General features: G+C 34.5%; 2 protein-coding genes and 1 non-coding gene across 7 annotated transcripts; 2 read left to right on the forward strand and 1 right to left on the reverse strand.

Annotated features, from left to right (window-relative positions):
- Nucleotides 1–24805: 24805 nt before the first annotated feature.
- On the forward strand, nt 24806–24878 carry Trnar-ucg. The gene has a single exon. It is a non-coding gene; the product is annotated as a tRNA-Arg (tRNA).
- A 29797-nt stretch (nt 24879–54675) lies between these two features.
- Nucleotides 54676–69766, reverse strand: LOC113493218 (fructose-bisphosphate aldolase). Of its 4 annotated transcripts, XM_026871112.1 has the most exons (10): nt 68404–68567; nt 66771–66887; nt 66273–66364; nt 62684–62858; nt 60200–60403; nt 59724–59839; nt 59294–59393; nt 58693–58892; nt 57684–57758; nt 54676–55376 (listed from the first exon to the last, which is right to left on the reverse strand). In XM_026871112.1, exons 1-10 carry the CDS (start codon nt 68480–68482, stop codon nt 55281–55283), a joined length of 1254 nt encoding a protein of 417 aa, XP_026726913.1. In that variant the 5' UTR covers nt 68483–68567; the 3' UTR covers nt 54676–55280. The 4 variants fall into 4 exon arrangements, with proteins under 4 accessions (XP_026726913.1, XP_026726906.1, XP_026726890.1 ...); XM_026871105.1 differs by lacking the exons at nt 57684–57758; nt 68404–68567 and adding an exon at nt 69662–69766; XM_026871089.1 differs by lacking the exon at nt 57684–57758 and having other exon boundaries at nt 68404–68561.
- A 2003-nt stretch (nt 69767–71769) lies between these two features.
- On the forward strand, nt 71770–83057 carry LOC113493246 (fructose-bisphosphate aldolase-like). Of its 2 annotated transcripts, none has more exons than XM_026871131.1 (9): nt 71770–71787; nt 75510–75622; nt 76930–77018; nt 77981–78155; nt 79118–79321; nt 80323–80438; nt 81588–81687; nt 82216–82415; nt 82884–83057. In XM_026871131.1, the coding sequence occupies exons 2-9, from the start codon at nt 75511–75513 to the stop codon at nt 82974–82976; spliced, it is 1089 nt and encodes a 362-aa protein (XP_026726932.1). In that variant the 5' UTR covers nt 71770–71787; nt 75510; the 3' UTR covers nt 82977–83057. The 2 variants fall into 2 exon arrangements, with proteins under 2 accessions (XP_026726932.1, XP_026726924.1); XM_026871123.1 differs by lacking the exon at nt 71770–71787 and adding an exon at nt 72253–72317.
- Nucleotides 83058–119607: the final 36550 nt, after the last annotated feature.

Raw genomic sequence — 119607 nt, forward strand, 5'->3', positions numbered from 1 at the left:
TAGTACAATGCGAAATGTAATTACATCTATTACGGAAGAAAAGGCAAGAAACTCCATAGTTCAGTAGAACAGTGTAGAGGCACTTCTCTCTCTACTTCTATGTTCCATGTTTGAACTTATGAACACTTGTATACTATGAGTAAAATTCCATGAAAACAATACGATGAGTGACCGCGCAAAAAATGTGGTGACATCACGCTTCAAGAGAGTCTGCTCATTATGATATCATTGCGATTGTAATCAGCTGTGGGATAAACAGTAGCATACCGTTATTGTGCATGCCTTTGAGAAAATGCAAATGGAAAAATGGAAGTAAAATGTCGTAAATTGTTTATTGTTAAATGAAATAGCTTTTCTTTAGAACTAAACTGCAAGGCTTTAGCTTATGAGAAAGTAGGTAATATATAAATTTTGGAACTGAGTCCGACTACGGAATACGAAATAAACTATATAACTTATTGATTCATAAAAAAATAAGTTAGCAGGATTAAGTTGATACTGAATCAATAAGCTTCAAGTAAGTATGGTTTTAGTACACAAAAGTCATGCCATTTATCTAAATTCAGAGAAACAGCTAATCTCAGATTAAAATATGAGTTTCTATTTTATTATACTTAATACAAAATGCATCGACGCGGAACTCCAAAACATTATCTGGATATACCTATGTAAGGCCGATTCGAAGGTAAATCTATAGATAAGGCTTTATATGAAATTAATTAAAGGCTTTATCACTTCACTGCCGACATACAGGGTGTAGATATCATGGTAATAGATTAAAAAGCTGTAGTATCTAGTGAATGAAAGCGCCATAGACTCTCTATACTGATATCATAAATGCGAAAGAATTTCTGTCCCGCTTTCACGCCAAAACTGCTAAACCGATTGTAATGACATTTAGTACACGGATAGTCTAGAGATTGAGAAAGAACAGACTTAACGGGAAAAAAAGGGTCGCAAGAGGGTGTAATGGGGGGGGGAAGAAAGAAAATAAGTATTTTTAATAAAGTTTCATCAGGTTCGAAGCTTCCCAGCATACTAGCTAATCTGGAAGTGCCTCAAAAATAATATGCAAAAATTCAACAGGATCGGCAAAGAAACAAGAAATGTGAGTGTATAAAAACGTGGGTAAATAGTTGCTACCCTATATAAATAATCTATTTTGTAATAACGCTTATCTTTATTATTAATCAGTAGTATTAGTTCATCTGCACTAAGATTTGCAAATATAACACAGCATGGGTGTTGATTGTTCTAAAAATATTCTTATTATTGTGCGTGTATATCATGCCTATGAAACTGTGCTTTTTCATTGCCACCCAAGCTTGATATTATCATAACCTAATCTAATATGACTATACAAGTAGTTTATACCGACTTTGTTTGCATATTTATTATTAAAAATAAAAATTTGCACGCATCGACTGTATGGACCAAGAAAGCACCACGCCAAACCCTATGCGCGACATGCGCGAAAGCAACACTATGCGCGACATGTCACGAGTTCGATCCCCGCGTAGAACAAGCGTTTCTGTGACGTGAAATCGCGACTCGAGAATTAAATTCCTTAACGAATCAGTTTTTTTTTAATCTATACTTCTATATACTAATATATAAAGCTGAAGAGTTTGTTTGTTTGTTTGAACGCGCTAATCTCAGGAACTATTGGTTCAAATTGAAAAATTCTTTTTGTATCGAATAGACCATTCATCGAGGAAGGTTTTAGGCTACAAACCATCACGCTGCGACTAATAGGAGCGAAGATACAATGGAAAATGTGGACAAGTATAAATCATGTGGGTAGGTATAAATAATAACTTCTATCTTCTAACCACGCGCACGAAGTTCCGGGAAACAGCTAGTGTCTTATATACCTACGTTATACATGAATTGAACCTTTCGGTGACCGAAGAGCCTATCGCCATCCGTCATCTCGCCTAAAGTTAAAGAATTGCAGTTGTGGAAGACAGATGCCGCTCTACGCCGTGTAGTGCGCTGTCTTGCTTTACAAACACAATCAAAACGATGATAATAAAGGTAACATAAATAGTGAAGTTTCTCTCAATAATCATTTATTTGAAGAGTTTTAATTACGGTATATCTGGAGTGATTATTAATACTTAAGATAGGGAGATAGACCGATTTACACAATTATTGGTTATCTTCAAACTTTTTTTTTACATTATCTTGCTTTGGGAATGGACTGGAATCTGCAATAATCAAGGATACAACGTAACCAACAAATTCCTTATCTTATACATAACAGCAACTGATTTATTATTAAACCCAAAATAACAAAGAGAAGCTTCCTCCAAATCAGATCAGGGGGAAACCCAAACAATTGATAAAGACATCAATTTGAATACGTGTTGAAATATTAATACACGAACAGTATTCAACACTTCAATACGAAGATCCTATTTATACAATACAATGTTAAACACGTGTGAAATGTCGGCGAGTGATGTGTAAATACAGCTGTCGGTATGTCTGTATGTTCATCCTGATGCAATAGTTTGAGGTTACGAGCAGAAATCACAGCAAGGTCATCAACGAGGTTGAGGAAAAAATCGCCCTTGACTGTCATGCTGTCTCTTTCATTGCCAAGTAAAATATAGAGACGAATAGATATCCTAGAACGTAATTTACCTAAGTATCGTTTTTGGTAATAGGTGTTAGAATTTTAGCGATGTCAGTCTATTGGTGAGGACGATATTTGTTACTGCACACGTAACAAACGTGGCGGGTTCAAGGGTTAAATACCTGAGTGCCGTAGTCGTTTCAATTGCATTTGATTAAGTGTCATTTCAAAATTTGAAACAGTATAGCCTGGGAGCCATTAGTTTTTAAACTGAAGCCGAGAATAATTTTGCCTTAAAATATGATTGGATTGGTTGAAAGGTCTTTGTCCTTGGACAAAAACGGCCTGAAAAACATAAAGGTAAGGTAAATATTTTACAAGTGGTATTCGTGCAAGTTATTTGCCCAATCTGAAAACAAACAAACAAGCTGTCATATTATATTACTTAAATAACACAAGTGATAATTGCTTACTATGATATTGGTGCGTGCCGGGATTCGAACCAACGACCTTTGACTCGATGCTGGCACGTTACACTATCACTGCCATAACTATTTACTCTAACGGAAACTGAATTAGTTAATAGCAGTATCGGATGTTTAGTTAACTACATTGTTTTAATTCCGTAACTCGAGAGAGCAAAGTTCAATTTACAGTTTTACTTGCTAAATTAATGTTATAGCATTCGATACTATTTCATATTATCTGAAACATTTAGTAAGATAGTCCTCAGCCTCTTTGTATAAAAGACCCATTATTTGGACCATCTTATTAAATGCCGCAACAGTTTTCTCACGCGTATTTATTAGGATTGCCCGACTAGTTTCGGTCTCATATATTTTTAACTTTTGGTACCTTTTTTGGGAGACCGTTCTACGACTATACCGATTTACCCAGTATTGCTTGCAGAGAGAGAACCCATGTCCCATTGCCTCTTTTTTAAAATCCTGAAATTTTTAATGTCATTCAAACGTTTGTCAATCACGCCACTAATCTCATAATGAAATGTAACACAAGATAATATATCCCCAGATACGTCATCATCCTATCAGACTCACAAAAAACTATTAAATGAGTCAAAACATGTTTTTTGACGTAATTATTATCATAACTATATAATAGGGAAATCCTTACGCAACAGAGGTCAAATTACCACTGATATGGGTACGGAAAACTAATCATTGTCTAAAAAAACATTTAGATTTAGATGGCTGAGCCCGGTTTTACCAGAGTTTTTCCCCTACTATATTTTCTCTAAAACGAGAGCAACCAATACAAAAATAAAAACAAATGGTAACAATTATTTTGAAAGTAGCGCCAAACCCTTCGCACACCTTTTTACAAACTCTTGCTCCTAGCTATATGTACCTGGGTCTTGGATTGTTTCTTTAAATAACGGTCTTGGCAGTCACTCCAAGTCAAATTTTATATACAGCTGATCAAACAAAACGGACTAAAAGACTGAAAGCTGACCCCAATATAACTTGAAAAAAAAAGCCAATAAAATAATTAAACATTACAACAACATGACCTATGACGTGACACTAACATGTAGCAAATTGGTGTCGATCAAAGATCACTTGTATACCTGACTCCCTGGTACATCATGACTGTAGAAAAGTCACGTTCGTGCGGTGCTTCCGCGACAGATAAGATATATTTGTTAATATTACACTCTCGATAATATTGATGCGTGATATTTAGCTAAATAAGTCTATCGATGGACTGACAACTTGGTCTTTTTTTCTGACGTGGTCTCTGCTAGCGTTTTTTTATTTGGTAAGGCTGGGATAATCCTCATGGACAGCCACTCGGGTAAGAGAACGGGTGGACTCTTACTGACGAAACGTAAGCCGCCGTGTTACATCGTAATCCTTCATGAGACAGTGAGAGTCTCACATATAACCACGCCGCTAATGAAATGATTAGAATTTCACTCCGGAAAAAAGGTTTCACGGCTTAACCGGACTTGCTTGTGATACTTTAAAAGCCTGCAACTGGAGCAAAGATAAAAACTAGCTATGATAGTAGCATTGACTAAGGGAACCTCTTGCGTGGGTTCGGTAAGTTAGGTTTGTAGCGTCTTTGTGAAGACAAGTGGCACAGAACTTTTTCGATACTTAACCAGCCTCTCTTGTGGGTAATAGGAATGATGACAATTTTTTTTTGCAGTGTCCGTCTTGTAGATTTTTGTATAATAATGGATACGTATTTTTTAATTAGTCCCGCAAACATAAATTGACCAAATTACAGTGAATGAAACGTACGCGTGACGTCACGATTGAGTATAAATTTTACTCTATCGTTACGTCACAATTAGCTACCTCTCCTAAACTTTAAAGAAGTAAATCTTTGTCAATTCTAGTTTTTCTGAAAAAGGAAAAAATACGTGTCTCATTCTTTTCAATTATCTAACTGAGGGACTAATGAGATTTTTTCTTTTAATACCGAGTCATCATCCCTATTAATTGTTAACTGTTTTTTCTTTTTAAAGAAACATTTTTTGTCTACGAGTTATGAGCTTTTTAATTATTGTATCATTTTTTTGTTAGTCTTAAATTGGCTTCTAAAAATACTAGGCTGCGTGGTCGACAGTTTGAGTTTAAACGCGGGTAACACCGCAAGGGCACGGCTGGTGTGTATGAAGGGTTGCAAACATAGAAATCTAAATAACAAGTTATTATTTAGATTTCTATGGTTGCAACGCATTGCCATACACCGACACAAAAACGCGGATGACGTAGCACGGCTGTTCAGGTTTCTGACACTACCCATTTCCTCCCCCGAGGGAGTGCGTGTCCAAGAGGTTTCCCACGTCTTACCAAAAAAAAAAAAGGGGCACAGCTAGTACAAGACATATGAACTGAATTTCTAATAACACAATTCGGTTGATTACGTTGACCGTAACAAGAAAACAGTCGTAACACACGTGTATTGCCGTCAATACAATTCGTAAACTGTTAATGTATAATTAGGTAATATAATATTTGCTAATGTAATAACGACCGTAACACTTGTTTCTCAGGATGTGATGTTTTTATTTTAACTGAGAGTCTTTGCAGATTCTTTCCTTTCTCTTTATCTTTCTTTATCTTTCCTTTATACTCTCTGATGCAGATTCTAATGCACCATGCAGAATTCCCATGGATTTCTTCGAAGGAGGAAGCGGATAAAGTCAGACTCATACTGATCGGGAAATACAATTCAACATGCCACGAATCTCGGAGGGACTCGTTATAACATTGACGATCACCCATCCACAGAACGACCGCACCAAGCATAGCTTAAACAGTGATCAATCAATTTCCGCAGCTGTAGTTTAGCCACGAGCTCCTCAAGAAAACCGCTAAAAAATTCCGTGATTTTCACGATCTGTCCTACCAATAAAGGTATAAATAGAAAACATCCTAGACATTGCATAATACTAAAGACCAGAAATTCTACCACCTGCCGGATTAAAAAATAGTACTTTTGTCAGTAGTGGAAGAGGGACAGGGCTCCATAAACCGTATTTCGCCATCCCTTTTCCACAACGGCAATAATTTATTTAAAGTTGTGGTGGTAAGAAACAAGGACATAATAAACACAGTCAACTCCAGATTGTATGTTTCTCACGATCAACTTCAATTTATCTTCAAGTCCTAATAAATACACATTAGGTTTTCTTCCGAAGATTCCTTTGACTATTTCTGTGAAAAGAGAATTGAAATAAACTCCTTGGTGTTTATATCGACATAAATTGGAAAACGTATTTCTCCAGGATAACTAAGATATGTAGAAGAAAATGGATGAAACACATTTTTTTCAACTTTTATGTTTAATTCGGGAGTGCCTTACTACTTTCGTATCTTAATCATGCGATGACTTAAAATAATCCAATTAAAAAAAACAGCAGAAGTAGACGAAGAAAATGTTTAGTACTAACCTTATAAAGATTTATAACTTTCCTTTTTCCGAGACGGAACATAATATGTTTATATCCGACTTACGGCTTTTGTCCGGATTTTGATGGCTTGACAAACTGCATCAAGTCATCAAATTCATTAGATCTTTGACCCAAGAGTATATATGTCCGGACTCGATAAACTCTATAATTTAGGGTTCCTTATTGATATGAAAAAAACTTTGTATTTATAACTGTACGAAACTTACATAAATAAGTAGATACAGTCGTTAGACAATTCTACCGGCCGTCTAGTTAAGTCTAAATATTTTAAATAAAAGAGGTGATTTAATATAACCTGAAGATTGTAAGTCATTTGAATCACAGAACAAACAGGTTGATTTTTCCATGCAAACATATTTAGACAGCTGGTATGGTCTAAAACTGGTGGCCAGTAGAGTGAATGATGAATTAGCATTTGTATGTGCATTAGTATGGGAGATGTTATGACGCTTAGGCTTAGTCAGTATAAGTATGACACTACCCGCCCGAGAAGGTGGGTCTCCAAGAAGGTTCGCTGCTGAAACAAAAATCATTTGAGAAGCAAATGGTAAAGCACTTTCTTTGGTGATTGTCATTGCTTTTGGATGTTTTTAAGGTTTTCTGGGTCTCTCGAAACCTATGCGTGCTGGCCAAAGAGTTGATTTTTTTACGAATATTTTTGTTGGCACTATAACAAATAATAATACTAATTAATATTGAGGTTAACGAACGGTTGGTACGGTCATTTTATTCGTGGCCAATTCTTTGCAAATTTTCTTTATTTTACGGATAATTCCAGATCGCAAGTCTGCCTCGCACTTTACCATTTTTTGTACTATTTTTAATTTATATAAGTATTTATACAATAGAATAAAGAAAAATACAAAAATTCAGACTAATTAGTTTACCATTATCTTTACTTTTTATGATAAACATCTGCTTGCTAACCTTGCATGATATAACACATGTTTTTAGTCAAACATTTTAACAAACGTCGCAATGTCTAATAAAGCATTATATTATATTATTTTTCATACGGATCCCGCAAAACCGCCTTGCATGGACTGCACTTAATAACTAGTATAAAGTTTTTACAACGCCGCCTTACTGTGCAGTAACCTTGGCGGGCCTTAACCTCTACACGACAGACAACCCCGCCGCGATTCATTTATCTATTGATGGCCGTGTTACACACCGAACAGTAACATTAGTGGGTATATTTTAGCTGTTTTCTACATAAAGGTTCCGTGATTGGAAGTAGCTTTAAGACTTTTAAAAGATCTGTGAATCTTATATTACGGAATGCAAATAATGGTATAAATATGAAAAATAGTAATTTATTCATTAAATCGATTTTCTCATAAAGGAACTTCCAAATACATTGAGAATATTTTGTGATACACACTGCATGCACTAAGATGATTTATACTATTTGATTAATGTCGCAAAGTGCTAATTGAACACTTACCTTTGACAAGTAGAAGAAGAAAATATTATGAGTATTCTTGGATAAAGAATGAAAGAATGTTCCGGAATTACCCCATCTTATCTGTATAAATAAACCTAGCAATCTATGCTCAATTATCCTATTTATGGGACAAAACTCTTTCCCTAAAAGCATCTCAACACATCACGACCATAATACGCTACGCGACAGATTCGCATCAGTTTTCCACGTCATTACGACGAGACCTATAAAAATACCACATGATAGCAACCTCACAGCAAAAAAGTCAACAATTAACTCTTCCATTCGCAACGGTGTGACAGACAGCCTACAGCCTCGAATCCGAAACCGTTTATCGAATGCTCATCACTCGACCTCGGTGCCAACGGGGTGGGTCCAAGGTAACTGGCACCCATCATATCACTATGGCACTGATGTGCAGTCAGACTTCATAACATGGATGTTTAAAGTCTTATGATATTGTTCATTGTTTATGAGGTGCCTTTGGTCAGGCGCTTGTAATACATTCTTGTTGCCTTATACTGGTGCTTATAGCATTATTTTTATATGTGATATGATACTAGCTGTCCTAGCAGACGTTGTTTTGCCATACAAATTATTAGTTAAAGGAATTAAAAGGGGGCATGAAAGATAGATGTTGTCCGATTCTCAGACTTACTGAATATGTACACAAAATTTCACATGAATCGGTTAAGAAGTTTCGTTTTTTTTTTAAGTTGCGGTAAGGGTTCCTTAAGCATTCCCCGCCTCTGAGAGGGATAATGTGGTAATATCACTCTCTTGTTGACTAAACCTTCTGTGCTGTTTTTCACGTTTTCTTAAACTAATAATAGTAAACTGGACAAAAAAACGCATTATTTTAGCTGTATGCTTACAAAGCAAATAATTCCTTAAGCAAAAAGATTAAGAATTTATTTTACTTAAATTATATTCTCTTTCATTCCTGTAGATTGTTAACCATATTTAATTTGCAATGATACTAGGGTCACAGAAAGTAAGGTAACATTTAAAAAATTACACTACACGAATACTGAAAGTGACTAGTAAATTCGGTCCCTCGGGAAGACTAGAGAGGTTAACTGCTACTGCTCAGCTACAACACTAGTTATAAGGTCAAGAAACTTAGGAAACTTGAACTTTGCAAATGTCATTTTACATAGAGTTCAAATTTTAGACAGTCATCATTATAAGGCAAGGTTTTTCTCAACAATTTATGAAGGTAAATGTGTAATTGCTTTATATGAAGTTTCTGATGAGTTTGAGCGCAGGTTTTACCTGTTTTTTTAGGCTTAGTTCACAATAGAAATAGGTCAAAATGTCATCATGTTCATTATAGAAATGTCACTTAGCTAGAGGATCTGATGTTACCGTCTTTAAATGCACTATAGCGCCCTCGAACATGGTTTTTAAACACCGATTGAATCATTCTCCGAGTATATTTTCCCTTACGATATTTTCCTTCACCGTTTTTAGCAGGTGATAATGACTTTCAGGATATTAGTTCATGCTGGGATTTAAACCTACGTCTTTACAAGAGCTATTAGAAGCTAACTAGCTATTGAATTAGAACGGGCTCCAAATATTATTTATGGATCAAGGGAAAACGAAATAAGTATTCCTATTATCTTCATTATGTAACAAAAGATTAATTAACAATGCCGCTCAGACAAAGAAAATGTTGTACAATCATATGTTAGTTTTGGAGAGGGAAACCAAACAAACAAACATGTAGTCAAGGTTTGCAAACACTCATAAACAAAGCCACGGGAAAAACTGAGTCGTATAGTCAGCAGAATAGTAGCGATATGGGAGAGAACATTTTTAAATAAGAACGTTATAAGTTAGTATGTAGTTCTTTTTTTTATGTTGAAGGAAAATTCAGATAATTGATATCACAATTTTGTACTTAATTTGAATTTGAGTTATTTGAGGTAAATATCATATTGTTTGAAGGCCTAAATTTATAAGTTGTCTGCAATTAGTTTATGGTTGCGCGGAGTTGGTCTTATAAACAAATGATAAACAGCCTTGTTCCTTTCTTGTGATTCAAACTATACGCCATAACTACTTGATTAAGTATTTTAAATATTCTACAAAGTTATCTTCAAATTTGATGAATATTTTGACTAAGACAAACTAACTTAGCATTTATAAAATCAATAACTTCTTCGCCTCAGCTCATGATTAAAGATTCCGGTTGGGTCCGAAACTAGTCGGGCGATCCTGAAATCTGTCGCGAGACTAAACCATTGCATCATTTAATTATGAATAATTATCACTTACAGGATTTTATAAAGAAAAATAGTTACAAGAGCGATCTTTTACAGACAACATCTCGATAGACTTCAAATAGAAGGAACAACATTAAATTTGTGCAGATAAACCGCTATAACACGATAGATACTATAAATAGTAGGCATTTCTTTTCAAGTTTTAACTACTATGGTCTATGCTGACTGTAGCCTCTTAAAACGCGGAAAAACCTTGACCTAAAACCGCATAGGTTAAGACAAAGCTGTAATATGAGCATATTTCGCGCCTTATTTATTCACCCTTGAGAGATGCGCTGTCAGCAAATCTAGTAATTAGAGAAAGAATAAATATATGGGATTTGCTTCTGCAAGGGATAGTGAACCTTATTGTTAGTGGTTTATGAAGCATTGTTGCTTGGCAGATACAACGTTACCTTAATGTTGGTCTAGTAGATAGTGGTCCTGACTGGTATACCGGAGGTCGTAGGTTTGATACATATCCAGGACATATGTTTGTGTTATGAACACGATCATTTGTTCTGGTTCTGGGTATAATTTTTATGAAGTATAACGTTGTGTTCTGTACTGTGTGTACTGTATCTATACTTCTATACTCTATACTAATATATAAAGCTGAAGAGTTTGTTTGTTTGTTTGAACGCGCTTATCTCAGGAACTACTGGTTCAAATTGAAAAATTCTGTGTTGTATAGACCATTAATCGAGGAAGGCTTTAGGCTATAAACCATCACGCTGCGACTAATAGGAGCTAAGATATAATGAAAAATTAGAAAAAAACCTTGCAGGTATACCTAAATCATAACTTATATCTTCTACCCACGGGGACGAAGTCGCGGGCAACTGACTAATGTAATATGACGTTTAAATGTCGGGAACTGAATTTATTATAAAGTCTAAAATTCAATCAATTAATCATTTTAATGTCTAACATTCGCGTAAACCTAAGAAACGACTATATAGAAGTTTGCTATCAGTTGTCTAGTACTTTTAATACAAGCTTCGCTAAGTTTGAGACAAGATAACGATGACACAAGCATTTGTATGATTCATGAATGCTTGCTTGTTCTGAGTTTACATATCTTCGTGCATGTGAATGTTTGTGGAACTACAGCGACACAACATTAATTACTCGAGCCCATTTCACAATAAAAAACTGTCATGATCAAAAGATTTTATAATCATCATAGTATCGCCACAACCAAAACTATATTTTGATAGTAACTGTCGTGAGAATAATTCATTGTTCGACTCGCGATCCCGCCGCGTCTGCTCATGATTAAAGACTCCGGTTGGGACCGAAACTAGTCGGGCTACCCCGATAAATACGCGTGAGTAAAACGTTACATCATTTAATAACAACCAAAACTGTTCTGGTTATCATGTTTGGTAAGAGTTGATCCGCATCAAGTAAACACGAAGTCCACACCCTGTCTGTATTTACTGAGCCCATATTTACTAAGTCATGGTCTGGATACATTGAGTTCTTTCCATACACTATATTTGCAAGGACTTTGAATTTTGCAATATGGAAAATACCATTTAAAATTGTATGGAGCAATTGTATTACTTCATGTAAAATTATTAATGAAGCGTCATCATCATGCTTCGAAATCCAGTTTAATTCGTTCATTGAATAATATTATAACGTGTTTATTCATTCAAATTAATAGAATTTTAATGGCCTTATTGTATACCTACTTTCGTCAATATTACAAAATATGTTATCTTAATAAAACAAAGCGAGGAACTTGTCAAATTTAATTTACTAAACCATTTCTGTAATTCTCATTATACTTAAAATACATTTATAGTTTAATTTTGTATAAAATTAAAGGTACCCACAACAAACATACAATATTCATCATAAATATTTCAGAAGCACAGTAGAGTAATATGTATAAATATTATTACAGAATAATATGTCTCTACTGTGTCAGAAGCTACAAAGGTACTGCTTATTTCAAACGAAAATTCTTCAGCAGTCCTTGACAGGGAACAAATAGACGTAGTGTGTAACAATAAACGTACACGAAAGATATGCTTAAATGCCTATCAAACTGTCTATCAAAAAAAACAATGTGGGACAAACAGTAATATATTAATAAACCATTGTTACAAGACAAGACAAGACAATGATCCAACAATACGCACCAAACCCTATTATGTGACAAGCCATTTCAAAAGATCCTTGGGCATATAGGAAATCCGAATTCGATATTGGCACCATACTTAGACACCTATGTAAGCTTATCAGCGTTTTAAAAAGAGGTTTGCAATGCCATCTTTCTTTTCCAAAATTGGTTATCATTAAAAAGTTATGGGGTTTAAGGTCGTGTGACATTTTAGTCTTGATTATATAGACCTTCGGATATGTGTTGCCTATAAAGAAAATTATATTCATAGATTAATAATAATTATGGTTGATAAGGCCTCTGCTCGTTAGACCTGTGTCCCCGTGCACGCCTTTAAAAAGGACCGCGTCTCTTCTCTCTCTCTATGAAAAGAGAAGATTGTTAGTTAAGTAGTAGATACTTACTGATTGTTTTATATTAATTGTGTTTTAATTAATTATGTCTGAAAAGATTTCTGTAGACATCCATGCATGTATTATAAAGAATAATAGCCGCATTTTCACCACCCAACTAGCTTTAGGCTCGATAAATTTAGTATGAAATCACTCATATAATGCATTATAAAGTCAAAAGAAAAATCAAGCTACCTTTTTTTTAATTAGAACTGTATATTTTTTTCAACTGAAGCTTATCATACCTTTGAAATAAACTTATAATCACAATAATTAATCATTAGAAAAGACTCATTAGTTTAATAACACCATGTCACTCTACATTATTTGTGTCTTCCGTATAATTGTTACATAATTTCCTAGAACCTTACCGCTCACTATTTATATAGGCAAGGCCCAATTCGCTAAAACAATTCGCAGAAAACAGAACAATATCGTAATTGAATGGTCTGGATAACATGTGCCTGGTACCAGGCTATCAGTAATGTATGGAGCTAATTTACTTAGTCATTCGACGGATTATTTTTAAGTCAAGGTTTTGACCTATTTTTATTACTATATTTAGTCACGTTGGACGTTAAGAGTTTTTGTTATAGACGTGGTGTAGTAGCCAGCTAATGTTAAACATTTTTAATAATAATAATCACATGTCATTATATGATTACAGATCGACAGACAGACTGACAAACAACATGACAGGTGAAACTAAATTAAGCCTTGGATAAAGCTAAGCTAAAAGAATTTGTATGCACTGCGCGTATGTACGATCCCACAGCAGGCAAAGCAGCATTGTGATTATTTCAAAGGTATAATGTAGAAACTGACAAATTGTGAAAGAAAACCTTAATTCCAAATATCAGAATCGATGTTCATACTTTCCTCATACATGAAGAAACTTTTGCCCAGCAGTGAGACACCAACAACATTTCAGATAACTTTAAGATGATAATCACCAATAGGGATGATGACTGGGTATAAAAAGAAAAAATCTCATTAGTCCCTCAGTTAGATAATTGAAAAGTATGAGACACGTATTTTTTCCTTTTTCAGAAAAAATTGAATTGACAAAGATTAACTGCTTTAGAGTTTAAGAGGGGGTTTAGGGGTTTAGGGGGCTTGTGACGTAACGATAGAGTAAAATTTATACTCAATCGTGACGTCACGCGTAAGTTTCATTCAAACTAAAAAATACGTATCCATTATTACACAAAAAAAAACACTGCAAAAAAAATTGTCATCATCCCTATTCATGACCAAATAATTTTAACAAAAACACTTGGTAATCAGATTTCTTTAGAGTGCCCTAAGATGCCTTCGCCAATTCTAAACGAAGAAAACGTAGGGTATTTTACGTGAGTACTAATAGAACACTAAAATAACCTAAACGGCTTTACTTCCTACTAAGAAAATGATTCAAGATTAATAACTCAAGCGTTTAGCTCCTGTTTATTCTGCTAACCTAATAAATCCGTTAAGTTTTGGTTGAGTTGATTTTGATCATTATTTCGAGTTGATATTGTTTTAACATTTAAGACATTATTTCTGGATTCTGGATTGACTTACTTTACATATTTAGTTTGAAAATTATCTTTGAATATCGGAAGGATTTTCCTTAGGTATAGTATAGCTGTTAATTCTTGAAGCTTAGTTAATTAATGACGTTTATCTTGCTTGCCCTAAAGTAATGAGCTATTATTACACATTGCTAATTGCAGCTAATTGGTATTTTAAAACTATGTGTTATTTAGGGATCTATCCCCAAAGGAGAAAGAAGTAACTAATTTAAAGTTTCCTTGTATGTCCGTCCGGCTGTCTGGAAGGGCTGTATCTCATGAACCGTATTGGTTAAGATCGTTGGATCTTTTACACGTGGTGTATTTATGGTGCCATTTTAACCACAATAATAATAATAAAAAGTTTATTGATTTTTTTTCAGATTATTTGTACCGAACCCATCAGAATTACGAGACCAAGTTGCACTGGACCGGCTATTTACTCAAAATAACTGTAAGACTGCGGACAGAAACATGTATATAATAAGCGATACTATTACACAATAAGATAAAGTTATTAAGAGAAAATAATGTGTTTATTATTGTAAGTTATTTATGACATTGGTCCTATTCCGATAGTTAACATAACAGTAATAATATTAACTTCTTAATTAATTAAACTTCAAGCCAACTCTCCATTTTTTAATTTTAAACATGGCTGCCATTTAACCACTGCAAACGTCAAAGTAAACACTGCAAATGGAGATTTTGAATTTAGAACATCATTCCAAATTCTAATTGTGATAATTTAAAGCGGTTTTTCAATAAATTGCTATCGTTGTCTTAAAAAAATTGGATTGGGAATCTAAATAATGTTTATTTATATGAACAGAGAAAGTATACCTACAGAAGTAAAAATCCCAAGCTCATTTAATAAAAGCAAAAATCGTGGTGACTTTTGTCCTATGTCATTCCACGATACTGACAAAAGCGTCAACCTGGCACCCAGTAGAGTTTTACAAAACTATAAATTTATAGAATAGTTGTCAAAGAAATATTCCGAAACATAAATAATGCATTGTACCCATGCGTAACATCCCATTGTCAAGAATTTATTATTTCGTAAACAATTTTTACCGTAATCTTACTAAAACATTATTGACATCGGTAATATAATAATAGAATTTTAACAATAAATCAAAGATGGTCGTTTACATTATTTTATTGCTTCATTCATTCATCTCTGCAATGAGTCAAACGGCATTCATTGAAAATAAAACAAAAGAGCCAGAGCGTAACGACCACGGAACGAAAACATATGACCGATGTACCAGGAGCCCAGAATACAATATGAGATGAGCTCAACACCAATCCAACCATATGAAAACAATCCAATATAATCCTTACTACATTCAGATAAAGTGCATCCGTCTTACACTCAATGCTGTAATAAATTGAGTCTTATTTTAAGTAGCATAAAGTCCATTTGGTTGGCTATGCTGGTGAAGATCAGATGTACTGCTTGCGGTTATGGTAGCCTAGTACTATACGGTGAGAAGAGGGTCGGGATACGGGATTGTCTGTCCGTGGAATTGTCACGGAACTCTTATCAAAATTAGTTCAAGGAACAAACAAGCTCTTTTCTTAAGTGCATTTTATGTGGCAGTAAGTTTTCAAGGCTTATCTAGTAAGCACTTAATAAAACCATTTGATATCGCACTAAAGACATTACGACTTCTAATGCTGAATAATTTCATACCTCGAATTATATTCACTCACTGTTTATTTAAGAAACTGATTTAGCTAAGAATGTTTTTAAGAATCAAAGAGAGACTTTTAACTCAACAAAATCTAATCGCACTCAAATGTAAATAAATGACAAGTCATATTCAAAACGATATGTCATCTTCATATATTTCAGTAAATTATGCAATGAATGACAGATTCCTAAATACTACGTTACAATCATTGGTAAAACTGCGTTAGAAATTCATAGTCATCCGATTACATTATTAGGTTTTACGAATCACTAAAATGCTGCATTGAACTCCATCGCATTTTGAATTAATCACTCCATATTTACAAATACAACATTGACCTTTTGATATTGATAACCTCATAGCACGTGGTCTTGTATATTTCCCATTTCTTACTAAGTTTCAGGGTAAATGCCCTATTTAAAAGCTAATTATTGCGCACTAATTATAGGTCATCAGATTATTATAATTATTTATCATAACAAATATCGGAAAACTACACGATACACTTGTATCAAAGTTGAAGGTCCAATGGCTAAAGTTAATGCGTTGGAGCTATAAAATGTCGTCGTTATAATATACGTAACTAGCTGTTGCCCGCGACTTCGTCCCCGTGGGTAGAAGATATAAGTTGCCCTGTTTTTTTCACATTTTCCATTGTATCTTCACTCTTATTTGTTGCAGCGTGATGGTTTATAGCCTAAAGCCTTCCTCGATGAATGGTCTATTCAACACAAAAAGAATTTTTCAATTTGGACCTTTAGTTCCTGAGATTAACGCGTTCAAAAAAACAAACTCTTCAGCTTTATATATTAGTATAGAAGTATAGATAACTATTTTAGGTACTTCTTACTTAAAAGAATTGTTAAAGCCCTTTTGAGATTCTCAAAAGAAATTATTGTCGTTTCTAATTCTAAAGAAATAAGATTGAAAGTTAAATTTAAGGAGACACAAACATGTCATTTAAAACTCAGATTATTCCTAGAACAAATAAAATAAAATAGCTATTATATTAAGTACACACTTATAAAAAATCACACCATTCTAAATAATTAGTTTATCGCGACATCTATAATTGTGCATAAAACTTAACTTTTATTGTTATTGCACTAACTACAAATGTTTTTGAAGTTCTTTAAGTTTCTGTTTTATTTTAAGAGTCATTTGAATTTTGATAGGTATGAAATGTAGTCTAGACTTCTAAGAACATTGTTATAGAGCCCATAACCTCCATGGTTATGAATAAAATATTCGTTATTCGATTATACGTCGTTATTCGTAACGTTATATCAAAATTTTAATCAGTACTCTTTAGGCCTACTTAATTTTATAAGTATATATTTTTTTAATTTGACGAGTAACAGAAGAATTTATTAAAAGCAAAAAAAATCATCAAAATTGGGTCCCATATTTTTAATTCTTTGGCCAGTATCTTTTTTGACGAAACACAATAATGTGAATAAAACAACTTTACGTTTAACACGGTATTTAGGCGCAAAAAAGTTAATATGTCAATGAGATAGAAATGTCAAACGGTACATAGTATTTTGCGTTTAATAAACTTGTTTTAACTATCGTGATATCTATTAATAACTTAAATGGGACTCTTGACCTAAAACTGATAACGAAATGTGTACCATACTAGCTAATTTATTCGGTAGTGTGTGGAACTGTTTGGTAAATATTTTATAATGTTAGTATTAATTAAGACAAAATTGAAGGTCCTATATTCCAAATTTTTGAGGTTAGTAAGTCACTCGGATGTATTGAGTAATGGCTGATTTTGTCTTCTAGTTGTTATGAGGAATGGGTAGCGATTTCGCTGTCTAAAATTTTATTTACGTACGGTAGGTACTGGTGAAGGTTTCATCGTAAAAACAACAAGATGTGTTCGTTTATTAATATTTTACATTACATTACAAAAGTATTATTACAATAAAACATATTTATACAGAAAACTTACCTGAAAACCAAAAAACAAACCTATCATTAAGCATAACTTATTATAAGCATTTATCTTAACTGTACAAAATTGTATAAATAATTTTATATTTAAAACAGTAATGAGGCAATCATGACAAAAAATATTTTCATTTGTAACTTTAGCTGCAACGCCATTAATCATAATAAAAAGATTAAACAACACGTAATTAAACAAGAGAAGACAGACCATTGTTTATTTACACATATATAATTATGCGTCAACTGTCAAACTTTTCCAAAGTCACACAAACACACAATAATACAGATAGTGCTATAAATAGTTTATGTTTATATCACGTTAATGCGTCATGCCGACATTCTTGCCTAAATAATGCTAAATCAGCTGTTCTGTTGCTCTTGTAATTGAGGAATAATACGCGTAATTTTTATCTGCTTATAGTCCAAATTTACCGTTTTTACGCATATTTGTTTCCTGTATTAGTCTCAAATAGACATATTTGTTCATTTTCGGTTAAAAAACAATTATTGGCAAAATAAAAGACTGTTTTGTGAAATTTCTAAAATTAAACGTTCAAAAATGCTTTAACATTAAATGTTTTATCGTCAGATTTCGTTCTTGCTTCACACAATATTATTTTGAGACCAATTTTAGATAACAATTTACGGGAAAAAAATATCGACATCTTGTTTCTCACAATCGGCTGTCAAAATAAATTATTCATAAACAACTAGAGAAAAACCCCCATTTCAAACAATATGATTCATTTGTTATACTTTTACTCAAACAAACAATAATAGGAATATTCCTGTCGCCGGAATCTGTAGGTTATCAGTGGTCCTTGTGTGGTTAACAGACAAGCTAATTGTGAATCAGCTGATAATTTGCAATTAATTTGCAGTAACTGTGTCTTACGCATGTATTGTGGAATTATTTGTACGGTAGTACATGGCAACAAGATGCAAAGCAGCCGGTAACGCAAACAATGACCTTGTGCATAAGAGATGGATTAAGACTCAGGTGTTGCTATGGCAACAATGTTACCGCATTTTTTTATTATGAAACTACTCCCGCCTTAAGGAAATTAATCCTTGTGTCGCCGAGGGGTTTACAAACATACAACTCACATGCACAAAGACACCCAGACTCAGAACAAGCATTTGTTGATCACATAAATAAATACTTGTCCTACGCGGGGATCGAACCCGCGACACGACGCGCACAGTAGGTTTGGCGTGGTGACCTCAACCACTCTGCTATCCGTGCAGTCAAGTGCATTAGCATTGATATATTTAAAAAAATTAGTATAATGCTATAAAACGTTAATTCATTCAAGATGTCCAGTAAATTAACTCTTTGAGACAATGTTGTTGATTCGATTAATTACGCGATTTTATAAGTAACATCTTTTAAGTTGGCTTTATGCGAACATTCAATTCTAAGGCAAATGAAGCCGTGTGCTGCCATAGGAAATAATTATCTTTCACGAATTGATTTAGCAATACATTTCATTTTATTTTAAACAAATGGAATGTTGTAACTTTCAGCTTTTGATTTTATTTATTCAAAAACTCTCTTTTTCTTATGGTGGAAAACTCAAAACCGATGTGAGCATGTACCAGGCAAGCAGAATGCACAGGTAGTCAGTAAACAAGTTGCCTTGTGCCTTGTTCCTTTTCTTTTTTTATTGGAATACTGGTTACCTGTTGAACAAAGGGGTCGTGCCTGTGGCGTTATACACGATGCAACCTTATATTTGCACGAAGTTTTAAAACGACACTCCTACAGCCTCTGCAGTCCTAGTGAATGGTAACATTTAGAAGAAACGAAAGAGGTTTCTAAACCGCTAAAGATTGAAAGGGGTAAAACGTAATATTTTTATTACGAACGGGTAGACTCCCTACCACATTTAAGTTATTTTTTTAGTCTTATCCCACAGCCAGGCAAACACTTCACTACCATCTTTCCATCTCTCTCTAACGATCTCTCTTCAATTTATATTGGGCTGTCATAATCCCCTTTTTGTCTACAGAGCCAAGTTTATCACTAAAAACATACATTTTATTACATGGATCTAATCGAATCTACATTTTATGAATCATAATCATAAAAAAATCAGCGACAAAAAAAGTTTTGCCACATCGGAAACGAATTGTTGATAGGAAACACCGTCTATTTATACTTTGAGGTTATAAGTCATGCGATTTGTGGTCAATGAACATTTTGTATCTATTTTAAGCTCAGTGACTGATCGGATTGACCGTGACATGAGCAATTCATTCAATTTGTGCTACAATAAAGTTATTTTTATTTCGATTACAGGTTAAGTTTTTATTGCATTATCATTATTGTTTAATTCAAATGTTTACGGTTCATTAGCTTGTTAATTATTTATTAGATTCATACTTATTTTTAGATTGTAAACAGGATTTAAGATAGATATTTACATAGGTGTTATTTTTTTTTGGAGTTTATTAATTAAATAATATATTGCTAAAAGAGGAATACAATTTCATTTTTGTTCATTTTTCATAAAAAAAAGTTATTATAAAGATTCTGATAAGTGTGAGGTATTCTAAAATACGTATGACATTCGAAACCACAGGCTCTAAGAGGTTTTATTAGACATTGAGATGTAAATATGTCCTCTCGAGTAATTCTCATTAGAATAAAAAAAAAACATTATAGGCTTAAAAAGAACCAAATTTCCCAAAGATTTTTTGGGAAAGATTGGCCTTGATGATTTTACCAACTGAACAGTTGCTTAAATTCAGTTCTCATTTTATGATCTGTTATTAAAACTGCATCTGAAATACATAATCTGTAAAAAAAATAAAAAATCTAGCTATCACCGTTCATGAATGCCTGGTGGCAGACGAGCGGACAGACGCACCTTATTCTAGCCTAAATCCACCTACTTTCCAATCGTCCTTAAAAAACGTCCTTACTTAATCCATCCTATCAATCTTAGCGTAAAATTGAGCCACAAAATAACATCTAAGTACGTCACTAACATCATCTCTTACCAGGAAAGTGTTACTACTAAGCTTAAATAAACCTCTTAATCTATTCTGACAAATAAAATGACCTATTTCAGCCTCTAATTCGCGTGGGACGATAGTCGACACCATTACTCTCTTACCGAGGCCAAAACCACTGACACAGTTAAACCTTTCAATAATAACTGTTGTAATTGGTTATTGGTTATTAATTAATAGGTCGTTTTGATTATAGTATGTGCTGTAATTATTACATGATTTAGGTATCACGGAAATGTAGATATGGGTTGACTGTGTATATTATATGTGCAATTAGATACAAATAATATAATGTATAATTTAAATCTTTGGTAAGAGTTGAACCTGCTACCCCTGTGGATACGTATCAGTTGTGTGACGTATCGCGAGTACAATCTCCGCGTAAGAAAGCGTTTGTGTGATCCACAAATGTTTGTCCTGAGTCTGGGTGCCTCTATGTATGTGACCAGAAACTTCGTGAAACCCTAAAGGGGTTTAAGAATCTTAGAGAGCTTAAGAATTATCCTTTAATAATTTAAGGATTTAAATAATACAACGATAAATTGCCAACCAGAAAAATAAGACTTCTTTCAGTGCCTAGCTTATATGTTATCATTAGTCATTCAGTTTATTTTTAAAACCGGTTTAATTTTAACTTAAACTAATTTATGACATCCACGAATTTATATTGAATCAACTGAATCAGTCAAAGATTGACATCAGACCCCAACATGCTCAAGACAAATCAAATTAAATAAAAAATATTAGCAATCATATAATAATATGTGCATTTTAAGTCTATAATTATATACAATAGAAAGAATAACACTATTATTTTACCTAGAATAACTTTAATCATAATTCTGCTTATAAATAGATACAAAGCTATAGTTGACTGCTCAAACACAATAGACAGATCATAATGGGAACCGGAACTATCTTGCCCCTTTGTCTATGGTAGAGTCAGCAATAGAAGTTGATTAGCACAATCCGATTAAATACGGCTCCCGCACTAAGGAATTTAATCCTTGTAACGTGATAAAAATAAAGCCAGATACAATTCAATACAAAGATAGCCAGACTCAGAACAAGCATTCATGGATCACACAAACGGTTGTCCTACGTGAAGATCGAACCTGCGACGCTCCGCGCACAGTGTGTATGGCGTGGTGATTTTTACCACTCGGTTCCATATCCGTGCAATTGCTGTTACACTAATGTTAATACTATACATACTATACTATATCAATAAAGTTTTGATGCATATGTACATGTATATCTGTGTTCTAAGTCTATACATAAAAATTAAAACCGCGCGTCGCTTGTCAGGACTAGCGTTTGTGTGATCCGCGAATGCTTGCTTAGTCTGGGTGTCTTTGGCATGTGACTTGAATGTGTGTAAAACCGCGACACAAGGGTTGAATTCCTTAGCGCGGGAGTCGCATTATAAAAAAAAAATACGTAAAATTTCATAAACCTTTGATGCGTTAGCTCATGATTCAGGACTCCTATTGTCCGAGACGATTTGAGCTATCCTAAGAAGTATACAAAAGTGAACTTTTGCGTTGTAATAAAAATGTATATCTAAGTAGGACATCCATTGAGAAAACCGACGTCCTGCATACTAATAACTAGATTATAATTACGTATGACTGACGTAACTTTAACTGCACGTACTATATAACTATCCGATGACACATTAACAAGATAACGTAATGTGGAGCTGTTTGTATAACCTCAAAAACTGACTGAGCTTTTAAAGAGAGATAGCAGTTCTCCATATAGAGTGGCATCTCTTTTCCACAGTGCTAGTCTGATATGAGGTGGTAGTAGACTTACAACAAAGGGTCAATATGGAAAACTATTTTTAAAGCTCCGCTGTCTGTCTTCCTGTCCGTCTGTTTGTCACCAGGGTGTGTATCACACGAACCATGGTATCTAGGCTGCTGAAATTATCAGTAATGTTAAATTTCTGGTTCTATGAAAATTAACATCGAGGTTAAGCAAAGTTGGACAGTTAAAGTAAGTTAGAGAATTGTGTTAACGTAATTGTTTATCTGTGTAAGCTTAAATAAAATAAATAAATAATTAGATACAGGCATCAATTTGATGGGTTCCCGATAGTATGCTGCTCATTAGTTTTGCTTTAACCTGTTTACGGAACCCTAAGTGTTGCTAGCCCAACTCGCACTGGACCGGTTTGTATTAATCACATTTAAAATTCTGCCCACGCAAAGGGGAATTTTGTAACACAGAATAATTGACGTTACAACAATGATGATATTTGTTCCTGATTCATTTATAGTTTACGACATACTGGTCGTCAGATTATGTAAGAATTGTACCTATGCATTATGTATTCAATATGTTGCTTTGTTGTATCATAGATCAACGAGAGGACTGTCGACTTTATGTCTAAGGCGACTGGGACTTCTAGAAGTGTAGGTTTGTAGATGCTTTAGGCAGAATGAGAGCAAGTTTAAAACTTATTTCTGATGACTTTGACAGCATAACGTGTCGCGGTGTCGATCCGCGCTTAGAACAAGAATTTGTTTGATTGTTATACTCCAGGGGGCTTAATAAACATGTCACAAAACACATGTAAAACCCCGTGAAACAAGGGTTTAATTACTTAGTGCGATAATCGAAAGCCTTTTTTTTTTAGTTTTTGGGTTGACTATGTAAAAAAATGTATTTATCGTTTAAGTTACTTGAATTTATTTAACATCCATAATTGTTAATTTTGTACGTGGTGATTTATCAACAAAAAACCCTTTTTGAAATTAAATAAAATCATAAGTAACATAGTTTAGTGCCTTTAACACTGGTTTTAATTCTTAGACATATAATAGATAAAAAACTACTTGTACACGATGACTCAGTTTTATTATTATTATTAACATGTTAAAACCATTTACACTTACGTATATTATATACCTGTACAGTGAAAAAAAAGGCAAAACATAAAAAAATAGTTGAATCATGCAATCATGTCACAGTTGTCAAGCATTCAGGCAAGATCAGTTTCCACACATCCACACATCTAATTCAATTTGCTTTGAAATCTTATGGAATACTAGCTGACCCAGCAAACGTTGCTTTACCTAATAAATTATTTCTAGTTGTATGTATTTTTTAATGCTACATTATAAAAAAAGAAAAACAAAAAATTTCGTCCGAGAAATGAAATATATATTTTTTAGTGTGAGCAACCCTTAACACTTGGGGGTATGAAAAATAGATATTAGTCGATTTTCAGACCTACCCAATATGTATACAAAATTTCATGGAAATCGGTAAAGCCGTTTCGGAGGAGTACGGTAACTAACATCGTGACACGGGAATTTTATATATTAGAAGAAGAAATGTACGGAAAGTCAGACATTTTATGAGCAACACTATAAATAAAAAAAACTTACGTAGTTTTTGTTTCTTGTGCAAAGAGTTACTATGGAATTAAAAAAAAAGTTGTTTTTAGTGTCTACTGCTATAAAAACCAACAATTTTCAATTAAATTGAAATGCATGATAACAATAGCAATGTTAAATCACAAAATAATTACTTTCCGTTACATTCTTGGTTTTCCCACTTATTAACTGTTGTTTATGATAAACAACCTTATTACAAACGACCTTAAGAGATACCTCGTGTAAACATTACAAGTTAAATATAACCATATAAATTCAAAACAGTAATGAAAGCGAAATTATCGGGAAAACGTACGCGAGGCCGTGCGAGGTGATCGACCTTGTGACGTCACGGATGACGTAATACGCGGAGGCTTGGCTTGCGGGACTAGACGACCTAATTCGCAGACATATTCAGCGACCGTGTGGCCTAATGGATAAGGCGTCGGACTTCGGATCCGAAGATTGCAGGTTCGAGTCCTGTCACGGTCGACAATATATTATATTTTGATTCGTTTTTATGATTCTTGAATGTTTTGACATTTGTTTTGCTTTGTTAAGGTTAATGTGTTTTAGTAAGTGGCAAATGTTTTAATTAATTTTTAATTATAAAATTAAATAAATGTTTCGATCGACCGCGACGGATGTTTAAATCTAATTATCGTGAAATGATATTTTTTTCTGATTAATTGTTAATTAAATTTTAATACACAAAGGTTGCCATTTTTATTTTCTTTAAACTGAAATTTTAGCTGCAAATTTTAAAATCTTAACTTGTTTCAGTTTTGAGAAAGTATAATAAATTCATAGTAATTCATACTATTTAATATCGTTACGTTTTGACTTTTTTAAATATGTGCAGAATAAGATCGTATATGTATAATACAAGAAAAGTTCTCTGCAAAATTCGTAAAGTTTCAAAACTAATTCATTTAACTCAATAAAACACCAGGGTAAGCAACGTTCACCACGGTCATAAATTTGATGGGTGACCATTTTTTTGCCAATTTCTTTATCTTTAACCCATTCGTACAGAAAAACAATTGTTGCGAGATCGATTGGTTTTTTTTTTAATCGCATATTTATATCAAAACTTTATGGTGCCGGTTCTTTACCGATGTTTTAAAAACTCTTGCATGTGCGCACAAGGAAAACCATTGTCAAACGTGAGCTTAATTTATAATCATGATATTAAGCGTATGTCACGCTAATGTTTAAAAATAAGGCAAATGTCAGTGCCCAAATGGAAATTAAATATTATTTGGACAAAAGTTTTTTGACAACGACACAAGAACGATTGAGTTAGCCTTATAGCAAAATCGAGTGTTAAGCTAGGCATCTCTTTGTTTATATGAGACGAGTAGCTCTTGAACAAATGAACCAATTTTTGTAAGAAGAGTGAATCAAGGTAGTGTTTGAGAGCTATGATTATTGTCAGTAGTTATCGCTGCCTTCTTTTGAGTTCGAATTTCAAGGCTTGATAATGATGATTCTAATAAAATACATTTCGACGTATGTTTTGACTATTTTTTCTTGCTAGGTTCATTTAAATATCGAAAAAGGGGTTTCCTTAAAAAATATGTATAACGCCCATTTTTATAAAACTGTATCGTTCTGTTCATTTTTTTTAATATATCCGTTCCATATGAAAACAAGATTCTACCAGCAAAATTATTTCTTCCTTGCTCTTGATAGTTGTATGCAGTCCTAGTAACTAGGCATTTTTCTTCAAATTTACTTACAAAATGTAGGTCACAAAGAAATAAAACTTTTATTTAGGCGTAGATATTTCAGGTGTAAATGTGGTTTTCGTGTACATATAAACGATTTATTGCCTTAAAATCCGAGATTGCGAGCCTAAACTAACACGTTGGCAGTAAAATGAAACGTGCCAATGTCTAGAGACTCTCGAACTCCTCCTAATCATGAGATACTGGTACCACGTGGAGAAAACTCCTTGAGAAAAATAAAGAAAACGTATTCTTTAGAAAGAAAATAAGGCAAAAGATAAAACTGGCAGAAATAAGTAAATTGAGTTTTATAAGCTTCTGAATAAACCTGAATATACGAAATCTATATAATACATAAAGCTGAAGAGTTTGTTTGTTTGTTTGAACGCGCTAATCTCAGGAACTACTGGTCCAAATTGATTTTTTTTTGTGTTGAATGGACCATTCATCGAGGAAGGCTTTAGGCTAGGATAAACCATCACGCTGCCGGGACTAATAGGAGCGAAGATACAATGGAAAATGTGAAAAAAACAAGGCAGGTATAAATCATAACTTATATCTTCTACCCACGGGGACGAAGTCGCAGGCAACAGCTAGTACGTCATAAAATGAATGTTTACTTCTTCGTCTATTTAAGATAAGATTTATCCATTAAATTCTGTGATAACTTCATTATTAATTATCTTTTCTAATCCTCAAAAACACGTATAGGTAAAAATATTGAACGAACTACCTACTTATAATGGGAGGACTTGTAATGTATTACGATCATTAAAAAATCACAGTTTTCTGTTTATTTATAATCCATGAAAAACTATGGGGCTTTTCGGTACGTCATCATTACAAAGGTCATTTAAAATCGTAACTCGTTCATTATTTCTATAAGAAAGCTTAAAACCTTATTTCATAATTCATGGAAAGTAACGCCATGTTTTTATTTTTAGTTGTTCCAAAGCGTGTGGGCTTAATTCAATTGTAAGAAGTTGCAACTTTCAAATGAAGCCATAGAAATATAGAACCTTTTCTAAGTAAAAAACTTTCATAGCTATTTGTTACTGTCAGAGTATTGTTTAACTTCTTAGTACGTAATTACTTAATCGAGTGATAGTGAGCTTTTAAATTTATGCTTTCCTGGTAGTGGTGAGGTGGTGCTTTCCTTATACGGACCTACATAGAAAGCTCTGTTTTGCATGGAAAAAATGGAACACAGCATTTTGTTTTGTGCTTTGGAAGCATTCAGATAAAGTTTAATAAAATGCTACGGATTTTAAGAAAATTGATCATTTGCGTTTATATTTTTAATTTTAATAATACAAACTAAATAAACGTCCTTCAAAACCGTAAGAAGTCTCTTTTTTTCTCAGTTATTTAACTAGACTGGGTTATTTATGATACCCTAGTAGATTTGTTCGGCGATTGAAACAGAGAGGTACCCAAAAGTCCATTGCCAAGGTTCCGCTGTCTGTTCGTCGGTCCGACCATCTGTCACCATGCTGTCCTTATGAACTAAGCAAGTTTTAAGGCTAGGCCCAACAGTGGGGATAAAAGGAATAAACTAGGCCTGTGGAGGGAGAGGGAATGACTACTAGAAAAAGTGACTAGTCCATAGGGACTTACCCTCTGAAACCTAACTATTTACGTATTCAGAAAATGTATGACAAACATTAACTAACTGACTTTAAATGTTAATTTCAATGATTCATGTAGGTATTCACTAAGCGAAAAAAACGTAAACACAGACATTTAAAATATATGTTGCTAATGGTACTTAACTTTACATATTAAGTGATAGTGGGTGGTACTTCCCCGAGCTTGACAATTTGTCAGCCTTAACAAAAACAGTATTAAATTACAAGTAAGTATGTATTAATTTGAAATTATTTTTGTAGGTAGGTTTGTAATGACATCGTGTTTTTACTCAACAATATTTTGAAATAATTTTTCAAGAAATTTATGTATGTCTAAATGAAATACGGGTCCCCAAAGTCTTTTAAAATGATATACTGTTTGGTAAAGTTATCCCAGCATAAAAGTTTACGCAAAAACGGTATTTTTACGCGGCTCTGCTTGCATATATAATTATTTATCAAGGCATCATTCAGACTTACTGCCGTTGAATTGGACAAACTGGTTTTTTTTGGGTTTTCCTTTATCGCGAAAGATCTAAAACCACGTTATAGGGCCGAACAGAGCGCTGCTAAAACCACAGGGCGTGGCTAGCTATAGATAGTACCTACATCAAAAAGAAACATAATTATCTATTTATTTTGTCAGTCAAAAATGTGTGACTGTAACCGCGCTGCTTAATGTCTATTTTTTTTTTTTTGGATTTGTAGCTGTAAAAGTGTCATCTGTCTAAATATCATGGTTCAAAACACAGCCCAGTGACGGACGGACTTACAGACAGCGCATCACCTTTTACCCTTTGGTTACTAAACCCTAAAAACTACATTTATTTTCATTACCATAATACTCATATCATTCATACATACATATTATATTACTTTTAAAAAGAATAAACCTTGTAATAAGGTTTAACTCGTATTTCAAGACTTTGAAACCTTAATGCATGTTTTGATAGTTGTTTGAAATGCTATAAAACTTCACGACTGTTCTCAAGGTGCTTGGCAGTCGTACTGTGGTCTGTGTTAGTTGAGTGATATCATTCTTCAAGTTGAGTTGGTTTTTATAATGATCTATAATGAAGTATTATAGTAAAATGAACGCAATGTTTATGGGTGATAAAGTAAGCTTGGAGACTGGGTTTAATTAAATTGGTGTTTTAAGTAAGTCTAAATATGAATTTTAGTTTTATTTTTAAATGGGAAAAGTTTTATTAAAATTTTCATTGTTTTAAGTCTCCTTGAATTTATTTTAGCTAGTGGGGTATCGTTAGATGCGTTGTTAAAGGTAAAAACTAACATTGTTAGTTGGATTATTATTATTTACATACCTACATGTCGTTTATTTTTATTTTACGCCCGGCCATATCCGTTTTCTTTTTAATAAGAGGCAATTTATCGGGTCTTTTCAGCCGCGTGAGCGATGGGCAAATGTCACCACACAGTGGGCGCGACTGCCGTGGTAGGCCTAGAAAGTGGTGGCCGGACGATCTAAACGCTTACCACGTGGATTGCACTCATGTGACATAGATAATCGTGAAAGGATAAGCGGAAGGCCTTTTCAAAGCAGTGGGAGAAAGCCTACCGGGCTAGATTAAAAAATTACATAAGTTCTTAATTTTACACGGGAAGGGGCAATTGAACACAAGCTATTCAAATTAATAGCTACACTATCAGCGAGCTTTTTACAGGAACTAAACTGTGAATAAAACTGCGAGACATTGCAAGTAAACATAAAATCACTAGTCCAAAAATGAGCTGTAATTTGGTATGTTAAATGAGTTCACCCAAAACCGAACCACATAGTTATAAGAAAAAGTACAGCGTGGGAAGTATTGAATTTAAATTAGTTACCCGAACTGAAGGCGGTATTTTTTGCAGGCATAGTGTATTCTTGGAAGACCTGATACCATCATCATCAATCAACGATTGACAGATGACGTAGCATGAAATTGAGGCGATTGGCCCATTTTAATATTCTCTGGAAAATGATTGGTTGTCATTGCTATCTTGTATATATTTTCGCGGGCATTGACACTAGAATTTATTTAGTATCTCGTGTCATGGCTTAGTACTTATAATGACAGCGACTGTTCGGATAGCTCAATGAGAAAACCATTTGCGCGACGTGTCGCAGGTTCAATCTTCGCGTAGCAAGTATATTACCTATGTGCGTTTCATAAAAAAATGTTCGGATTCTAGTGTGTCCATGTGACTAGAATGTTTGTAAAGCTTCCAGCGATACGAGGAGTGAATTCCTTAGAGCGAGAATCGTTGAAAGGAAGAAACAAATATATTGTCATTGAAGTTTCCAACTTGCAAATTAACATAAAACAAGCAGGACTTATAGTCAAAGTAGCAATTTCCATGCGCCTTGCCACCTTATAAAAATCTTAACTCAATAATTGTATTACAAATGTTTTATTTATTTAGACCCCCAGTGCATGGTTTGAAACTTATTATAGCATTTTATAGATTAAACTGATATGTCATCTGAAAGACTGATATATATTTTACTACTTTACTATTAAATGATCCTACACGCATCCAAATCAAAACTAAAACACCCTATAAAATTTACCGTAACTTTGAAACCAGCCTAATTTATTAGAACTAATTCACTTCAGACTAATCAAAGTACCCTTGACCCTGTCTGATACCGATCAGTATTGACCAACATTGACGGTTTTATAGATTTACGTGTTTCCATTGCCCATGGGGTTACGGTAACTGGACTTTTAACTTTTAATAATAAATGTAAGCAAGGACTTTTTTAGCGATTCTAATACGTAGGGATTCAAACTTGAATTCTTGTCTCAATTCATGAACAATATAAAAGTACTTCCTTTATGTCCAATACTTTTTTATTTTAAATAGATTTCCCACGGCTGAGGTTCCAAAGCTGGGCAAAGAGATTTTTTCGCAGTTTTCTCATTTAAAAAAGTTTGTCTTTATAGAAAAAGTCATTTTCTATTTTCAACTATGACTAAATCGCGTCGGTTCAAAGTACCAGGTAAGCATATGTTCAAAGAATAATAAAATAGTACAGGTACATTACTTAGAGTTAGAAGTAAGATCTTGGCCGAGTGTTCATCTCGTAGCAACAAAATTAGAATAACATACATGACCATTGCTGCTAGCCTAGTACTTAGCATCCTCCTCCCTAACATTCTGCTCCCCTGGTAAGCGAGTTTAGAAACCAATAGGAAAATTAGATTGGTGAAGAATATAATTGTTGGAATTCAAATTGAATTCTAAACAAAATACAAAATTGGACCCAATACAGCACAGGTAAGAAAAGCACTTTCGACTAACGATTTGATATTTTCTAAGTCTAACCGCTATCGATCGCCTTGCGAATTACTAGGGGAACATGACAGCGAAGAGACAAATCTAAACCAACTGTTGTGAGTAGAAAATGCAGGTAGATTCTATTCTTTACGTGAAAGATCTTTAGGTTGGCATTACTTTTATCTAATGGAGCACAACGTTCAGGGAAAAATTATATTTTTTTAAGTATCTTAGTTGAGAAATAACAGCATTTCTATGTACAAGCGTTACCGCTAACAAAATCGCACAAATATATGGATGTATCAAATTGATGGCAAGTAACTTATCTGGAAAATTATCTTTCTAAACGTATTTATAACTCTTAAGAATCTAGCTATTAAACATTTATACTGTTAATTACAATGCCAAGAAAATACTGAAATAAAACAACGTATTGGAGGTTTACCGACGCACTTCACATTTATCCGATTAGGAACGAAAAAAAAAACGATAGAATAGAAATTATCTACATTGGAAACAGTGTCTACACGTGGGTATTTCCTAGAAGCTATTAAAGTATCTTAAACGCTCCCACTTTACTGCGAACCGAAGCATACTAAATAGGGGATCACAATACACTTTTTCTAATACCTGTGTTAGTACCACAAGTCACGCGTTTTCTATAAGGCACATGTAGGGCAACTGTGATTAAATTGAATTAATCAATTATGATAAAGGACGAAAGTTCTAGAAAGAACTGGTACGTAATTACGATATTGAACTAACGCCATACAAATTCATAGTCGTACTAAATAAATAGACAATCATGGGATATTGTCAGGAGACGTTTTTAAATGTCGTTTTGTCTCTATAGTCCAATAGTCCATTTAAAAGTACTAGATCAGCATGAAACTTATGGGATGTACTCGTTAAGGAAACAGAGATACAGCATCGAGCTCTTGTGTTACCAAGTGTACAGGCAAATTCGAACTCAACATTTTCAAATAACGAAATCCGATGTACTTAAAAGGCCATAACACTTCGTCCCAAATCTTGTCGGTAAAGTACCCCTTTTCTATCGCTGCTTTCCTGGTAATTTCCTGGGAAAGTAGGTCGATGGCCACTTTAAGGGTTTCGTCGGTTTAGGGCGCGATAGGCTAGTTTATGGAGAAGCCTAGCATATCCCTACCTTATTATTGTTGCCCTACATTGAGAAATTACTTGTATTGTACAGGAAGAAATATAGTTACTACGTAGCCGTAAATTAAATGTTTCTGGCAAATATTATTAAATTCGATAGTTTGAAGGAATATTTTCATCTTAATCATGATAGATGGATTGAAAGTATGAAGAGTGAAATTTTAACCTCTTAAGACTACTTTTCTCCTAGGAATAGCAATTAAGTGGGTATATTATTTTATTAAGTATATTATTTTATTAAGTATTATTATTTTATTTTATTAAGTGGGTGTATTATTTTTACGTACTTTTATTGTTACATCATACGAACTTTTTAAATTAGAAAATTAGCTTAAATTTCAATAAACCGCAAGAAAAGAGTATTTACGAAATATTTTTCTTCGAACATAGGAAATACTTCAATAATACGGCGTGACATCGGTTAATTCTCGCGGCGCGTATAATACTCAAGCTTATAATTAAGGACTCCGGTGGGACCCGAAACTAGGTTTATGCGATAAAAACGCACGTGTGAGTAAACTATTTATTAATACTTTTTTACGACTGATGGTTTATCCCCACGAAGATTGTAAGTTAAAATATAAAAAAATGTACAGTTTCCTGTATAGATAAATCTAAATATACTTATCACATGACACGTAAGCACTGTTATTTGATTATATATAATGAATATCTTTATTTATTTTATACACAATGGCCAGCCGTCACATGGAAAACAAAAGAATAGTCAGAAAAGCTTTCTTCTATTTTCAGAAACACATTGTCTATTCGAAGGTTGTCTGGAAAGAGAATAATAGGTTGAGACAGACAGATAAGGTACTAAATTGATTAACTACATAACCACATATCAGTTATAGTTCCTGAATTCCTAGTAACACTTTCTGTTATTTGTGTGAGTCCCCCTGCATACAAACTTGTGTTAATTTAATTAATTAATTAAATCCAACTAAGCATATATATATTTTAGTGATTTAATAACTTACGTACATAAACCAGCTACGCATTTTTTTATTTTTTAATAATTTACTTACAAAAATAATACTAAAATCCATAAAAATAATTATCAACCTAAATTGATTATAATATGTTGAATCGAAATGATCTGTCAGCTACATAATAAAACCACCCTTTACGACTTCTAATTTTAGTAATTTAACATGGCGTTGCAAGCACATATACACGATCACAGATACATATTATTGAGCAATCTTCTTTTTTTAACTTTTGATCTATGAACAAAAGTGAAGTAGAAAACAAAATGTAATATTGTGCGCTAAACAGTGTATGAATAAAGTTATCTATTTTTTAAAGCAAAGAAAGAAATTCCTATCCTTCAAAGAAATTGGAAAATATAACTCTTGCAAATAGCTCCGATGGAAATGGGTTAAGCAAACAATTTTTCTACTAAGTCAATATTTTGACCCAAGGGAATGAAATCAGCGTATTTTTCCTTGTCACTGACTCAAGGTGACCACTCTCCTAATATAAATACAATTTGTGTTTATTTGCTTGAAATTTTCATTGAAACCGTCAAATGTTTACTTTAAGGGGTGAATAGTATGATAGCTAGACAATTAAAATTGAAATGAAACTACTTTTACGGATTTTATCGCGGTTGCAGGTATCATGGTCACGGGCAAAGGTGTCGAAACGTCGGGAACGAAAATCAAACATTAAACCGCGATAAAATCCGTAAAAGTAGTTTCATTTCAATGTCTAACATTCGCATAAACCTAAGAAACCACTAGACAATTAAAAGTTAGTATTTAAGCGAAAGATAATGATTTAATTATACTGCGTTCAACAAACCGTTGTTGTGGTCAAAATTTTTGGGAGCCTATTTTTTTCTCAAGCAATTTTTTTGTTCTTCTTCATTACGTTGTACAGAACCCGATGTGTAGCTAACTTGTACTTGGCCGGTTTTTCTTCATAAGTTTTAATATATTAGAGCATTTCTATCTCATATAAGCTTAATACACTAAAGGAAGTTCTAACGTCTTGAGTAAAAATTATCAGTTATCTAAACTTGGGTAAAAGTATTCAGAAAAAATAAATTAAGCCAAAAGCCATCATCATATTGAAGCGTTTGTTAATATAATGGAACTTAACGAACTTTATTATGAACTTGTTATCATTTACTTACTTCAAAATACTTTTACTGATAAAGGGAAATTAACTTCGCAATATTTTGCATGTTAATCAGGCAGTGTCTGAAAGGAAGCGATACGATCAAACTTGTTAAGTTTGTGCATTGTAGGAACTTGCAGGAGATCCTCCAAGGATAACAAAACTTAATTAAATTGCCAACAAGAAAATAAATAATGCAAATAGCTAGCTTTCTTCGCAATATCAAGGACAAAATCGGAATTTTAAAACCGAATCCACTTCACCTCAGGTAGCGAAATTGCAAAGTGAATACGAGAACAACCGAATTAAGCGGGCATTCGCCCTATCCCTCTCCCGTTCCCTCCCGACAACCCCTCTCGCTCACTGAAACGCGATGCCTCCTACATCCTATGCGTTCCTAGTACTCAAAGTCACGGCGCGGGGAGATTTTTCCGTGAAAGTAGCGATTATTTTTTACGGGTAGAAGAATAGAAAGAGATGGGACACGCAATGTAATTAATTACCCACACGAAAGTCAACGCCGATGAGTCGTGTAGAAAAAATAGTGCGGAAAATGTATCTCGGACTTTATCTTCGCCCCCTTTTTGTTACTGGGAGAGCAGCAGTTGAAACAGGTAGCCTGTTAGATTTCCGTATCGCCCATTCGATGCGTCATGAACGGTATCACCGATGTGTGAAAGTGACAACGGATGGTTTATCAATGAGTGCTATCTGTGTCCCCTCCCACGCATACTACGGCCTTCGTAGTATCACACATACAATTCATTCATGGCCTACGTGCGGCGCATCTTTCTAACCATAGAGATAGTGTGTAGGTTTCTGAACTAATGTTACCATTGGATCTTTAAACGCGTATTGTGTAATAAATACTTTAAGTCATTAATACTCATTTCAGTTCCACTACAGTGCGAAGGGTTCTCTACAAAAAGAACTTAAGTCCTTAAGTATTTAAACAAAAAGCTTTATTGATGGTACATGAAATAAATTACTTAAATACTTACTACCCACCTCGAGATCTAAGCTTCTCTAAACATTAGAATTCAAAGTATTTTAATACTTTTCACGGGGTATTAACGCCCAAGTCAGGTTTCAACTGTATTTATACTTTAAGCGAATACCATACAATATATTCTTTGAAAATATTGTGCTACCTGTAACATGTTTTTTAAAGAAGATCTTTTCATTATTTAATATTGTCTTTTGTTAAAGTTCATTGCTCTCGGGCTAAGGTTCAAGCTGCTTCTTATCGACCTGCGAGGATGCTAGCTTTTTATAAGAAAGAACTGATAGTTTCTGTAACCTAAGCGATATTGATTTTTGACAAGAGAAAAATATTTAAGGTAAACCATATTTTAGCTGTTGATTGTTGGTGTATTATTAAGGTTTACTATAGTGAGTCTGTACTTTTCTACAAATCAGGTTTATTGCAGAGATTTTCAATATTTTGATAGTAACTGTCGTGAGAATGATTCATTATTAAATGGTGTAACGGTTTACCCACGCGTATTTATCGGGGTAGCCCGACTAGTTTCGGACCCAACCGGAGTCCTTAATCATGAGCAGACGCGGCGGGATCGCGAGTCGAACAGTTCGACTCGGTCCAAAACTAGTCGGGCTACCCCGATAAATATGCGTGAGTAAACCGTTACATCATCTATACTTCTATATACTTATACTAATATATAAAGCTGAAGAGATTGTTTGTTTGTTTGTTTGTTTGTTTGAACGCGCTAATCTCAGGATCTACTGGTTCGAATTGAAAAATTCTTTTTGTGTTGAATAGACCTTTTATCAAGGAAGGCTATAGGCTATATAACATCACGCTGCGACTAATAGGAGCGAAGATACAATCGATCACGTGGACGAAGTCGCGGGCAACAGCTAGTTTATAATAAAGATTTTCAATGTTGTGAGTTTAAATCAGGTCAATTTAAGTTTCAGCGCGTCTGAAAAACAATTCAATGGGCTGCCGTGATCTCACCTCAAAAATATTAATCTTCTAATTAAAATAAATACCTACACATACATAACACAATGAAATCCCATAAAAAGGAGATTCAATTTGATTCAAACTTCACTGACTGAACTTCAAGGCCATTTTCAAGTTCACGAAATTCATCAAAACGTAACAAATCAATTCATTCAAGGTACCAGGGTATCATAAACGTGCCAATCATATCTTGTCCTTCGGGGTTACATGAATGGGTGACATCGTATTATTTTGGTATGTCGGCCGCTAATTCGGTCTATTTCGGTTTTGGGGTTAACATGACGTGGTATTTTGGGTACGTTAAATTAATAAGGCAATAATAGGTTACGCATGTCATGCGGCCATGCTTTCATGGCTAGCAATAACAAAGATTTATAAACAGGAAGTAGTCAAAGACCTGTTTTAAGATTCATTGATACTACTTTTTATAATTTCCGATGAATGAATGGCAATCGGATTAAATATGAAACTATTCATATTCTCTTAAGCATTTTGCCAACATAATAATTGGGAATTCGTTGTATTGACCGTAAGTGATCTGCTAATTAAATAAATTGTTAAAAAGATTCTTAGGGCAATACGAATTTAAGCCATTTTCAATTCATTCATCCATTCCACCATTGTAAATTGGCAGTTTTTTTTTTATAAATGTACTAGGAAATAAGTATGGAAAGAGGCTTTTGCCTTTAAAAAAAATAAAAGTTACAGCAACGTTTATAGGCTGAATTAAATTTTCTTGTACCAATAAAAATATACATAACTACTGAAAAAAATAAACCAATAACATAGCATTTGATTTCAAGCTTCATTCTCGATAAACTACTCTTAGCATACAGAAAAATAAACAAATTCCAACAAACTGCCACATTAGGCTGTACTTTTCTAGAAATCTTCAAAGGCCAAGGTCATCTCCTCGATACCATTAAGTCCTGGTCACTGTCCGAAGCATGGCGTCATTAGCGATATTACACCGTAAACAGCATTCCCACGTTGCATGGATATTAGCAGAGATAATGGCAAAAGAACGAGCCATAATACATTACTATTGCTTTTTATCGACAATCATATTGTGTGATGGGAATATGAGCACGGTTTGCAAGAATTTTGATGTATGTAGATATTTTTATTGGGTAATTTCCCTTATTTTGTGAAGTTTATTAGCTGAATTGAATCTTGATGAAAGTTCATTTTGGTCAAACTGGGCTGTATCATTAATTTCACGAATACAAACGGAAAAAAAGAAGCCAGAAATTTCGGTAACTAAACGCTTGCTTCATAAAAAAAAACTAATAGTATTTCATCTTTCATATTCTGAAGAAAAGCTCGACTTAAAAGTAAAATGAAACAACCTCTTTCAAAACAGACTTATCTTAATTTCTAAAATGCAATAATTCTATCAAACCAATCTCACCATATAAAGTATGAGTTATTGAGTTGTATAAAATGTAGTGCTCTTGTGTCAGAAAAACCCATGTAAACAAAATTGCGTGCACTATGGGAAAACCCACCCCACTATATTTAGAATCTTATAAATAAAAAAATGCTATCAAAATAACCATCAAAAAAGGTCCGTTGTGTTTTAGAAGTTTTTTCACCTCTGCTCTTGTTAGGTACCAGGGTAACAGAAACACGAACGGCCACCTACTGTGTTACCAAATGTTTAGAGTCGTAACAATGAAAGCTTATCCAACAAACATCATTTTTTAATATTTTAAGACACATATTCTGTACTATACGAATCACTTTACTACAGTAAAAGTATTTTCATAACTCATAAAAATACTTGCTTTCCAGAATCGTAATAAATTGTTGGTCTGATTTTTTTTTATAAAAGCTTTTTTTTTAAGATGTCATCCGAATAAACGATATAATTGTGAATGTAAGTTAATATATATTGCTTCACAATTATTATTGAAATTTCTTTCATCGAGAGAATGTTAGTTACAACTTTACCTGCAACTTTTATAACGGTACTTACTGTATTCCCACGGGAACTAGGTACGCGGTTGATCCGCTAGGCGTTGTAAGTAAAAAGAGCCTTTTTTTTTTAAAGGATCATCAAATGAATGCTTCGCTTTGAGTTCAAAGAGAGTGTCAGATTATAACTGACTACGTTCCTCCTTTGCCGTTTTTGTATCGGCCTTTGGGAAACCCTTTCGGACAATCGCGCATGGACCATATTTATCTTACGATATTAAATTGTGAAATGAAAGAAACAGCTAACAACATTCGCTTTTTTTCTTTCCAATGTGTGATGGATGGATGGTATTGCGCCGTAAGCAAAGGATTGGCTGACACGTGCCCGAAGTACCAGGCTGTCAGAAATACGAAGTAAATGAATCATCTATTCGTAATGCTAGGACTGCATCATCGAGAGATGTTTTTAGTAAGGTAAAAAGATTTGTGTAGAGATTTTAAATGAAATCGAAAGGTCAATATTTCCTGAAATAAATAAACCAAGAGCAAATGAGAATAGCAAACAATTAAACTCTAAAGAGTTGTTGTTTTGTTGTATTCTGGTTACACTAATAGCCATTTCGTTTTACTCTATAAAATAGATAGCTAGTTTAGCTAGCGTAGAGATCAATGCTCATAACTTTCCCTATACGCGAAGCCTGTGCCCAGCAGTGGGACGTATTAATTAGACTGGCATAATATATGATTATTATTATTGAAACCCTAGTTCACATAAATACTTAGACCTTTGTTTAGTCCTAGCTACCGCATTAGGTTAAGTAACCTGTAATGGTAGATTAGTGTGATTATTAAATAAATAAATAAAATAAATAAATAAAAATATTTTTATCAAAACATTTTTTTCTATTTAAAACGAAAATCTTTCTACTTACAGAACAAAAATAGAGTTGCTTTTGTACCATGATTTTTATTTCATTACATATTTTGTCTGATATCTAGCAAATAGGCAGATTACACCTTGCTAAAACCAGACAGATATGCTAAAGCAAAATAAACATAACCTTGCTCTCAATTTCCAAAAATAGGTCATTTTCCAAATAAAATAAAAATCTAACTAGGACATCAGAAGTGACCAGACACCTCGATCGCAATTGACCAATAGTAATGTCCCATTTATAAGCAGTTTATATTCAATGTTTCTTCTTAATAGGATCCCGTATTTGGGTCACAAAATTGTGACCTTGCGTTGCGAGATTCCCGGAATGTTTCGATGTCAAATGTCACAATTGTCCTTGTACCTTGCGTGTTTATCTCAATTTACGTCAAATTCCAGTACATTTCCAATGACAAGCCGTGACGAATCTTGTTAAGTAAATGTAACATCTTTATAATTTCTGAGTGCCTGGTACACGAAAAGGGTTCTACTGTGTTGCTTTTCTGCTGTCCTTGTAAAAAAAAAACATTGAGAAAAGTTACTTAATTATGATAAAAAAAGAAAGAAATAAATTGATTTAATTAAGTACATTTACTAATTTTTGTAAATGGTTACCGAATACCAAGACTTTATAAAATCAACGTTCACCAGTTTCTAAGAATAATTTGAAAATCAGATCAATTGGGTTAGGAATCTGTATTCCATAGGTTAAGAAACTCTTGTCGGTTAATAAAATTGAGGTACCTATTAAATATAACACTGAATAAGGTTTCAAGTTAAATCTGAGGCTTGCAAATAGTTTATGAACTATTTATTAAATTTGTGAAGGGACTGAAATAGTTCAGAAGTCCATGGACCTAGTCGGAGTAGCGTTTGTACTGAATGTATACAAAACTATTTCGAAAAGATACTTTTACGTATTTGAGTGTTATAGAGAAGTATGCCAAAGTAATAATTTGTTTCCATTAGTTTTGAACTGAAGTTAAATCGTAAATTGCATCCAAGTTTTGCTATTTTTAAAAAGGAAATAAAAATAGTTTCGAACCTTCCACATTTATCTGAATCCCTGGTAATCCTAGCGTCAATTTCAATATATCAAAAAGAGTTGTTGTCACAGATGTCGGATGTCGTAAGAATGAGCTAACCGCGGGTATCAGCTAAGACATTTTGTCCAGGTTCGATTCCAACGAAAGCTAAGTTGCAACGTGACTTTTCCAAAGTTTCATTTGTACTTTTTTTGATTAATCTAAGACATTTATGAAAAACTGCGAACATCGTGAGGAAACCTGGAATCTAAATATTGTGATCTGAAGCCTGTGCCCAGCAGTGGGACGTATATAGGCTGTTATAATAATATTTTTATCAGAACAAATTCAGATAATATACATCGTTTTATCTGATTTTACTTACAAAACATATGAATTATTAGAAAACCTTATTATCAAGTCAAAACTTACTTTACTCATAAATTTACGTAACTGTGAAGTCTCACAACTATCGTCAACCAATATTCCCGAAATCAGACTATAAATGAGAAGTGTAAATAATATAATTCAATCACTTCTGAAACCGCATTTCACAGCTGCGTCTAACTCAAAACAGGCTAAGGTCGACAACCTTTAAACGCCTGAAAATAAAACTTCTAGAAACTTCATCTTGAACCTGAGCCTAAACGATTTATTTAAATAAAGTATTAAATCTCAAATTCTCTTGTTTTCGCAAAATCAAACAATGAGGTTCATAATCCAAAATTTGTTTAAAAATAAAACTCATTTGAATTTGCATTCTATAGGGGTCTAATTTAACGCAGTTTTCGGAGTTCAACGGCCGCCGCCGGTGTAAACTGTGTTCTATAATAAACCAATGATGGAGTGGCTCAGTGACTTTCTGAAACTTTTCTTCGTAAACGGTTAGATGGATTTATGATAGTCAACAGAAGGTAAACGCCCTGAAACTGTTTCTTGTATTTTGGTACCGAAAAATATTGAAGACTAAACTTTTAGGGTGTGCAGTACTGAAAAGTTGACGTAACGTTTAGCAAATTATTAATTACAAACCGTATAAGGGCAGAACAATATTTGAATATTTTTTAATATTCAAGGGGTTTTTATAAACATGGATACGTCCTAAAAAGTGAAACTTGGCTAGATAAACAATGCACCCGAATACAGCCCGAACAAAACACGATTACGCGAGCATCCATTCCCGATCGCAAGCACACAAACACACAACCGATTACATCGGTATGCACGGCCACCTGTCGAATATCTATGTGTGAACAGGATGGGGGAGAGCACGGGATATTGGTAATATTGATCGGTTCGAAAGAGCTCCTCGCTATTCCTGTGAGCCTAGTACTTTCCGATCAGTTGTCCATTATCGGCAATCGCCGATAGGCTGCCAATAACGTTTCGGTTGAATCGATTTTGTTCCAATAATCGTTTAGGAATGCTTTGACGTTTGTCAATTGATATTTAACGATTTAAATCTTTTAAACTTTTAATACAGTAGTAATCTGCCTCAATTAAAAGAAAACCTTAAAATTTTCCGATGAGAACAATGAATTAAGAAGTTAAACGTAAATATGTAAATGTTTACCTACGCATTACATTTCATTGTTTTGCTTATAAGTCGAGTTTCCTTACTGGCCTGTGGAAAACTAAGTTTATGTTTTTTCACAGCTGTCATTTCCGCATGAGTAAACTTCCGTAACTTCATAGCAAAACAACATGGTTTCCGCAAAATGAAGCGGACATTAATTTTATTCGCTGCTCTATATTGTGCATTGAATTAAGCCTTTGTTTAAAATATTTTTCTGCTTGTGCACAGTAGGTTAGGGAATAGGTTATTTATTTGTGTTAAAGAATCCCTATGGCTTTTTATTTTACTTCATTCATAATTATTAAAATGGCGGGTTCATTTTATAAATCGATCTGCATAAAGTACACCGGAACCTTTTTTTACAATCCGTCTCACTCAATTGACTTTTTACACCAGGATGTCATGAATAACATGATATGTCAATTCCCCAGTAAAATTAAAGTGGCAGACAAACAGGCGTCAGTTCTACTATCTAATCTTCTCGACAGTAAAATATCGGAAAAAATCAGGATACTGTTGAATCATTATAAATAACAAAAACCTTAAAATTAAAACAAAATGATTACTGTTTTTTTTTAATTCATCATCATACGTCTTTATTCTGTCTGTCGGACTGGATGAACCGATCTTGTTGATTCTTTTTCACTTAATGTAAAAATAGCTCTCAAGTGTTCATATTAAATTCAAATATGGCTCATAACTTTTTTTAGTTGAAGTCGGTTGAATTGTTGTTAAAACAAAATTATTACGACTCTATAAAACGACTTCACTAGAAATTCAAATTGGCTCCTCGATTAAGGCATTGAGAGGGGTGTGTACATAAACAACACTTGTGGAAAACAGTTTAAAGTAAACAACTTAATCGATTACCACTTAGTCGAGAAAACTATGTTTGTACAACTCTAGGGGGCGTTGCGAGTGTTGCGACGAGTTATTGAGGGAGTGGTGATGCAATGTTTTTGTTTGGCTTACCTTGTCTTTCCACTTAAAAAAAAGGAAACTAGAGTTCTTCTTCATGAAATACTTTTTTAGTATATTTAAAAAATGAAAACAAAACTTATTTGCAAGTGCAAACTCAGCCGTTTTTATAAAAGTGTGCCAGGTTTCGACAAATAAAACCTTAAAATTTAGTCAATGATGCCTATTTTTCCGAAATTAATGCAATTTTCTACAAATTTTTGATTTGCAACAAAAATGAACTAGCACTTTGTTGAGTTAATTCATGAAAGATACTAGGAGCACAGAAAATATTAACGTTATTCGTAAATTATACCGAAATGAACAGGAGAGCATAACTTCAAAAGTCTATAACTATTTCTTGTTGCATACTGATTCTCTTAAACTATATGAAAATTAAAACTGATCGTATTTTGGATTTAGAAGTCTTCCCGGTATTATCTGAATACCATACATTCCAAAGATCGACTGCCTATGCAAACAATTCTAAAATTATCTGTATTCCAATAATATTGCTTGTTGCCCATGCACTAAAAAGAAAATAATTGAAAAGGTTTTAATCTACAAAACTGCACTGAAAAACACTTTGAATAGGTACACTTAATTTACTTTTATTTTAAAGGTTTAACCTAATAAAATGGTATTTGCGTCTCTCGTACAACTAAAAGTCTTAACTTAGAATAACAAGATCTTTCGTAATACTTAATTAGAATTTATTCAATATTACGCAAATTGGAGTGGCAACAACAGACTAAGCTCGGTCACACTGAAAGCGATTTTCATGATTTACGAGGTAAAATTGCGTAAAGAAGTAACCTCAGGCAGTTTTTGGAGAAAAACACTTTTTTCTCTAGTGTCACAAAACTGCTTTATTAATTAACCGAATGACATAAAACGATGACAACAAATGCTTAGCAGCATGCTGATGCCAATACATGAATCGATCGCAATTGAATCGGATAAGGCGGTTTTTGAGGTCATGGTGCTCAAACGTCTCTTCCAATAGACAAAAAAATAAGTGTTTTTTGCTTGGGCTGCTCGTTTATAGACCTCAATCTTCTACAATGCTAATGTTTTTGACTGTGACGTTCATATGTGTGTTTGTTACTTTCTCAAACTCGAAACGCTTGGAGATTTTTTATATGAAAGATAAAAAAAGATAAAAGACATTTATTTGTAAAACACGAGTATACATGAAGCTTCTTATGTAGCTGAAACTCTACAGTAAATTGGGTAGAGTTAAATGTAACTTGCATTAATTAATACGGGAACCACCTAATTACTCACTAAATAAAAGACACCTTTAAACTAAGAAATAAATAAGCTTTAGACTGGAAAATTACTGAACCCCATTGTACCCGGAATATTAATTGTATCTGATGTCTTTTGCACCTCGCCTTACAAGTTACCATAAGTTACCAGCGCGAAACCGTAATAGTTAATAACCTATTAACTTATTACATTTGCCAGCACAATATATTTGTTTATTAACGTCGAATGATCTAGAAAGTTTCAGATTTGTCTCCTAACTAACACGCATTACGCAAGTGCCATGCAAAGCCTTCTGGTGTTGTTGCTCTCCTGGTACTAAAATGTTAATATCGAGCGTGAAAGCTTACCCCGTTTGTTTCATCGACTTCCAGGGAGGGTGGCAAAAAAGCATACTTAATGATTTACTAAACCTCCTGTTTCTATTGCGGTCCTGGTACTAAAATTTGAGTATTGAGCGTAAAGTTAACCCGCCGTTAATTGATTTTCAGAAGAGACCGTCGATAATTGATCGTTGTATTATGAGATTGTGTTTTTCCTACATTGCACAACTCCAAAGAAAGTATTGACTAGGTAGTCTAGGTACATACATTGTTCTCAACCAAGGGCAAAGGAAGGAAAGTTGACAGATTGTGCTGGAGACCAAATTAAATGAAATGCAAATTTCTATTACTAACTCCAGATAATGAATGTTAAACCCCATTAACATTTTATCCCGTAACGTCGCCATTTTATAAACTACACTTTTCCTTCTATTTGCTTCGTGCCCAATAATATGATTTCGCTAGTGCCATGATGAACGGAACTTCCTGAAGGTATTTTTCTTAGACACTCAAGGCTCTATCAATTTTTTCGGCAAAAAGTAGAGTAACTAAAGTTAAAGTACTTTCAGAATCTAACAAAGACTGATGTAGTTTAGAAATCCAATAAAATAAAGTACTTAACCGAAAGCGATCTGAAGTAAACTTGTTATAAATAAAAGCACTCACCACTCACTATCATGGGGTGTGCCATCTCTTTCAATATCTGATACCCTAGTATAAATCTAACAGGTGTGCCAGTTTTGCACACCTGATTTTTTTTTCTTTGAATTTTTCCAACCATGCCCAAGCAACTTCAGTTTTCAACATAATTTACTAAGGCTGACGTATAAACGAACTTGTTAGTTCTATAAGTGATACCGGCAGTTTCTATATTGCAAAAAAAAGAATATGTTTGCTATGTGGAAAATCCTTGGAGAAAATCCGGACTTTACAAAAATCCTTCGTCAGTCAAAGTCCCCATAATACGAGATTACCCATTATCGTATCGGTAAATGTAAAAACGGTCAACGTCCTTCCCTATATCGTTATTTAACTGCCATTTTATAGGTAAAAAGACATCATTCGTGTATATATAAAAGGTTACACTACATACCTACTGCTTGTCAATTATTTATTAATGTTCAGAACGTTTTGACTAGAGCCCTTGCCTTTTTATAACACACTCATTAATTTCAGTAAACAATCAATAGGACGCCCTCGTAATTTAATAATGATATTAGGTACATCGGGAATTAATCTCTTGCAACTACACGATTAAATAAAATAAAATTAGCAAAATGTTATCTTCGAGCAGAACCTATCTTACCTACCTTACCTACCTTTCCTTGATTTTATGGAATTGTGAACATCTTCTATCTTAATAAGCTCCTGGTACATGCATCTGGCTTGCGGCACCGCCCCTGGAGAGATCGCTTTATCGCTTTCTTCAGATTGATGAGACTGTTGATAAGGGTGTTGCTATTTTGAATATTCTTTAGAAAAACATGACAGTAAAATAAATATCATTTCTGTAAGTGATATTCATAAGGGCTGGCAAAGAAAATGTTTTGTCGCTCTTAGCACACCTATATTCAACACCCTTAACATGTTTTTAGGATATTCTTTGAAATATTTGTTCAAACGGCGCCTTCAAAAATTAACTATAAATGCTTCAATATAAAGTTAAAAGGTTGACTGTTCACTGGATTACGACCGCCTTCGCAGCAAATCTGGTTACGATAGAAATAACTTACGAGGAAGGAGGATTAAAATTAAGTGGATGAAAGAGATAGTGGATGTTTCTCTCGACAGCATTACCCGAGTCCGCACCAGAGTTCCAAACCTCCGAAAGTACCAGGGGACTATAAACATGAAGCAGGTAGCCGCATTCCATTGCCGACCTATCCTTCTCAACAACGGATGCGCTTGTCGCGCCGGTCATTGAACTAATTCATAGACAGAGACGGAAACGGGACCCCTATTTCTATCTCCCTTCTGTGTTTGCTTAAAATGATTCAAATTGCAGCTCTATTTCAAATGCAGTAAAGCTGTAGTCCTAGCTCGCTGGAGGGACAGGATACAGGTAAAAATTATAAGAAAAGTCCAGATGATTTCCTGTTCGTCTATAACGACTTAAGTCCCGTATTTTAAAACGCAATTGTTACTCTATTTCCAAGGCGTTAGAATTTAAAATGTAAGATTGTTGTTATTTTGGTTTTGTTAAAAACGGGGGATGTGAGCGTGAGAAATTCGGGAAGAAACTTCTTCGGAGCTACTAGGCAAACATGACATGAAAGGATATGTCTTTCCCACGTCGATCATAGGAGCGTTCTCACGGTTCACTTGTATAGGTGTCGTGGAGAGCGCACATGGTGTTGTTAGTAAGCGAACCGAATCGTTGAACGATTTTAAACTTGGGTTCAGCTGATTAGGTTATTTTGCCTGCCTGGCGGTTTATTGACTTCGCTAAAGTAAAATTAATTAAGAAAATAAATGACTTATTTTCGGATTTTGACCTATTTCTCAAATGCCCAGTCCTTATTTTACAGGAAGGTTTTAGTTATAATGAAAATCAATATTTAAATAACTAATTTATCTTGAAAGTTTTTATTTTGAAGCATCTATTCGATTCCTTGGGGGTAAAACCCCCCGAGATCGAACGTATTGGAAGTATCGCCAATCGCCGATAACGGACGCCGTTCGGAAATGTACTAGGGTGCCAGGAACAGGAAGAGGTGTATCGAACCGATCAATACACCGATACCTACCTATCTATCCATGTATCTAGCAGGACACGCATGGGGTGCAGTGAGTGTGTGTGAACGACTCGCATCCCTTTCACGCTTGGCTGTTTCACAAAATGCTCATGTGAAACCTTTTAGGGTCAATTTTTGGGAAATAATTAAATTTACAAAGTATATAAAATTAGAACCTTCACTCGTTCATGTTTTAGGAAAACATTTTTATTCGACGCGACGTTTATAAAAGCTTCCTATAGTACCAATTTTCCGGTATAAAAGGAAGCACTATTTAATAATGTTTCATGTTTTTGTTATTTTCAGCGACAAAATTAAAGGATACAAAGGACAACGAACTCTACAATCGTTCAGTGACTTCAAAGTACTGAAAAACAAAAATATAAATTCTATTTTCCGTAAAAAGCTTACAAAACATTAATGATCACCTTCATTAAAAACGAATAAGGGGTATAATTTTTACATACAAGTCAACTTTGAAAATTAAATTTTGTTTTTTAGCTTTTACTAAAATTGTAAGAAGTTAAGAAGAACCTTAAAATATTTATTAGTTTAGTATTACATAATCGTGTTCGCGTAATTTTTTGGATAATAATATGTTAAGCCGATTCATGGCTCTGCTAAGTACTTGTTGCATTACCGAAGGCATTCACGTAACACGTGGCTACGAATTACAAGTACTAGGATAGCAGTGGCTCAAAGAGTATTGCGCTCTGTTAACGTCCTCATAGCTCAGTCTGGTGTTTCACAATACAACCCCCGTGTAGGTTTAATAATATGTATTTTTTTTAGATTGTTTCTGGAAAAGTATTTATTCGTTATGTCTACTAGAAAGGTAAATTGGTATTCTCTCACCAATGAGTTATTGGTACAAGAATTCTCTTCGGTTAACAGCAATTACTAAGCGTCTTTTTCACAATCTCTGATGAGCCGCTATCTGGCAAATAAATTGAAAAATGTAACATACTTTGTATGAGAAATTCTGTCTAATAATTTAACGGGAACTTATTAGGCGGTGGTGAACCAGGCCCTTATACTTTTAATGTTAAAACATCCCTTTATTTTACTTGCAAAGTTTGTGTATGTAAATTCTAGTTATCTAAAACCATTTCTTAGTATCAGACAAAAAGAAAATTTTTAAACTGTCTGTGAAAATACAACGAATTATTGCTGTTTACTATCCGCCTAACAGAAAATGATAGTGCCAGCGATAGACGTAGCTTAGTAGAGGCCAACGTGAATTTTGCCCAAATCGTCGCAACCACCGCGTCTATTATTATTTTCAAAATAAAATTGCTAATCAGAGTTAGACATTGCCAGATTATTCTAAAACAAATTACCCTTTCAACGTTATAACACCAATACGCGGACAATTTAGCAATCAAATCGTATGATAAGTGTTATGTTCGCCACGCAATCAGTCGAAACCACAAAACAGATTACACTAATTCGGGTCACTGTATTAGGGTAACAGCAAAATTAGGGGATCGCCACAAATAGTGTTAATGACCAACACACTTCCTAAACATTTATGAGGTCAGAGTGACTTAATCAGAACATAATATCCGTTGTAGCGCCTGGGGATTTTATTTTATTATTACGCGGTTAGTGTTATTGCTATTACATAAATTATAGGCGCTTGATTAATACCAGTAGGTGCTAGAAAGTAATTTACTTGTTCAAGTTATTGGGCCGTTCATAGATTTCTTTATGGATTGAGGTCGAATAGAAAGTATATTTCGCTATAAATCCTTGTTATAAAAGTTACCAAAATAAACCCTGATCCGAGTAAACCCGATTGATTCGTATTACATTAGTTAAATCAATAAACTTGAAGTGAAGAGCTTTTCTTCTATAAAACATGAGCTAGAAACACCTCGGTGATAAAATAGCTAAGCCAGAGAGCCCGCAGGTTTATGGCTGAAGCCGTGTTCTTATTATCCTTTAGACCACAAGTTTACTGCTTTCATTTTATTATATCCTGGTAGGTTCTTTGTGTAAATTGACTGGAGATAAATTGGTTCGGTAACCGAATGGTTCTCCTTAAATAAAATCTGATCGTTTTTCTAGGATTCAGTAGGATTTCCAATTGATTGAAGTCTGATGTTTTGTGTTAGGTATTTGAATTATTTTCACTAGGTACACGGTACTAATAAAATTTTGACTGCCTTAGACAAATGCTAGATATCTAATCATAGGGCAATCAACTTTTAATAAAAATGCTTTCAAACATTTAAAAAGAAGACTGAAACTAGTTGATTCTTGACTGAAAAATGAAAAATATCCAAATCTATTTTGAATGACAAAGAAATCAAAGAGCCAAGTTTATCATAATGTCGAGTATATATTTTCTTACAGACGATAATAAGTATAAATAGACTGTTCTTAATAAAAACATAGATTTCAAAGATCTCTATATCACATTTGGTACAATTTTCATTACACTGGTACATAAGATCAACCTGAAACAAAAAATACATTTATTACCATTAAATAAACACGTCAAAAATATGATATTTCCATCAGTTTTAACAGCATTTTAGGGACTTATAGCATTTAAAGTTTTCTGCTTCAAAAACTGCTGATGTATTATATTAGAATTACTTTATGTAGGTACTGAGCACCTTGATTCCTGCATAGTCAAGGAAGTTTAGGATTCCGTACATAAAGTGGAAAAACGTAACCTCTATCGGCTCCATGGACTGTCGTTCTCTAACCGACTAAAATAAAAATTGGAAGATCTTAAATTTGATGGGTGACTATCTTTTTTTCAAATTTATTTTATTTAGCCTTTTCGTGACTCTCTCCTCTCGGACAGTATTAGTTAGGTAATGAAGCTGATTACCTAAATAAATTAAAATCTGTCCCTTTTTTAATATTTTATTTACGTTTAATCCCACTTTGTCGGTCAATTTATAAGTACGGGTATGTCAAACTACACACAATTAAATACACTATGGGTAGGTACACCATCTATCAAGAAGTCTAGCTAATAAATACTTTTTACATTAATAAAACAAAAGGAATTTAATTTAAAGTAGACCTGCATCACAAGCATTTAAGTCGATTAAAAAATTGCTTGATTTATTACTCCGTATTAAGTAAGGATGAGCTGTTTTCATAGTTTTTTTATAGATATCGATAAACATGTTTTAAGTACCTACGTATTTATTCAGACGTATTGTATTCACAGAATACGATTTTCTTTTTCTATTCCCAAAGGTTTGTTACATTAGTTTATATTCAACGTTAAGAAGTTATTTGTATTGTAGATTGTTTGATTGGGAAAATAACCTCCCGTACGAAGGTCAGAATCGGAATCATTTATTATGTGTAAAAACAAAGTATACGATCTTCAGAGTAAGCTTTGTTTGTTGAGAGACTTGAAAAAAGTGGGTAGAATATACATGTATCGAATTCCTTAAGAGGCCTGTGCCAAGCAGTAGGACATTCATAGGCCAATATTAATAAACTTACATTATTACACATAAAACCGACTAGCAACACAATATTTTAAGTTTCCTAATATTACACAACTTATTAAATGATGTAACGGTTTACTCACGCGTATTTATCGGGGTAGCCCGACTAGTTTCGGACCCAACCGGAGTCCTTAATCATGAGCAGACGCGGCGGGATTACACAACTTCATAACGGCCAGCTGATATTTACTCCTACTCATAAACTTATCGACATCGTCGATGTCGTCATCATCGACGATACATCGACATATCACTCGTCACATCCTTACCACGGATCAATGGGCTACAAGTACACAGATGTCATCAACATTTACACACTTACACACAAACTTGTGAACTCCTGCCCGGCCATTAACCTCTGTCGTCTAGTAGACTATCAAGGTTAGAGAAAACCATCGGATTTAATACTGTAATACTGTCTCACAATGGGAACAAATTGAACACGTCATTTAGGTAATAATCTGGATTTCTAGTTGGAAACCTATCTTGTAACCTATTAGGCCACTTTCGATTACGATTGATGTTAAATTCATCTAAAAGAGACCCTTTTAAATGATTTCTTATGGATATAATAATGTGAATCCTATTATGGCTATTACTGAGGCTCCGCTGTCTGTCCATCCGTCTATCAACAGACTATCTAGCCCACCCCAATAATTAGAAAGTTCTAAGTTTTCTCAGATAATGTTTGTCTGCTGCTATAACAACCAATTAAAATAGTCACCAAGTTGTGAAATACATTTTTCTTAAGCCTACCTACTTGTACGGAACTCCATTGGTAACAAGTCGAACTCGCTCTTGACCGTTTTTTTTATAAAATTACGCAGTAACCAAAGCACTGGCTCGACTGTTTCAATGGTCAATTCTCCTACAATCTTTATCACACTGCCATCATTAGTTACAAAAGATTTACAATTCGATTGCATCACAATATTAACAACAGCGTGACTGAGTTCAACTTATCTCGTCAATCCGTATGAGTTTCATAAGCCTATATCCCGGACATCAAATCCACGCTAATTACAACCAGGGGTGGGCTCGGCAATTAAGGCCATCGGTCTGAACAATTAACACATATTGCGCATATGCAGACCTCAATACAAAGCATTTCCATGATTGCTGTTAGTTTATTAGCAATCGATGAGAATGAGGGTAGAGAAACGTTTATGTAATGGGAGTGAAGCGATTGAGGTCAAAATGGACTCGGACTGCGATATGAAATAGGTATAGGTATGTCTTGGCTAAATAAAATGATAGTAAGAATATACTTACAATAATTACTATGAGGTAAGGTGAAAGATTTTCGTTTGATAGCATTACGTTCATACAAATTGGAAATTTGGTCATCGCCAATTGTTATATGCTTCCGAGGAAGTTGGTGGTGTCAGACTCTTACCAACCTAACCTGAACCGCCGCGCCGTGCAATGTCAACCACGGGTGATGTATTACGTGGCAATTCATTGGTCAAGTCGTGGATGGTTTCACAAAATGTTCAAATCACATGCACAATGCCTGACAGACTCAGGACCAACATTTGTGGTCTGCACGAACGCTTTCCCTACGCTTGGAAAGAACCCGCGACGCCACGTGCACCACTCATCCACTAGACTATCCACGCAGTCGAAAAATTTCCACGGCAGGACAAGTAAGCAATCAGCCAAAGTCGCGAAGATTAAGCGCGTGTTATCCCTTGATTCTTGGACAGACAGCAGAAGAGTCGGCAGAAGTCCAATATATCCAATCGTCGTGAATTGAAGTCATCAGATTATTAATGGAATACAAGTAAGCAAAATCCAATATAAGCAACCTTCAGCAGAATCGCACAAATATTCGCAGAGTCCTTTTACTAATAGCCTTGGTCACTATTTTATTTTAAAGTCGAGTCAAACAGTACGATAAATCTGTGCAGTCGACAATGGTCCTAATTCTACCCGGTTGTAAATCTATCCGGCTTACTTCTATTGTCCGAGAAAATCCGGGCAAATGCGGTCGTAACTGGTCAGCCGCCTACATGCGAAAGGGAGACCTGCTTAGACGGATATAAAGAGTTAAGAGATGAGAGAGGTTTAAATTTACTTTTAAGGTAAGTACGTAGGTATTCTTATTTAAGAACATGCCCTGATTATTTTTTGTACTAATTCGTCTTTTTTTGTTACAAAACCGGCCTTTTTATAAGATACAAATAACACTCGTAAGGTTTTCCCTTTTGCAAGATTACTTAAAACCTTTTATTTGCTTATATAGGCAATGTAACTCCTCCTACTTAAAAATTCACTGACCTAAGATCTTTATGCCTTATAACGTGTCGAAACCATCCTATTCTCTTTCTCTCGTCCTATTAAATAACAAATGAAGTTCAGCGGCGATGTAACCCAGCGAATTTCAGTTTAATTTTACTCTTAGAAATATTTGTTTACTTCAAATAAAGAAATCTACAGGTTTGCGAGACATTTTTCTTTAATTTTCAACAAATGCGAAATTAGAGCGTATGTAAATGGGGCTATTGACTTGCGATAGGTACAAAGTGTACAAACTCAACCCCTGACAGGTTGAAAAGAGGTCGAACGCAAGCAAGTCAACGGCTTTAATTGTTGTGCCGTTTAGCCTTTGATTTGACAAGGGAATTTGCTTGAGATACCTCTTTACTACTCCTGTCAGCCTAGTACTTATTCACTTTAGACTAATTATCTTTGTTCTTGATTTTTAATTTATTATACCTTCAATATCACTTTACTTACTTACCTATAGTGAAGATTAAGTTTTGTCTTCAATTTAAGTGCACTAGACATGCAATAGGCTAATTATACAAGTACACTTTAGTTGTAAATGCAATCTTCTCAAAAACCTAACTATACATAAGGCATTCGTTATGGGGCAGATAAGAGGTTTTATAACAATTACGAAACTCTTTCTCGAAACAGCCCAGTTGGGAATAGACCGTCACCTTAATTTAGTTAGAAGTCATTAGACAACTAACAGCCTGCGCTTGCTAGGACATAATAAAATATTATTTAAAAATTGTAATTACAAATAAGTAGGTTCATCTTTGCTTGACAGCCCCTAACGCCTAAATAGCGACATTCAAATCGGGTATTCATTCATTTATCGCAAAAGGATATTAAAACGCTCATTTTGTATTAAAATATATTAAAACACAAGGATGAAATTTGCAACCGCGCAACTGGAGTAACATTGGAAAAGTGCGTGAAAGGCCTACTTGAAATAAAAACTTGCTTTTTTATTATATTCTTTGACACGTTGTGAGTACTGTGGCCAGCCCATCACCATCATCAGCATTTGTCCTCCCACTGCTGGACATAGGCCTGCCCTTTCGCGTGCCTATTTCTGTGGCCAGTTACTAAGGGATAACAGATCGACAAAACGAAACACCAAATCCCTATTACATAATAAGTGTGACTAGTGTGATAATAAATAATTAAAAAAACCCCAGCTTTATTCGCTATTGAACCATAATCCTATCTGTCTGTGTGCAAGTGTTCAATTAACCGGTTCATTAAGCATTGCCGGCGTGTCTGCATGCAAATTACTTGAGAAAACTTTCCACCCTCCAAGTCTAGGTACAGATAGCGCTTTGACAGCTGACTCAAGTTTAATGAATATTGGATGATATAATTATGTTTTAGAGAAATGCTTCTAGTATTTAAACATGTCGATTTTTTATGCATACATATATTTTTAAGTCTTCTTATGCTTATATACCTCTTCAATTGTACTGGTTAGGTCTTTTTAGATGATTATTTTGATTTTTTTTAGAACTGCGAGTCATAAACTAGAGTAATGTAACTGGGTCTTTATTTTGTTTGGGAAATAGACCAATACCGAGATAAGGAGTATAGCTATGGTCTGATAGTCACACTTTTGTCAATTTAATTTTTTTACCGGAGAAAAATAAAGGTAGAGTTTAATTAAATTAAATAAACACGGTATTTTTATCGTTTAGTTTTACAAGATAGTATAAGTTTCTATTCAAAATCTAGGGTCCAAAATTGATCGACATTTACTTGGTGTGAAGTATTTTTACGTATGTACGGCGCACTACGGTCTTAATAGGTTTACCCATGTACTAATATCGCTTGAGGGTTACTTACATCTAACGAAATGAAACAAAACTACCTGATCAAAGATTAATATAATTTTTTACTCTTAAAAATATCAAAATAGTACAAACTAAAAGTGATATTCAAAATCATAGATACAAAATAAACTTACAAGATGGTCTGATTTTAAACAAAGTTTACATACATACAGTATTTTTGTAAATAAATTAATATCAAAATCTAAAATTTTTCTTAAAGCACAATAACAACATTAATTCATCAACCTCTACTTATAATGCGACTATTAAATACATTTTCTAAATGTTTCGCCAATAACAATGAGACACAATACTAGTTCATTAAAATATATGTATGACTTAGCATCATACAAGATTTGAGTAATGTATTTGTGTCTTAAAAATAAATATTGTTCTTATAACCTCTAAACTACATTAGCGCCAATATTTAAATATGGAACTCATTCTCAAACACATTACATTCACGGTCGAGAGCGACATTCTCGTTTCAATAACTGAACAGAAAATGTTCTTTTTTTTAATTTTGAGCGTGAAAATAATTTAGTGAATCTGTGGCGCTTAGTGATATAGTTTATGGTCACGTTTTTATGTAGTAGTGATGTGCCAACTAGCGACGTAGTGTGAATGTAGTGTTGCGTGTTTAGTACGCGTGGTTGGCTACGAAAAGGCCGGCATCGGCGCCCGCACCTGTTACTGATCCCGCCACGTATTTGCCCTGCGACGCCTGGCCGTTAGCCTGGAAAAAGAAATAAATGTTTGGTTAACATTGAAGTACATTTTAGAGAGTAAAACACACATCTGATATTTCATTCCCTGCAATAGTATTTATAGTAAGTATTTAGGATGATGCCATTCATGCTTCCAACTAATGAAGTTAAGTAATCGACATAAAAAAAATCTTATTTTATTGTAGTAATAAATTTTGTGTTTTACAATCAATAGACCGGACAGATGGAAAAAGGGAGGCCTTTGCCCTGCAGTGGGATAGTAACGGCTAGATAAAAATAAAAGCAATCACTTTGAGAGTTAAATGTTGACAGAAAAAAAATCATGTAGTTACATGTGTTTAAAATATGGTTAAGAAGTAGATTGTAAAGGGATATGCTAAAAAGGTATATGTTTCAAAAGAAATATCTTTAAAAAAAAACATGTAAGTTTCTACTTTTTAAAATTAATACACAAGTTTTTTTACTTAATTTATGGTAACACCAAAAACGCTTATTTATCTGCGTTTTCGTTATCATGACCAAGATAAGCATTGAACGAGTCTTGGCATCTATTTTAAGAAAACTTAAATAACAAAAGGTCAAGGCTTATTTACACTGAAAACAAACTGTCTTGTTCTTTATAATTTTATTGACTTTCGAATCGAATGAATAGTAAGCAGAAGAAAGAAATGATTACCTTTGTTCGTATAATTTAATAGCTTCGACTAACTTTTTTTCAGTATTCCGTATAATTATTAATTTGATTCATTTTTATTTTCAGGAATAAAATAATATTCTGTTTTCAAAACGACGCAGAGGGTGATTTGACTTTAAAAGAATAATTAAAATAGAAAAACAGACCTAGATAATCCAGATAATCTATACAGACCAATTCCATTTTTCAAATAGTAGTCAATTAATCTTAATGAAGAAGGTTGGGGGGGGGGGGGGGCAAGAGAGTATTTGTTATATATTTCAAACCAAGGAAGGCCAGTTATTAATGTTTCGAAATACGCATTGCCTTTGCCACCCGAATGGTAATAAACCTTTAGAAAAACTAATAATACGGACAAGCAGTAGACAAAAAAGGAAAGCCGAGTTTTCTATTATTACATGTTTCTTGACTAAAAGGGACTTAAAGACACGTCGGAATGTCTGTAAGCAATCTATAGAGGGGTATATTAGTACAATTATATCAACGCAGGGCTGAAATCACTATTCTACTTCTACAAATAGCCTATATCTATACGATCTAACTACGAAACAAAGGCTACTAAATACTCAACATCACAGCTACAAAACAAGTAAAAACAATTATTAATTTAATAACGGTTCACTATAAATATTTATAGGGATAATCCCACTAGTTTCGTGTCATGATAAAGAAGTCTGTGTCCGAAACTAGACAGACGATTAAAAAGTGCAAGTTAAACGTTATTAGATAAATAATTATAAATCAACCAAAAGAAGGTAAAATAAACACGAACAAACAATAAAAATATTTTATTTCAACAATGTTTAGCACAAAAAGCGTTAGTGTTGGTACTACACACTATAGTCAAGCATTCTATTAATATAAGTACATGCAAACTATGATTAGATACCAGTGTTGTTATATATATGAATATACCAATCAAAAATATACTTTAAACTTTGCTACATAACTATTATTTTCGCATAACCAAGTTATTTGTTGGTTTGAACGCAATATCCAAAAATAAGGTAATTTTTTGCTGTAGTAACATTTTCTTGGTACATTCATACATAATTCTATTTAATTCTCAGTCAAGTTAGGTGTTCTGTAATGAGGTTTTACTGTCTGTTAATATAAAATTAGATAAAACAACAACATAATAAAATAAGACTTAAAATATAAAATAAACAAGTTCAAAATTGTGATCTAAAAGGTATAAATTTTGAAAATAAAATTTATTTAAAATATGGAATGTCAACAAAACGAAAATTAAAATTTCAAATATAATTGGATTCATAATTCATTCATTTAAATAAAATTAGCAACGTGGACGACATAATTATTATGTAAAAGATATTAAATGCATAGAACTTCAGTCAAATTGACTAAGGTTTGAGAGACAGTCCAAGTCTTTCATTGGATAAAATGTTTATTTCATATAAGTGTTCCATCGATTTCGAAATAAGCAGGTATGTAACATTATTACTGCCTATTTCAAAAACCAATACACATCACCACTTATCTTCGAATAAAAATTACGTGTGTATTGAAAACTTAACGAAATTTCAGTTATTCATCTCAAGATAAATTCGATGATAAGTGACGATTAACTTAGGATAATCTAGTAAGCATGCGACTTGACGAAGTTAGATTTGCTCGCGGCCAAGGATGGGATCGAACCCGCGACGTATTTGCCCTGGACGGCGAGACCGTTGGCCTGTTACGTCACAGTTGGCAAAGAAATCGCATTAGTCCAGTTATAGATTTTCGAATTTAGAATCAGCACGTGATTGGTGTTTAAAGATGCGCAGGAGTGCAGCGTCGTTGGTGCATTGATGAATGTTGGTAGTGGAAAAAAATTATAGATTAGTTTTTTGGTTCAAACAATTTTGATAATAATCGTATTTAGCCAGTGTTTAGTACAAAATCTTTTAAAATATTTTTACTGTTACAGCTACAGTAAGCACTAGCTACATGCGAATATTAAACTACATACTAAACAATTAGTACACATAAAGGACAACACAAATGTACATGCAAAGTTAATTATTATGAAGTATTTAGTCTACAAATACAGTCCACTACTAGTATTTTATTAATATAAGTCATTCCCGTATCAGCTCCAGATAACAGCAAGTTTTTTCTAGACATCAACTTACCTGTAGTACTTATCAGACAGGATAAAGAGAAATAGAATTTTACTATAACCTAACATCCTTCATCTCATTCAGTACTAATCTTTAGCTACTGTAAAGTTTTCAATCTGACATTAAACACACCCAGGAATCACCCTTCATACGTCACGATCATGGTAAAAAAGTTATAAAACCTCCTTCATCACCTAGAACCCTAGTACACGACTTCACCTCAGCTTACTAGAATACAGATATAATAAAATAAACAGTATGATCATTCATTCGGTTTTCAGAATATCCTTCATATCATAACATCCTGGTACAATATTATCTAGCACTGTACACTTGAGGACACTTTTCCTTCGCCCTGACAAATGCCGACTACTACTGGCAAAAACCGAGCACTTTGTTTCTCTGTTGTCCACAGATAAACTACAGAGTGCTTATACCATTTACTACTAATCTAGCAGTTCCACAACATCCTTCATCTCATACGCTCCTGGTACTCATAATCACCTTGGCGCGCTTGATGAGCTCCTGCTGTCCGGCCAGCACGTTCTCGGGCTTGCCGGCCCAGGCGCGCAGCACGGAGGCCTGCAGCGCGCGCCCGTAGCTGAACGTGAGCGCCCACGGCCGCTTCATGTCCACGGTGTTGATGGCGTTCAGGTTCACCGAGGCTTCTTCCTCAGACTGGCCGCCGGAGAGGAATGTTATGCCTGCGTCATGACAAAATGAAAGTGTTTGAGTTTTTTAAGTCGACAGTGGTAAATTGTTTTGTATTTATCTCATGGACTTCTGGTCTTCGATCTGTCTGATGAGCTATCTGTAACAATTATCTTAAAAAAAAACTCGTGGATCTCATACATAATTGAATGAATGAGAATGAATTGAAACTACTCCGAAACGGTTCGACCGATTCATGAAATATTGTGTACGTTTTGGGTTTGTTTAAGAATTGAACGTCTATTTTTCATGGACCCATTTTTTTTTAATTCACTAGAACTCATTGCTGGATACAGCCCACAGAGCCCATGGGCTCACATCTTCATAAAAAATGCCGTTAGGATACAATATCCTAAACATAAAGAAATACAATAAATGCTTTAGTTTTCCTTACCGGGAACGGCAGCGGGCACAGTCCTGAGCAGAGCGGTGACGGTGGCGCGGCCGATGTCCATGGGAGTGTAAGTCTTCTTGCAGGCCTGGCCGGGAGTCACCTAGGAAACAAGCATACCATATTCAATGTATGCCTTACTAGTACTCAATTTCCGCAATTTATGCAGCTTAAGTTTCTTTCGGTTTAGTCTGACGTCACTATATCTGTATAGGCAGCATGAAAAGACCATTTACCCACGATTTTAAACAACTGAACACAATTAAACTCAATGTGTATCTGTTGTGCTATTACTTAACAAAATAGACTTAAAACACAACAATTCCTACGTGTTTCTGAAATCACTGGTCCTTTGTAAAGGGCATTTTGATAACCAACTTCTTTTGCTGACTGTACTAACTTATACCTAAGTATTAGATAAACAAGGGCTTACCATGTTGGGCTTGAGTAGGGTACCCTCAAGGTACACGTGGTGGTCGCTGAGCGCCTTGTAGACGGCGGCCAGGACGACCTCGGTGACCTTCTGGGCGCGGTCAAGGTCGTGCTCACCTGAAAACATGCATTATTAGATCAATAAGAAATATTGATTTTAGTAATTTGTTGAGCTTGTAGTATGCAGTTAACAAAAAACAATTTAGGCACAATTACTGTTTCACGTGACGAGTAATGTAGTACTTTTAAGCTCGGTCTTTAAAAACATAGCAACATTAAGGTTTTGACAGAAAACAGAGAGCTTATTTAGCAGTTCTCAGTTCGCAATGAAATATAGCGATAAGAAAATCACAAAAAGGACCAACAACAAATAAAAAATACGACCAAATTAGAAATTCGAAAGTGCCATCAATAGCTTTCGTTTTACCACAAAGTACCAGGCGCTCATAAGCTTCAAGAAGTTGTATTAAAACTCACCATCGGGCAAGACCTCGGGCTCAACAATGGGCACGATGCGCTGGCTCTGGCAGATGGAGGCGTAGCGAGCGAGCACGTTCGCGTTCTCCATGATAGCCTGGTACGAGGGGGTGAAGCGGCCGATCTTCAGCACACAACGCCACTTGGCGAAGTGGCAACCGTCCTTCTTGTACTGGGCGCAACGCTGTGCAAGGTCATCGAGACCTGGGGAAAAAAAGCATATATTTTATTAGTCTAGAAAATAAAACTTTCATATAAATAAACTGATATACGGATAGCCGAGTGGTTGAGGTTCCCACGCAAATCCCACTATACCGTCCTGTCGCGGTTTCGATCCCCGTAGGTCAAGCATTTGTGTGATCCACGAATACTTGTTCTGAGTCTAAGTGTCACTGTGCATGTGATTTGTATGTTTGTGAAACCACCCGCGACGAGGTTTAAGATCCTTACTGCGGGAGTCGTTTAACAAAAACTAGGGGACTGATTATCCACTGTTCAATACTGATTATTACTATAATTTTCAACCAATGCGAGAGCTTGTTAAGATTTACAAATTCAGATACTTTACGTTCTAAAAATGTAAGTCTTCTAAGACAAGCTTTTCTCTATACTAATACATAGATTTTGTACAATATAACATTCATAATAACAATAACATCCAGTAGCTATTTATCTATTTTGCGGGAAACCATTAGGTACCCCACCCTCTTGACTTCACAGAAACATCACATATTGATTGATAAAGCGATAAGCAACACTAATTACTTTTCCAGTAGTATCGATTAGACCATCGGGACGGGTTTAATATGGTTTTCGCGTCGATAAAACACTGGCATATACCAATGTACTACCTTGTCAAAACATGCTTCTATTCTGTTCATTAGATTTAAACTACTTTTTCCAAAACATCAACAGATTTATAAAAACAAGTTGATGCTTGAAGTTGAAGTTTCGATTAGTTTTGCCAATTTTGTACGTTCTTCCTGAAGAAAATTTGCTATAGCCACGCATTGATATGCTTTTATAAGTTGTTGAATTTAAGAGATTTACCGTGCTAACAAAATAATGATTTAAATTCAAAACCACTTTATGAATTATTTTAAGACACCATTGGAAAACGGCGAAAGACAACATGTTGTCGAAAGCTATTGGACTCTGAAATCGCCCACCGCAGTGAGCTAGCGTGGTGATCATGTTCAAACCTTGCATATACCAGAAGAGCCTGAGCCCAGCAGTGTTCCGTATTTAGGATGATATTTTAAAGCTTAAAACATAAAATATATTGATTTATTTTATATGGTCGACAACCAAATTAATTTTACCTACTTTAACGCAAGATACAATTAAAAATCTCTGCAAGTCATTCTGAGTTATGTAAAAACTTGTTTACGAGTATTAAATGATAATATTTGATAAAAAAAAACAGCCGAGCCCCCAATCGACACGTCTGTCAGGAGATAACCAGTCCAAAAGTTCAACAACTTTTTGATAAGATGTTAAGTTGCCATCGTAGTTTCTGCGAGGTCATTATTTTTCGATAGACGTTATAATTAGAATTATTTTTTGAATGTGATCTTATGAGCGAATTATTATTGTTATTATTAAAAACATGATAAGCCACACAGAATTTTAGATCTATTTTACTGCGATAGTAAAAAGCTACTTTTCCGTCTTTGTATTTAAACACGTATGATAACTACAGCCTCATGGCTGTAGTTATCATACGTTGGTATTTGTTGGTATTTTTGCCCTATTTAGAGCATGCGAGAAAAATCTTTTGAGGTGGATGACCACCCCGCAATGCATTAAAGCTCAAAAGATTTTTCTCGCATGCTCTAAATAGGGTTCAATCTTTAAGACTTTCTCAAATGAGATCTATTTTACACTTGAACGTGAGGAAAGATAGCATGAGAGTCAATGGAAAATACCATTTATCGCTACATAATATAATCATTTACGTATTATACCTATTATATTTATCCTCCAAAGAGTAGTAAAGTGCTGGTACTCGCTTAAATCCTCTGGCTAAGATAATAAATTCATAACAATCGCTCGATACCTACGCTGATAATAATTATCTTACTTTGAACAAATAAAAATATTGAAATAAGACTTAAACAGTTTCTATCCAAGTTCAAGACATTTTTTGAAAAGTTTACGCTTATTTTGAGAGCGCTTACGTCTCATCACGATCGATGTCTAACGTTTAGATAAATCTAGGAAATAATGAAGCAAGGAAACAATAAACTAGGAGCAGGAGTAGACTAGGTTTTCAATTAAATATTCGTATAAATCAACCATTACAATATATTTCATAAAATCTCTGTTCTGGATGTAACCCAGTTATTTGGATTACACTTTAAAACTTTTCCTAGTTACAAAGTAATGAATTAAAAACCTAAGACCTAGGATAAACTTTTAAATTTCGCAGCAACTACGCTAACCAATACTATTTGATAAAATTATATAATAAACGGTACTCACCCTGAGTGGTGCACTCATCCTCAGATCCGAACAACGGCACAACACCCTTGTCGACCTTGATGCCGGGGATGATGCCGCGCTTCTCCAGCAGGGAGACGAGGGGGGTGCCGTCGTCAGCCTTCTGGTACAGGGTCTCGTGGAACAGGATCACACCGGAGATGTTCTCGGATAGAGCCTGGGGAAGGTAAGAGGTGTTTAAGAAGACATGAGATGAATAGAAGAAGAGGGGGGTCTAAAGGAGTCAAAATTGAAATAAGTTAGATGATTGCAGTTGCGGAAGAATCATCTACTTTCCAACAAAATTTAAAAAGAAGGAGGTTCTAAATTTGTCTACGTTACCTACTTCAGAACTTTCGACTGAATGAACAGATTTTGACGTTTGGATCGATAGTTTTTTTTAAAGTCGGTTGTATTTTATTGTGGCTTAAATAATATTATAGTTTTGTTAAACGTTTGACACAACTGAAGATAGGTCTTTAATTCTACTCTGAACAGTAAATGCATAGGTAGATAAGGTCAAATAGTGTGTTAACGTCGAGAAAAACTGATCGCCCAATCTCAAAGACTGCAACGTAGTATTAAAACTGATTTTATATGAGAAAGTTAACAATAGGAACACTGATCGTAAACAACGTATGACTGCAATTACTTGATTACTCTTGATATAATGTCGATTCATACTGCGCAATTCTGGTAAAACAAGTTTCAAGAAATTGTCGAAAAGCAAATATTCATTTATGCATAACTCATTGCTCAGTTAAAGAAACTAAATACCACTTAAACTTAATTTTAATCAGTCGATTAGTAATATGTATTACATATCAGTGTTCCTGTAACGTGAATGATGTAATACTTAAGTGTCAAATCGAAAAAATATGTAAGGCAATCGAGCTACTATTTCCAAAAATCTGTTTATAAAACTTTCATGAAAACCAGAACTGGTTTCACATGTCAAGTATGTTGGAATTTGTGTCTAAGATTCTAAGCACAGAAATCTTTTGTATCTTTAGATCCGATATTGATCCTAAGGATAAAATTTCCATAGCATCAAAAATACTATTCCATTAAAATGTTGCATGCTATTTGCACGTCAAAGTATTACAATAATAGCTAATTAGTCGCATGACTGACCGGATATCATACCAAGCAATGAAAGCAATGTATTTCTATCTGTTTCACCATATTTGGCACGGGATGGGAAAAGTCAGGCGCCATGCTACTATCAAACAACATGCCACTTAAGAATGTATTTCTATTATTAATTGAAATGACCTTGTGCGGATTTAGTTTTAGATGTGACAGAATAGTTATCATCACGTCTTGTTCAATAAAGTCTGGGGTCGGTGTATTGCGTAGATTGCTTCCATTCAAGTCTAATATAGACGTATCATATCTATGACTGAATATGATCTCTTTTGCTTTGTACTCTTTCAATAGATGCATGTCTTGACCAGTGGTTGAGATCACGCTGAACCTAGTGTGCGCGCGACGTGTCGCAGGGTCGATCTTCGTATAGGACAAGCGTTTGTGAGATCCACGAATGCTTTTGTGCATCTGGATGTCTTTGAGCCTGCTACTCATTTTTTTCCACTGTACTTTATTTAAATGGTACTAATACAGTCAAAAATGGGACAGGTTTAATGTATTAAGAAGACAAATAAATGAAATGAGGACATGATTCCATTTCATTGTCAAAATCCTAAATCAACGCTTCCTGCATCAAACTATTAGCTCACTTATTCACTCTACCTATTACACTTCATTTAGTACCTAAAATAATAAATTTCATGAAAGCTAGGAAGTATACAACTACACAAGTTGTAAATCATGTTACGTCAAACTTTCACTACGAGTCAGTCAGTTTGATGTCTGGGCCTACGTGTTTGTAGACATGTAGTGTAAGCGAAGCACCGGGGCCACAGAATACATGTCATGTGTCATTTACCCCGTGACTTAGGCAGGATCGGAGCAAAAACTTCAATTTTGGTAGTAATTATGATAAATTAGAATTAAAGAAGTGATAGCAGAAGATTTGTATCCTATTTGTCCAATATAATACTCGAAACATTTGAAGTTCTGCAGTGAAAAAGCAAACTTCACAAAATACGACATAATTTTTGCCATTCAGCTCTTAAAACGGGACTATTTTCTTTAAGATAAAGTCTACTTAATACTCAATACTTATGCATACTTGTTTATTGCGCAGCTTCGTTCACCAACGCTAACATTTACCTTAATTTCAAAGAGTTGTACCGAGTTTACACGGCAGGTGACAAAATGACAAATAATTACCGTAGATGCGTCATAAAACACTTAAGCAGTACATGTTTTCAGTCAATGAGAAACCAGGAATATCATTGGACGATGACGTGCGTTAAATCAGGTAGGTAAGCATCGTATTCGTGACGTATTATCTTCACACGGAAAATATTCATATTTAAATCGGCTGAGTTTTGAACGTGACAGAGGCATGTGTTTATGTTAGTACGTCATTCCTATGTGAATATAATTATAATAAGTATCTACCATTTATTATTTAGATATGGTAAATAATCTTTGCCAAGTCTAATGAACGATACATGCAAGTGGTAGGAGAAATTATGACTTTTTCTACATACTTATTTAATCGCTCTATAATAGATTGACGTTTGAAAATATATTACAGAAGCCATGACTTCTTTAAAAAATGACTTTAGAAACTGAAATGCAGATAATCGCAGATTCTTTTCGTTTAACTCCTGCTTTAGTAGAAAAGCGATATCGATACAGACATGTTTTTATCGCAAACCGGTTGTTCTGGGGGCACGGCTCTGCCCCGCCTCAAAACTATTCGTAATATCTACGTAACGGAATCAAATTAACATTAATTAACTTGATTTCCTTGAAGTCCGTTCTCAAAAGTCAAATATCATCTCAAGGAGCACAAAATATAGTATTTTGATGACTTTTCCACTTGACATATCTCTTTAATTATGATAATTAAGTACGAAACACTTAATTAGTTGATTAAAGTAATCAATAATATTGATTGCTAGATTTTGAGATATGTTACACACCCCCTTTTTTAACATACGTTCTGCGTCACCTAATTAATATATGACGATTGTTGTACGATCAAATTCCGAAGGCGTGGCTATGACTTACTTTATTTTTGACAGTCAAAATAGATTAGAACTTATTTTTGTCACTAAGCAAAACTTTGGTAGGTACAAAGATAAATTTTCAATAATGTTGGTATGACGAAATGTTTGTTAATCTCTATCATAGGTAATCACCATTGAAAATCTCAATATTAATCATTGATCATTTAATTATTATTGCGCCCAATATGGGCCAAATTGATTTAATTGGTCGAACATTTTTTTTTACATTTTCTGTCTCACGAATTAGTAGGTATGGTGTAAAATGAGCTAGAAATAGATTTTCAATCAATAAATTAAATCAACGAATTAGCACATTGGAAAAAACCTAGAAAAAAACTTAAAACAGTGAAGTTTCCACAATCTAACCACAATCAAGATGTGATTCATAGACCCTCAAATATTTGAAGGTAGATCAATTTGGGCAGGATAGTAATGGATCTACTTACTGGGTCAGAGCTGAACAGCAAGTTACGGTACTTGCGGCGGTTCTCCTCTGAGTTCTCCACACCAATGTCCTGGAGACGCTTGCCCATGGTACCTGGGTGACAAGTATATGTATAAGTTTTAATGTACCATCATAGACGGGTATAAAGGAAATAATGGTATATGAAATGGTGATGAAAGATGAAAGATTTGGAAACTTAAAAATTGACAAAATCTCTGACAAAAATAATTTTGTAGGGCCATATTGCCAGATAAAACTAAGACAGATGAGTCTTATAACTATCAAATTTTTTAAGTGATTAAATCTGAATCAGAAGTATAGTATAGAATGTAATAGGTTATTGCCCAGCCAGTTAAGGACTCTTGGTTGGTCTTATGCGTTTCTTGGCTACATTTCATCTTCCTTCATCAGTCAAGCCTACAACGGACCAGATAGACCTTCCCTAGGTCTCCTAGCTAGTGCTACATTTAATAATGGAGGTCTATAAGTGGTTCCTTACCAGTGGACTCATCAGCGGCGAGGATACCCTTGCCGGGAGCCACGATCGCCTGAGCGATCTTCCTCAGCTCCTCCTGAAGCTCGGGGGTCGGGTACTGGAAGTAGGTGCTCATTGTGGCTGTGGACAAACATACCTTGATCAATAATGGAGAAATGGTAATACATTTATTATATGACACAATATAGTTGTATGTAGGTCAATATCTGTTAAGTCTTTTCAAAAATATATCAGTCTTCCAGAGTCTTTCAGACTGGAGAGGTGCACAAAGTCCAATAAGAATGATTTACATAAAATATACACTTAAATATACTTGTATAAACTTTACAGTTGATTTGTTTGTGAATAGCTGAAATAAAAAGGTTATGCAATGAAGAGTAATTTAATAAATAACACAAATGTGATGCAATAGTCTTTTTGGAAAAAATCTTATGCTATTCTCAGACGGCATATTGTTTGCTCAGAGTTCCAGATGGCTTTCAGTACATGTTAATGGTAATGTTTAAAAAAAAATTGAGACTACAACCAACTTTTTAAATATTTGTAGTTTTCTACATTCAACCAATGCTATAACCCCCATGATGTCCACAGTCATTAAATCAATCTCATTTATAACAGTAGGGATCATTAAAGTATCTCAAATAAATAACATACTGATACATAAAGATAAATACTCTTGCTTCTACCTAATGATTGATAAACATAATTAGTCTGGCAGTTATTGTGTTAACTTTGTGATAAGCGGAGAATATTTTCAAGAAACTGCATCTTTGGCGATCACACTAATAGGAGTGGGATAAATTCAATGAACATTAAATGACTTTTGAAACTTCAAGTGTAGATTTAAATAAATAGGTTCTACAGCACATTACCATGGCCAGGAAAGCCTGTCCGTACATGCGCTAAATGAAGCCCACCTATAAAAAATTACTGTTGACCATCCTAATATTAATATTGAGAACCTACTAATCAAGTTAATGGTATTCTGCACACAAATTAATGAGAATTAAAACATTATTTAGGTTGCGTTGTATTTAAAACCTCATTAAAAGAAATGCCAGCAAGGAACATTTCTAATAACTAATTTGATTAATCATGTAAACTTTTAATTTACAAAATAGGTCTAGTGTATAAGAGAAACCAATGAGAAATTTCACATTATTATGAGAAAACAAACTTTTTTAAGGTTTAATTTTTAAACTATGTTTTCAAAGCTAGTTTTGTTGAAAAATTTTACTTTTATGATGCAATGTTGTGATATTTTCACATGTATTATTAACATGATTCTTCTTAGTCTTGTTTTACAAGATATGTCTTATAAGAAAGCCTCAGGCATTCGGATATACCTTATATCATAAGCATATTCTTGTAGATAACCATTAAGAACATATTCACAAAATATTAGTAGATTCCAATTCAGAATTTAAAATTGAAGGCAATTACATTCAGTATCATGTCTTTGAGCTATACCTGGAAGTAGGAACTTAGAAGATAACTGTACTGATGTATTTTAACATTCATCCTACCATAAAAGCAATTTCTAAATTGTCCGAGTAGCTAACACTTGCTTACTAATTATTTACACGACTGCTCTGGCCACCCATAAGTGTTTTACGAAGATGATTATATTGCCTACCCTTGGTTCCAAATCCTGGCCACCATCCTGATTCCGGGGGTCCCTTCTTTCCCTTCTTCTTTTTACCTTTCGCGCCCATTTTGTATTAGTTTGTAAAATTTACTTAGAAAATAATTAAACTTAAAAATATTATACTCGACATTATAAAATAATGTTCTATCAAAAACTCACCATCACAAAGTGACCGATTCTGTCCGTTTATTCAATTGTTTTAAAAATTAAATTACGAAGAACACTTTTCTCGATGGGCGATACGTCAGTTGAAGACAATTTCATTTTTGACACAAAATAATCAAAATCAAACAATAATAGTGTTGTGTCGTCATGTATCGATATTATTTCGAAAACGTGTGAAAGCATTTAGACAAACACTAATACTACCACTGGTATTTAAAAATACAGCAAATAAAATGTCATTAATTATTGGCTTCGTAATAAATTAATAATTATCTGTCTGCAATTATAAATTTACTTATTACCTACCAAAAAAACCGATTTCCTGGTTTAAAAAAAAAACATCTAAATTGTTACAATACTCAAAACTTATAATTTTCCAAGATATGTTTATTTATTGAAATGCTCCTAGTTAGGAAAAGCATTTTAAGAAATAAAATCCATTTGACTTTGTTTAAATTAATGTTTTCCTAAAGGTGACCTTGAAAGGTCATCGACGAAAAAATTTATACAGAACTTATCTAATGTAAAATTATAAAAAGAAAGCAAAATATCTCTCATTGTTAGATCAAGAAAATACAGGAAATGGGTCATAACATGTACTACATCCACTACTACACTGGTCCATCCTTGAAATCATTCTTGTCTAAACTAGTCCCGATATAGATATTATGATACAAATTGTAAAATAAATGAAATCCTATCAAAATAATCTAAAAAGCCATCGCATATTCGACTAAGCTAAGTTTATTTTAACAGTATATCGAAATTACATTGTTTTGGTAGATCTGCCGACTATAACGTAATAAGTCAATAAAAATCGCAATAACAGCTAAAACTTGAACGTCTTATAAAATCTATACTCAGTTACTCTAAATGGGGCTAGTATATTTTGTTCACATAATCGGTTATTTAACAATTTCCATTTTAAGAAACAATTACCAATAATCATTATTTCTATAAATAATTATTATAGAAATTATAACCTTAAATACCGACCAGTATTCATGATGTACAACTTTTTTAACATTCGTTTCTGCATGATAGCATAGAGAATTAATTCAAATATTAAATTAAAACTTACCTTTTATTAATTTTATCCGGTGATACACAGACACTCCCGAACTGCTACGTTGGTAGTACTGTCAAATAATAAGTCGCCGAGAGGACACACACAAAAGGTCATTTGAAGGTCTAGTGATAGCAGCAATCTGTTTTACCCGCCGAGCGAGGCGCCATCTTACAGAAAACATTGACACTGCGTGGTGGCGGATTTCTCAGTTCAACAGCGCATGGTTGGTAATTGTGTATATCCGACACATAATAGTGAAACTAAGCGACAACAGAGAGCGTTAGCAAAAATGATAGTTTTTGCATTATAGTTTTCGAGCAACTGTAGAACCAGCCGATGCGTGTATACTTTGTTATTGTGGTTCAAAAAGATTTTTCAAAAGAGAAATAATAAGTACACTTCCATGAAGCAAGACAGGTCTTTATAAAAATACATATTTTGTCTGTTATACTCATTGGCATTTGGCCTAGCCTTTTCCCAACTATGTTGGGGTCGGCTACCAGTCCAACCGGTTTTAGCTAAGTACCAGTGTTTTACAAGGAGCGACTGCCTATCTGACCACCTCAACCCAGTTACCTGGGCAACACGATACCCCTTGGTTAGACTGGCTGTCAGACTTTTCAAGCTTCTGACTACCTGTAACGTCTAGACTACATGAAGTACATGTACGGGATCGACATCTACCTACCAGTTTTGTATTTTTACAGAGTAACGAAAACAGATGCTTGAAACTTTATCCACACAAACATTGCACACTTACAAAAATATTTTAGTAACTATCGATAAAAAAATATTAGTTAAGGAACGGAGCATCACTAGTGCATATATGAAATGAAACTGACATTTCTTTTTTTTCGCTAATGTTTTGCAATGAACTTTTAACTAAATCCATGAGTACAGATAAGAAATAGACATAATGTTGTTGGCAAGTTTTATAAATACTCTTTGGGGTCCGAGGTATCGGATGATGATATACTATCTATCTATGTCTACGTTTATATTGAAAATCCAGTTTAAGGTATGCAATAAGAATACTTAAATAATAAATGCCTGACAAATTGTCCTGTCCTGTAGGTACAATTTGTCAATCAGTTACTACAAAACTGTTTACTACGTTATTATATAATCGACCCATGTCAATAGTTTATCAATTAAATTTATAACTTTATGTTTGAAAACTGATACAGGATGATAAAATTAAGTGAAACGATTTTTTACATTTACTATGTTTAACAATTTAGTTAAAATATCAATTACCTACATCTACCCTAAACTGACAAAATATGTATGCGCTTACAACATAGGCAAGGAAGCTTATGAGCATGCAACGATAAAAGCTGGTCAAGTGCGAATCGGCTCGGTACGTTAAAGAAAAGAAGAAAAATAGAATTTTATTTATAAAAAAACGTTACCTCTTAGTTTTATGAAAATACCAAGCATGCCTTAAACGATTTTTAAGTCTGAAAAGGATAGACTCACATTGCTTTTTCATTTTTCGTAGTCTTAAAAATAACTACTCTACATTACATACATTTAATTATTTTGTTATTGTAACTGTTTTCAATATTAAAGTCTTGATTTCAATGCGCATAAAATTAATTGGTTCGAACCTGGTATCAATTGAAGCTGTAAGTAGAATTTTAGGCTGCGTTTACACTGGCAAAGTCACTTTATATTTTGAGATTTTGATTTATACTTCAACACTTTAAATTTTCTGGGGCTTTGGAGAAGAAACAACAAACTCAAAATGTTGTCCACAATGTGTACAATTAACTTAGAAGGGTAAGAGATAGATAGCATATTCGCTAAGGCTAGAAATGACAATTTTGCATGCTTTCCAAGAATGTAACCTATCGCCTATGGTCTCAAAAGGATAATTAGCAAATTAGATTCTTGCTTTGGGAGAGCACTTAATACGATAGGTAGACAATAAGTACATACCTACGATAGGTGCAATAATTCCTACATGTCCCATGATCAACAATATCCTCAAATCGTCTCCCGCTAAACCCACCAATGTGTCCGATGCCTAACAATTTGCGATGTCATAAACAGCTGACGCAGTCTTCATCCCATTCGTTAGTCTGTAAATCAGGAGAACATCGCTCAAGCACGTTCCGAGCTAAGTGAAGTGATAGGTAGGTATATCATACCTATAGTCTATAGATGTTACTTACTAGGACTTACATATTGTATTGGCTTTAAGTGATATTAAAGTTTTATCTACGTGTGAATTTTGTTGATAAGTTACAGGAGATGGAGACTTTAATTCTCGCTTCTATTTAACCGGGTTAAAAGGAGAGGAGGTTGTTTTGTTTCAATGTATGTTTAATTTAATAAAATTAGTGTTATTTCAGTAACTAGTTCAGTAAGATTACAAAATTTTGTGATTACTATTTCAATTGCGTTTATGTCTACCAAGCTTGTGCCAAAACACTCATACGAATAGAAATCACTTGACCTGTCATATCGATAGTTTTATTCCAACGTCTTCTATCAACTCTAACTATTTTTACTCACTAAGTTAATTAGTGTTTTTCCATTCTAAAATATTTACCAATAAATTGTATTATTCAAACATCCTGTATAACAAGAGATAATGTTTTATCTAAATTGTTGTGGCTCAGAATGGTTTATTTAGTGTTTGTGGCGTGTTCTTACAAAACAGGTGATTATAATAATTATTTCCATTATTTTCACATAATATTTCTTAGTAAGATCTTGCTACATCTTAAAGGGAGAATCTTGCACTTGTGTGACAGAAACGCGGCTATATCCATGTAATCTCCCGTCTCTCTTCCACAACTGCATCAATATTGTTTCGCTTGACATTTTTAAATGAGTTTAGATAAGATTAATGTAATTTGTTCGGTAACAGAGTCGTTTTATTCTCGTACTTCTGGGGCCCTAATTCCGCTATTTACAATGACCGATGATTTACTTACAGGAAAAAGGATTTAATTGACATTTACAATGACCAATGAATTACTTACTGGAAAAAGGATTTAATTGGCATTATTCGTATTCTCCTAAGCATTTTTCAACATAGTAACTGTAAATTCATTATATTGACTGTGAGAGTCAATAACTGAACGCCCCGAACTGAATTTCAAATTATTATGTTGAAAAAATGCTTAGCGGAATATCTATAGTGAAATTTTAATCCTATTCACATTAATTCTTCGCCATCGTAAATAGCCAAATTGGGGCCCTGATATGGCTATTTCTTACCGCTTCAGACTTCCTTAGCTGTAACCTCAGCAATGCATTCTATAAGATTTATGTTCTTGGCTGGTACCCTAGCCAGTAGGTAGCAGTAGTTACGACATCCAGAATGCACAACCTGTTGAAGACTCAGCCATAAATTTTCCCACATCACAAAAGCGAAAGCTTGCGGAGATTTTTGACCGTCTACCACTATCTCTAAAAGTAGTATTTACTGCAGTTGTGGAAAAGAGAGGCTGATATGCGTCGTGTAGTGCGCTGTCTTGCTTCTACAGGTGCAAAAGTTTTCTAATAAGACGTTTAGAGCGGGTGGCTGGTCAGTGGTTTCTAAATTCCATAGTTTGTAGTTGTCTTTGTTCTCATTTATTTAAGAAATACTTCCAACAAGCTGTGGAAAAGTTAACTTTGAGAAAATTCCAATACATACAAAAATTTTCTCCATTCCTAAAATAATCTTCAAAGTAAAATGAACTACTTTTATGCATTTTCTATTTTTTTTGCCTCATAGCCGATTGTTATTTTATTTAAAAGCTGGCGCTTATCAATGTTTCGTCCATCTCATGGTCTCATGGTTTGAGTTAACCATAACAATGTAAACTAATGAATCAATTTAATCCTTATAACACACGCTACCCCTAACAGTTTCGACTACATGCTTTAATTATAAGTAACTACGATTACTACGACCAATTGTCACTTACCCATTTCAATAGATACCTTTACTTTGTACATAAAGAGAGAACCGAGCTTATCCTTAATACAGAATCTTGTAGAATCCGGTTATATCCTTAGTAATGCTTCTTAAAAGAAGACGGGGACACTAATCCATCGTGTGACACAGACGAATGAGCCGGCCATCGATTCAGATTAGTGTCATGAGGAATACGATGTTTTTACTTACTTAAATACTTATTTCCTAAATATTGTGTGGGTTGTTTCGTGTAATACATATGATGTAAGAGGTTATGGGATAAATTTTGAATTTGAGGAAGCCAGACCACATCATCATCTTGAATGCCCACTTCTGGGTATAGGTATCCCATTGTTTTCTATTTTCTTGTGTTTCGTCCAACACGTACTTTGACTTCAAGTATAACCGATTGGTTGAAGTCACCACGCTCAAACTATGAGCACGACGAGTCGCGGCTTCGATAGTTTCAATACTAGTGTGATCTACGAATCGAACTACAATAACGACCCTGTCGAGCACAAAAATAACTTAGGAGATACAGTAATAATAATATTTAATAGTACACATTCCTTAACTGTCTTTGGAAAGAAAAAAACAATTAAATAATGTTAGCTACCAATCATAATAATATCTTATTCCATTTTCGTAATACTAGGGCTGCGTTACGAATGAACTAATCAAAACTTCAAATTCAAAAACAAACGAACATCGAGTATTTTGTTTCAAAACTTTCAACGAAAATAAACTGAAACTCAAATTTTGAAACCCGTATTTTTCCAGTTCATTTAACTTTTGGTTTAGTTTGAAAATACACAAAATGGCAAAACTTCAGCACACACGGAATTAATTTCTATAATTCGATTTCAATAACATCGTTTTAACTCTAGTTATTTTATGTGTGTAACATCCGTGCTTATTATGTTTCATTGTCATTCCAATGGTCTACGAATTTTTTTTTGATTGGTCATTTTATTCACATCGCATTTATTACTTTAAAAGTTGTAATTTCAGACAAGTATTTTCGTTAAATTAATTTGCTCTATCGCGTGATTTCGCTTTTAAACTAATAAAGTTTGCTCTGGTTTCTAAAGAACCGACCTACATTAAACAGATAGTCAGCTGCAGAACCCCATGTTCTCAAGTTCCATGATCACTTTCTAATTGTTTCAGTCAATCAATCTTAATTCTAGAATAATTTTCGTTGATCAACTTCTCAGATATTTTTGATTCAAAAACTAATTGAGTAATCTATACTTCTATACTTAATATATAAAGCTGAAGAATTTGTTTGTTTGTTTGTTTGTTTGTTTGTTTGTTTGAACGCGCTAATCTCAGGAACTACTGGTTCGAATTGAAAAATTATTTTTGTGTTGCATAGATCATTAATCGAGGAAGGCTTTAGGCTATAAACCATCACGCTGCGACTAATAGGAGCGAAGATACAATGGAAAATGTGAAAAAAATAGGGCAGGTATAAATCATAACTTATATCTTCTACCCATGGGGACGAAGTCGCGGGCAACAGCTAGTACTTTAATATATAAAGCTGAAGAGTTTGTTTGCTTGTTTGAACGGGCTAATCTCAGGAACTACTGGTTCAAATTGAAAAAATATTTTTGTGTCGAATAGTCCATTCACCGAGGAAGGCTTTAGGCCTTCCATCACCACTTTTTTACCATCACTTTTTTACCATCACGCTGCGACTAATAGGAGCCAAGATACAGTGGAAAATGTGGAAAAAACAGGGAAAATTATTCATTTTCGAGGGCTTCCGTTCAAAAATTCCTGACTTATATCTTCTAACCACGCGGACGAAGTCGCGGGCAACAGCTAGTTACTGATATTTGAAAGGATGATATTGGAGGTGTTACAAAATCTGCTCTCCTTCTTAATAAATGTCTTAATCAAAATCCAAGGTGTTCCATTTATAACTTTATATTCCAGAATGACGACCTTCTTCTCGTACCCTGACCCTAAGCTGCAGAAGGAGCTGAGGGAAACCGCTGAAGCTATAGTAGCTCCGGGGAAAGGGATCCTGGCTGTCGATGAAGTTAATGGTAAGTTTGAACATTTACTATTTAAAACATCTCTTTGGTTAAGAGCGTAGCTGTGATAGCTCTTGTGGTAAGTGTGCTAAGACCACAGCACCGTCAAGTCAAAATTCTCGGTCTTCGATGCCAAGAATTTTCGAATATGTGCGTTTTAGAAAAAAAAAAAATATCACAGCTTGTGTTTTGGAAGGCACGTAGTAATGTGAGTCCAGCGCTGATAAACTGTACAATGCTGCTATGAAAGCAAAAGGAATGAGTTAGTAAAACAAAATAATGTTTCAAATCAAAATCATTTCCATCCAGCACCCAGATTCTTTCACCCTTCACCGCTTCCTAAGTGCTTTTGCTGCGAGAGAAGAAACGACGTAACAAGCTCCCCGGAATGGCGGTAGCACGCTGTCATTCCTTTGAAAATATAAATTACAATCAATTTGTTTCATCAGAACGATTTAACAACTTGAAAAAAAATCTTCTGAAGATTTTTTACCAGCAATTTTACTTGTTACTTATAAACTAGGTCGCGATAATTTCCGTTCAGTTCAAATAACATATTTCCCATAACCCATGGGTTCCATCTGTAATGCGCCATAAGCTTCCCTTCAATAAAAATGCCATTAAAACTCGATCATCGGGTTTGTCGTTATGCCGGGACCGTTACTCAACTGTTTATGGAGTATTACTACGTTCTGTATAACCATTACAGAATCTGCTAATGAAATCAAGCTAAGTACTTGGAATAAAATCGGTTGTGGGTTAGGGTTCTCGACTCTAAGGCTAAGGGTTCCGTCGAAGTAGGCTTTAGAAAAACTAATTGGTTGATGACAAATGACAACGGTGAGCCTGGACTCACATTTAAATGTTAGACAATTTTCTTTTTTTGCTTTGTCCTCTGAAATAATTACTTATCTGTAAAATTTTAACTGTTTTGATATAACGGTTTATGTGATACTAAAGAGGCATGGACAGACGGGCAAGCAGCAGTCTTCGTAATAGGTTTACTGAGATATTCGGTGTACAGTAGATCAGTTTTTGATAGTTAGGTTCTGTCGCGCCGAAACAAGACGTGAAAGTAGGATTTGCCATCTTGAAAGAGAGATAGTGTTTTACAGTAGAGTACAGTGACTTACTTCAGTCACTTACTCAGTTTACTTCTCTGACCTCCAGGGTCAGAGAAGTAAACTGAGGTATACATTCACAAAAATATCGTCATTTAAAATAAAATGGGAACGAAATCTTTTATCTTATATTGAGCAATGTTCGAAAATATATGAACGTTAAAAAATGTACATTAACTCATTACTTGTAATTTTCAGAGGGAATCGGAAAACTCCTAGCTGCTATTGGTTTGGATAATACTGAGAATAATAGAAGAAGGTACCGCCAACTTCTTTTTACTACAGAAGTAAGTACTTGCTAACAAAATTATGGTTAATTAGGCTTTACTGATATTTAGAAGTCTTGTTAATATACCATATCTTCAGATCTTGTAGATTTAAAAATTATCTTTAAGAGTCATTCTACCATGTGTACTTTTTACATAGTGAATGGGTTGTAAACTTAAAACGGGTAGTCACTCTCAAAAAAGAAGAAAATCGTTACCAAAAAAGCTCTGGAACAAGGGAACAACAACTATTTTTCTAACGAATTCTAGTACCTACCTATTTCTTACAAAGGGAAGCATTTCTAAAGATTTAAAATAACTCTAATACAAAACAAAGTGAAAGAAAAGCAAGACGTACACAAAACATACAACCACAAAGCGTTGTTTCATAAAACGCAATTACAACCGAAAAATATATGTTTTCGAAACAGATTTCCTTGTTGTTCCGTTAAAAGTTAACTCACGTATACGAAAACATAGCCTTTGTTCCTCTAAAGATATTCCCCAGGGACATCCTTCTTTTCACCCGGCCATATTTAAAGCGCTCCCACAAACTTTGACCGTTATTTACTTTCACAACTTGTAATTCCATTTTTACTGTCCTGTAAGTCATTTTTTATGAAATTCTCGGTAGATTGCTTTTTTTTTAAACTTTATTTTTTTTTTGTTTTTAAATCGTAATCGATGTTTCGTTTGGAAATTACGACATTGCGAATTTGAGACAGCTCATGACTTCGAATAATCACAGCCATATTGGAGTCATTTCATCAGCATTCACGTCGCTTGTGACAATATCTCTTGATAGAAAAATCTATTCAGACAAATATGAGGGAAGCGACATAAATATCAACAGTATTAGGAAGTTGAATTAAGTCTTCTAAGATTCCCGTTGAAAAAAAAATGCCGAAGAAATGACCATTCCTTCTTATATCATTTTCATGATCTCGTAAAGATTTATATATCTTCTTCTCTAATCTCCCCAGACTCTCTCGGAGCATGTATCAGCAGTAATCCTCTTCGATGAGACCGTTTACCAGAAGACTGATGATGGAACTCCCTTCGTCGAGCTCCTGAAGAAGAACAACATCATCCCTGGCATCAAGGTGGATAAGGATGCAGTGCCATTGTTCCTGTCACAAGATGAGGTTACAACTCAAGGTGAGGCTTTTTAGATATTTTTTGAAGAGAGTAAATTAGTAAACAATAAAGGTATATTTTTCTCTAAAAATGAATGAATGTGTGTGGTCTCTCCTCAGCACTGGGATCGTGTATAGAATAATGAAAAATGGGTCGTTAAAATCTTTTCCTGAAAACCGCAAAGTGTCATAAAAGTCGTCGGTTTGTTTTTGAAGAGCAACTTAATCTAACTTAGATGTTTTTTACTACACGGGAACATTCCTAGAAAATGTCTCCTCATACATTATTTATGATGCAATTTTGTATCCGAACTGTCCGAACTACAGGGCAAAAGCCTCCATCATACACACCCTAATTTTAAAAGCATTAGGATGCTGTCCAACCACGACCTCACGATATCATAATGTCTTTCCGATTCCCAAAAAATAAACGACGAAATAACTCCAGAAAAATATTCCGGGCAACCGTCCTTTTCTCAAATAAAACATGCATAAATGCATGAATAGGGCAAACGGGGTTACGCCGACGTCTGCTGGTTAGTTTTAGCTTCGCAAGTGAATATGTGATGGTACATATGTTTTTGAGGAGCTTCAGATGAATGTTTGTTCCATTGTATGCAATGCGATGTGGTTTTGAAGTCAGTTTTAAAGCTTCAGCCTTTTTGAGAATGAATTTGCTGAAAAGTAAAATTAAGGGTGAGATTTTATCGTATATCCATACACTTTCATAGCTAAACCACCACCAAGGTTGACAATTTTTTTAAGAATTTTTCTGAAATTCAAAGATTCAAGCCATAAGCATGTACATAAGCCATTTTATTACCACCATGCGGATGCAACTGCTGGTAAAACTCAGTTTGGATAAAATGTAAAAGATTTTTTAGAGAAAAACACTTTACTTAATTTTTATTTTCTTTGTAACAATAGCCGAGTGAGTCGTATGTTCACAATTCAACTCAAATCTTACATCCCTTCATCTTCCAGGTCTCGATGATCTAGCCAAGCGCTGCGCTGAATACAAGAAGCAAGGATGCAGGTTTGCAAAATGGCGGTGTCCATTAAAGATTGGTGAAAACACACCATCAGTGCAGGCTATTAACGATACTGCGCAGGTCCTCGCGAGGTACGCGTCCATCTGTCAGAGCGAGGGTCTGGTACCCATTGTCGAACCTGATGTGGTTTTGGACGGTAAGACTCGAAACATCTTTAAACAACTTTCTGTATTAAATGAAGGTGATTGTCGGGATCGGCTGACTGGTTTTCTAACTAAACGGATGAGCATGAGCGGCGGTGTGGTTGCGATCTGGGGATTTACAATTATTTTATGAAGTGAGATGGAGATGGTACTCATGCGTTTAGAAGGATTTCGCGACTAGTTCTGGAGTATTTAGTTATGAGCTGACGCAGCGGTGAGGTCCCCAAGCGCAATTTCTGTTTAATAAAATATTACTATTTTGTTAGATTTTTTGGATTTATTTGAATTTCTTAAATTTGTCTGTTGGAGTAGTGAATTCCGAATTTAATGATGAATGTTATGATGACCATAATGTAAACTGATTTCCATAATCGCAGGTTATCTCAATAAATGCCATCAAACCAGTATTACAATTTTAAACTGCAATTTTTGCAATGCATGAAAGAGATAGTGCTATCTGACGGTGTATATTTGTCTCCATCCCAAAACAATAGTGGATCATATACCTACACAACTTCGGTAATTAAATGTGTATAAATTAATATTGCTTACTAATTGACTGACACGGTAATTAGTCAAATTGTTTCATTGTTATTCTATGATGTATTACTCAATTCGGGTGTAACGAGAATTACAAATCAAATTATGCATTGTATATATGATTAAATAGTTCATTGGAAACGGAGGTACTATTGATAGGATATTAAGTCGCGTTTGCTGCGGTTGGTTTGTGTTAGGATGACTTCGAGTTCTTATTTCGTATTTTGTTTTCATTTAATATTAACACGTACTAGATACCATTCAAGCATTCCTGGATCACACAGATGCTTGTCCTTGAGAGTCGTCACGTCGTCAAAATATATTTAAATTCCACTTTTCACACTTCACTCTCACAACTTTAAAATTAAAAGACCGATTTTACCAAACATGTCTGTCCGTCTATCACTGACAGAAACATAAAATGCGGTAACATGAAATGTATTGATGTTACCAGGGGATCATGACATCGTAAGGAACCAGCAAGTGACAGAAGCAGCCCTGGCCGCGGTGTATAAGGCTCTGAGCGACCACCACGTGTTCCTAGAGGGAACACTCTTAAAACCTAACATGGTTAGTATATTCTTGTATTTATGCATTCCTAGTACCTATAAATTTGTGATCTTAAATCACGTGAATGCGATAAGGCATTGTTATTCGCTTTTTTTTATTTTTATCACTGAGATTTTGAGTATCCAATTTGTAATAAGTATTTCAATTAAAAAGTGTGTTATTCGGACTTCTTGCCCTTTGCCCTAAATCCCTAAATTTTCGTAATTTTGTAAATTAATTGATTTCTGTAATAATTAACTTTAATAATTGATGGAAATAACGGGTACGGCATATCATCGTCATCAATCTCAAGTACAAGTTATCTATGTATACCATCTACAGGCTTAAAGGAATGTGAGAGCCTAATAGGTCCAAGCCTTTAGCTAGATGCACGCTTTGAAATGCATTCGCAGCGAACTCATTCATTGTAAACGTGACTTCGCATAATTAGAGTGAGAACCAATAGAGACCACTTTATTACTCAAATGGATTCTTGGAAAAGCAATTTAAAAACTACAGTGTAAAAAATAGTTGTTTGCAGGTAAAACAGTTTTGAAGGAGCGTGGGAAAATGTGTTTGTGTACCTCGAAAACTTTAAAGTTTTTTGTAAATATTAAACTGATTTTTTTTTATGAAAACTTTATTAAAAACTGTGTTTTGCTTATCCAAATCCATAATAATTTAAGGAGGAGTTTAACGACATACATACATGCATTAGAATTATACATTTAAAGTTATAATGTTACTATAAAAATATGTACGGATTTGTAAAAAAATAGATTACAAAGCAATGTTTTACAAACGCTTATACAGTTTCTATTTTGTCATCACCAAGGAGTTTTCAATACGACGACCTCCGTGGTCGAGTGGCGTACACACCGGTTTCAAGGTGTCGCTAGCTCTGAGGTCCCGGGTTCGATCCCTGGTCGGGACAATGTAAAAAATCAGATTTCTACATTGACTCGGGTCTGGGTTTTTGTGGTACCTTCGTTGTATCTGAATTCCATAACACAAGTGCTTAAGCAACTTACTTTGCGTTCAGAACAATGTATGTGACGTTGTCAAAAAAAAAATACCTAGTGCAGTTTTAATCTACAGTCACTATTCAAAAGTAGCACAAAAATACTTTTAAAAAGCCTGCATCGCCAAAAATGCCCTATTTCGTTTCAGATAACTCCAGGTCAAGCTAGTTCAAAGAAGAATACTCCAGAGGAAATAGCCGTGGCTACAGTTAGCTCTTTACGGAGAACGGTACCTGCTGCCGTACCCGGTAACCTAACATTTAAACTAACTAAGTTATAACTAAGCAAGGTGTTATAACTATAAACAAAGTTGTTGTTGAACTGCTTCAGTTTTGGTATAAGACTTCGGCTATTAAGTTTGGTGAAAGTGTTGCTTTGGAGGAACAAATCTCTCAAATACTATGTTTTATTATTGGCTAAACAATTGATTTAGAAAAAAAAATGCTTCTCTGAATAAGCTATTATATGAGAAAAAGATTTAAAATTACAGTAGACAAGAATCTGTAACAGTATAACCAATAGAGACCACTTTATAACTCTAATGGATTTTTGGAAAAGCTATTTAAAAAACTACAGCCTTAAAAACTGTTTGCAGATTAAACAGTTTTGAGGGAGAATTTGAACAGAATATTTGATCAAAAATTTACAGCTTTCTAAAAATATGATGCTAAACTACAAGTGTGTATTTCACAAACAAAAGAAGGGGTTTTCCAAACCCTTGCCAATTTCCCTCCTCTTTTTACTTACTTCTAATATATATTCATAATATGCTCTAGGAATCGCATTCCTCTCTGGCGGGCAATCTGAAGAAGAAGCGACCGTCAACCTGAACGCCATCAACCAGGTGACCTTGAAGAAACCCTGGGCGTTGACTTTCAGCTACGGGAGGGCTCTGCAGGCTTCGGTCTGGAAGACCTGGGCAGGCAAGGATGAGAACACGAAGGCTGCTCAACTGGAACTGCTGAAGAGAACCAAGGTAACCAGTGGACAATGGAAATATGTCCAAGGATGTAAAAATCCTTTACAGTGGTATAGGAAACGCGCGACGTGTCGTGGATTTGATCCCCGAGTGGGACAAGCATTTACATGTTCCACGAATGACTGTTCTGAGTCTGGGTGTCTTGGGCATGTGATTTGAAAGTTTGTGAACCCGTTGCGATAAAAATTTGAAATTGGAAAGTGCGGGAGGCATTTATTAAAAGAAAATACAAGTTCCCGTTTCGCTCATTTTAATACACTACGTGAGGTTTTACAGATTATTTTGTATGGAAAAATACGTTTTAAAATATTTCCTTTCAGTAGAAGCTGTATTTAAAATAATATGAGCCCGCATTCAGACATACTTACGAATTTAATTATGACATTTACACTTGTAACTAATTAAAACGAGAATCACATATTTATTTCTCCAATTCTGACATATATGTATCTTTTTTTTTTTTAGGCTAACGATCTAGCATCTCAAGGCAAGTACCAAGGAGGAGCGAAGACTTCCGCAGCCGTCAAGTCTAACTTCTCAGCCAATCATAAATACTAAAAAATGAACGAGTGTCGACTTCTCGATAGAATTATTAAAAGCCAGGCAGATGCAATCGAGAAATATATTTTTATCGGAATCTATGCGTTTAAAATTTTTCCCAAATTTTGACGTACTCAGCCCTGTTCAGGATTCATCATAACAGGTGCTTTAAAAAATAACCTGCATATTAAACCAGTCATATACAGTAGGTACAACAAATGTCAACGATGTACTAAAACTCAATTCCATCTGACAAAACTACGATATTATTTCTTCGACTTTCATCCTAACTCATGCTAAGTCATGTTCAACTAGCCCTCTACAACAATATCTCTAAATTGGACTGTTTCAGCAGTGGAAGCGAGAAGGCAACATACGACATAGAGTGCCATCTCTTTCACATCAACATTAGCAAGTGGTGTTAGGCTCTCTGAAAGCACAATGCTCTAAGATCCGTCGAAATGGCATGCTGACCTACTTCCGTTCTTTGTGACTGCAAAGGTGAATATGAATAATGGACTCGCCGCGGAATTTTATGAGCAAAAACATTGCGAATGTTTTCTTTTGAGGGAAAAGTTCCGTTCTCAAAGTATTGTTTTGATTGCTATGCTTTTGAACGTTGAATTCTAGTTTAGAATGAAGGAATGAAATAATGCGGGTGCAATTTATATTTTTAATGCTCCGGGAATGTTGAAAAGTTTTTTCTGACCTGCATTGTGTTTAAAAGACTGATTTAATGTGGAAGCTAATAGAAATGAAAGAATCCGTTAACAATAAGTTATCATTTCAAATAGGAAGGAAATTATTTTAATTGGTACTAGGCAAAGGTAGTCTGGAAGAGATCGCTGTTGGCAAAATACCACCATCGTGCATTGTAGCCTAATTGACCAATTGATTACTTAAAATTTCAAATTGGACCGAACACTTTTAAATATCTATCTATAGGATCCTAAAATCAAATTCGAAATAATCAACCATTTTCCCTATACCCAGGACGCGTCGGGTGAAATCCCGCAAATAATTAACAATTCGCCGGACTACCGTTTAAATCTCCAGCCAGTTGTTGTATTAATGACCTGTCCGGTTTCCCTGGCTACGCTATTTGCCGTGACCAACCGGACATGGGACTGTCCGGCGAGTATTAAATATGCGGTTTGTTCGAATTAAATTGTGGACACGGTATAGACCAGGGGTTTTCAACCTTTTGTCAACCAAGCCAAAATTTTAGTGATTAAAAGGTTTTCTTAAAAATCTTATAAACAACGAATGGTACATACCTACTTACATAAAAAAGGTATGTTATAAAGAAGACAAGAACTGGCAATTTATCTAGTAGTTTTAATGATGTCATTGTGCATATGATTTGTATGTTTGTGAAACCCCCCGCGACAAAAGGATTAAATTTCTTAGTGATGAGATTTGATGAGATATTGATGGTGCCTAATTTTCTCAGTAGGTAATCAAATCAGAAAAGACAGAAAGTGCTTATTCCGCAGGTTGCCAACCCCTGGTATAGCCGATGAAATAGGGTTGCCCCTGGTTAGGATTTGATTTGATTAACTGTACGATGGAGTGGACGATACTCCTCGTTTAATTGTGTTAGCCCTGAGAGCGGGTCAGTGGTTTGTAGAGTTTAAGGCCTGTAGTTCTACTAGCAGTGGTGACCGCAAGTTAACTGACAATATTTGATATTGTTTCATACAAAACGTGGTTGCGTTAGTTCGATATTAAAATTTACTTTTTTAATAAAATTCTTAAACAAATGAAAAATATGAGTGAGTTTTTTACAAATATTCGTATTACCATCAAAGAACTTTAATAAAGTTTAATGATTTTGGGGTATAAACTTTGAACTAACTTTCTACTCTCAGGTAAAACAATGTGTGCAATTATTCTCTTATAGCAAAGCACGATTGTACTTAGTAAAGGAACGGACAAGTTGATAGAAAACGCTCAAATGTGCGGAGAAGGCAGTTCCTAGTCAAGTCACTAATCGTAGCAAAATATCACTTTCAGACATTCGAATCTTTTCTATTGACGCTTACAGTTGTAGAAACTTCACTAGGTAGAGATGCAGGTGTTTCAAAAATTTTAATTAACCAACTAACATAGCCAACTTGAAGTCTAAGGCTGCTTGTTGCTTAATTTAATCTCAAACAAAAACTAGTAAAGTTATTTGATTAAGCTATGACATATGAACTTTATTGGTAACAGTAACAATATTATTCATGCTATAAAACTTTTATATTGATCTCAGTCAATATTCACTTCATAAATCCAAGCAGAAGTCGTTTCCTGAAAAATATTTGCGAAAACTGTCATCAATGAAAACTTTTGCATTAAAATCGTGAAAAACTTGGTCTGGGATCAGATCACCTTCATATTTTAAAGTTTTTGCGATTGTGTGAGTGAGATAGAGGACTACGGGTGTAGAGTGCTGTCTTTTTTCCACAATTGCAGTCTTAGTGTCAGAGGTAGTGGTAGTCTGAGCATTAGCCAAGCGTACACGTTCTTATAATAAAATGCTCTGCGTTTTGTGAATACAAAACACTTTGGAAAAGTTCAAAAGTTTCCTGCAAAAGCTCTTAGAAAGGCGACGTGTTAACGTGACGTAACTTTTATTATCGACAGGAGTTTTAAGTTTTCCTTTGTTACAAAACAGCTTTGTCGCAACTTTGAAAACGAATATTGCTTAAAAGTAGAGTTCACTATGAGCTTTTAAAGGCCCTGGAGATGATCAAAAACGTCTCGTGTCTCATCTCGTCTCGTGTTTGAAGCTAAATTGAAATAATCGAAAGGCCCTTCAAACACAACCCCACAGTATAATATTAGATTCGCAAAAAATATATACATTTATCTCCCGCCTTAAGGAATATAATTCTTGTGTCGGCGGGGGGTTAGAGAAACATTCAAGTCCCATGCACGAGGACACCCAGACTCAGGACAAGCATTCTTGGATCACACAAATCCTACGCGGAGGTCGAACCTACCATACTTTGTGCTCAGAAGGTTTGGTGTAGTGAAAACGTAAAAACCTTAACTGGCTTCACCTTAGTGGCCCAACATTACTCCACATAAAATTAACTCATCTTCAAAAGCAACACTCCTAGAATTTCGTTGCGGTTAACACCAAATTCGAAACAAAATTTAAACTGAAATTTTGAAGATATAAGATATATAATCTTACTGTCACTTTGAATGAAAGACAGTGGCGTTATTCTGTTTCACGCTAACATTCATTAATTTATAAGGGAGACATTTTGTATTCTCAAATATTATAAAGATCTTGTTTCTGCCCCATTTATTATTGTGTAAATAATGTGATACCCTGTCAGTTAAAGATTTTCTTATTTTCGTGATCCTTGTTTATTTAAGACGGTATTTTGGGGTTGAATCAGATCAAGTTAGGAACTAAATCGTTGAGAAAAAACTAATACATTATCATCAGCCTTTTCCCAACTATTTTTTCGTTACGGAATTTCTGGATTCGGTCTCCACACTTAAGGCCCGCGATAAAAGCTATGCAATAGCTTAATAGAAGTCTTTATTGCAGATCACAGAGCCATGTTAAATGTAAGTAAAAAGACTTGAACTATTGTCAGTAGAAATACGCAGCAAATAGAATTTTTCGCACATGTGCACCCACCCTAATAAACTGACCATCATTTTTTCCGTAACAAAATTGTATTATATTCCTGTAATTCATATTTTATAATTCACTTGTAATAGTTTTAACAGCATTTATTACTGAATCGAATATAATGCTCATTAAAATTTCTTTTGAAAGCATTAAAATACAACTAGGTAACAAACTAGGTTTGTTGCTAGATTCAAAAGTTCGATGCAAATACAATGTTAGAGCAAATTGCTTTAGTCAAGTCATTTCTATGATTGAGAATTTCACTCAAAGCTGTTTATGACGGGTTCGGAAACTTACAATATATGTTATAAATTAACAATTGTTTATAGTTGCATGTTGGTAAGAAAAAAATAATATTGTAAAGTAACTTCAGTTCTTAAGTCATGCTGTAAATACTAGTTTTGTGACTAACAACAATACTGGTCAATTTAAGTCCTTCCGTACAAAATACTTAGTATAAATAGTATATATCGATAAATATTATATATTACTAGCTGACCCAGCAAACGTTGTTTTGCCTAATAAATTATTTCTAGTTGTATGTATTTTTAATGCCACCAAAAACTAAACCAAGTCCAAAAAATAAAATATACTTTTTAGTGTGAGCAACCCTTATCTCTTAGGGGTATGAAAAATAGATGTTGTTCTATTCTCAGACCTACCTAATATGTATACAAAATTTCATAAAAATCGATTATATCGGTTTGGTAACAAATAAATTTCTTGGTCAATTCAATGCAGACTATCGAAGTCCATTTCTGAACATAGCATAACATAGGCATTCCTTTGCATCCGAATTTAATCTAGGAACTTTCATATGGGTAGCTATCACAGTTTACGAGATGCAGGCTGGTGATGATTTGAAGTTCAAGTACACGAACTAAGTCTTCGTATAAAAAGTGCTTACAATATAATCAGCCTAATATTATCAGCTTATAAATGTCTCACAGCTGGAAACAGGGTTATTTCCATATTGGTTTGAGCATTGATCACCACAACTATCTCCAAAATCAGCACAATTCAATTATTCATCAAATGCATTTCTCCCATCCATTCCCATGACAAGCAAGTGCATTTCTATCGACCGCACGCACTCAAGGGGCGCCGGGATATCACAAATGTCAAACGCACATACAGCATGTTCTACAGCTTGATCAATGACGATTTGATGAAAGGCTCTACGTAGTATTAGGTGTTTAGCAAAAGCGTAAATGTAGCAATTGTAAATTTAGGCAATTCGAACACGTGGTATTACGTTTCTGTACCAAGGTAAAGTCTTGCAAGAACATTAGATTATAATTATTTATAACTGCAAGAAAGATACTGTGCTAAGAGCCTCCTGACTGTCTATTAATTTCTAACTGTTCATTTGTCACTAATCGTCAAAAATGGTCAAGTTGGATTCGACACGAGAGCTTTAGAACATAATAATAAAGGTAAGCTGGAGAAAATAATTCTTTCAGGAATTTCGAGGCTGTACTGGTAGATGGAGAGACGGATAGAAAGCGGAACCTTGCTTCTCATAAATGCTTAACTTGTACAAGAAGCTGCTTGAAGACTAAAAACTGTCTGATATTCGCTATCACAAAACTATCGCTACATACGTAATACCGTATGTATTTGTAAGTGATGTGATGTATTGGTAGGCTCTGTCGATTGCTTATTCATGGAATAATCTAACTATATTTGACCTTTGTATGTGTACATAGCTGTGATAGATCGAATATGATGTTTACATGTTAAAATTATATTACCTTTGTTGCAAGAAAAGGTAGTTTTATATTATTTGTTGTTTTGCTTTCTAGAAATGAACGATTCGATAACGGTCTTAATAACACGGTCCCAATTGTGCTATTTACAATGGCCGATAAATGAATGGCAATTGGATACATTTTACACTAAGCATTTTGCCAATATAATACTTATAAAATCATTGTATTGACCGTAAGTGTCACCCTGTAATGAATTTCCAATTATTTTGTTGGAAAAATGCTTAATGTTTTTAGTTAAATCCAATTGCCATTCATTTATCGGCCATTGTAAATAGTAGAATTGGGGCCCAGATATTAAAAATGAAATTATAACAATAAGACTTTTTTCGAAAAAAAAAACTATTACAATTACTTCGAATTTTCATGTTTTTAACCTCAGAACTTCAATGAACCAATTTTTTTGATTCTTTCTTTATTTTATTTGAAATAGCTGTAATTTTGTCCCATAAATTAAAGCACGTTTGGCTCAGCAGTTTTTGTTTGAAGTCGGCTGTAATTTTTTTTCTTAAATAATAAGCCATTGTCTCTTGCACCATCCATAGTACTTTTGTTTCGCTCTCAAGATGATATAAAATGGGTACAAATACAGCTACATCTCAAAATAGCAAGTTGATCATTTATTTTAAACGTGTCCCCAAGACGTATCTATTTTACGGCTATCTATAAAATATTCAGGGGGCTAGCACCACCTTTTAAAGAAACATTGTTGCGGTTGTGGGAAAGAGATGCCGCTATAAGCTGTATATTTTGCTGTCTCTCTTCTTTAACTACATGTGTGTTACTTGAGGAGTTGGTAGTAGGATTCTGGTCGTTCATCGATCTCTTTGTTTTATGTAAACGTTTTTGGTAACATCATCACGTCCTGTCCAAATAGAATTGGCGGGACACGCTTGCTTTGTACTTTGTACCCAAGTTGATGAACCAATTTTTATTTTTATTGGGTTTTTAGCTCTTACCTTTTTGGGTGAGATTAGTAGATCGTCTTCGTCAAAAACTATTGCGGACGAATTTTTGTTGTTGAGTCATTTTATAGATGGACTCTAAATAAACTTTGAAGAATCATAGAAAATCGCTCCTTACAAAAAGTCTGAAACTAACCATTTTTCAAAATGAACTGGTTACCCTCTCTGTCTGGACCAAAAGTGGCCAAATCTCGATTTCGATTTTGATTTGTTCTTGACATAACAAAGAACTGATCTGATGTTGAAACTGGAAAGTGGCCATAAGAGCTAAGCTAAAAAATTCGTAAGTAAGATTCTTTGAATTGTGTTTTCGAGTACTTTGATTACAAAGCAATTCAAAAGCTTTTTTTATAGAAAGTTTTCCTTTTTTCATTAACTTGTTTCCATTTAATATTAGAAACGCATCTACAAAGGCGGAATGTAATTTATTCCGTCGCTCAGGTCCATTGGACTGAGCCTGTGTAACAGTCAAACGCGAGTAGCTTCTTGTATCGCCGGAATATTTTTCCGAAACGTATTCTAATATTGTATCCCCTCGGGGTGCGAAAATGGCGGGGTGGCAGAGAAAGCGACTTGTTTTCATAATACAAGGCGAGAGCTAGAGGAGAAGACGACTAAAATCACCTGTCGCGTGTTCGATCCCTGCGTGGGGCAAGCATTTTTGTATCCTTAGATGGGGTTCAAACCTCAGTCTGGGTGTCTTTATGCTTTGATTAAGTGATTTTAGTAAATCTAAGGATAAGGACATAGCATGTAACAATATAATAGTTTAATTATTTTTACACACATAATAGGTATTATTCAATAGTTCTGCTTCAACATACTATGGATTCTTCTTGTTTGTTCTTCCATGGAGTGGGGATAAATGATCCCTGCCACAACACATTTTAGACTAAAGTTCTCAACAAGGCTTCTGTATGGACCTGTATCTCATGAATTTATAACTTGATTGAAATGAGACACAAATAATGGTACCTAAAATTTTGTTTCCAATTTTAGTTAAAATATTTCATCGTAACTCGCTATAAATGGGGCCACAACTTTCCACACCAAAGGAAATGTTCTCAGTATAGTCCGACAAACATTTTTGTGTCGGAAAAAAATTGAATTGAATTTCTCGAGAGCTTATTTCGTGGCGACGAATATTTTTTCAAGATATTTTATTTATATTGATTCTCTAGCCTATCTATTTTTAAATATTGTCCCGAGCTCTTACTATTGTTTTGGCTACATTTTATTTAAAATGGCTGTAACTACAAAAAAACGATTCGATTGCGATAACCAGACAAGGCTTGACGAGAGATGTCAGCGTAGGACGAGTGCTTGTGCGAATGCTTGTTCTGGGGCCTGGATGTCACTGAGCATGTGACTTGAATATTTGCAGACCCTGGGGATTCTTATTTAAATCAAGTTTTCTATTAATTAATTGATCATGAAAAGTTGTCTTAGTGAAAACTAATATTTTGTGTATCCTTTTTTCTATTTATAGAATTGAAAAGATTTGACAAACACCTTTATTAAAAAACAACATAGGTACTGGTTTCTAGCCATCATATTTTTATCATTCTATGATACAGACTGTATTTTTTTCCGTAATATCATTTTCACGTTCGTTGTAAGGAAATTTACCACACGCTGACATAACGACGTTATTATATTTGCATTCGTAATGTAATTACATATTTATACGAGCTTATTAAGTTATCTCTTTTTAACACGTTTGTTTTGAATTTATTTCATATTTTTTTATTGAATTCACTTACAGAAAAACGGAGGCATTTTACAGTGAAATATGATTCATTAATTAAAATATGACAGATTGTGTATAAAATTTTCAGTTTGAGTAGGTTTTATTTGTAAATATACTTATTCATTTTATGCATTTACATACCTATGACCATTATGGGCTATGGGTATTATGGCCTTTAGAATAGGTCGACATCGTATTAGAATAAAAAGACTTACAATGACTACAAATAATGTGAATACCGTTTTATCATAAATTAAATACCTTAATATACTTATCTAATACCAATTGGTCAGTGTTAGCGCTTGGAAAAATCGAACTTATCTTTAGGCCCCAAGCATTTTATATCGATGGGTCGATGGTATAGGTCTCGGGTCGAGTCTTGATGAAGCTGGCATAGGAATATAAAAATTGGCACGAGAAAGGGGAGGCCTATGCTCAGCAGTGTGAAACAAAGGCTGTGGATGATTCACTTTCCGAAAAGTCGTCTTATATTTCTATCATTAAACAATTTAATGAATTACTAGGTTTTACATGCAGCAATGTATGAAACAATACTCATATCTAAGAAAGTAAGGTAAGTACGTATAAGTTCGTCAATTAATTAATAGGAATATGGAAGTCGTGATTTGTTTGGTTTGGTTTATCTAAATAAGGATAACATTACGAAGGTAATATAACCAGCCCTAATCCAAAAAAATGTGTTCGTGAGAATTTTATTTAGGATCCTGTTTTTATAGCTTTTGCGAAATATAATATAAGCGCGGACTCGCGTAGGGTCCGTAAATCCTAGGGTCTGGCCATAAAAACTAGATATAAATATGATTAATACGGAATTTTACGATATTTTTATACGGTATTAGCATAAAGTATGGGATGAAACAGGTTGTATTGAAAAGGGTTTTATGGCCTGTTTTGTTTGATCACAATTATTTATGTTCCATTTTGCTCTTCTACTATGTCATGTTTTTCCGTATATTGTTATTGAGACTTTCGAATAAAATGGCAAATAAAAATGGCTAAAAGTCAGGACTACTGACCTCTAGACCAACAATCCAGTCATTAAAATGCGTTGACCAAATGTGGAAGACGTTGTTCGGCGGTTAAGGCTCAGTCAGTAGAAGTCTGACGCTCCCTCCCCCGAGGAAGTGGTTATCCATTAGCATTCCCCGAGAACAAAAAAGAGAATTGTGAATTATTGTAAAGTTTAAACCTTATCAAGATAATTGTTAACAACTTGTTTCATTAAACAATCGTATCGACAAAATAAACGCGAAACATGGACCTCAAAGCAAATAAGTAATACATGATTCAATGAAATTAAATTCATTATTTGTATAAAGAAACCTATTATAATAACAGCAAAGGTTTTGTGAAAACATTCGGAGAGTAAAGATGTGTATTACCGCAGCGTTCTTTTTTACCCGGGGAAATCCTCGTGGACTTCCTCTGCCCTGGGAAGGCGAAGAGTACTCTTACCGGAGTGTTTCACCCTTCCCTGGTTCCTGGTTACATATTTTAAGTATAACCAAGAACCAAAGTGGCCTTAATAGATGAAATGCAAGTAACATTTTATTTATTCTAAGAAACTCGTGACGCATTGTAATCTGTAATTTAAAGAAAACATATTGTGGGAAACACTGGAGTCGGCTCAATACACACTCTAACCCACGTATGTTTCCAATAAAAATAAATATAATACGTATATAATTTTCATCTCATATTTTAATTGAATATCATGTTTTTGATGTAATTATTTCTTGGTCCCAACATGTAATATAGGTTGATTATTACTTATTAGGGTTCCGTAACCATTGATGAATCATTCATCAGTAAGAGTCTGACACTACCCGTTCTCTCTCCCGAGTGAGCGGGAAGGTTATGATTATTGGCATTAGGCAATAACAGTTTAGGTTCCAAAAAAATCACACTAACCAAAAAAAACCGCTGAACAAAACCAGCTCTGAAACAAATCAAGATCTGTGAATTGAATTGTTCTGTTGAACCAGAAATCAGTTTACAGTAACCACCCACAGTGTTAACACTTGTTGAGATTGTTCGAGAGTTCCAATTCAATTACTTTAATTCCTTCCGGTAGAGTTGAGGATGTAGAAAATGTGATTAGGTTTTTGCCCCGCCTAAGCAGTGTCCGCCTTTGACACGAATTAGTTTAAGTTAGGAGAGAGTAGCGGTAGAGAATATGAGTTTCATATTGCCTTTTCGACGGGTTGGGTTTTCAAGATAATTTAATGAAAATATCATCAATCTCGCCTTAATGACTAACACATTTTACTATCTAATACTTAAAATTCTCGTATCACGGTATTGAAATACGTGCACGAAATCCTCCGAAACGACTCGACCGCTTCGCATGAAATTTTGTGTGGATTGGGTAGGTCTGAGAATAGGACAACATCAATTTAGCATAGCTCTACTTTTTTGTTATTCGCTAGAACCAATTTGTATGGCAAAACAACGTTTCTGGCGTATTATATATTAAAGAAGATATCTTCTTTTTAGACTTAAAAATGGATTGCTGTTCGATAGTCTCGCTAAAACACGAGAACGCATGAACCGATTAAGACTGAATAAGCCATATTTTAGTCTTAAAATATTTACGAAAGTTCAAAAAAGGTTTAAACGATGATAAAATATAGGCAAAAAATAATTATGTGTTTATTGTTATCATCGGATAACAATAAACACATAATTATTTTTTGCCTATATTTTATCATCGACTGTTAAATAGATTGGAAAACGCTAACCCTTAAAACTTGTACCACGATGTAACCATCCCCACAAAGTTAGCGATGCTCCACACGTGCACACGAGTTTCGTAAGAACGTATAGTAAGGCGGACGTGACTCCCTTGCTTAACTGCGAGCCTGGTACCTCTAGCTGTCCTCACTATGCGACAACCTATTTTATTTTAGTTTTTTCTTTTTATTTATCAGCAATGAGTTAGTGTAGTTTTCAACCCTTTTCAAGCAACTTTAAAAAGGAGGTCTTTTATTCGTGTGTCTTTCTTTTGTTTGTCTTCAGACTTCGGACTGGATGAAACCATTTTGTTGATTATTTATTCACTTATAAAATAGCTGTCATTTAGTTCTATACAAATATCATAAACGTTTGGCTCAGTAGTATTTTATTTAAAACCGGTTGGCTGTTGTTGCTGTTAAAGAATATTATTAAAATTAAAAATGTTAGCGAACTTAACAAAAATGACTATTTTTTAGTTTCCAGTCCTGCATAAAAGTGGGGAATATATAGAGAACTAGCTGTTGCCCGCGTGGTTAGAAGAAATTGCGACTATAACTTGAGATTTAAACTATCCTATCTCTCAAGTTGGATCGAACTGCATATGGTGTGCGAATTTTATTATAATCGGTTTAGTGGTTTAGGAGTCCATTGAGGACAAACATTGTGACACGAGATTTATATATATTAAGATTAAGTAGTCGATGACCATTTCTTTTAATTTGGTTTTTCTTCAGCACATTTGCACGCAACCGTCAGTGTAGCGAGTTCTATTCACGCGCATTCAGACTAGTTGCAAATATGCAAAAAAGAATTAATTAATAAGTATACCATACATTTGAAAGTACATATGGCTGGCTGGCTTTATTATTTTTTGTATAATACAGTAAAAATATTTTTCAGGTTTAAGTTTCTCCTGAATTTATAATTTACTTACAATAGAACCTTCTTTGCTGAGTGCAAAAAAGAATAAAAGACACGTTATCACGTAAAAAAACGTTTCTAGCGAAACAGTAATTAAAATTTTCAGCACTGCAAATAAAACGCAGTATTTACTCTGTACTGAACCCACTGCACTCAAGGGGGCGTCAACAATAAGAAAACAACGGTTAGCAAATGTTCGTGAGTGTACTTGTGAGGAAAACGGGACCCAGTTGCAGCGTGTCGCTAAGTTAACAGTTTATGTGTTAAGTGTACACTCGACGATAAAGGTGCGGACACAGACAAGAGAGAGGCGGGGTTTACTTTACAATAGGGAAGGTACTTTACTATTGGACAAAAAAGAATGGTTCTTGGTCCGTCAAATAGATTTCCAAAAAACATTGGATACGTATTTTTTCTTTTATCTCGTAAACAAAAAATGAAGGGGATATAGTGATTTAAAATCTCGTATGACGTCACTTACCAGTATGCCTTTTACTAGCGAGTGATGTTTTTAGCCCCCACTGCCAAACTTAAGTGTTTTTTTATCTTCCATATTTTTTAATTATACTAGTTAGACTTGTTGTACAACATATAGTGATGTAAGCGACGTTTATTTTTAACACAATTGCTTTTTAAGCACAATTGGTTTTCTATAGCTCTTCAGCACGGTTATTAAATCTTTGAAATACTATGACTCTGGTAGTACATTAAGGCTTTTGCCTAACAGTGGGATCTGAAACAAGTTGTGGTCGTACATTGAACAAAAACCATTTCAAGAAAAAAAAATCACCAACTTACTTAAATCACTATGATGTGACCCTAACCCCTTAACCGTTGCTAAGCGCTGACTCCAATAAGTGGATTCTTAGCTAACTCCATAGCTTAACTATCCAATGCTTTGTTTTCATCAAACTGGATAAAATCTTAATCTACAGACAATTTTGAAAACAAATGAAACAAATAAGTTCTCTTGACACTAATCATTTCTTCGATCATAACATTAAGTTGACGTCGAAAAGTCAAGTGTACTGAGCGTCATTTTTAAATGTTCATTTTGAAACTTTTCTAAACTTTTTATTACAGAATTCTAGTATTTTTAGATACTGCTACATGTAGTATTTAATATGAAGTGACTGTACATCGTTTTACACTACTCTACTTAACAGGGTCATTCTTCAGTTACTAGTAGTAACTGGTAGCTGATTGTAAGAAAGTCTGAAGTGAAATGCAATGAAATATGTAGGGTTTATCATCATTTATCCTTCAGCTTCGTCTTTCGAGATTAGAAAACACTTGTAGTATCGCATAGCGATCGCCATTCTGCACTATCTTTTAGTTTAGTTTTTTTTTTTTTTTTTTGTAGGTAGGTTGGTAATTTACCCGATCACTCGCCACACTTTAACGATCATTCGCATTTTAGTGCTCTGCCAGACTGCACTCGTCCATATCGCTCGTGTATTGGCGTTGTATCTTTTACTCGGTAATTAATAGATAAGCTTAAACAACAAAAGGAAAGGAAGTGATCATAATTATGAAGTTTTGTTGAAAAAGTTAAGGAAGATTGAAAATAAAATACGTCAATGTGATGGACAAACAACACGTGCTCGCCGTTCTAGGCGTGTCAGAGTGCTTTCCAGTTCGTCTTCCTCGTCGCGGGAATCACCAGGTCAACAAGTTGATACCGTTAACAGTGAGTACTTTTTTTCTTTCATAACCTTGAATAAGTGAACTATATCCTCGTAAGAATGGTATTGCGGACAGCTTTTGGGGCTGTCTCGTGCCATTTATAGGTATTAGGTATTGCGGGCAGCTTGTGGGGCTGCTCCGTGCCATTTACCTGTAATTTACACGGTGTTGTAGGCAAACTCGTGCCGCTCTTTGTTCGTGTAATACGGTATTGAGGGCAGTTCGTGTGGCTGTTCCTTACCATTTATAAAGTGTTGCGGGTAGCTTATATGGGGCTACCTCCTCACTATTGGCATATACTCTAAATGAGCTTGCAGTGTAAGCACTTCCTCATGGTTATTTATACATAATGTTGCGGGTAGTTTGAAGGGCTACTTCTTCATTATTCACATTCCATGAATTGATATTCAATTCGTCTGCTTACAGACGAGATTTCTCCATGCCACGCCGAATCGGATTTGGAACCAGCGACGACAGACCAGGGCACGGTGGCAGACCAGGGCGCGATGAATCCGTCAAACATTCCACAAGAAAATGCTCTCCTGGAACCCACCGTATGTTCGGAAGATATCATACCCGAAAATTCCGAAATAGAACTGGATGATGATATACTGCAAATTCTTGGAGTTGATCCCACGCAAGTAATAATTTATGGGAAAGATATACAAAAGGAAGTTGCTGTTCGTTTTGAGCATACAGCAACGGCAGGATTGTCCAAAGATGAGCGTAAAGAAATCAATGAAAAATTTCTTATACCAGGGAACTGTAAGCTTATCGGTGCGCCAGCTTTAAATCTGGAAATCAAAGCCGCTCTTTCTGAGACCATAATAAAACGCGATAAAGCGATAGAAGCAAAACAAAATCTGCTGGCATCAGCAATTTCAGGCCTCGGCGAGGCAATTTCGCTCGTCCTCTCCTCGAAAGAAAAGAACACAGATCTCTTACGTATTCTGATGAATACCGGACGTGCCATGTGTGATTGTCAACATAACGATACTATTGCCAGACGTAACTTTATCCTCTACGCAGTCAAGAAGGATATGAAAGAGTCTCTCATTAATACGAAGATTGACGAATTTCTATTCGGACAGAACCTAACTGATACTCTAAAAGCTGCTAAAGCAATTAACAAATCTGGCGCAGAGTTAAAACCTCCTGCCCCTACACCAAAACCTAGTACAAGTAAACCAAATCCGTCAACTTCAAAAAACTGGAAAGGTTCGTATGCAGCGCGCAAGCCGCCTCCGAAGACGACGAACACAACAGCTCCGGCGGAGGGTCGTCGGACGAGGAGCCAGCACGCGAGCTCCTCGAGACCATACAATCAGCGGCCCTCGCGCAACATGACGCGCAGCCGTCGCTGATGCTGGCGCCTACAACATCATCTCCGGTACAGTACGCTGGGAGACTGGCTCAATTCTATCAACAATGGCTGCTTCTCACTAATGATCCAGTAATTCTTTCATATATTGAAGGATACAAAATCCCTTTTTCACGCCCTGTGTTTCAAAATACTATTCCACCATTAAGAAATTATTCTATGCATGAAAAATCTCAGTTTGAAGAAGCCATAAATGATCTGTCAAAGATTGGTGCTATTTCAAAATGTCAGCCATGTGAGGGTCAATTCATATCTAGTATATTCTTAGTACCAAAACCAAATGGAAAAAGGCGATTCATACTAAATTTAAAGAAATTAAACGAATTTATTGACACAGAACATTTCAAACTTGAAGATTTTCGAACTGCAATAAAATTAGTGTCTAAAGACTGTTTCATGGCAAAAATTGACCTTAAAGATGCTTATTTTATGATCAAAATACATCCAGATTTTAAAAAATACTTGCGCTTTCAGTGGAATCTTCTACTTTATGAGTTTAATGTTTTGCCATTCGGTCTTAGTACAGCCCCATACGTGTTTACCAAAATTATAAAGCCAGTGGCTAGACTTCTTCGCTCCACTGGCTATGTGTCAACCGTATATTTGGATGACTGGTTATTGATAGGACAGTCATACAATACATGTCTAAAGAATTTAAATCAAACTAGGTCATTGTTAACCTCGTTAGGTTTTATTTTAAATTACGACAAAAGCATTTTAGTTCCAAGTAAAGACTGCTTATTCCTTGGATATAAAATAGACTCCAAAAAATTCCAAGTCTACTTACCCGAAGAAAAAATTGACCATATTAGTAAACAGATTGATAAGATGTTATCGCTGGAGAGATGTAAGATAAGGGAATTCGCAAGATTTGTAGGTCTGCTTACATCAGCTTGTCCGGCCATTGAATATGGCTGGCTGTACACAAAATTATTTGAAAGAATTAAATACCTCAATTTAAAAACTACTTATGATAATTATGACTGTTACATGAATATTCCCCAATCTTTGTTACCAGATTTGTATTGGTGGAAACATGCTATAAAGCATTCAGTAAATAAGATAAAACATGACAGTTACGACTTGGAGATTTTTTCAGATGCCTCAACTATGGGTTGGGGTGCTGTGCAGGGTTACAATAAGGCTAGCGGTATGTGGAGCGAAAACGAACGGAATATGCACATAAATTATCTTGAAATACTTGCAGCATTTTTTGGTCTAAAAAAAAAAAAGTCTAACTAACTGTCAAATTCTACTAAGAATAGATAACACAACTGCTATCTCTTACATAAACCGCATGGGAGGCATCCAATTCCCACACCTTACAGAGCTAGCCAAGAGGCTTTGGCAGTGGTGTGAAAGCCGTCAGTTGCATGTTTACGCTTCCTACATCAGCTCAGTTGATAATGCGGAAGCAGATGCTGAATCTAGACGCATCCATCCAGATATTGAGTGGGAGTTATCATCCATTGCTTTTCAAAGAATTGCGCAGGCTTTTGGTTATCCAGAGATTGATCTCTTTGCGAGTAGACTGAATAAAAAATGTTGTACTTACGTCTCTTGGCACCGTGATCCGGATGCCTACAAAGTTAATGCCTTCACAATTAATTGGACAAAATTTTATTTTTACGCTTTCCCACCCTTCTCAGTAATACTTAAAACATTACGAAAAATAGTATCAGATAAAGCCAGGGGTATTTTAATTGTTCCCCTGTGGCCCACACAGCCCTGGTACCCTATTTTCAAAAGCCTTGTGATTTCCCAGATTTTATATTTAAAACCGAATGAAAATTTAATAATTTCTCCTCATTCCAGCGGCCGGAATATGCACACTCAAATTACCCTGGCTGCAGCAATATTATCAGGACAGCATTCTTGAAAAGACAGGTCCCATTATCAACATTAAACCTAATGATGAACTCTTTATCACACAACTCAATTAAACAATATAACGTATACTTAAAGAAATGGCATGATTACTGCATACAAAATAAAGTTGATTTATATTTTGCTACTATCCCCGATATCTTAAATTTTTTAACAATTCTGTATAATACTGGAGCGCGGTACGGGAGTCTTAATACTTGTCGCTCTGCTTTATCATTGGTTATAGGCGAACATGTAGGATTAGATCAAAATGTTAAACGTTTTTTCAAGGGCATATTTCGATCTCGTCCCCCAATGCCTAAATATGATACGTCTTGGGATCCTTCATTAGTACTAAAATTCCTAGAAGAGCTTTATCCAAATGAAACGTTATCGCTAGAAATGATAACCAAGAAACTAGCTACTCTGTTAACTTTAGTTACTGCACACAGAGTACAAACGATATCAAAAATAAACATAGATAATATATCATTTTCTGAATCTAGAGCATCTATAAAAATAACAGATCTGATCAAAACCTCACGAATTGGTTCTCCTCAACCAACATTAATCTTACCTTTCTTTGTCCAAAAACCGCAAATATGCCCTGGAAAAACATTACGGGATTATCTATGTAAAACGGCAACCTTACGCGGTGATGTCAAATACCTTTTCATCACTCTTAAAAAACCATATCGTGCCGTATCTAGCCAGACACTAAGCCGCTGGATCCGTGCGACGTTGGGCAATGCTGGCGTACCGGTGGCGACGTTTAGCGTGCACAGCACGCGACACGCCGCCACCTCGTGTGCACATCGCCTCGGTGTGAGCCTGGATGCCATTAGAAGGACCGCTGGCTGGAGCGCCACCTCCAATATTTTTTTCAAGTATTATAATAGACCTCTTGATGCAGGCCATAATGAATCATTTGCTCGTACAATTATTGATAATTTCCAAAACAAAAATTAGAATATACATATTATATGTGTGATGTGACTATATTAAGTTAGTATGATTAATGATCTACCTCGTAAGTACTCGATTATTCAAATAAAGGATCAGTTGAATTTCCGAGTTATTGTTTATTATTTATGACCTTCAGGTCATGATGATAGAGAGTTACACATACTTATCATATGGTAAGTATGTGTCATGTACAAATAAGCTTAATGCTCATACACACCTACTTACCTCTGAAATATTTCACTATTGTCTCTAAATATCTACAAGTGTTTTCTAATCTCGAAAGACGAAGCTGAAGGATAATTAATGATTAAACGAACTTACCTGTAAGTGAAGTTCTATCATAATTATACGAAGCTTCGTCTGAAGAGATTAGAAACCCACCCTATCTTTGTGTTGATGTTTACTAACACCATGAGATCCCTTCCCTAATCGTGAAATATTGGTAAGTATCCTTTCTCTAAACTAAATGATCGTTAAAGTGTGGCGAGTGATCGGGTAAATTACCAACCTACCTACAAAAAAAAAAAAAAAAAAACTAAACTAAAAGATAGTGCAGAATGGCGATCGCTATGCGATACTACAAGTGTTTTCTAATCTCTTCAGACGAAGCTTCGTATAATTATGATAGAACTTCACTTACAGGTAAGTTCGTTTAATCATTAATTATACATGTCTTTTAGAGAACGCTGGATTCGAAACTTAGATCTATCTTGGGCCGCTCGCATCCAGCTCAGCCATCTTGCTTAGATCATCACTCCACTGTGCCTGAGGACGTCATACACTTCGTTTGTCGAGACGCGTCCAGACCAACTTCTTCTATCCCGTTTATACTCAGCAGTCCCTAAAAATGTTCGTTTCTTTAGACAAAATATTTTCGCAAATTCTTATCTAGATTTAATGACATTGAAACATTTGTCATCGCGCTCCAAATCGCATAAACTCCGAGCATTGTACGCGTTCCTAATACCCGCCATAGCGAGCACATTTTCGCATTATTATCTCCTAAAACTTCATTTAGACGATGCGTCAAAAACAGTACATTGCTGGCTATGAATGCATCATTTTTGTTGCCAGGGCTGTGAAATCCCGCAATGTATCACGGCCCGTGCGATTTCCCCGGCATCGTTTAAACGAGGCTTTATTCTTTTGCCTTTTATTCTCACGGATTATAATAAAATAAAACCCTTGGGAGTGTAAAATACTCAGCTGCGGAAAATATTACTGCAGAGGTCGTAAACACTTGAACTTTGGAATCCTGCTTAAGTATGGGAGAAACAATGGGAGGATAAGGATTTAATTCCATCTTTTACTCGCGACTTAGTTGAGGTTTTTATGATGGTAAATATTATATATTTTTTGGAATGCTGTGGAATCCTCATCTACACCCGCTTCCTCGAGGGAGCTACGTCATCATAGATGCGCTGGATCTCATATTACAAACTAATTCTTAAAAAATAAATAGGTGGGTGATCAAAATTGGTACCAAAGTTTCTGTTAAACATTTTCATGACTCTTCAGATAGTCCTCAGAAACTCTCATATATTTTCCAGCGTACATCTTAATAAAATGTTATCTCGTCAGTACAAACATCAAGGCCTAACTTTACTACGCTCATTATTTTATCGTAAACATGATACTATGTCTTGACATGTCTCATATAACATGTATGATTTACATTTTGAATAATATGACTCTTATCACTGGCGTTATCATACTAAAGTTATAAACGCGAAAGTTTGTATGTATGGATTTATGACTGTATGGATGATCGTTCCTCTTTCACGCAAAAATCACCGAACGGATTTAGACAAAACTTGGCACACTAATAGATTATAACCGGAATTATTATGGTCCCGAGTTATTGTATGTTCCTGTAGGATAATTTTCGAGTTATAGAGTGCAACAGCTACTTTATTATTAAACTTCACTTAATGAGGGTATGAAAATGAAAATTGAATTTAAAATTGCGTTTCCATTGCTGCTTTGACACTAATTTGACAGAAGTGGAGCAGTATTAAAAGCAACCGGTGTCAAAAATATTTCACATTTCCTACGTCCGTTTCATTGTATAATAAAATTAATATTTACACTATGACACGATTACATCTCTGGATGTAATGTTATAAAGGAAAAACACTATATATTATGACACTAAATATTGGTACATTATAATTGCAAAAAAGGTACATGAGGACAGTAGCCATATAATGGCACAAAAACTACTGAATAAATTATACTCGTTCCGCTTAAATACAATAAAATTTTAATGAAACTTATCCATTGAATATTACGAGAACGGCCTATAATTTCCCAGGTAATATCCCAGCACATTATCATGAGAACAAGGGAGGTGCTCAGAATTATTGTCATTTTATTCATCCCTGAATATTTAACAGGTCTAGCTTATAAATGAATGTTATCCCCGGGAAAAAAGGAATAAATGTGATTTATTGTGTATTAGCTGAGTTTTCGAGGCGTACCAGATACACTGTTTCGTGATTATGCTACGAGAATATATTATTAAACTTTTTTGTAAAATTGGTTGCTGTTTGGGGTAAAGGCGTTACAAATATACATACCAACGTCATCATCATCAGCCTAGCATTTTCCCAACTATGTTGGGATTTCCTTTCAGTTTAACCGAATGCAGAAAAGTACCAGTATTTAACAAGCACCGACTGCCTTTCTGACCTGCTTAACCCAGTTACCTGGGCAACACGATACCCCTTGGTTAGACTGGTTGTAATAATTTCTAAGCTTTTGACTACATGTAACGACTGTCAAAGCCGTATAAATAACAGCCGGGACCTACAATTTTACGTGCCTTCTCTTTATGACATAGATAAGATAATGACATAGGTCAGTCCGTGGACCCGGACCGACCGCACGAAGCGTAACTTAACCTGTGATCGATCAATTTGTGAGGTCCCATCCACGGACCGACCGCACGAAGCGTAGCTTAAACTGTGATTGATCAATATGTGAGGTCCCATCCACGGACCGACCGCATGAAGCGTAGCTTAACGTCTGATCGATCAATATGTGAGGTTATCTCTTACCTCTCCTCCGATTATATTGCATTAAACGAAACCTTATTTGTTAAACACCCAATAATATACGTCTACATTATCTAACCAGTATTCGACCACAAACTTCAAGCAAATATAACAAAGTTATTCGCAAACCAAACATAGTTGGATAAACAAATACAGTCGGTATTTACCTCTCAGCAGATGTTCCTAACTTCTGGCTACTAGTAACTTTGTTGCTAAATTTGTATAGACTTGAATATTTGATAACTGAAAACTTATAACGTAAGTGAATATGTAGATACGTATTTACATAATGATCAATGGTAGTTCAGTTGGTTGCGCAATTTTAAGTGAGCCTTTCTGAAATAAAATGCAGAATAAAACCAATGGTAATTTCAACTTTAAACAATGGTAGGGTTACTTAAAAGCTGCATCAATGAATCAATGAATGCAATCGAATGTTTATTCACGCATATTTATCGGGATTACCCGACTAGTTTCGGACCCAACCGGACTCTGAAACCTTATCTAATCATGAAATAACGCGAACCCTAATTATTTATTACGGTTTTATTTAATGGTTATCTTCAAATTATAGTCCTTAGTCTCTAGTGATGCTCATGTTAATATCTAATATTTTAGTGCCTGTTGCATTGGTACATTAAAAAAACCCGTAGGTTAAGTTCGTTCGCCTAGAAATCTAATTACGAACGTGATATCCTTACTGAGGCAGCACAAGTCAAATATACCTACACTATCTTTTTATCTGTTTATGTGTCTTTGTGTATTAGTAATTGACGGACTCCGGTTCCGACTTGAGCATTTCTGAAGTCCCCTTCCAAAAATAGATTATGTTACTACGGGAGTAGTTTAAAAAGAATAATATAAATGCATACCGTTAGGACATGCCATAATACGGTACCTTGTTTAGTGAACCAGGTTGAGGTGAGAGGCCCTTCACATCGTTATAAAGGTACCTTTGAGAGGTACTTGAAGGCTGTAAGGGAAAAGGCAAACCAGTATAAAAGGGAGAACTGAGAAAGATTTTGTTCATGCAAATATTACATAGATCCCTACGTCCGAAATATAAGAGGTTTATATTTTGATTGGTAATTGTGACCGAAATCGTTTAATAGAAACGAGTGAAATTTTGTTAAGAAAAATGGCTTTAATGTGTATAAATGAAAGTTTTAAGTCACGTGATCACGTGGTCAATCCAGAAAATAGAATAAAATAAAATAGTTTAAGCACTTTTGGCAATACTTACCTCGCAAACCTAGAACATTTTCAGTATTTATTTTCAAAATTGGTTGTAAACTGAAAGTTATAATAATTCTCTCAAAGAAACCAGTAAACTTGGCAGTTCTGAAAGAGGTCAATAAGAGGCAAGAGGCCTTCAGTCGATCCTCATTACATGCCCTCCGGCAAGGTGAAGCGCTCTCATTAATTTAATAAACAAAACAACGAATTTGATGTTTTAAGTGCACGTACAAAAGCTGTTTTATTAAAATTTTAAAAGGAAACAAATCACATTTTCGGCAGTGAAGTGGATGTAATGGAGCTACTGGCTAAATTCGAGTTAGAAATGTCTTGTCTTTGAAGAGAGCTCTTTGAGAAGATAATATTTAGATACTTAAAGTAAACTTTGTGTCTGATTCATTTCAAGACAAAATATGACATTGATAACGCAGTTTGGAAAAACAAACATAGGTGTCCAGGTCTTGAAAGTTAGAAATAGACCATGAAAACTGCAGACCAAAGGCTTCCTACAAAATAGAATTTAATCCTTGTGTCGCGGGGGATACAAACAAGCATTCTAGTCACAAGCACAAAACAAACAGACTCCTAACTTTTGGACAAGAGACACATATGTCTATCTGACCGATGAGTACCTACCTACACAGGTGAGGACACAAACAGTACTCGTGTCACTCAACATGTGACTCACATTTAGTAAGGTGACTTCTACCACTAACGGCTATCTATGCAGTATGCATTTTTTACCTTTTTCTTGCAACTGTTAAGAAAAACCTCGGAGCAGGCAAAAGCTCATTTATTTCTTTATCGAACAAGGGAAAAATAACAGTAGTATAATATATCTATACTAATATATAAAGCTGAAGAGTTTTTTTGTTTGTTCGTTTGAACGCGCTAATCTCAGGAACTACTAGTCCAAATTGAAAAAATATTTTTGTGTTGAATAGACCATTCATCGAGGAAGGCTTTAGGCTATAACCCATCATGCTGCGACTAATAGGAGCTAACATACAATGAAAAGTGTGAAAAAAACAGGGCAGGTATAAATCATAACTTATATCTTCTACCCACGGGGAAGAAGTCGCGGGCAACAGCTACTTATGTATAAACAAATTTTCAAACTAAAAAAAGTATTATACCCTCTACATTTTCCAAGGATTATTAAAAAATGGTTTTAAGTACAAAAACTATGAGCAGTTAGTAACTGACAATTAAACAAAAGTGAGTAACAAAATTATATTTTGATCCCTAGTATTCGGATTTATAATGGCCAGTGCCAGGCCATTTAAAAGGGTCAGTTGATAAAAAAGTGATTAGAAACCTGTACAAAAGTTACACCCAGCAGTTACGAATTTTATTTATCCCCAAAAAATACTAATAGTGACCTACCAAACCTAAAACTTCATCCTCTCAACAACAAAAAAGAAATTCATATATTCCCATCGTTTACGAGGTGTAAACGACTTTCGGGGGTTTCAAATGTGTTTTGAAGAAAATGGACAAATAACATAAACCATTATTAGGGGTAACAAAAAAGTATTTTTCTTGTAAAGGGCCTTGAGGGACCCTTTCTATTCATTGCTACTCTCCCAGATAAATGGGGATAATTAGCCGACCAAAGAAAAGTATTGGATCATTATAGTATATTTGAGTAAAGCTCTTGTTTTTGGGAATCGTTTGTGCCTTAGGGAGAGCGGAAATCTTTATTAGAGGTGGTCTATCGGGATTTTAAGGAAGAAAAATAAAGACAAGGTTAAGGACGTGTCAGACTTGGGACCCCATAGGTTTTTTATTCCGGAATCTTACCAATAAGGTTAGGTTTTTACGGTCCTTTTTTTAGACAATACAGGCACTTGACAGAAGGGTCAGTTTGCACGCAGTATAAAATTTATGACACCATATATTTTCAAAATTTTAGCAGACAAATCTAGCAGTCAGAAATCCACATCAAAATTTTATTTGATCAAAAAAATTGTCTGCGCCACAATTTTAAGTTTCGTATCTTGGTACTCACTTGTTTTTAGTCACTTTTGTTTTCCAAACTGAGTTCTTACACCTAAAGATACACCAGAATTTTTACCTTTTCTAAATACCTAAACAAATGGAGGATATAATTTACCAGGCGTTCAGCTTTCATCAGCTTACGAAGCAGGTTATATTCGTCGATCGAAAGTGGTGTAAATAATAAATAGGAGGTGACTCGATAGGTACACGTACACCAAACAAACCACGTCGAACTTTTAATTAATACACCTATCCATTATTTAAAACTTATATTTGTATCAATTTGAAAGATAGAGTCATGTTCTGATACTAAATTTTTAATGCTATACAGGGTATTTGACAAAAACTTATAATATAAATCTGCTAAGTCGGATGTCAAAAAAATATTGAATATGTATATTTTAATTTATCACAGTCATCATTAAATAGTAAATAAGATTAAAAGTAAGTGCTTTGAAGATGATGAAATGTTTTTCAGTAGGGGCTAGTAACGCCACTTGCTAGTAAAAAGCGCACTGGCAAGTCACGTCACACGAGATTTTAAACAACTGTTTAAAAAAATATTTTAGATATCAATTAGGTGACTATTGCTATTGAAACTCAAGTTAAATTTTGCACGGTAAAAAGTCAAGGCAAGCCAAAAAAAAAATTTAACTTATATGTAAACCAAGGTCAATTTCTAATCAAATTGTAATTTATTTCCTTGAGAAATGACCGGTTAACTTGAAAAATGAAAAATATGTTATTTTACTCTCACATTTTTGAAAATCTGTCTAATGTTTTTCTACGATTATAAAAAATCCTACTCTTAAAATACATTTTAATACTTTTCTAAATAGACATCACTACCAACCCAACTTATTTTGACATGTAGAAACATGTTCGTAACAAGCAAAGTTGATGAAAAGCGTAGATTTCAAGAGTTGATGGACGAACAAATTTACATACAAATTTCGGTATGGTTCATGCATACATTAACTTTGATACTATATTACAACATTTTGTTAGAGCGTAATGAAAGGTGGAGTTTTGATTTTATTCAGTTTTGTAGTTTTTGGTTTACAGGATGTGAATATAAATATAGAATCATCGTTCATATCAATTCAATTTATTTGCAATCCATAATGGTTGGTTTATATCGTACCTAAATAACTTTTACTGAAACGGCATCAATGGTCACCTAAGCTCATGTAATTTTAATGCTTGTAAATATACCAGAGTCGACATACATATATACAGTATTTGTAAAAGTAATAATAATTATACATAAACAGAATTGTGTTAAGTAAGTGTTCCAATTTTTTTATTGACACGATCTTCTAAACTTGAGTATGAAGTTTTTGTAGGCGGGGTTCTTTATTCCCTTTGTAAGTCTCAACCGATCTTGATATTGGGTATCATCCAAATTGTCACACTAGTGAAAATGATTTTAGTCATATTAACTGTGCAAAAAAACTAAGAAGGAGCAAAGCAAGCCGATGTATTTCAAGTTTCCGGAAGGGTGTTGTGTTTTAATTGTATCCATGACATTCTATTTTATAATACTTTACTAATACAATCATTGAAATGAAACTACCATTACGGATTTTATCGCGGTTTAATTTTAGATTTTAGTTCCCGACGCTTCGACACCTTTACAGGTATCATGGTCCCGGGACATCATACCGTAAAATTAGTTTCATTTCAATGTATAACATTCGCGTAAACCTAAGAAACCACTATAATACAATCATGTATCATAAGCATAACTAAAACATAAATAAATATTGGCTTCAGATTAATAAATTCGATTTCCTGTCATGCCACGAGGCAAACCGGATTATTAAGAGTTATTGGAGAGCACGCCTTACGCCTTGAGTAATATGACATGAAATATTAATGGAGAAGATGGAATGATATTATTATAGACATCTTACAAGAATATATTGCCTGTAATAAGAGTTTTCGTGTAATATGTTGTGCTAGTTTTTCTAGGTGTATTAATATTTTGCGTAATACTGCTCTACAATTTCTAACTTGTGCTGGTTTTCCCACGATGTTTTCCTTCATCGTAAATTGATTGGAAAATGTTTTTATTATACGAGTTTAATTTGGTACACCGTGACACGAGAATTTTATAAAATAGACTGGCTGACCCAGCAAACGTTGTTTTGCCTGATAAATTATTTCTTGTTGTATGTATTTTTAAAGCCACATTATAAAAAAATTAAAACAAAACAAATCGTACAAAAATTAAAGAAAAAAGGGTGAAAATCCCTTATCAGATTCTCAGACCTACTGAATACGCATATAAAATTTGGTAAAAATCGGTAAAGCCGTTTCGGAGGAGTACGGTAACTAACATCGTGACACGGGAATTTTATATATTAGACGAAGATGTTAAACTATATTTTCTTTATCACTATGTTATATTCAGCTCTACAAAACGTGCAGTAACAAGCATGCTTAAGAAATATTAAAAGCCTCAGATACAGAGACAGGTATTAAATTCCCCGAGCCGGCTGTAACGTGACACACATTGTACGGAACCAATTTGCTGGATCCCCTTGTAGGAAATTCCATGATTTTATTGGGTTAAATGCGATTACGCCTGGAAGTATGACGATTTAGGACTTTGTTGGAATGTAGGATATAAGTTGGAAGTAATAGGATAGGCTTACATAGTTGTAATGTTTTATAGTTCATTTACTAAAGCTTCATGGGAGTTAAATATTTTTTTTCGGGGATTTCTCATTAAATAATAAATGCGGACAACATCACATACATTGCTCTGAACCCAAAGTAAGTTGCTAAAGCACTTGTGTTATGGAATTCAGATGCAACGAAGGTACCACAAACACCCAGACCCGACACAATGTAGAAATGTGAATTTTTACATTGACCCGACCGGGGATCGACCCCGGGACCTCAGAGCTAGCGACACCTTGAAACCGGTGCGTACGCCACTCGACCACGGAGGTCGTCTAATTAGTAGTCTACACTTTTTTGTACCCTATTATGATATGCTTTTTAACTACAGTATTTTTTTCGCAAAAGTTCTCTATAATTGTTCCCCGTTTACTTCCTATCTAAAGTTATGTTAATGTTGTCAAACACTAGCCCAGAAATGTAAAGTTTGAGCAAATGCTTTGCGCACCGTCGGGAAAATGGTCACTGCGAGTTTTCAATTGTAACATTTCATGAAGCAACTACTATCATTATATAATGAAATTACAAAGTTAAATCACAGTTCAACGTTGTTTAGCTAAGCATCAAAATGTTTTATTTCAATAACGCGGTCAAACCCTGCGGTTAGGTTAACAGCCTAGGCCAGCCACGAACACAATAATATTGGTAATAAATACGTTCAATACGGTATTTGCAAATAATATGTTTCATCGTGTATGTCAGTTAACAGTTTACAACGCATAAATATAATAAATATTTTTCGGCTTCCCAATATTTTGCTAATTTTCCAAATCGCTTTGATTACGGCAAAAAAATGTGATGTTTAAGGCTATAAACTATATAAATCTATTTAGTCCATTAGATTTATTATGAAAAAGTGTAACACATCATATTTTACCGTAGGTAATTTATAATGGATTCAGATATGGCTTGCTTTAAAAAGACAGCACGTAGATATAAAGATGCGACAGTTAAGAGACAGATGAGAATAGTACATAACTCAAGGACAACGCTTGATAAAAGCTTCACGTCATTGTCAACTCTATTTATCTTCTCTCTCTCTAAAAATACAAGTATTTAAAGTTCATTGACACAAAAGAAGATTATTTCTGGCTCAAGAACTAAGAGTTTCAACAATACAAACAAAAGCTGATTCATAAAATGTATGTATAGTCAGCATCAGAAGTTGGGTAACATGATCTGATTTAATAATATGAAAGGAGGTACAAGTCCATCATAGCAACTTTTATAATCCAGGATCTACAATTACCAACCGCAAAAGTAGCTAAGCGTGTCCCCGGGAAACAATTGACAGTCCTGGGCCCCGATTCTGCTATTTTACAATGGCCGCAGAATTGGGGCCCTGGAACCAAAGGAATTAATCAAAAATAGTATTTAGGAGGAGGACGATGCTTTCAGTGATATGAACGAATGAGGCAAAGTACCGATGTGGTTTTATCGAAGCTTTTTTAACTGCTGAATGATTTTAAGAAACCGTTAAAGGCACGGGTAAAGTAAATAAAAGACCCCTTGTGCAAAAAGACGACCGTTGTTATAAGTTTGTGGCATCATAGCTACGGAACGGATAAGTGGTTTTAATTTAATAATTGATGGTAAACTATGTGCGAATGTTCTTAGACATGTTTGATAAAGTTGTGGTTGAGATTTTTAAGTTTTATTTTGTCATACCTAAAAGCAACTCATTGGATTTGATTGTGTAACTGAACATTTTTGTTTTCCAATTTCTGTTGCTGACCGTACATTCTTCGGGTTGTAAAATATATGTGACAAGGGTTGAAGCGGGTTCGAGTCCCATTGTGTTGTTACAAAGGAGGTAGTGTTGGTCCTTTTATTAAACCTTCACGGTTTTCAGACTCTATTTTTATGTGGCAAGTTGTTTTTTATGATCTAATATAATCTTGTTATACAAAATGTTTTTTTTTTATGGAGTAAAAATCTTGTGTGATTTTTTCATTGTATTTTTTGTGTAACATATTTAAATAAGTTTTCCAAAGAGCTATAACTAACTATAATATATAGAACAACCTGTTTCAAAACTAGGATTATTGAAGTCAACAAAATGGCTGTCTGGCTAAAATAGAAGAATGGGCGTGTCACGTCAGCCAGCATGGACAGTGATGTTGGACAAAAGTCACAAAATGGGAGTCAGAAGATCTAAACGTTTACCGCTTAGGTTGCATGTGGTTTATGATGGAGAATTTTGGTAGGATGTGGGTAAGGGCTTTCCCATCTGCGGGAAACAATGGGCTATATAAAAAGGTATAAATGATGTAAAGCAGATTGCCAATACTCTAACAGTCAAAGAATTAGGCGAAATTACCATTTCCACAATGAAAAACACTTCAAAATTTAATTAAGTATTAATATTATAAAAGCGAAGTTATTTGTGTATATTTGTTACTTGTCCCATTAAAAGATCGTGTTAAAATTAATAAAACTTTAGTAATTAACATCATCCTATCTGCACCAAAGCAATATCAACAGTAAATGCATATTTTAATCCCGTGCAATGAAACAAAACCAACATAAGAAGAGCTTTGCGCTCAGCGTGCATTTTCCTAATTAAAAGGTAATGTATCTTCAACAATAACATGTGAGAGGCCATGTTAGAGTGGTACTTGCTTTCAGTATAATTACTAGGGCTGGATAGATGTAAGCTGAAGGATCCTGAGGTACAACGGTATATGAAGTTAATAAACTTAGGGTCTAAGTTAAAGGAATAAGGCGAGAATGATTTTGATATAAAAACTCTTTCAAGAGGTTTTCTTTCTCTTTTTGCGCAAAGGCGGTTGTTCAGGACATTTAATGCCTGAAACTGCTATAGCCTTCGATGTTACCATAATATATTATAGTCGATACCTAGTACAACAAAAAATAATTCCTTGGATTTGTCGTTCGGGAGATATGTGAACACAAACATTTGTAATTTGGCACATTCATTCAGACGCTGATATTGACACAAATAACATAAAAATCGACTCAAAAATTGACATTCAAATTTCCATTCAATTATCCTTCATTCAAATTTTATCAAAATCGGTTCAGCCTTTTTTTTATAGTTGTAAATTGAATTGTCATTGGGACTGCTAGCTTTTTGGAAGTACCTCAAAATTTAATCGCAAAAATCCAACCGGAACGAAAAACAAATAAGAAAAGTGAGTGTATACGTTGGAAAATCTAGGCTGTACTGAAAATATTACATACGGGTCAAATTGATAACCTCCTTTTTTGCAATTGGTTAATAAACTATAAGTCTCATCTTAGACCTTAGGAGAATGTTCATTAAAACCAGGGGAGGCGGTATAGCCGGCGTTATCACGTTTAATTATACCCGCTAATGGAAACTTTCATGATCCCAAAGTTTTGATGAAGTTTGCTGGAGATAACGTTATGATAATCTTAGTAATAATAGTATTTCTCTATATTTATTTAATTTGAGTTAATTAAATTTGTGAATAGCCTTTTAAGGGTAGAGGTATTGGTTTTATGTTATGCCTGATAAGATAAAAAAAAATCTTTTGAAAATAAGTAACACTTTTTTGTATAGATACAAAATACTTTTAAAATAAGAATTTTTACTTAATAATAATTAATCTTAAACACCAAATTTTATAGAAACGAGTTCAATCGCTTAGGCGTTAAGGGGTAACCAACACACGCACAAACTTCCTGACTGGAATATAAGTGCCTATGGAATATAAAGCAATTTTAATGTAAAGGGTATTGTTGCTATGATAGATACTGATTTATCACAAAACTCTTTACCCAAATTGAACAGGCATTAAAAAAAACCCAACTGTTACATCTATAATTACTTTCAGGGATCAGTGTTATTTGGACATTTAATTTTTTAAGCTTTGTCATGTGCATTCAGGAATAGTGCATAAACGAGAACTACCTCTTTGATCGCTGCAAGTATCGCAGTAGCCCTTTACGAGCCCTTGGCATGGAAATAATGCCCCCTTGACACATTTCTTCTTATGATGCGACTAATATCGCGGCTTAGGAGACGGGTGTTCGATGCCGCGATGAAACGTATAATTGAGGGCTAATCTAGTTATAGGTGCCTAAATAGATTCATTATTAAAAAAACTCTACCTACGTATTATTAATTTATTAATGTTAGTGTAGGGATTCTAAATAACTTAATTTATCACACGCATTTATCGGGATCGCATGACTAGATTTGAACCCAACTGGAGTCGTATAATAGAAATGCGCTGACTAATAAAAATAGTAAATAGAACAATAAAAATACTTTTTCTAAAGAAAAAAAAAATTCTCGCCCGATTTTTCAGTATTTTTGTTTTATACAAGAAAAAAAAGATTCCCATTTGCTTTTTTCTCAATATTACTTTTTGTTCTTAAGAAAATTTCGATTCGGTACGTACATATATACTCGGTTTCCATTTTTACTATATTCATTTGATCGTTTTTATGAACACACAGTCTACTAATTACACAATGGTGTCTCAGCTTAGTGCCACTATCCCTTAATTACCGGCTGTAAGACGGAAGGACGGGTCCAAATAAACTTGAATGGATAGATAAAGGCAACATTAAAACGGAGGCATTTTAATTAATTATGTCTACTGTCTAGCTTAACAGCTGTGATAGTCCGGCGGTTTGAACGATGGATTGCCAAGTCAAAGGTTGCAGGTTGTAATATATGCATTAATTAGCAAGGGTTGTCACTTCTCATAATTTAAGTATCCGCTCTTCCATCATTTCGTTCCTTAGAGATTCTACGTCCACCGCTTAAAGATAAAATATCCCAATTCTATAAGCAAGATAGCACACTACACGATGTAGACTATCCCTCTCCTAGAATCGCAGTAATATTCCTTTTCCATTTTGTAAGAGAGACAGCGCATTACATTTCATAGCGCGCCCTCTCTCTCTCTCTCTCCCCACAACTGTAATAATATGTTAGAGTTAGTGATAAGCCCTCAGGGCCAAAGTTACGTTGGGCACGGAAACAAGCTTAAATACGGACCAAAATTATCATACATAAGACTTTATAGCCTTAAACCTCGAAGGCTTTTAGTTGGAGAAGTTTTAAACAAGGTTTATGGTGTTGTAAAGTTGTTTATATTACCGGCCGGTTATAGTCCCACTGCCGGCAGGATATCAGGACTTCTTGGTGTGTAAAGAAGGAATGCAGATTGGAAATAGCTCTTAACATTTGCGAAGTATGGATTACAGAAGATTGGCATTTTTGACTACTGGTGTCATCTGTTTGTCGTCTGTTTTTGTCACCGTTCGTCGTTGATGACTTGTGTGATCTATGTAAACGTAATGGGTTAGTGGACAGGGTAAAATATTTATTTTTTGGCGTTATTACAAACGCTGCTCAATACAAATTAACACTATATATCTTATCGACTACATACAAGAGTAAAGAGTAATTTGACTCAGTAAAAGTTTAATGTAGTTTATTTCGTTTTAACTTCATATACATTCAGATGCTTGAATCTTGGTTCACATATACGTGTTAAAGCTTCAACAGTTTCTTCGATGCCTCGAACATAAACCACTGAAAAGACGGCCTTCAAACCAATCTATTGAAGCACCCTTCTCTTAGGGATAAGGTACTATTAGGTAAGTATGAGAATCCTCAATCCGTTCGGACGAGGTAATGCAAGTGTGAGGTAATTGGCGGTAACTGGCTACAAAAGTTGTATTATCCTTACAAAATTGTATGGGATAACTTACTTTGAGGTTTTGTAAAGCATGTGTCTTCAGAGACTGAGGTGAATTTTCATTTTTTAACCTACACCCGAAAAGTCTACTCTAAATGTTATTCTTATGTCGCAGGGGTTCCACAAGCATTTGAGGCTCAATACAAAACGCATAGAATTAGAACAACGATTCGCAGCTCACACAAAATCTTGTCCTGCTGATCTTATCCCGCAGATATCGAACCAACAACAGCGTGTTTTTTTAAGTATATGCAGTAGCTGTTTAGGCAAATGTTACTCACAACAACTCTTTACTTTTACTATTAGAGATCGTTCTGCTGCAATCATTTAAAAACCCCCTACCCTAGTCGAACTCTTAGGTTCGACTCGCGATCCCGCCGCGTCTGCTCATGATTAAGGACTCCGGTTGGGTCCGAAACTAGTCGTTCTACCCCGATAAATACGCGTGAGTAAACCGTTAAATCATTTAATAATGAATCAGTCTCACAATAGTTATTATAAAAACATACATTAACCTGTCTAAAAAATAACTGACTAAATTAAATCCTTAGTCATGATCCAACCAGGTTGTCTAAAATTAATTACAGGGTTGTACTTGTAGAGTTAAACATTGCACGGTCGTTATACATTTATTTACCGCTCCGCGGAGCCGAAAACTCAATTAAGCGATTTTAATTAAAATTGTTAATTTGAACTGGAAATTACAGATCAGTCTTTCTGTTCAGTTGGCAAACAAATTTATAAATAAGTGTTCGCTACAAATTTGATGGGATGAGCTATCCGTTTTATGTTGCAAAAGTATTTAGGACAAAATATCAAAGATTGAATTTCTACCTTTGAGATTATTGTCAATAGGTAATTATTTTTCTAGGCCCATTTATGATGAGTTTGTATGGTGTAGTTATTGTCATTTTTAAATGCGTTATAGCTGTTTTACTCATTTTGCAACTTACATTCTGCATTGCATTCATCCAGGCTACAAACTAAGCGCGTGTTGAATATACCTAAATACATTAACGAGCAAATTTAATGTGTATAGTAAGGTGGTACCTATGGAAACTATCAAAACGAAGTTTTGGGAAGGTTTATTTAACTTCAAACAGAAGTTCATATCAAGGGATCTGGTCATTAAGTTGCTAATGAGCTAACCAACGTAATTGTAAAGCCCAGCCACAGACCAATAAAAATAAATAGACAGTACCTAGTTACCTTAAAGAAAGCTAAGACATAAACCTTTGTGTAATTGTCTGAGTCTATTTCTAATTATGCATCTTACCAGTTTTTCCCACGTTTTTATACACTCTCTTTTCTTGTTTATTTATTTGTCGTTTCGGTTGGATTTTGAGGTACATCTCGATATGCTAGCAGCAGGCTGAAATTATCAGGATAGCTTCAAACCTGACGAAAATGCAATTTACAACTATAAAAACGGCTGAACCAATTTTGATAAAATTTTAATGGACTGACAAATAATAATTTTTTCAGTGTCAGTTGGTTCTAAATGTGTCCTGCGTTCTTAGGCAGTCATGAGATAAACAATAGTGCATGCAGTGGTACATAGGGGTAAGGACTTGATTGGGTAACATCTTCTGCCAGCATGATAGTGTAAGGTATTCTTCTGCATGGAGCCGAGTGATAACCTGTCAAGATGCAAGCTTTATCATTTTAAAGGACTCGTCATACACGCTATGCACGACATTTCATGGGTTCGATCCATGAATGATTGTTCTGCGTTTTAGTATCTTTGTGTCTATAATTTGAATTGTTATGAAACTGCCCGTGATACAAAGATACAATTCCTTAGCGAAGGAGGTTTTTCTTTTGTTTAAATTCGTAAACCAGATCAGAATTATGCCGATACGCGCAATGTAGTCCACAACGGCAACTAGCTATTTAATCACCGAACTCATGGTACACGCATTGGTCTGTGCCCTAAACCTAAATTAATCATTGAACGTTAGAGAGAAACTTATTATCTGATGCTAAGTTTAAAAGCGAACTAAGTTTGTGTCTTTATCCAGCATAATGTAATTAAGACCAACTTGTAGAGAATATGCTTAGGGTAGTTCAAGTTAAATAACTTTTCGTTATTCAAAGGGTTTCCGGGGTTGTGTTTACTTCACATATTGTGTAATCAGTTTTAAATATAGGTTCGTATGTAATGTTGATTTTGACGTTCGGTAAGCTTTATTTTCGATCTGATTTTTATCGTAACAAAAAGTAACCTATAACCTTTCTTGGACTTAAAGCTATCTCTGCGTCAAATTTTATTACAATGAGTTAAACGGTTTAGCAGTGAACGTATTACAGACGGACAGATATATATAATTAATTTACTTTCACTTTTATTATATTAGTACGAATACATTTGCAGTAGGTAATAGTAGAACAATAATTTATTGCTCATTAAGAGTACTAGGCAAGCAGAAATAATGGAGGTTCCGGGCCGACGTTAGAAAATTTAATTAAGTACAGGATAGAAGTATTTTGTAGGATATTAAATGTTTCTATTGATACCAGTAAATTTAAACTTCTTACATTGTTAATAATAACAACAAAATATACAACTTATAAAAACAGTGTTCTTCCAAGACAGAAGTCATTTCCGATACAAAAATAAACTTCTTTCGAATTCAAATTTTCAAAATCTGATCTTAATTTTCTGAAATAGAAAACAGTTTCTTTTTCTTTTATATATTCATACAAATCCATGCAAAGCTGCCATGACACGAGTTATTATTGTATTAAGACGTCATAATAAAAACAGTAATAACTAAACATTTTAATAATTAAGTTGCCATCCATTTCCTTACCTGTAATACCTTGTGCAAAACTATCCGTTACTCCTGAGATTCAAAGTTTTGCGCTAATTCTAAAGGAAATTAATAAACTTTGAATAATACTGAGTTAAAGCAAGGATGAAACACCTTAACTATGAAATTTAAAAGCAGATTGGTGTCACTGTGTAAGCGAGAGAGCGCTATATACAAGGCGTAGCGGTGTCTCCGTTCCACAAATAAGAGTCCTGATTTAAGAGGTTGTAGGTTAGGTAAGACAGTTTCTCAGCTTTTGCATTTCGTGAAACTATTTCTTGTTTGACTCCTGAACTGAATTAAGAGGTAGAAGTTTAATATACTTTGAAACTTCATAAAATGTATGCAATTCAAGCGTTTCTCTAAGGTAACTTGGTCTTTATAAATGTCTGTGTTTGAAAGATCTGAAATCGTAAAGCAAAACATAATGCTGTTCAAATCTGCACTAAAATTTTAGAGGTTATGTTTGTGTCATTGTACTGCGTTATCTCACTAACTACTAAACCGATTTTGAAACTTCTTTTATTAATAGGAAGCTAATTATTTTTGTTTGTCTTTTAGATAAGCACATTTCATCTTCATTTCATGACGACCTCCGAGGTCGAGTGGCGTACGCACCGGTTTCAAGGTGTCGCTAGCTCTGAGGTCCCGGTTTCGATCCCCGGTCGGGACAATGTAAAAAATCAGATTTCTACATTGTCTCGGGTCTGGGTTTTTGTAGTATCTTCGTTGTATCTGAATTCCATAACACAAGTGCTTTAGCAACTTACTTTGGGTTCAGAACAATATATGTGATGTTGTCCGCATTTATATATTTATTTTTCTAGTAATAAATCGGGTTGGGGTAAAAAGTACCATTAAACACTCAAAAACAAAATCAACCTTTTAAAAACCTACTTCCTAGAAACGACAAGTTTTATCGAAACCTAAATCCGTATACAAATAGCAAAAACAAACGAACAATTGATTACAGAACAAGCAAACGAAAACAATAAAAATGAAACAATAACTGGAAAAATACTAACATTGACCGAATTAAAAGTATCGATTCGATAACCAGGAATGTATGTTGTGAAGAAACTAACACAGTCATACAGTCATTTATAATTAAGAGGAAGAAATCGCCGGGTGTTGTCACACCTGCTCTCTCCCACAGACAAAGCGATCCTATTGGATGTAATTCGAAATACACGTCATCGCAGAACCCTGATGTGACACTGAATTCTAAATCGATCACTCTGTTATTGGAAATTGAGACCGGTACACGTATTTTTTTAGATTATTTCGAAAAATGGGATTATAAGTTATATTCGTAATTTTGGACTTTTCGTTTCGGAATTTGGAAAGGGATCTTTAGAACTCAATCAAGGTATTTTTTTTTGGATTTTATTGCACTTTAAATTGCGTTATAACTTACACTTATATAAGCAATTAAATTATTATTGTTGAAGT

This window comes from Trichoplusia ni, chromosome 1 (genome assembly GCF_003590095.1).
Source record: "Trichoplusia ni isolate ovarian cell line Hi5 chromosome 1, tn1, whole genome shotgun sequence".
Classification (NCBI taxonomy): Eukaryota; Metazoa; Arthropoda; class Insecta; order Lepidoptera; family Noctuidae; genus Trichoplusia; species Trichoplusia ni.

Excerpts from the sequence above, each read along its gene's own strand:
- LOC113493246 (XM_026871131.1), top strand. The coding sequence starts at position 75,511 with ATGACGACCTTCTTCTCGTACCCTGACCCTAAGCTGCAGAAGGAGCTG. Across the intron at positions 77,019-77,980 it reads AACTTCTTTTTACTACAGAA|ACTCTCTCGGAGCATGTATC; the intron begins GTAAGTACTTGC and ends TAATCTCCCCAG. Across the intron at positions 82,416-82,883 it reads AACTGCTGAAGAGAACCAAG|GCTAACGATCTAGCATCTCA; the intron begins GTAACCAGTGGA and ends TTTTTTTTTTAG.
- LOC113493218 (XM_026871112.1), bottom strand. The coding sequence starts at position 68,482 with ATGGGCGCGAAAGGTAAAAAGAAGAAGGGAAAGAAGGGACCCCCGGAA. Across the intron at positions 62,859-66,272 it reads TGCTGTTCAGCTCTGACCCA|GCTCTATCCGAGAACATCTC; the intron begins GTAAGTAGATCC and ends TACCTTCCCCAG. Across the intron at positions 60,404-62,683 it reads GGATGAGTGCACCACTCAGG|GTCTCGATGACCTTGCACAG; the intron begins GTGAGTACCGTT and ends TTTTTTCCCCAG.